Source organism: Pezoporus occidentalis, unplaced genomic scaffold (assembly GCF_034315485.1).
Source record: "Pezoporus occidentalis ecotype Australia unplaced genomic scaffold, CSIRO_AGI_Poc_V1 ctg143, whole genome shotgun sequence".
Classification (NCBI taxonomy): Eukaryota; Metazoa; Chordata; class Aves; order Psittaciformes; family Psittacidae; genus Pezoporus; species Pezoporus occidentalis.
In genome coordinates this window covers 827,549-949,444 of record NW_026913241.1, presented here as the reverse complement: position 1 = coordinate 949,444, position 121,896 = coordinate 827,549, and the positions used below count along the sequence as shown (strand labels likewise).

At 39.7% G+C, this 121,896-nt stretch overlaps 1 protein-coding gene across 3 annotated transcripts; it reads left to right on the top strand.

Annotated features, from left to right (window-relative positions):
• The first annotated feature begins 1,295 nt into the window (after positions 1-1,295).
• MYO1B (myosin IB) lies at positions 1,296-116,787 on the top strand. 3 transcript variants are annotated; one of them, XM_062610001.1, is made up of 31 exons: positions 1,296-1,410; positions 17,679-17,819; positions 33,460-33,575; positions 53,467-53,561; positions 56,961-57,065; positions 59,952-59,998; positions 62,571-62,634; positions 71,033-71,131; positions 71,480-71,583; positions 72,342-72,489; positions 73,168-73,286; positions 74,068-74,154; positions 74,479-74,544; positions 86,018-86,122; positions 87,595-87,657; positions 88,412-88,612; positions 90,944-91,170; positions 91,333-91,533; positions 93,010-93,103; positions 93,550-93,699; positions 95,822-95,890; positions 97,537-97,623; positions 97,922-98,008; positions 100,633-100,719; positions 103,849-103,923; positions 104,317-104,451; positions 105,361-105,467; positions 108,493-108,625; positions 110,136-110,288; positions 111,220-111,347; positions 113,793-116,787. In XM_062610001.1, exons 2-31 carry the CDS (start codon positions 17,685-17,687, stop codon positions 113,914-113,916), a joined length of 3,411 nt encoding a protein of 1,136 aa, XP_062465985.1. In that variant the 5' UTR covers positions 1,296-1,410; positions 17,679-17,684; the 3' UTR covers positions 113,917-116,787. The 3 variants fall into 3 exon arrangements, with proteins under 3 accessions (XP_062465985.1, XP_062465987.1, XP_062465988.1); XM_062610003.1 differs by lacking the exons at positions 1,296-1,410; positions 97,922-98,008; XM_062610004.1 differs by lacking the exons at positions 1,296-1,410; positions 97,922-98,008; positions 100,633-100,719.
• The last annotated feature ends 5,109 nt before the right edge of the window (positions 116,788-121,896 follow it).

Below are 121,896 nucleotides of genomic sequence, written 5' to 3'. Positions count from 1 at the left end.
AATAAAATAGTGATGAGTTATGAATCAGTACTCACTATGAAATAACTAACGTGTTTTAACAAGAAGGGCTTTAAAAATGCATTTTGCATCTTCACTGCGTGTTTCTGATCATATTGAACCTGGCGATGTATGCTGCATTTCTTCCACATACTGTGCAGGGTTCTGGTGTGTGTGCAGCTGAGATCCTCTTCGCTGTTACCTGTCCAACACAGGGTTAGCTTGTAGTTGAGTTGAAGCTTCTTGTTGTTTAAAAACAACCCAGCTTGAAAAGAGCCTACTTTCAAACATGAAAAAAATAACAATGAGGCAACATGGAAGTTGGCTTATTAGGAAAAAGCACATGCGGTGAAACTCTTCATGGGGGGTATTTTGCTGTGTGAGTGTGGTCTGTAAACCTAAATACTGCCCTGTCTCAAATGGGGAGGTTTTGGGGGCTGGGGAGAAACCTCTGCTTACTTGCCCACAGACCCGGTTTCAAGCCAGAGAATGGCCACACAGTATGAACACAGCCCTTAGGGCTTTTCCTTTCTTTCCCTCTCTTTACACAATGGGGCAGTCGACCTACACTGTTGATGGTTTATGTGCTTATCAGGGGCAGGGCTGGGCAGATAAGATGCGTTACCCTGCTGTAAATACTTTTGGGTGCTTACATTTAAAATGCTGGCATGTTTTCAGGAGGTGCTGAAAACGACCTTGCAGGAATCCGGCTGGGGATGTTAGAAGTAGAATCATAGAATCAGCTAGGTTGGAAAAGACCTTTAAGATCATCAAGTCCAACCATTACCCCAGACTGCCCAGTCTACCACTAAAGCATGTCACTAAGGGCTACACGGTTTTGAACACTTCCAGGTACAGAAATTTCACCGCTTTCCTGGGCAGCCTGTTCCGATGCCTGATCATCCTTCCTGTGAAGAAATTATTCCTAGTATCCAATCTAAACCTCCCCTGGTGCAGCTCGAGGCCGTTTCCTCTTGCCCTATCACTCGTTACTTGGGTCAGGTTCTTCGGTTAGTTTCTGAAGGCTGAGGGTGAAGTGTGCAGGGGTAAGATTAACACCGTGCTAAGCCGCACGGGGAGGGGGGTAAGAATCCCTCACGGCTCACGGGACGGGAGGACTATGCGTGGAAGGGACCGGCACTGGCACCGGGCAGGACTGCGGGGCTGGGCTCCACCCAGGGGAGCCCGGGCAGCCCCGGGCGCAGGGAGCGGGGCCCGCCGGGCGGCGCTGCGGAGCCGGGTCCGGGACCGGGTCTGGGGCTGGCGGCGGCGCCTCCGCCCCTGCCGTGTGCGGCGGGGAGGGGCCGGGGCTGTGCCCCGCTCCGCGCCGCCTCGACAGGGCAGCGTCTGCCGGCGGCTCGGGGCGGGAGGCGGCTGCCTCGGCACGGCGGGCAGCGCCCTTGGGCGGCACAGGTATGTCTCCCCCGGCACCCACCCCTTGCCCGCACCGTCGGACCGGGCCCCTTTGTCCGGCGGGTCCGGCGGGTTGCGGGGCTGCGGAGCGGGACGGGACCCGCGGGGTGGGTCGGTGTCGGTGCTGCAGAGGTCTTGGGTTAACGGGGGCTCGGCGCCGCGTCCTTTGCAGTTAGGGGCGGTGGTGCCGGAGTGCTGGTGCCGAGCACGGGAACCCCGGCGCGTCCTGGGCGTCCCTTCCCGGGACAAACTGCGGCTTTGGGACGATGTACGGGCGCTGTGGCTTCGCTCAGCATCTGCTGAATGGCTGTGGGCTCTAGGCGTCTTATTGTAGGCATGAATGCTGGTGTGCACACACGCGGAGATGGTCCGGATCTTACCCTTTAAAACAAGGATGTGTGTGTGTGCATGCTTTTTCTGGAAAGAAAGGGACTGTGGCATCTGTTTCTTCTTGTCCGAAATAATTACCGTGTGTGCGCGGCTTTGCTTAATTCAAAAGTGCGGGCTCGGGTATGGGGAGAGGGGAGGACCGTGGGAAGAATGCTGGTAGCTCGGAGCAGGATGGTGAATTCTGCCGTCGAGTAACTCTGGGAGGAGAGACTTGAGGAAGGGCTTTCCAGGGCAGGGTCGTTGTCCCAGAGAGCTTCCCTCAGGGGACACTTGCTGTAGCCTCCGAAGTAAGACCGTCTGTGTGCACTTAGGGAGGCTGAGGCTGCCGGGATTCGGTGCAGGACATCTGCTGCCGCTGTGTTTTGGGAAGGGCATCCCTTTGTTCCTCGCAGCGGCCAGACTCCCTGTGCAACACAATGGCCGTCCCGGCAGGGCCACAGGCAGCGGGGCTGGTGATACTGTCACAAAGTGCATATAGGTGCAGTGTGCATTTCTCTTGCCCATGGTACCTATGTGTTCGTACCTCCGTGCACACACATGCTGTTTGTTTTTTTGAGTAATCGAAACATTTGCAGTTTCAGAGAGTGTGATTACATCAACTGCTATGTGTTTAATCTGGACCGCCATCCTAAAGGACAAGCATAATGTTAGTGAAATAAAGGCTAACTACTGTTATGTTGGAGAAACTAATTAAAACATATCCCGATCAGAAATTACCACTGGAAAATGTGTAAAGGTCAGGAAAAACGGCTGACTTTGCAATTTTTGTGTTGAATCATGAGTTTCCCATATCCGGCTGTCCTATTGTTAATTGTGAATTAAGGCTGGCAACAAGCTGCCCATCCTGGATGAATCATCACTTTGTCAAGCCCTGTGTCAAAAACAAGGCTTTCCCCAAAAGCACGCAGTGTGAGGGAACAGAAATAGTCTGACCCATCTGTTAAAGTAGAGTTCAGGGCTTGGCCACTTTTAAGCGTATTAAAGGTAACGGTGTTCTTCTCTTCATATGTTTTTGTTTCCAGTTGTCCCATGCTTGAGTCTGAGAGTGTCTCTAATTTAGTGCTTAAAGCAGTGCACTGCCTCTGCCTTGATTCTGTGTGAAGGTGTAATGGTTGGAGCATTCCCGTTATTTCCAGAATAACATACAGTGGTCACCACTCATGTCAGCGCTTACCCTCATGTAGCACTTACTGGCATGTTAGTTTACCACAAGTTCCCTCCTGTCCTTAGGAAAGAAGATGTTTCTGAAAACACCTACGTGGGGTTAGGGGGTGTATTTTATGTACATCTTAAAAGCTTCATGTGGGCACTGCAAACTGAGTGCTCAGAAAGGTGGAGATGAAAGAACTCCCAAAAGCATCTTAGATCACAAAAACTTGCCTTTTATTCTTTCCTTTTTTGTAAGAGGCCTGTTAAATTGTGTCTGTGGGGAGGATCTCTGAGGAAACAATGCCAGAGGACAAGTAGTTTAGTTTAGCTGTGTGTGTTGGCCCTCTCAAAAGTTGTGCAAGACTAGATGTGATTCCCCTTGGAAGGGAAATGTGCATTGCAAGCCTACTGGTGCTAATGGGGGAAGGGAAAATAAAAGTCTGGCAAATGAGAGGAGGAAGTGGGAGAGAGAAATTGGAAAATAAGCAAAGCCATAAATTTTTCCCACTGTAGACTCTTAAGAAACTGCTGGCAATGTACTGGAGATGCTCTGCCTCATGGAAGTGTCATGGACTTGCTTCACATGATCCTCTGAGATCATCTGGTTTCTCTGAGCTCTGTGGGAACAGAAATTCCTTGTGTTGGAGTTTGATCTCATCTTCCTTTGGCGGCAGCAGTACTAGCAGTGGCTTGGGAATCTGGGAGGAAGGTGAAGAAAGCACAAGTGGGATCATTTGGAGAACAGCTTAGTGCTTGTGTAGGCCAATCTGGACACTGCGTTTCCTCCTTTCACTTGCCCTATGTGGTCAGAGCTGGGACAAGCACTAACATACCCGCCAAAGTTAAGTGCTCTGTCAGTCTGCTAAGTGTATTTAAGTGCAGCTAACGTGTCAGACCACCGTATAAATCTTACCTTACATTTCTTTTATCGTTTTTACCGTGCTAATGAAGAATAAACTGAAATGGAAAATGGTGACTTGAGTGATGGTGTGCGTCAAGCCTGGGGAATTTCCTGAGTTTGATGAAAGACAAAAAGAAAAGCTTTCTTTTTTTCCTCCCTAATAGCGATTTACTTAGTTTTTTTACATTCTCACAGCCTTCTGAGTAGCTTCTCCTGTTTGTTGGGGGAATACTGGCACAGAATGGAGGAAGGCTGCAGTGGTGATGGTCAGCCCTTGAGTCTGTAACCTGATCCACAGCTTTTTCTCTTCAACTGGGAAAGGAAGTAACAGCTCCTGTTACACCCTTATGTAACCTCCCCATTCATATCCTCCAAAAAGGAGGAAATCAGAGCAGAGTTTCTGATATATAAACTAACATCAAGGCACGCTTTGTCATAAAGAAGCAGTAAAGAACAACATTTATCTTTTGTTTTGAAGTTCCTTGGGGAAAAGAAAAAGGTAGAAATAAAAGGTTTTTCTTTTGCACTGATGGAATAGTGGAAGGGGCTGCAACTCTTTGTCATACGCTGTGAGGCAGCTGTTAAGAAGGATACTGGAACTGCAACAAGGGTCTTTTTATGACTCTTTCCTGGTGTGTTTGAGCGTTAGTCTCAAAACGTTCACCCTTTACAGCTGTGCCCCAGTTTGCTTGTAGATTGTGAAAGCTTTGATCATTTGGTTTGTATGAGTCCAGATTTTGGTGTCTGAACAAAGTGTGGAGACCAGGATCTCTTCTTTCTTAGCTGCTGGACTTAAACTCCATCTCAGGGGAGAATGGTGAAGGAAGGGGAGTTTCTCAACTCTTGCCCAGGTACTTTCACATATATAAAACTATGTAAAAGAAGTATAGTAGGTGTTTCCCCCTTTGAATAGGAGAAGTACCTCTTCTCAGTGAGCAAATAAAGGACTTTCAGTGGCCCTGTCTGGGGTTTCCAGGTTCCATACCTCAGTAGGGACACTAACTCATTTCTACAGTTTCTCATCATTTTTGCCTTTGATTTCCTGCCAGGCTGTTTTTTTTTTCTCTAACCAAGTGGCTTCTAGTTCTTTACTTACCTCTTAGACCTGCCCCTCATCCTCTAGAAACCTCTGGTATATCATGCTTGTTGCAATCATACCCTGTATCTGAGAAGCAGGTAACTGTGAAATGTGTGGCTTGATTGTCAGGGACCCATCTGGCCTGTGACAGGCTCTTCTGGAGCAGAGCTTTTCTGTGTGACCATTTCCAGTGATTCCTGCCATTTTTGGTCCTTTGCTCTTTCTTTGAAGAAACCTGTTTTGAAACCAAGCAGTTTATATTGCCTTTTGCTTACCTTTCTTTGAAGTAACTGTAGAGTGTTTGGAGTTGCTGATTTCAGGCAAATATAGCATCCAGCTGCAATCCTAGAACCATCCAAATAGTCCTTTGCCATGAAAAGATCTAGTGGCATAGATTTTAGAGACAACTGTGCAGTCTTTTTGTCTCTCTCAACTCCTTGTTGCTGGGAAATTTCCCATTTGGTACCAGCAAGTAAACTTGTGTCAATTTCTTGTTCTATTTTAAGTCTGCTAGTGAAGTCACTGTGGCGATGGAAGTGTTTGAGTGGGAAAGACTGAAGTTTAAAACTGTAGTTTCAGAGACGAAGAATTATCAAGCCCCCTTTTCAGATGCAAACTCGTTGGGAGGACCTTCTGTGCAGAGATGTATCAGGTATAAGTGACCCCGAAGTCAGGATCCTTTCCAGTGGAAAACCTATGCACACACAAGTAACACACACTAATGCTCCAGCCTTTGGATTGAGAGCAATCAAGAGGTGGCCTCTAGCCTAAGTGTCCAGATTTAACATTTCAGCAAACAAGCTGAAGGCCCAAGATAAGGGATCCAATATCCAGAGTCCCAAGGAGTGAGAAATATTTACTGTCACAAAGATTTTCTCCTTTGCGGGGGGGGGGGGTGTATCATGGGGTTTCAGTAATTGCCTCGTCCCCAACATTGTGCTGCTCTGTCTCAGAATTGCTTTGGTGTGGGTGTACTAATAAACTTTGCCTTGTTCTCCCTGTCTTGTAGAGGCAACAGTCCTTACAGGAGTCTTGTACTAGCAGAAATCTTTATGTTGTTGGGCAAGAGGATGATGGAAAGGAAAGATACCAGGAAGAAAGAAAAAGCATATAGGAAGAGGAAAAAGAGGAGATATGAGAAGGGTTGGTGGGTGCTCTACTGTCAGCATTACATGCTGTAGATTTCTTTATTTTCTAAATATGGGCAGCAAGAAGAGACTCATTTTTCCCTGCTGTCAGCAGAAACCAGTTTTTAAAAGTTTGTGACCACAGCCTCGACAGCGTTGGTGCAAGTTTCCTGGGCCCACAAGTATGCTCTCTGTGTGTTCTCCAGACTGTCACTCTCTGCTTATCTTTTTCTGTATTTTTCCATGATTTGCGTAGTTTGTATGCTCTAATGTGCTACTGGGGGTACTTTGAATTAGGATTAAGAGTAATTAAACTGCAGGATTTACTATAATGGAAAGAGGTAGAGAGCAGTCGCATCCTGAAATGTTTCTACTCTTTCATATGTATTTTCTTTATGGAGTCTGTTCTTCCTCATGTCTACAAGAGCATACTGGTGTTTAGGTATCTTTGTAAACACTTGACCTTAAAGTAACCAGTTTTTATGCACAGTGGAGCATATGTAAAGTCCTGATGCTGTAGTTTAATCTTTTCCACTGACCTTTGAAAACCTGCACCTCAGAAGTGAAACGAGGAAACTGCTGGGTGAGGAAGTGTTGAATTCTGTGTCTTGGGAAAGCACAAGCAAAGGAAGTTGCACTTACTCACTGTATTTTAATGCTTTTGTGTTAAAACCATTTGTAGGACAGTTGAGGGTGTCCTTTTAGATCAAAGAGGTATCCTCAAAGTCCTTATTGCATAAGGACTCTTTGGATGGCACTGTAATGATAAATTAGTTCTTTTAAGAAGAGCTGTTGAAGGGAGTGAAGTTGGTATAAACCCTCTCCATTGTTCTTCTGCAGAAGCAAATAAGCAGCTTAACAGAGAGGCACTGGTGACCCTGTGTGAGAGATGAAGAGGTGCTGTTTCTTCTGGGAGCAGTTAACTGTCCACCAAATAGCTTTGCTAGAGCTTTATGTTTGAGGGTGGAGAAAAAACCTTTTTCTAGCAGAGCTCATGCTTACCTGATGTGGAAGGAGGAGCATCGGATAACTTGCAGCAGGAATACCAGCTGCTCTACCTTTTCATCAAGAGAGGCTTGGAGAGGTGAGCAGGAAGATGGAAGGGTTGAAAAGCAGATTATTTTGGGGAGTAGTTAAACCTACAAGTTAAACAAGTTAAACATATAGCTAAACCAGTAACCAACTGGTTACTTGAGTGTCTGGAAACCCTCCCTAGTTTTTACAGATGAGGATGGATCTGTGACTGATGGACCAGTCGGGCTTAGTTGTGCAGGGTAAGCTAGGGAAGTGCTGATTCCAGTTGAAACTTGGGAGAAGGACAAAGAGTAGTGGAGGGGGTGAAAATGAAAATGGATCCCTTTCTTTCTGAAGGAATATTCCTGATTGTGGTGAGGAAATATCACTGCCATGATGTACCAGGAATCATCTGGACAGCCTTGGTTAACCCTGCTCAGCAAAGCTGGGCTCAAATAGGAGTGGGAGCAGAAAAGGACTATTGGGATGGTCAAGGGGATGGGGAAGCTGCCAATAGGAAAAGGATCAATACTGGCTATGCTTTATTCAGAATGAGCACTGTAAGATGATCCGCTCTAAATATTTTCCTGTGAGGGAGAAAACACATTTAAATTTAAAACCAAACCAAAACCTCAGTAGCATTAGCACAAGGAACAAGAAGTGGATATTAACGGACCATGAATAATTGTAGGAAACACTGCCGGAACTATTTCTCATGAAACATTAGAAGGCTGAAAAATCTCACTCTGGAGTAATGCAGTGTAGTAATCATGATCGCATGATACAGTGGTTTTGGCTTGGGTCTCGGACATGCAGAACAGATATAGCTACTATTGCCATTGTTCAGTTCACAGATTGTGAGGCTGCGGGAGTTAAAAGGACTCTGGAGATTACCTTCAGTGATCAAAGAGTGCAAGGCTGTGTTAAAGTTCATTCCAGGAGAACATTTTCTGGCAAGCAAGGGTAGAGCTGGAGCTCCTCATACCTAACAGATTTCTGACACGGGGAAAGCTTGCCTGTATCTGATGTGAACAGATCTTTTTGCTTCTTAAAACTGCCAGGTGATAGTTCTCACTGAAACAAAGCGAGGAAAACTCAGTACCTGTAAGTGTATGTTGAATTAGCTGTGAGATGGGCTTTTTTCCTTCTGTGGGAGGGAGCTGGTTTCTACTGATGTTTTAGGAAAGTGTCCCTCTCTAAATGTGTGAAGTGTTACCATTTCATTTGGAAATGCCTCTGTTTATCATGCTAGATGTTAATAAAAACATTGCTGGTTTCTAACTTAATGAACATCTGGACAGGAGTGGCTCCTGTGCCTTGAAATGCAGCTTCTTGAACTGCTCCCGTTATCTGAGATATCTCTTAATAAGAGATACACAAAAATAGCTGGAGATACCTTAAATTAAAAATTGATGAGTTTTATCCTGTGATTTCAGGTGTCCTACTGAAAATGACTGTTAAGAATGGAAACGACAAAACTGGATATAGCTCAACACTTAAGAGAAGCAAACATGTCTAAACAGAACATGTAATTTATCTAAGCCTCCTCTGCCCTTTAATAGATGCTTTTTTTAGCTTGGGTTTAGGGCACCTATTGCTTCCTCTTCCTGCAACACTTCCATCCATTTTTTTTTTTTTTTATCCTCCCTCTCCTTCATTAAAAATGGCAGTGTTTTGCTGAAGAGAAATTGATGTGCAGAATAGACAGCAATGGCTTGTGGGGTGAAACCTTGCACTGTTCTGTTACCCTGGCAGCTAGTCCAGGGAGAAATGGGACTAGTCGAATCTGACTTCCTGCAGGTTTTTCTCTTGTGGTAGATTGACTTGCAAAGAAGCAATAATTTCCACTTGAAGCTTTTCTGCAGCTAGGGAATTTTGTGGAGCTGTTCTTCTGCAATGGCTCTGTGGTACTTAATAACTGGTTTGCTCTCCTTGCAACCCACGTCTCTGATGGGATGCTTATGCTTAGATCCCCTCTCCTGCCTGCTTTTACATGTGGAAAATTAGGTAATCTGTTGTCCTTTACTCCCGGGTCCTTTGAAATTCAGCATTAGGCATGTATGAGAGTGTAGACATGGAGACCAAGACATGTACAGCCAGTATGATTTGTCTTGTTTTTTTAAAACACTAGGCTATAGACATACCAAAAATATGTACAGATATTACAGGGAGCCCATCAGTGAGATTTTCAGGAGAGGGAAATTGCAACAGGCACCATTCAGGTGGTGTTCAAGTGTCTTCTTTTTCTTCTGTCTTAAATGGAAAAGGAAAGTGAAGGTGACAGTGTTCTCAGCCATGTAAATTTTATCTTCACCCAGATTTTTACTGCTTTGAACAGAATATGGGTGCATGGAAACTTGGACTTTGGTCTGTGGGCAACTCAGTGAGTGTGATGGTGGTGCCAGCTGCTCTAGGAATTAGAGGTGTACTCAGCTGTCATGGGTGTCTTGGTGGTGGGTGGTTAGGGGCACCAATGCGTCTTCTGGGATCTGGATTTCCTGATGCTCTTGATTAGCTTTGTGTTTTCTGTGCCTGGTTTAAGTCTGGTTCAGTGACTGCCATGGGGACATTCTGTGGCTGTTTTTCCTTCTGCTGTTGACAGCTGAGTGAAGCTGCGGTGTTACCGGTTCTGTTCTTTCATAGTCTGCATATCTCCAAGGCTTATCACTGACTGCTTAACATGCAATGCACACAAGTATTTGAAGAGAAGATTAGCATGTCCTCTAGTATTTTAACCCTGTAGTATCAAGATGTCTCTTCATACTCACCTCACTGATGCAATATAAATGGATGTTCACTTCAGTTGCCCTGCTGCAAGCAGATTTCTTTCACCTGTGTCAGGGATATGTGGTTTATGTGCTGTCTGAAGGAAAGTGAGCCTTGCTCTCTGCCCACATGCTTGTGTGGATGGGAAGGTAAAAATCCTGTTATAATGAGAGTATAAATGAAAGATCTATCTTACAGCTGATTGCTGGATGGCTCCCAGAGGAGTGAAACCTCAGTTGAAAGAAATGTTTAGACTTTGTGAAGGCTGGTTGATTTTAAGTGGTGTTTTGTGAGGATCTTCTACCAGGGGCTCTTTTGAAAGCAGGCTCTGGTGTGGTAGCAAGCTACTGGTGTGTGACATATAACAAACAAAGAAGATCCCCCAAAACAAATAAGCACTACCTTGGTTTTTGTGCCCCTGTTCTGCAAGAGCTATGCAAACAACCTTTGGATTGGGCTGGATCCCCAGTAATTGGCAGAAAACTTAAGCGGCAGCTTGAAAGATGAAGGTAATGAGTTTAAAAGGGCAACCCCTGCTTAGCGGAGTTGGGATATCCAGTAGTAAAAGCTAATTTTTGTGGGTTTTTTGTTGTGTTTTATTTATTTTTTTATTTTTTTTTATTTTTTTTTAAAGAATGAGGGTGTTTTCTTTGTGTTCATGTTCTGTACTGCCAAAAAATTATGTCTGAAGAGCACTCTCAGTCTGAAATCTAGTCTTTGGTTTAGGGGAAGAAGGCAGGACCTTTGACAACTTCTGGTTTTGCAGTCCATTTCACTAGTTTTCAAAAAGATTCCAGAGAATCTTAGCAAGGTATGTGCCAAAAAGAGACCCCCCCTTACTGCTGAGTGATTCATCCCTTTCTGTAAATGGGGACCTGGGGTGGTTATAAAGCTCTGTGGTTAGGCAGTGACTAAGAAAAGCCTAAAAGTAAAAAAACACCATGGATCCTGTTTCTGCTGAGTCAGTGGGAATTTAACCAGAATTTTGGATTGCCGACAGCCTTGTTAGTGAAGAGCTATTGCCGGATGCATTGAGGCTGCCCAAGGTGTTCTCCCCATTAAAAAGAAGTAATTTTTAAGACAGAAAAAAAAAAAGGAAAAAAATGAATCAGGCTCCATCAGAAAAGGCTTCCCCACATCTATAATCTTTGAAGCCTGCCAATAGAATCCAAAATGTAAAGGAATTTTTGCAGGTAGAAAATGGAGTATCAAATGTCTTTTAATGATTTTAAGGCTGTGTTTTAGCAGGTGCCTTAGCAACGGTGAAGGACCCAGATGTTTTCCCCCAAACCTGGTGTGACTGTATGACCAACCTAGATGAGGTAAAGCAAGGCTGCAGGTTGACTTAGGAAATAGATCAGCCCCTGAGCGCAATTACTGGTGGCAGTTACTCTGTTGTGGTTGCAAAATAATTACTAGAAGTAATTTGAAAACCTGTACTGCTGGGATTATAAAGCAGAAACAGTAGAATAGATACACCCCATGGTGTCTTACAGCAGGTAATATCCGTGCTAATGTTATTCTAACTAGTATGCAAAAGTAGCAGAAAATAGCCTTAGAGAAATGCTAACACAACTCCTCACTCCTTTGCCCATGCTCATCAATTAGTCTTTTATTAGGGAGGAGGAGGAGGGTGAAGCTGTATCTCCTGCATGCATGGCTCAGGTTATTTTGGCTTTGCGGTGAGGTACCGTGCATTTTTTATGTGGTATGAGAGTGGTGCATAGTCTCGTCATGAAGGTATGAACAGAGACATGGAAGAGGCATTTCACTTTTGTGGGGTTAATGATGATTAATTACTGCTTAATGTAGATTGTAACCAAATTGATGTAAAAATAAGAAACCCAGCCAAAACTCTCAACAACCGCCCCCCAAACCAGCCCAAAGATACTCTCCCCCTTAACAACCCCCCCAAAACCCTCAAAAAACAACCACCAAAGCTCTCTCCTCTGCATTTATAAAGGCCTGAGCCCTGTTAATGAAGAAAACTTCAGCCACTGTTTATGTCAGTAGGAGATAATGTCCCAGAGAACAGTCTGTACACCTCCTAGTGAAATCTAATTATTACGCTGTCAGTTATTCTAAACTGGAGCTAAGCCTCTGTTGTTAAACTACTAAAAGATGACATTGCTTCATGTGGCTGCAGCTGTTTGCTGAGCAGTACTTCAAGTGGACTGTTTCTTTCTTGAAAATTACCAAATCTTTGGCTAAATGTGTGGCATTGGGTAGCAAGAGCCAGCGGAGCATTTGTTCCTGCCATGGAATTCTGCTGGACAAATGTTCTGTCATCTGAATTGCAGTCAGTGGTGCACAACTGTCCTAATCTGATGTTGCTAAAGGGCCGTTCCCATTTAGCTGGGGCTGAATGCAAACATTCCTGCAGTCTAATACAAATATAGCCCATAATGCCACATTTTCATCTGAAATTCACTGAAGCTGTTTGTTGTGAGGTACTCAAGGAATCTAGTGCATGTTTGATGCCTACAGAAAATAAAGAGAAATTGCACAAGGCTCTCAAACAATGCTGATTTCCTGGTAGGTAAGATGTGAGAAATGTTAACTAATTCAAAGCCCCAAATAATAAACCTTTTCGTATTGGAACACACTGATTTGTTCAATAGGACTGTGGGAGCAAAAGGAATTCAGAAGATATTCAGACATCGGCCTTTCCAAGGGGAAAGATGGAGATTCAGAGGAAGCATTTTAGTTCTTTAAGCTGTTGCAGTATCTATTAACATTCCTTCCTGCAGGCTGTCTCTCAGGTGTCTCAAGTCCACATTCTTGCAGGAAGAAATCATGAGCTGTAACACTGTGCTGCTTTATGGTGCTTGTTTCTTCACCATGTTGATGGTGACAGAGCAACTTCTGTGAGCTGGGCAGGAGGAGGGTGCAGGTGTTCCTAACAGGCAGCAGATAGGAAATGCCAGGTACATTGCTCCCCTGTAGCATCTGAAGACTAAAATGTTAGGGGGTCTGGAGGGAAAGCAAAGATTTCCTTTGGATGGTATCAGTGTTTTTTTCATACGTGCTGATGTAGGGAAATCTAGCCATGTGTAACAGTTCAGCACTGTAATAGTTCAGCTGCACAAATGTTCCCAATGAACTTGCGCCTTCTGTGCATCAGTCAGAGGCCAGAGATGTATGGAGGTCGCTAGGCAGCAGAAGAGGATGACTCTAAACCCTGCTTCTTGTTAAATTTGTACTAAGGCTTGTCATAAGTGGTACAGGATGGCTGTAGTCCCTTTTGCTTTTGTTTGGTTCATGTAATGACAGGCCCTTCCTAGCTGCTTTTTTGCAGCAGTGGCCTGACAGTGTCTCCGCTCTGTGTGGGTTGATTGCTCCCTGGCAGAGAAAAAAGGGAGTGAGTGGGCAAGTGTAATTGCAGCCTGTTGGGGGTTTGGGATCAGACCTGGAACATGGAATCAGTTTGAACTCTGCTATTGATTTACTGATAGTGCAGGTTGCCCCTGTGAAATCTTAGCAAAGAAAAAGGTGGTTATTTTCTACAATGAGTTTGTGGTAGTGAAGCAAAAGGCTTGTTTGTTTGTTTGTTTGTTTTTAATAGTCAAAGCTAGAAGCATATATTGGGTACATCTGTTGTGTCAATTTTGATGGTAGGGAAATTGCCGTTTTGCTACAATGCCACAAAAGAAAAACAAGCTACCTCTGCAGTGAATGGTAATTCCAATGCAGCAAATGCAAACGTGTGCTAAGGACTGCACATCTGTAGGAAGATGCTGACAGTTGTTGCTGTTTTACTGTATGAGGCTGTTGTGGAAAACCTTGGATAATTCTCTAACATGCTGTATGCCAGTAATGGGGTATTACTTCATTTCCCGCTTAGAGAATGTGGGAACTTAATTGTACAAGGCTTTTGGGGTTTTGACTATTCTCTGTATCATCTTCTATTTATAGTTTTTGTTAGCTCTTGTTTCAGGTTGGCCAATGGTGAGGCTGCTCTGGCTGTGGAATAGCGGAATTGTTAATTTGCCATCCTTGTGGCTAAGAGAGACAAGAAAGTTTTAGATTTAGCTGAACTATCTGAATGGCAATCCCAGGCCTTGCAAGTAGTAGATACAACTGTCTGTGTTTCAAAATGCTACGTGTAGTGTGGGAGCGTGTGGATAAAAGCATTTTACAGACTTAGCATGCTCCTCCCGAGCATGTTGTCCAACATAAAAACAGATCAAGCTGTGAAAGATTGCTGAATAATATGTTTTCATTTTTCTGGGAACGGAAATGTGTTGAAAGTTTTCTCACTCCATTGAATTAATGCCTAGATAGGAGACCAAAGTGAGGAAGAACAGATTTGACAAATGGAGAGCAGGGAGATGTTCTGAAATGCTGCCGATGTTTGCTCTGGGGATAAGAAGGGTAAATGTGGGAGAAGACTTAAGTGGGTGTGGAAGAGATCAGGGAATGTTTGAGGAAGAATATGACTGGCAGACTGCAAGTGTTACAAGAATTTTGGGATTTTTGCTGAGCTAATTTGTTGCTATATTAATAATTTGCAGCTGCAATCTTCATACAACACTCATTTTCCTTGATGTCAACAGAATGAGACATTGCAGTCACAAGAGCAAGGTAGTAGGTAAATTGGGGGAGTACTGCTTATATTTTGAGGCTATTCTTTATTGACTTTCCAGTTTGAAATTACAGCAGAGTGCAAATGGAGCCTAACAGCAGTACTTCCATCCACCTTCCCCTATTCAGCAGTCTTTGTTTGAAAATCACTAAAGGTGTCCTTGTTTTAAAGGACACAGCCCGTTCTGGTTCTTTCCTGGAACCTGATTTCCTGTTTGCCAGTGTTTGCTCTCTCACCAGCACAGCTGTGGTTTCAATCCTTACTGATCTCTAATGCACTGAGAGCGTGTTTTGGTCCCATTCCTCTCATGCTTCTGGTTCTTGAAATGATTCTTGAGAAACATTCATCTTTTTAAAGGTGCATGGATACAAGCATAGGTAGAAGCCACTTACTTTTATGTCTTACTGTCCAAATGGTGGTGGTCACGTTGTCACCAGCACTGGTGGGAAAGGATTTTCAGCTGCAAGGCATCCTTGAGTATATGGCAAATACAAATACTTGGACATGGATTTGCATTCAGTTTCTGAGCTTAGTGGCATATTGCTGAAATCTTGACTAAAGTTTAATCTTGCAATGTAGCAAAGGTTTGTTTTTTATTTTTTTTCTGGTAATGCTGTTTTTTGAGGTTTTTTTTAGCAGCTACTTTTAAAATTGTTATTTGCTGTTTTGAAAGTGCTGTATATATTCATCTAATAATACTTCTAAGAGATGAAATTCTATTATTGATTAAATTACATCTAGTTGCTTAATGTATGTTTAAACATGGTTGGCTTTTCTTAACAGTGCTTTTTTCCCCACTTGTTACCTCAGATAGACCATCAAATTATCCCACAAGTTTGCTGGATTTCCCTTTGCTGTTTGCTAAGACAGAGCGGGGTTTATGATTGCATTCATAGCACAAAGTGGGGGCTAACAACATTGGTATGGCAGAATACTCTTAAATCATGCGTCAGTGTATGAGACAGTCTTTAATGAATATTTTGTAATGGCTAAGCTATTGCAAATATCAGTGTTAAATGAGGTGTCTAGGCATATTGTGAGCTATGTTTCTAATATTTTCTAGCTTGCAAGTTAATGGAAATATTTCAACCATAGTATGATGTTAAATTATTGTGGGAAAAAGCAAGTTGAAAATTAACCTTTGAGCATAAAATGGAACTTTTCAAATGTATTGGTAAATTAATATTTGTATACAACTTTCTGATCCAGCTTTTAGTAGTAGCTATAGTGTCTTTGTGCACCTTTTCTGCAAAATATGCCTCTGATTTTTGGAATAAGTGTATACTCTTTATGGGTTTGGCTGCTCTTGCTCTTGAAATTCCCAAGCAGTGATGCATGAAGTGTGGTAGGTGGTATGTAATTTCACAGTGGTAGATGAGTTAGAACTTAAATTTTAGGCTGAAATTGCCCATATTAGGATTTTTATGTTGTCTCTTTTTTGTTTGTTTTTGGCTACAAACCCAAAATTTAATAAGTTCCATACTTAAGAAGGAGCATTCAAAAATTTTTTGAGCATTAGTTGGTGTATAGGAAGTAATTAGGTCATTGAAACAAGACCGATAGTTTAAAGCATGGGTCTTAATGGGATGCAGAAGTTGAAGATACCTCTGAAAAGATTTTGTGAATGCTTAAAATTTTTTTTGTGAACTTTTAAGAATAGAAGTATCTTTTTCTACAAAAAATATTTGTCCAGTGTTTTTGTTTAAAATAAAAGCTCCCTTGTTTGTTTAGCAGAGTTGACTCAGCTTTGGTTGGTTACCAGAGTTCAGCACTGTTTTTGCATTTCCATGTGAATTTCTAGTAATTCCCAGGCTTGGTTCAGGTTTGGGGGGTCTTGTTGTATCACTTCCATTAGCTGCCTGTGGAGCTGTGTTTCTCTTCGTTGAATTTGGAAAAACATCAAACACAACTTAAGTCTTGACCTCATATCTCTCAAATGCCACTCACTGCTCAAAAAATGAAATAACGTAGTAAAGCGGTGGCTGTGGACAGAAGCAAAAGATAAAAGGCTTTGCTTGGTTAAAATTAGTTATGTGATGGGTAGCTACTATGGCAAGTTAAGGCTGATTGTATGAGGTATTTTTACGGTGCTTTGAGAAACAAGAACAAATATTTAGAATTAAAATAATGCTGCAGTGATAGGGGGAGAGGGGACAGCCTGATAGCATTTCATAGCTGGGAGGTTGCAGCTGACCTGTGAAGTTCTGCTGTTGTTCTGTGTAGCTGTGCGGTAGCTGGTTCTTGGTTTTTGTTGTTAGCAAAGTTGTTCTCTCATCTGTGGTTCCCCGTTTGCAGGCCAGCAGTGCTAGTACAGCCATTTTTCAGTCTTCTCGTGAAAGCTGAAAGCAGTAACTGTGTGCCTGGAGTTCTTGAGGAGCTTTGTTAATCGTCCCTAGCCTTTGTATTGGGAGGATAAAAGGCTGGGAGGATCAAATAGGTGTTAAGTTTTGGCCTGACCTTGACTTCTTTGTCTGAATTACTTGGTGCCTTTGTTTGATCCTGGTCCCCTGTTTAAGCCCAGCTTCCTTTTTGCAACTCCAGTTATAGTGATGCAGAGTCTCCACTTGTCACTGGATTGTTGCTGCCCAACAAAAATGCTCCCTTAAGCAATAAAATTAAAAATAAATCCACAACTTAATTGTGTCTGGTTAGGAAATGAAGTCATTTGATAGCCTTGCATAACCAAGAGCAGTAGTGTACTGGAATATAGGCACTCCTAGTGTACAGGGTTTATGAATTACGATAAAAGAGTGTGGTTTTTGTCTCTGAGTGGGTTCACTTGGTTTCCATGTAAAACTTGATAGAGTTGAAGAAAAGCAAGTAAGGGTGAGAAAAAAATTCAGATTAGGGCATTGAGAAATTGAAACCCTAATTTGATAAACTGGAGATGTTGATGCAGCTCTTGGTAAAACTTGGGTTTGTGTACACTTGAACACTGTAATGATGTAGTCCAAAAAATCTGGATGTGGTGCCCACTGGAATCTTCATTCCTGTTTCTTGCAGTTTCATATTTAATGTATGATGGACTAGAAGGCATTGTTGACTCTTAGAAGTTAAAGTTTTGGAATTTTGTGTACTATCTGGGTAGACTGAATGACTTTGAGAATGTTCCTTGGAAAAATGGTTTCAAAGTAGTATCATTCAATGGGTTTTTCACTTGTATTCTTCAAATAGTGTTACTGGATAATGCCTGTGAATAATTAGAATAATTTTGAGCTAACTTCACTCTTTGTCTTTTTCTTGTTTCTTTCTTTGCAGGAGAAAATGGCCAAAATGGAGGTCAAAATGTCACTTTTAGATGACATGATAGGGGTGGGGGATATGGTTCTTTTAGAGCCGCTTAATGAAGATTCGTTCATCAATAATCTGAAAAAGCGCTTTGACCACAATGAAGTATATGTAAGTATATGTTAACAAATAGCATCCTGTGAGCAGCTATGTTGTAATTATTAAAATATGTGTTTGTTTATAAGGATACACATAGACTGAATGTCTGAACATAATCTATTATATTAGGGACATTTTTAACCTTTCTTTTGCTGCAGTCTTTCCTGTACTGTATTGTTTGCATTTGATCTTTTCTATCTGGGATATTTTTTCTTTTTCCCCTTGCACAATGTGGTGCACCTCTGATTTTCATAAAAAAACAGTTCCAGAACTGATGATGACAGTAACTTTGATAGTCCTATTGTCAGGGGACATCACAGTTACAAATAATTCACTTTACAGGGAAGGCACTGCCAGGATGTTCGAGCAGGTTGATGATGAAACAATACATGCTTGGAATATGCTTGGGCTAGCTTATAAGTTGCCTGCTATCTTGGACTTGCAGAAAAAAAAAGTGTTTATTAGAATGGTTGGACTTTAAAGTAGAAACAGTGATTTTGGCTATATGTGGAAGTAATCAAAATCTTCAGGCATATTAATCTAGGAGTGATGATAAGTAGGAGAGATGTTGTGAACTGACAGTTGAAACACGCAGGGAATGAAGAGACAAACTAATTCCAGTGAAGCCTTTCATTTCCTGCTTCATCTTTGTTCCATTTTTGTGAAAATGTCCTCAGTATTGCATCTGTTGTACTGCTGAGGCTGTGAGAACTTGATGATTTGTAGGCTTCCAAGACTGCTGGTGAAAGATAAGTCTTTTAAGAGTAAAGTTGAAATAGTTAAGCCAGACCATAGCTACGATCTGCAAGTGATTGTCTGCAGCTTACTACAATCAAATACATGTGTTCTGTACTTAATTATAACTTAGCCCACCCCCCCCCCCCCCCTTTTAATTTTCATTGTGTCTGTATTTTTCCTTCATGCTAAGCATTTGAACCTTCATGGCTTCATTCTACTTTTCCATCTTCCAGTATGGGAGGATTGTGTCATTTTTGTTTACTACTTCTGTCCCTTAGTTATAGTCTGTGCTTCTGTACTTCTGCTATTCATGGTTTGCTGTGTCTTTCTGCTAGAGTAATGTTCTCTTTCCTGTAGGCATTAGCTTGGAAATGTGCAGTTACGTCTATCAGCTATTGTATAACCTCCACCTCCTTAAGTTTGGGCTGACAAAATAAGACAAAGACTCTCAGTATCCCTTAAAACCTTGTTGGGGAAGAAACCAAAATGATCTGTATTTGTAAAGTTTGCTTCCATAGCGGTTAAAACCCCAACACATTGGTACCTGTGAGAGTTACATTTCCAAACATTTGTGGCTTCGATTTTCCTTGTGGCTTGAAGATGCGGTCTGGTCCCTCTTGATAGCCCCTGGATGTTCATACAGGCAGGTAGATACGAGGGTCCCCTGCTGCTCTTTTGTCTTGCTTTTGGCAAGTTTTCCATTGTCAACAGCTGCAGTGGCTGCCTGTTGTGCGATTCAGAGGGTTTCTTTAGTCAGTGGCTTGTATGATTAACCCCAGTTTTAGGGTTAACTATATTCCTGATACCTACAGTAAAAGTGAGTGTTACTGAATCATCTCATTCCACTTCACTTCAAGAAAATATGAAGGAGAAGAAAAGGAAAGGGAAGTATTTGCCCAGAGATTGAAGAAGACAATCTCTACCTTGCCCACTCTTTGGGTCATATTTGAAAGTTCCGTTTAAATCATTAAGGATACAAACCTATTTTGTGAGGTTACACTAGACTACACAGTCTCTTAGAAATATTGCTGTAAGTCATGCGGGAGTGGATTTCTCATGGTGTTTTGTTTTATTTTTTTCCCATTGTAAATTACTATGGATTGCAAAGTATTTAGTTACATGTTTCTATTTAATTTAGGCTGGATAGCTTTTTCTTGAAATAAATCAGTTTGAATGACAAATGGCTAATCTGGTTTATTTTTATCTGTTATTAAGTGCTAGGCTGACAACCATGTTCAAACACACAGTTGCTTGAGACAGTGACAGTGAAGCATGTTATTCCCCCCTGGTTCTGATTCAGCTGGGCCTGGCACTGACATGCAGTGTAATTAGCTGCATTATGTGCTTTGGCAGGTGATACCAGGTGTCACACTTCTTTTGCAGTGTAAGATCCTTTGCCTTGCAGGTGGGAAAGCCTAGTACTTAAATGTGCTCTTTTGAGAGGTGTGAACTGTTGCCAGAACCAAAGGAGGTTTTTTCGTGGTATAGTTTTTGGTTAGTTTCTTTTTCTTTTCTTTCTTTCCTAAATCATTCTGGTGTAGTTTGTTGCACCATCATTTACCCTTTTTATCTCCAAGGTTTTTTGATCAGGAGTTGTTCGTTTGGGTTTTTTTTTAAGGTCTTTCAAGTACTGGTTGTGAATCCACACTATGAAGGCAAAATATTGTCAATCTTTCCAAGTATGAAAGCATTCACTACATCAATGGTGGAAAGAAATGTTTATGTCTGTGCCACATGATGCTAGTTTGTGATCCTGCATGGTGTTATTTACTAAATCACTTGAGGAACTTTATCTCCTTTTCCTACCAGCTGAGTTCTGCTGCCCTGCAAATTTCACGCCACTGTTGTGTATTGTAGAAGACTTTTTTAAAGTTGGAATGGTGCTCACAGTAACAACCACGTTAATTTTCAACTGCAAACTCTTCTCCTTATTGCAACCCACTCTCTTCTCCCCAGACTTTACTCATGAAAACTACACTTTCAGTTTCTGTTTCTAGACTCAGATGGGCACAATAAAGCCTTTGTTCCATTTGGAAGTAACGTTTGTTTTACTGTGTAAAATTCATAGTTTCAATGCTATCTTGGGGCAACCAGATTGGACTGTTAAAGTGCTACTGTTGGTGTGTAACAAAGACTGCAGATTTCTTAAGCTCTAACAAGCTACATACACAAGCTGACCTCTTAGGATGCTTTCCAAGAGCAGTAGGAATGGGTTTGTCTTTTTACGGCTCAGTTGTTGGGTTAAGTTCAGTTCTTATGTCGATGCTGCATTGTAGGCATTGCCAGAAGTTGTGTCAAAGTTTAAAAAACTGCATCAAACTGAAGCCATATGAATGAATTGAAATGTTTCTACAGCAGTAAACCAGGGCTTACTCAACATCAAATTCTAAGCAGTTTCCTGTAGACTGCTAGCCATATCTGTGCTACATATGTTAGTTTTAAAATGGAGTTGCAGTTATAACCTTCAAAAGGGTTTGATGTGAGGAGTGAGTTCTGTTAGCTTTGAAAATGCTGTAATGTTGGCCAGACATTGCATATATGTGTAGCCTGTCTTTATAGGTAAACCAACAAAGGGGGCTTATAAGAAAGATGGGGACAAACTTTTCAGTAATAGGTAATAGTATGATAGGTAATAGTTTTAAACTAAAAGGAGGTGGATTTAGACTAGATACAAGGAAGAAACTTTTACAATCAGGCTGGCAAAACACTGGAACAGGTTACCTAGAGAGATGGTAGATGCCCCATCCCTGGAAACATTCAATGTCAGGTTGGACAGGGCTCTGTTAAAGATGGCCCTGCTCATTGCAAGGGGTTGTACTAGGTGACCTTTGAAGGTCCGTTCCAACCCAAACCATTCAATGAGATGTGAGAGTCAGATCGAGCCATCAGTGAACAGTGCCAAGTCTCTCCCTGTAGTCAAAGATGACAAGGCTTGTTCCAATGGAAGAAAATACAATTTTTGTCTTTTCCAGTCTCTTTCATAGTAGTAATGTTTGATGCTGGATGTTTGATGTTGGAGATCCTAATGCCAGGTCCATTTACCCCTTTGAAATTCCAGATCTTCTCTGTAGGAGCTCCTTTTTGTGAGAGCATTGAGAGCTGGATCTCCTGACAGCCCTCTTGTACCATCCTGGGTATAGTCGCTGTAAACCCTTCAAGAAAAATAGCAAAGTTTCATGCCATGGTGCAAACAGAGCAATAAGTGTACTCCAAACAGTTAGAGGACAGACTACAGCTTGGTTACCTGTTGTTCAATTTCACGTGTATTTGATGGAAAGTTTAATGGACTTGGGTGTTGGGTTGCATACCAGAGCGCAAAGCTGTGCCTATAAAAATAAGCATGGAGGCTGGTGGAGCTGGAGCTAGGCCAGATATTCTACTAAAGACCATCAGATTCTGCAGTAATCTCATGCTGAGTGGCTTTGGGGGGGAGGGCTCACTGAGTAACACGCATGTGTTAATTGGAAATGGGAATCTTGGAGTTTAGTCATGTCTGGAAACGTGTGGGGTATGTCTGACCAAGAAAAATCTCATTAGAAGGCTGTGATTGTTTATTATATTCTTTTTGCAACTCTTAAACTTTTCATTGATGAAATCTGCATCACTTTTCACAGAAGTTCTCCAAATATCACTTACAAAAGTGTGAGGGCTCTTCTGTAACTTTACAAAGCAAAACGTGGCTCATGGGCAATGCAGTTAGCAAGCAGAAAACACCCACAATGCTGATTATTTGAAGGTTCCAGGGAGCAGTTTGTGCGGTTAAAATGCGTGACCCAGAGACTGCATGGAAAACTTCAAATACATTCATAACATGCAGTTTGTGTGTGACTGATGAATTTTGACTCGTTCTGTTGAACTCCCTCCCTGAACTTTTTATTTTTTAATTATTTTTTTTTTTTTAAGTTGGCAGAAATGTGGTGAGCCAATCCAGCTCAGCAGCTATTTCTCATTTGTATTTTGGGATGCTGACAAATGGGAGGGGGGGCATCTGTGTCTATATGTGTATTTACAGTGACTCATGAAGGGTAGAGTTTTGGGATAAATTGTAGTGCATGTACCAGTCTGAAACTCATTTTGGTGTTGGGTTTGTTGCTTTGTGGGGCTTGTAGAAGCAGCAAGGGAGGCATTGAGGAGTCTGGAGGGAAGCGGAGCTGCGTAGGCTTACGGGAGTCAGCCTTTAAAGGCCAGACACAGCTTTATTCTGCTGCCCTGCACATTTTTTCCCTGCAGTTATGTTGTTTCTTGAAGTCTTCCCAAATTTGCAGAGGTCAACATTTTGTTCCTTACAACAAAATGTTTGTTTGCTTTTCTTGTTCTTACAACAAAACAGAATCTGTCTGATGTCAGCGTTTAATTTGTGTGTGGAGTTTGTGGGCTGCTTTGGGCAGGAACAGTCTTATGGTATTGAACACATGTTGTTTTATCACCGAGACATTAAATATTTGGCATTCCAGTGTGATAACTCAGTGTTACCTGTTTGAGGTAGCAACCTTGTGGCTGCCTTCTGGTGGTGTGGCTGTTGTGATGTGCTTGTTTTACAGACTGAGCTGCTTCCTGTTGATATCTGGTGCGTTAATATTTTAGGAGTAGCCTTTTTGTTTCTGACTTGACCTTATTCCACTATTTCTGTCTGTATTATTGATTCATCCCTTTTTCAGCTACCTTTATAGTATTTGTGAGTTCACTGAATTGCTGTCAAGTGTAGTGGCTTTGTTCCTACTGCACTCACACCTGGCACTGCAGATGCTGCATTTGGAGGAAGAGGGTGGCAAAAAAATTGTGGCGAATGAGACCAATTGCTTTGGTTTGCATCAGCCTTGTTTGTCTGTCAGTCTGTATAGCTTCATTGCTGTTGTGAAGAACTGAGTTTTGTGATATTGGGAGGATGTAAATGGAGCATGCTGGGAAAATCATTTGTTGTAATATGATTAAATGATTGTTGAGGTTCAGTTTTATTCTCAACTTTATTACCTTCTCATGTCAGCATGATCATGTTGGTCTGTAGTATGTTGCTTCTGAAAACAGTTGGAGTCCTTTGCTGGGTTTTGAAGAGGGCTGTTGTTCCCTGTAGTTTTGGGTATGCCCTAGCTGCATGCGTGCCTGTTGGTATCAGGTCTGTGCCTTTGCAGAAGAGTCTATCCCCCTGCCAGACCCAGCCGTGCTCTCTTGTGCTTCAGTGTATTCACTTGTGTTTGTTCAGTGAGTCCAGCCTGGACTGCTGGTCTTCCTTTGGGAGCTTGACATGAGTTGCAGGTGTCTGAGTCATTTCTTAGAGGCAGGATGGTTTAAAAGCAGCCATCTGTCTGCCTGTGATGGGAGCCCAGGGGACCAGTGCTTCCTCCGATCTCCTTCTCATCCTCCCTCTGGGATTGCCTGTGTTGTTCTGAGCTATTTTCCCATCAGTGCCTCAACATTTTCCCTCTTTGAGGGAAGCTACTGAGTTGTAGTAATAATATTGTTGCAGCTGCCACAGGCTAGGACCTTGAAGCCTGCTGCTTCTCCTTCAGATGTGAAGAAGGGCTTGTGTGCCCAAGGCACATCTTTTTCCGGGATAGCTCGTGATCTGAGAAGTGGTATTCTGCCTCCCTGTAAATCTTGCTTTGCTTGTTATCTAGGTAGATATCTTGTTGCTCCTCTGGCCATTCTCATCAGCCAGCTCAGGTTGAGCAAACTTCTTGACTTGCTCGGAGTTAGGAGTAAAGATTTTCATAGCCAGCAGGTTGGCTGCTGTGCACCTTGAAGTGCCTCGTGGGAGGAGAGTTACTTTTCTCAAGGCAGGGCTTTGTTTCACATCCTTTCTGTACAGCTCCCACAATTCTGAGCATAGTGTTTGAGACACTTGTTTGTAGGCTGTATGCAGTATCTGTATAAGGGAGTAAGAAAACATTAGGGATCATGGAAAGTTGTATGCATGTTGTGGGCTGTCTGTTGGGATCTTCTCATTCCTACACACTTTCGTTTTTTGCCTGTGACGTGACACTTTGAAAGAAGAGAGGTGATACAGGAAATGCCTCCTGTAGGGCCCCAGGGACTGTTACGGTGTTGGCTCTGCTGCAGAATGCTGTGAAGAAATCTTCGCTGAGGTGATGATGACATTTTGGGCATTCACTGGTGGTTTCAGTGTATGTTACGTGAAATAAAAACAGAAAAGGAAGATTAATGAAAGATTAGAAAACAACAGAAACAAGAGTGTCCAAGTGCTGTAAAAACATGGTTTTCACCCTGAAGAGCAAGTCTTGGCTGCAGGATGGCAGGAGCCTCTTTTCCCTGCCTTCCTCCCCATTTTATTCATGCAGAATAGCGAAACATTTCTGAATGAGTGCTCTTGCTAATGTTTTCACCCATGGGTTCTTGGCATAGATGCTATCCAGTCTCCAACTACTGTTTGCTTATAATAACAAGGTTTTATCTTTTGAGAAAAGAGCAAGTACTGACATTCTGGAGTATTCAAATGCCGTCTTAGTCAGTGTCTGCTTTGGGTTGACTTCCTTATCACTTACTTTGTAGGTTTTCTATGTAACTTCATCCTGTGTAGGAATTTTATTTGTTTGTATAAAAACATCCCAATGTAGTCAGAGGGGTGGATGGCTGAGATGATTAATCTGTTTCTTTAATAACAACATTAGAGTCTGACATAATGATCTCGAGGTTAGCAGCAATATTCACTGAGCTGTGGAGATTTCTATGCCCTCAAGAATCTCGGAAGAGAAACCTCATAACCTGTGCACATGCATCCCCTTTAAGTACTCATTTCAACTTGCCGCGTGGGTGTCTCTCTCTGGGAAATGACCTGCCCTTACTTCAGGGCTTGGATCTAAAGCAGGTTACAGTGTGATTAAGGGCTTGATCGTGGCTGGCGTGAGTTACCTGTAGCTTGTTCAGACTGCTGCTGTTTGCACAGGGACTTGCAGGATCAAGCCCATGTTGAATAATAATTTAGCAGAAAGTATATTGTCCGTGTCATGATTGTTTGCTCTGGGATATAGATACATGCTTCTGCCTTTGTGTTACCTGTTTGAGCTTTATTTCTTATGTCATTATATCAGCCATCAACGCATTTAGTAGAGGACTGAGATACACTAATGTTGAATTTTGTCCCCTCTAGCAGGAAGATGGTTTTGCTTGAACTGTGGATACTGTTGCCTCAGTTTCTTCTTTTCCTCGATTTCTATATTTTTCTTTCTTTTTCCTAGATCTGTTCTTCCCTTCTGAGTTTCAGGAACTCATCCAATGCTCGTCTGTGTAGTGTTCTTTACAGTCTTTACTGTCTTGTGCAGGTTTTACAAGGCTGTCTATCATGATTAATAAGTGCATTAAGTGCATACAATAGCTACCAGGATTTGGGTTATTTTTATTGCAACATACAGACTTTGCCCACTTTATTTCTGGGGCTTAAATGCAACGTCCGGGAGGGTGGTCTTGAGCCAGAGTTTTAGTCATCATGGGGAACAGGCTGTGTTTGTTCAGACATTAAGTATTATATTTCTTCGCATGATTAGAAAGGACTCCATCCAAACTAGAGTGAAAAATAGTATCAAGGAGAAGGAGAGGTTGCTCCATATATATATGTATATATATATGGAGAGAGAAAGACTGCTTATGAGGGTCTGGTTTGTATTTTCAGTTTACTGCAGACTAGCTTTTGGAAAAATAACATTGGCCTCACAGTGAGGGGGTTGGAAACAGGCTTTCTTGTCTGTACAACTCGCTGATTACTGTGCCCTCTTTAGAGCTGATCAGGAACTTTGCAGAGATGCTGTATTTGCTGGAAAATATGAATGAGAGGAGACAAAACATGGAAGTTTCTTTTGCTAGCTAAGGATTAGTGTTGTGATGCTGTGTTAATCAAACCTTTACTGGATATGGGAAAATGCACACAGAGGCTCCTGTTTGAGGAAACTTTGTTAGTTCCTGTTGTTTCCACTTGATCATTGCTGTTTGGGATCCTGGGCTTGTGCTGTGCCTGCATAGTTGCTTGCAGATGGTACCCAGAAGCTCGACTTGTGCTTCCAGCTCACTGAAGCACAAGGAGCATTAGCCCAGTATTGGCTCAAGGCAAAGTGCAGCTGCACAGCTTGGATCACAGGTAGAGTCTATTTTGTATGTGCTGTCATGCCCCTGGAGTATGGCAGGGTGAAATCATAGAATCATAGAATAGTTAGGGTTGGAAAGGACCTTAAGATCATTGAGTTCCAACCCCCCTGCCATGGGCAGGGACACCTCACACTAAGCCATGCCACCCAAGACTTCATCCAACCTGGCCTTGAACACCGCCAGGGATGGAGCATTCACAACTTCCCTGGGTGACCCATTCCAGTGCCTCACCACCTTCACAGTAAAGAACTTCTTTCTTATACCCAATCTATACTTCCCCTCCTTAAGTTTTAACCCATTACCCTTTGTCCTGTCACCACAGTCCCTAATGAAGAGTCCCTCCCCAGCATAGGCCTCCTTCAGATACTGGAAGGCTGCTATGAGGTCTCCATGCAGCCTTCTCTTCTCCAGGCTGAACAGCCCCAACTTTCTCAGCCTGTCTTCATACAGGAGGTGCTCCAGTCCCCTGATCATCCTTGTGGCCCTCCTCTGGACTTGTTCCAACAGCTCCATGTCCTTTTTATGTTGAGGACACCAGAACTGCACACAATATTTCAGGTGAGGTCTCACAAGAGCAGAGGTGAGGGGCAGGATCACCTTCTTCAACCTGCTGGTCATGCTCCTTTTGATGCAGCCCAGGATACGGTTGGCTTTCTGGGCTGCAAGTGCACACTGAAGCCGGCTCATGTTCATTTTCTCGTCGACCAACACCCCCAAGTCCTTCTCTGCAGGGCTGCTCTGAATCTCTTCTCTGCCCAACCTGTAGCTGTGCCTGGGATCGCTCCGACCCAGGTGTAGGACCTTGCACTTGTCATGGTTAAACTTCATGAGGTTGGCATCAGCCCACCTCACAAGCCTGTCAGGGTCCCTCTGGATGGCATTCCTTCCCTCCAGCGTATCAACCGAACCACACAGCTTGGTGTCATGGACAAACTTGCTGAGGGCGCACTCAATCCCACTGCCCATGTCAGAAACAAAGATGTTGAACAAGACCGGTCCCAACACCGATCCCTGAGGGACATCACTCGTTACTGGTGTCCAGCTGGACATTGAGCCATTGACCACAACTCTTTGTGTGCGGCCATCCAGCCAGTTCTTTATCCGCCAAGTGGTCCATCCATCAAATTGATGTCTCTCCAGTTTGACATCCTAGTTTGTTGTTTTCAAGTACCCAGCCCATCCCTCTCTGCCTACATTGCTATCCACAGTAATGCAGTAAATCAAAGCCTCAGAAATTGTAATGGTCTAAGGTGGCTTTACTTTTAGTCTTGATGTTCCGCTTTTCCTTATTCTTTTTAAACATAGCATCTAGCAACTTCATGAGTGTTGTCAACCTGAAAAATACACAATGGACCAGAAGCAGGGTGCATTTAGCTATTTTATTGTGGCCAACCACAGTGAAAACCAAATTTGAGCACAGAGCAAGATTGTTCAAATAATAGATGATATTTTACTAAGGTACTGATTTAGTTGCTACTGTTTATTAAAATGAGAGATTTCATTACAACGTAACTTTGCAGTGTTAAATTTGCCCAGTTCTGTTTGAGTTTGGGATGGTTCAGAAAATCGAGAACATGTAAGTACAGGCTTCCTCTGTGTCTGCCATCTCCTTGGCCTTGGCTATTCTGAGCATGCAACGGCACATGTTCTTATGAGCTGGCAGGACCCAGAACCGCAGTACTTCAGGCAAACACAAATGAAAATGAGTATTATATTAGAAATATAATTTTTCATATGTCACATTAGAAAAACCCATAAAACCAAAACGCAGCTCCCCCCAGCAAAGAAAACAGTGCTGCCCTAGCCATGGTTCTGGGTTTGTGCCAATAAAATCTCGTCACACTTCTCTTTGATCTAACTTTAATGTCTCTTATTTCAGTGAATTGTTTTAGTGGCATGATGTAAAACTCTTAAAAGTCATAGGAACCCTGTACATTTGGGCATAATCAATACTAAGGAAAGGTGTATTATACATATCTGGAGTATTAAAACTACTCTGCATGAATGGAAGAATCAGCATCTACACTAACAATCTTATTTCACTAGAATTATTTGTTTTCTATTTCTGTGTTCCAATAAAATGGAGCACAGAAAAAAATAAAATAGGGCAAAACCCCCAAATAATAGGTTTAAAAAGTAGTAGGTTTAAAAAAATAAAATAGGGCAACCTTTTTGGCCTTTGGGAATTGAGCACACTTGCAGGGTACATTAGCAGTTGGGCATTTTAAGGCTGGAGTGACTTGTGTGCAGTAGCAATTTGTCTGACCTGTTGCTAGCTACCATGGATAAGAAACAGTGAGTTTCTTTTAAACAGAGCTGACGAAAGTGATGTAGTGTGCACTTCCAGGTTTGCAGCAAATCTGTGTAGATGCTTAATGAATTTAAACTCTGCAGAAGGTTGCTTTTGCTACAAAGCAGAGGAGCTTTTAAAGATATGGAGCAGGCTGTAGGATAACTCCTATGCTGCAGCTTCAGCTGCTCTCAGTAATGTTCCCTGGCTTCCGCAGCTGCAATCTTCTCACTTCTGGGTCCTTGGGGTATTAAAAGACTAACTTTACCAGGAGGAGAAATAGCTTTATTAATATGCTGTATCCCAGGGTGTGAAATATTCTCCCATAAGCTCTACTTAGTGGTGTTCTAAAAGCTCCCCTTCTTGAGTTGGCCTGTATCGCATTTTCCTTGTGTATCAGATTTTACCATGGTGCTTGTGTGTCCTGGCTGCAGAGGTGTTTGGAACTTTCCCTGCTCTCTCTGTAAGGGTCTTGCAACCTCTCAGCTAAAAACGCCCACAGGGGTTTTAGGCAGTTTGCCAGTTTCTAGCAATAGCTTTCCCCAGTGCTTGTCTGGGAACAGGCTGCTTGCAGCCTGTAGGTTTCTCCTAAGCAATGGGTGCCTCCTATTGTCTTGCTATTTCAGGCTTCCTCTTATGCCAGTCCTAAAGCTGCTTGGGTTAGAAAGGCACAGGCGGCTTTGCAAGGCACATACAAGCTTGAAGTAGCAGCAGTATCTTGCCCCAAGAGGTTATGTTAGCTTTCAGTCCTCTGGGGAGAAAATCAGGCATCAAAGTGTCCTGATCATTGCATCTTGAACAGTACTTAGAAGTGATGTGTAACAGATATTATCATCTTTTCCAGTTGAATTGTGATTTGGAATTTTCTTCCTGCTTGTGGTGTTAAACCCTTTGCTGAACAGGAATGAGTTGTATGTGTTGTTTTGGTGGAGAATACAGAATGTGCTGACATTTGACCTGATAGACATTTCGATGCTCTTTTGCTCAGATGAAATGTTAGCCCATTACAGTGTTGCCATACTATGTGACAGATGGACTGATAAACAGCAAGTGAGAGTACTCTTGGTTTGGATTCTGGACAAACATGCCAAGGAGGCAGAATTTTCCTTGTGAGTTATTGCATTAAAGTAGAAATTTGGAGGAAAGAGTATTATCAAGAATCTCTAGTTAGCAAAACTTGAGGAGACAGCAGATCTTGTCCAAACTTGCATAACGAGACCATGTCAAAGCCAAGAAAGAAACAAATCTCCTGCCTGCATTCTGTGCGTTCATCATCGTGAGACCATTCCTCTGGGGTTTAATTTTTTTCCTTAAACAGGGAAAATGAAGGATCTCTTTAGTCTCTGGAGTGCCACAGTATGGTCTCCCACTACTCTTGGCATTTTTCTTTCATCACTGGAATGTTTCTATGCTTGTCCCTTGCTCAAGGATTTAAGCCATTTATGTTGTTTGTTTATAATAGAGTTCTGGTGGGAAGGCAGATGTTATGTGGGAAAGCTATTTTCCGGATCTGTTTATCCCTGTTATGTGGAATCTCACAGACCACCAGTAGCAAGTAGCTATTAAGCATCAGCTATGAAATACTGGCATTTTTAGAAGAGGAAATGCATTAGTTCTTGTAAGCAGCTTTGCAGCAAAAAAACAATGACTGCTTGGCATGGTTTGCCTTAGTATTTAAAATGGACATGAGTATGTCTTTGTTTCTATATAGCCATCTGACCTTTTGAAGTATTGGTATTTTAGGAAATGGTCTGTATTTGTTCATGTCTGACAATAAACAGCTAACTTGAATTCCCAAAATACATTGTCTAAGCAATACTTAGCCATGAAGAGATGGTTCTAAATAAATCTCATTTGAAAGCCTGTATTCAAAATTAAAAATCAAAGGTTTTGCTTTCACTCATCTTTCTCTACTTTGGCATCTTGGGGTACTTCAGGGGACTTAGCAATTACATTGTATGCTGTTACGGTGGCAGACAAGCTGAAAAGGGCAAGTCTTCAAGTTTCAAAGAATTTCTGTTTCAAAATACAATCTTAAAGATCTAGTCTTTGTCTTTCTTCTGCTGATTCTTTCCAGCGTGGATTTCACGACAGGCTGAATTCACAAATTGTAAGGATTTAGGAGGAAACAAATCAACATATTAATGTTTTATCAAGAAAGAGTCCTAAGTGGGGTATCCATGCACTTGTGAAGGCTAGAAAGCTTCTTACTCTTGACTATTACCCTTGGCTATCTGTTACTCTTAACAAGAATCTGTAGACTTGGGTGAGATGGTTTAGCGTGAGGTGTCCCTGCCCATGGCAGGGGGGTTGGAACTAGATGATCTTTAAGGTCCTTTCCAACCCTAACTATTCTATGATTCTATGATTCTATGATTCTATGACTTGCAAATGGCCAAAGCTGCATGTGTTAAAGAAGGCAAAGTAGATTCTGTAGAAAGGCAGTTTTTGCATTTGCGTCTTGCTCAGCCAAAGACATTAGACATAGATGGAAAACATCTTCCTCCTTGGGGGAGGATGACCACAAAACTAGGACAATTTTTTTTTATCAATAGTTGAAGGAAATATATATACATAATCATGCACTGTGGCATGTGTTTGAAATTAGCAGAAATCTGAATTATTTAGGGATGGTTCTCAACAGTCAGTATCTGAATGCCTTTAGGGGCATTTTTATCCTGGGTTGCAGTGCAAGGCAGATTGGAGTTGTCCTGTTTTGAGCTGTAGCCTGGCTGCCAAGATGGGAGACAACTTCAGGCTTGCTCCCCGTAGCCGGGCTCCACATGGGCTCTTGAGGTGAAACCAACCTGTTTCTAGGGTATTTGTTCTGTTCTGGGATTGGATGCATGGGGTGAAATGTTCTGCAGAAGTTTTCTGGCCGGTTCTGGAGGAGGGGGTGGGGAAAGTATATGTTTAGGAATGGTGAGTTTTGAGCCCAATTAGTGAAGTATTGTGTTTCATCATAGCAGCAGTTGTACAGTGAATTGTCAGCAGAAGCTGCTTCTGTTTCATCCAGTGGGTAGTAAACACTACAAGGGTTAACTACAAGAGTCTCTGGAAGCCTCATGCTACATGTTTTATCACTGCAGTCTAGTTTGCTCAACTCTGTTTTAAACAGGACAGAAAATGCCATGGGGGTTCACAGCTTGCCTGTGCATATACATGCTATAGAAAATGGGAAATCTTGCCCTCCTAGCTTCCTGCTTAGGACCAGATTTAGTTAACATTTAGCAGAGAATTGCTTTAGACAGGAAAGCTAGACAGGGAAGCATTGCAGCAATTAATATTATTAATTTGTGACTGCAGCTGTGGAGGTAATTCAGTGCTCTGCTGAACCTGTTGGTGAGTAATTTGGACTCCTCATGCCTCTATTCCCCTTTCAAAATGCATATTACAGCACATATTACTTTTCCTGTCACAAAAGTTATGGGGAGAAATCCAAATAGTGATTGCAAGGTGTCACCGCAAAAAATCATGTATCTCTGTCAAAAACACTGCTTTACTTCTGTAGCTAACTAGCAAATGGAATCCGAATAATGGGAACCTCTGGCTTTTGTGTGCAGCCCTCACACCTCCTGAGGTGCCCCTGGTTACTGGAAAATTTTGTTTCACCACCTGTTATTTGTTTCTTTCATGGTTGTGGAAAGAGATACCGAACACTTGGGGTTTAATTAATCTTTGATCTGTACCTGCAGGCAGGGTGGAATGGGGGTTTGGCATTTTTTCCACTCTGGTATGTTTGAATGCGGCCTTTACAGCTGAGGGGAGGTGTAGAAAGCTGCAGGGCACCTCCCAGTAGGCTTGACGAGGGCAGGTTAGTTGTCATGTGCTGACATGGTAATCATGGTGTACGGTATCCGTCTTCATTCGGCTCAGCAGTGCGTGGGACCTTACGGAGTAAAACAATGCGTTACTCCATCTGCTTTCCAAGTGTGTGTAGAGTCTAGAAATAAAAATCATGCTTTGTGTCTGCTAAGGAACTACAGCAGGACTTTGACTGACTTGAATCCTAACAGTAAATGTCTTTGACAGAAACCTGTCAGAGGCTATTAGCCTTCAGGTTTCCTCTCTGTGAAGTTCTTCTGTGCCTGAGGCTTTGGGAGATAGAGTGAAGCTCCTCCTTGGGTGAGGGAGTGCAGTCCAACCCTGGCCTTGCTTTACATGGTTTTGTATGAGTGCCTGAGGGCTGCAGCAATTTGCCATGTGACATTTGCCATGCAGATGGAGCGGTTCTTCAGGGACATCTGTGTCCTTTTTCCTTTCCCTCTCCCAGCTGAATTTGTCACAGAAATGTGTAAGATTGGGCTTTCTTTTAAAATATGTTCACGAGCTTTCTGTTATGTAAAATATCTGCTTGGTGATTGTTGAGAGTGATCTAAAAGGTGTTTCTGAGTGTATGTACCTATTTTATTCATTGCTAGAATTAAGCTGTTTGGTTTTGCATGAATATTAAATGAGACAATACTATATAAGCAGCAAAAGCATGTTAAAAGTAAAATCCATGATAACTTTTCTGTTTTCCTTCAACAGACATACATTGGTAGCGTGGTGATATCAATAAACCCCTACAGATCTCTACCCATTTATACTCCTGAGAAAGTGGAAGAATACAGAAACCGAAACTTTTATGAACTCAGTCCTCACATGTAAGTACAATGGAGAAGTTTTAGTTTTCATTCTGTCCTGGAATAGATGGTGCCAGCTGTCTGTCTCCTCTGAAGGTCTGTGTTGATTAAAGCAAATGAAACAAACATCACACCACCGCTCCCCCCCAGATGAGTTTTTATTAGTTCATCCTTATTTTAAAGAGAAGTCAAGATGAGCTACTCTTTCTGTTTCATCTATTGAGATCCTGGTGTATGCATTTTGGAACATTTTCCTCTAATTGTTAGCAGTAGCCTTTATTACTGCATTGTAAAGTAGTCTGTTTTCAAGGAAATCTGTCTCTTACAAAGTCCAGATTGCTTTGTGAAGGCCTCTAAGTGTTACTTTTGATATCTGAAACTCTTCATTTCTCTCTGCACAATGCAAAAAATGAAAAAAACCTCGTGATAAATGCAGAAACATATTGGATGTGTCTGGATGGTAACTGTAGGGAAATAAAAGCTTGGTCTCCTCTGGTGGGTGGAAATGAGCCCATTCTAAGAGGTCAGCCAAAGTGTCATGAATATATAATGCAAATTTTAAGGCTAAAATATACAGACATTCAATATTGCAAAATACGATTTGCATATGATGTAAATTCCAAGTTGAAATTTAGGAATAGAAGACTGGGAAGTAGGTGTGAGCCCTTATTCTGACTTTCATTCACCTTCTGCAAGTCTTCTACAGGGGTGCATATATTGCAGAGAAGTCAGAGGCCTTTTCTTGTGGTTATAGAGAACAGACATGACCCATATTATTTGGTTGTAATTATTGAGAGTAATGGAATGTGGTTAAGTCTCTGGTTAAGACTCTGATCATGGGTATGGGTGGTGTGGCTGAAAATGAGGTACCTGGTCTTCAGGGTCTGTATGTTGCAGTAATGGTTTTATCTTGTTTGACATCATAGTGATGAGATTAAAGCCAGCTGTTTCTCTCCTCGTCATGACGCTAGGATAGAGAAGTGTTTCCAGTGTGTTGGGAGGTTGCCACCTGACTTTTCAGTCACATATTTAGGAGATTTACTTCAGTGATCAGTGGTAGGATAAGTGCCTAAACATGGCCATGCATTTATGCATCTTCCTTCAGCATTAGCTTATGTATGGAAAGAGTTCTGGAAGTTATTCTGTTCTGATTAACATTTTACCTTCACACTTCATCTGTAACTTCTCTAGATATATTGGCTAAAATGCAAACAGCAAAATAGTAAGATCAAATGAGCTTCAAGTAGGTCTTGGTCCTCTTGGATCTGAACTCTGGCTATGTCCAGGTTTTCTTCCTTTATGCTTTTGTTCAGCAAGCATAATTGCTTGCTAAATTAATGCAGTTGCCTGCTAAAAGAACTTTCTGCTCTGCTGACTTTGTTCAGCTGCATAAAATTTGTTGTCATATGATGGAGTATTTTAAAAAGAAAATCTGAGAGTTAGACATTCTGAAAGTCAGTGCTATGTACTTGGTGTCCTGGCTTCAGCAGTAGTGGTCATTTTTCCCTTTCTTAGTAGCTGGTGCAGTGCTGTGTTTTTGACTTTCAGCCTGGGAACAACACTGATAACACCAATGTTTTTAGTTGCTGCTCAGTAATGTTTACTCTGACCAAGGACTTTGTGAGCCTCATGCTCTGCCACGGAGGAGGGGAAGCCGGGAGGAAACAGAGACAGGACACCTGACGCAAACTGACCAAAGAGGTATTCCATACAACAGCATGTCATGCCCAGTATATAAACTGGGGGCAGCTACCTGGAAGGGCTAGATTGGTGCTCAGGTTGGGCTGGGTATTGGTCAGTGGGTGGTGAGCGGTTGTATTCTCTTCCCTTGTTATTTCCCTTATCATTATTATTACTGGTGGTAGCAGCAGTGGTTTGTGTTAAACCTTAGTTACTGAGCTGTTCTTATCTCAACCCGTGGGAGGTACGTTCTTTCGATTCTCCTCCCCATCCTTCCAGGAGCAGGGGCGAGGAAGTAGGTGGGGGAGTGAGCGAGCGGCTGCATGGTTCTGAGTTACAGGCTTAAACCACAACACTTGGTTACATGTTGAATCAAGTACATAATAATATATTGACCTCCACATTTTTCTTCCTCTGTTGAGAGATGGTTTTCCAGAATAGAAATGCTCAACAGTCATTCTTGTGTGTATTTTGAGAATCTTAACTTTGTAGAAAAATGTTTCATAAACTTCATACATTGCTATTGACAGTAATTGTATGGTCAGGCTGCCGTCTCAAAGCAAGAACTTATGGAGTCCAAAAACACTAGAAAACCACTTTAAGAGCAGTAGATGGGAGTGAGAAAATGTTGACTTTTTAACTTATGTCAGGTCATCTCGACTGTGTGATGGCTTTTGCTTGCGAGTTTGGATAGAGTGCCAAGTCATTGAAAGTCTAAGACTAATTTGTCATGGACAGATATGATCTCTCCACCAATTTTCTTTATTTGATATTGCTTCTGTATGAAAATTTTGTCTTCTGACACCTGCTAAGTAGGCAAAACATCTTTAAACATACAGGATTAGGAAATAGTGTTTCTTATGGTTTCTTTTACACAGTGTTTTCTTCTCAGACTCTAGAAGTATAAAATGATCCTACTTTATGGTCACCTTGCTTCCCTTCACACTTGTTTGTAGATTCTTATGAGAACTGTAGAATCAAGAGCACAAAATGACTACTTTGTGCTAAAATTGGTTAACTTTCACCATCTTTAAAAGATGCTTTTTAAATACTGTAGGTATATGAAATAAGTGCAGTGTAGGCTGCCTTATGCCACCTCTTGACAAGCCTAAACAACTTTTCATCCTTTTTAACGTATAGTGCCTTGGACTGTAGCATAAGGATTCATGCCATTCCAGTTGTTTACCCTGTGAACATAGAGGTGGTACTTGAATGCTGGTTAATAGGGCATGAGGTGGTTTTACAGGGTGTCCATATAGTCCTGCTGCAGCCAAGCCTGGGCTGTTCACCAATGGGGCACTTACTTACCATGCTGGTCAGTGCAGGCCAAGGACTGGGTTTGGGACAGACCTGGCATCATCCCAGCCTTGGAGCTTGCAGCTAATTCCAGGGTTGACTGATTTGGTAGTAGCAGGCTACAGTTAAAGCAGGCTTCAGGCATATCTGGGGACATTGCTACGCTTCTACAGAGACCTTGCAATCCTCAAGGTGTTTTTTTTAGCTGCTCAGGAACTTTAATGAGGAGCTACTGAGACACAAATTGCAATTTGTGGTATTTCTTGTGACGTGGGGGTAAAAACCCCAACATTGATTTGTGGAGCTGTACGTACTGATTTTTCTTTGATGTGTAAATCTTCATTGAGCCACAGCCTCTTCAGAAGAATTGATTGTGGGTAAGTTCACTGTATCATTTAAGTGGGCTTCTGGAAAAAACTTGTGGTTCCTATTGTGTCATCCTGAGCAAAGCAAAACTCTTGACCATTTATAAGGAAACTAATGCATATGACCCAGAAATAAAATGATATATAGCGCATTTCATACTTCAACATCTCCTTTCTACAAATAATCAATCTAATTTTATTACCAGTGCTAGCTAGAAAAAATGCAAACAATTTATTACAAGAAAATTCTAGCAGTGGTTTGGTTTGAGGTTCCTATAGAAACCAGGTCTGTATGGCATCAAGTCTTCCGTCAGAAATAAACATGCTGTCACCTGTTGGCATAATTGCTCGTATTCTCCAAGGTCTGTGATTTTGGAGAGAATTCAGGTTTGGGAATCACAGGTTTTAAATGTCAGCATCTCTAGATGAGACAGCTATGGGATATTCCCAGAGCTCTGGCTCTGTGTGGGAGCTCCTGGGAAACCAAGGAATCTAAGTAATGTTTTGATTATTTACCAGCAGTGTTGCATGACCTTCTGTCTCTGCTTGAGGTGCATGCAGGGGTTTTGGTGTGATGGATCGGTGTAGGGAGGATATGCATGAGAATACCAACTGTCCCAGTAAAATAGTGGGCTTGGGGAGCAAATGAAAACAGAAGGAAAAAGAGAAGTGTATAATGACATGAAGGAATTCTGTACCTTAAGAAACTTTTCCCATAGATCGTCAGTGAAGGAAACATACCTACGGGAATGAAAAATCTGTTCATGAGTTTTCTTAGCTGTAATCTGAAAGAGGAGGGGAGTGAACACCAAGTCATCTGCTCTGTGTTTCCTCAAGAGCGTCTGTGAGAGTGACTGACGCTTTCAGCGACGCCAGTTAATTCTTAATTGTAGGGTTTGAGCAGCGTTGGGTTTTGGTTTGTTTTTTTTTATTGTAATGATCTTTGGAGACTGGAGTAAGGCCATGGGCACACACTGCATGGGCAGCCAAATTGAATTTCTGTGAGAATGCTCCTGTTCAGGTGATTTGGGATCTTATTATACCTGATAAAATTATATATAGTGTTATACCTGATCAAAGAGTTTTTATTTTAATAGTTCATTTCTCTCTAAATGCACCACTGTTGTTGTGACATCATGTAATAAAGTGTTACTTCTCTAAGTCTCCTGGAATGCTTGTTTTCATAGTCTGTAGCTGTTTTCATAGCTGTTATAGGAAGTTTACCAAGCTCTTTAATTGTTGTTTGAAAACATTTTGTTAATCTTGCTGGCTTTGTCTTTATCTGCAAGGCAGGATCAAACTTGTCCCTGACTTCATAGGGCAGAGTATGACATTTCAGTGTTCAAACAGTTTGCTGCTGTCCTTACACTTCTGTTCTGCTCTTTCAGTTGATGTAATTACTCTTTCAGTTGATGTAATTGCGACTTTGCTTACCTTGTTGGGTGAGCTAGACATGAGAGAGAACCAGGCTGTCTATCTTGCTAATTTACATTGGCTTCTACCAGTGACAAAGGCAACTGCTGGTATCTTTGAAGGAAAGGCAATAGGCAATAAATCACTTATCATACCATTTATTTGTAACCATCATGCCCCATCACTTTCCTACTAGCTACAGATTTGCTTTAAGCGATTGCAGAGTATGTGCTTTCTTGCATTTCCCATCTTAGCATTAGCTCCTTGCTCCTGTCAGCTTTCTGTGTCTGGCAGGTAGGGTGTTTTTTTGCTCGTCTTTATGTTCTGAAAAGCCTTTACCTGCTCACATCAGAAGAATCACAGGTTATTTTAACTGGAGGGACAAAATAGAGAGTAGCAACTGTACTGCTAACAGCAAGCTACAAGCAAATAAGAGTTCAGAGTCAGTGTTTTTTAGCTATGCACAGAAGCATTTATGGTGAATAACTGGGACAGCAGGCAAATAGCTCTTATCAAGCATGTATTTAATTCCACTTACGTAATGTTGCTGTGTATTTTGTTTACTTGTTACTATTTTTGAATTAGAAGCTGAAAATTCCGACAATTAAAACTTTTGCAGGTCACTGGTGAAAACCAGCTTGTCTTTACACAGGATACAAGCACAAAGGTATCAACCTGATGTCTATTACAATGGAAGAATAAGGAACTTATTAATGTCTCCCATTTCAGTGATCATCGTATTAGTAATTACCGGGACAAATCGTCACTCTGCAGGTATCTGCAATTACTCTGACAACAGAGATAAAATTTGCTGTTTCCTTAAGAAGTTTTGAGCTGGTGTAAGCAGTGAATACAGAAGTTACCTTTTTGCTTCTGGCTTTTTTTGCTGGTATTCCATGATTGCATGTCTTTGGAAACACTGAGGTTACAGTAGCTCTTTTTCCTCCTTGATTTAAAGCAAATATTTTTGTCTGAAGGGCATGATAAAGCCCCAGCTGTGAAAGATAGGTTTTGCCTGTATGTAAAACTAAACTTTTCCCTATAGGTAGCAGAGTTTTAACATACACAGTAGCTATCATTGTTTGTTGAGGAAGGGGATGGTGGGGTGAGAGCCTGTGCCATAGTTTAGTGTCCTTTGTTTTTCTAGTTTTTTTTTTTTTAACATTTCCTTTCCAGCTTGTCCTTTTCTTATCTTCATTTCTTTTAATTTTGTTTTGGGCTTTTTTGGAGGGGTTAAATTGTATTATTTATTTGTTGTTGTTATTATTATTATTATTTAATTTTAATTTTTAAATCCCCACCATGGCTTTGTTCACCTCACAGCAGTCATTAGCAATTATTATTTCTAATAGGTTCCTGACTCCTTCAGAGGCTCAGTCTTTGAACTTGCTCATGTGGCTTAGCAAGGTGCCTCTTTCAGAGATTTATAGCCAAGGGAAAATGATCACTTCAATGGTTAGTTGGCAAAATTAACTGCTGGGCAGGGAGGGAACATCCATGGCTGACAGAAATCATAAATGGCAATTAGGGAGGACTGCCAGGACCTAATTGTTAAACCCATGCTAGGAACGAGTTGAAAAAAGAAAATGTAAAAAAACCCCTACAGAGAATATTGGAGTCTTATTTTGGAAGGGATCAAACTTATTACTCGCTTAACCTCTATAGAGAGGCAGTTCTGGATATGGTGTATCCATAAGTGTAAATCCCTCAAGTGTATAGATGAAAAGGGAATGAAGCATCACACTTCCTTCAAGAGTCAGGACTTCATGCCTGAGAAAGGCCTCTTCTATTGCAGGCTGCTGGCACACCACCCATGGGATACACAAGTTCCTAAACTTTATACTTGGTAGGAGATTTCAGAAGTCCTTCTGAGAAAACAGTTTTGAGAAAAGCAGTTGTGATGTGGCATATTGGAATGGCTGTTTGATTCTCTGAAGAACATTTTGGAAGTGATGAGTGAACTGGAAGGCTGAGGGTGTAAAGCAAGTTTTCTCTCACATACAACAATGAGTTTAGCTTTTTCCTGAAACCTGAGCAGGGCTGTTTTAGTTGGTTTGGATAGCACATGGGGCAGCCATCTCTCTCACCCCAGTGCTTCAGAGGTGAGTGTAGTCTTATTGACAAGAGCAGTAGTTGCTTGTTTGCTCCTGGTATTAGATTGCACAAAATTTTGTAATAATGGATAATAATGCAGAAACTGATTTATAGCAGAATGTGCAGTTGTGAAGAGGCTCAAAAAATGCAACCAACACCCAAGAAATATAAGCAACCTGGAAAAGCAATATATAGATGAATATTGTGCTTTATTTTAGCTTTTAAATGGTCTGGAGTGACATTTAGATGGGATTCCAAAGTTCACTGGAATGAGCCTTTCTGCTGGTCCTCTAAGTAGTGCTGCCCAAATTAAGAAATGAAAAGGCCCTTCAAATTCTTTTTGTATGGCACTGTTGCTGCCATTCTTCTGTAAGTGTCCAGGACACAGGATTTCCAATGTGAAAACATACGATGCTGTGTGTAGCTGCAGAGCTTTAGCACAGATAAGGTGGAGCTGCCAGAGCTGCCTGCACTCAGGCTTGCCCAGACATCAGACAGTCTGGTGGTGTGGAGTCTAGGTGGTTTCTTATGTTGTTGAAGCATTTAAACACTCCCTAAGCTAAGGAGTGTATATAGGCTACACGGAATAGAAAAAGCATCAAGACAAAACTGTCATCATAGAATAGTTAGGGATGGAAAGGATCATGTAGTTCCAACACTCCTGCCATGGGCCGGGATGCCTCACATGAGACTATATTGCCCAGGCTCCGTCCAGCCTGGCCTTGAACACTGCCAAGGCTGTCCTCCCAAATACCCCCGGAGGCAGAAAGGACTCTGCCTCTGGTCTCATGCTCCAGCATCTTTTGGTCCCTCAGAAGCCACAGCAGCATACACTGCCATGACAAGGTTACTCAAAAGCACCAGTTCCCCTGGCTCACAAACAGTGTGGGTCTCACAGCCGTACCAGTTGGCGGTACTGGCAGCCCTGATGCCAGAACCCCCACCTCTCTGGGCAGGACCCACCTGGCTCCTGTGGCTCCTCCATCAGTTTCTCATTTGGTGAGCTTTGTGTGGTCCTGCCAACACGTGTCCAGTGGGCTTCTTGAAGAAGCTTACAAAAGTGCAAGAATCGGGTACCTTTAAAACATGGCAAGTTTGTAAGGGAACCACTTAACTCCAGATCTATTCCAGATGCTTCTGTAACTTTATAATTGTCGTCATGGTGTATGAAAGAAAATAATGTTGGGGCATCCTTCATGAATTAACTGCTGGCTTAGAGCCTCCACAACATAACTTTGTTTTCAGAACTGTTTTCAAATATTTACTCATACCTCTGTATACACAGCATACTTTCACATTTGACTTCAGTCATTTTGGGGAACAAGAGTCAAATGTTTTTAGTTATCTATGATGATCTCTTTTCTTTCGTTTTTGGTTGTTTTTTTTTTTGCATGTGAGTGTATTTGGTGTAGTCCGTGTTTATTTGTAAGCGTAAAAAGGTTCGGGATTTGGATAGATTGGTAGAGCAAAGATAATTAGAAAAAAAAAGAAAGAATAAAAAGCCTTAATGTATGTTGGATAGCTGGAGATGTGTGTTAATGCGCCAGTAGTCTAAACTAATGGTGACTTCTTTGCCAGATCCCATTTCTCTCATTTTCCTGGAACTGGAGTGTTCTGGCCTGTGTTCACATATTATGCCATTGGTATTTTTAGGACATAAAATGCTGAGATTCTTTGAAAATTAATTGGCATTTTAACTTGAAGTAGAATCCCTCTAATGCACAAAAGGCTTGGGAATCCACTCAGGATGACTGAATTGTGGGCACTTAAAAGAAAGAACCTGCAGTAAGTTTTCAGTTTTATAGTGCCGTTCTGCATATTGGGCAGACAAAGAACATAACTGTTCTTTGTCTCTTCTCAACTTTTCAAATAGTTCTCCTTTCAGCTCTACATTTGTATGTCTAGGCTAGACTGGCCTTTTTTTGTGTTGCCTAATGAAATGGAGTTCTGATTAGAAAATTGACTGATGTTATGGTAGGATGTGGAAATAAAAGTGTTTTTGAGCGCTTTATGCAGTTTTAAATGTGACCTGATTTTTAAAAAAGGATCCAACTGCTTCATTTTTCTGTTCATTAGAATTTTAGGACATTTTTTCATGCTGGAAAGAATGAGAAGTACTTATAAAGGAGGCACTACTGTTTTAAATGCAGACTGGAAAAGTGAGAGCAGGTAGAAGCCCTGTCAGAAATGAGAGAAATCTGATTTTATATTTTCATTATGCCTTTCCTGAATAGGCAGCATGGTACTCCCTTAAGATCTGGGATTTCAAATTGCAATTAAGAACATCTGTCATCCTTTCATTGGAAGTGCCTCATTGTGTTTAATGGTTGTCTTTTCTTCTTCCCCCCCCCCCCCCCCAGCAGTTTATAACACACCAGGAAATGCCCATCTGCTACGCTAGGAGCCTTTGTCATGATTTTAGATGCAGCGTAAACAAGGTTTAAAGAAACTTCAGTAAAATTCCAGCTCTTATACCACCTTTAGCCGCAGAACATTTTCCATTCAATCTCTTCTTATTGGCAACTTCATGCAAAAGGCTCTGATTTCTTCAACTCTGGGTACATCATAGTTAATAATGTAGTTTGGGTTATTAAAGATAAACTTTTTCATGTTATGAATCAGGAAATACACAGTCTTAATATTTACTGTCTAGCACACTGAATAATCTTTTACTTATGTTTTGAATAGATAAGAGAGCTGGGACTGAGCTTTACAAACAAAGGTCTGAAGTACAAAGACAGTTTAATTGCGGTCATTTCAGTAAATTAGTCCAAATTTGCATTTTTCTTGTATACAGCTTCCTTTTTATACACTACAGAAATGATTTTTAGTTGCTAAACCTTGCAGAGTTCCAACCGCAACTGATCATAGTTACTCCAAGATGATTCTTAGTGAGGATGTATCCACAAGACAAAAAAAGATGTGTGCAGTTATCATCCTCCTCGAGTACCAGCAGACCGACCAAGGACACAGATGAAATACATCATCTCTGGAAACAGTCCATGGGGGCTAAACTAAAACTTAGTGTTTGAGCAGTCTGAAGAAGGCTTTTCATTTCTTGCTTTGACCATTCATGGATAATTTTGGACATATATATATATATATACACACACACACAAATCTTATGCACAAACTTAAGCAAATGCCTTTTTATAGACTGAATAGATACTTCAGCTTGATGTTGTACCTGAGCTAACAAGCTCTCAGAAGCTCAGATAAGCTTTAGTGCCTGCTTTGTGCAGGGGTTCACGAGAGGTGTTTTATTTGGAAAAGAGAGCTGGGAGGCAAAAAAGAAGCAGCCTTGTCCAGCTTAACAAACCAAGTAGTTTTGTTGAGAAGAGGGCTTAAGAGTTACTCAACTCCTCTGAGTGAAGTAGCAACATACCTATGTAATTTCATAGTGTTGACATTGCCCATCAGATGTTTTCCAGATAACTGCATTACTTTTATTGTCACTGTTGTTTCTGCTAAACTTGTGGGCAGCTGCATGCTAGCTTTTGAGTTACATCAAATCTGATGATTAGCAACTTACTTCAGCTTACAAAAGTTGTAAGGATGTGATAATACTCCTATTTCTTCAAAATTGTAATGTGACTTCAGTGGAGTGCTTGGCATTTTTTTCTGATGGCGAAATGTTGCCTTCTGTTGCAGTCTATGATACTAATACGTAGTTGCCGTTTCTTTACCCATCTCACCAGGCAGAACTGTGAAGTCACTCCAAAATGTGTCTTTTTATGTGATGTGCTGTAGCTCTTGGGTATTTGCAGCATGCTGGAGTTTAGTCGTGCTACAGTATGCTGTTGTCCTGCGAGATGAGACCTTTGAAAGCATGTCCCTTTTTGTAAAGTGAGTATGTTAAACTGGACACTTCACTGGTTTTCTTCCCCTGAGTACTACAACATGTTTAATTACTTTAGAATAAAGGAATGAATTTGTTTTTCATTCCCCAGTTAGCAGAGTAGAGCAAGCTCGTCTGAGAATATTTATACTTCTGGAGTAAAGTTTTTTGCAGAGAGAGAAGTCCCTGCATGAGCACATGGTAGCAATGTATGCTTACTGTGGAAGCCAAAACTTGATTTGCTATATCTCTGCTCCCACTGCATCAGGTAGAAATAACCCATTTCTGCCTTCTGACTTGAGGGTGATGTTTCTTAGGGCTGCAAATAAAAGCAGGTGTTTCTTTTTGCTAAGCAGTATGGCACTCTGCCTGTTTGCTGAATATTTGTTCTCATGAAATCCTAAGAGCAGCACTCCCCACTCCTCTGCCTCAGGAAAACCTCACAACCAGTATAGATCTATTGTGGTTTCATTTACAAGATCAATTGCATATTGATCAAAGGCTGGCATTTCTACATGGAGCATCTGTGCTCTGCCACTGGTTTGAACAAGCTCAAACTGTAAGGCCCAAAGATACTTCCTATTTAAAAAATAAATTTAAAAAGAAAAGGAAAAAAAGCAACTAACGGTATATTCCCATCTGTGCAGGAAAAGCCAAGCTATAATGATCATTGTTCCTTTAATAGGGTTATAGAGTCTTTTCTTTTACATATTTCATTTAACCTCTACTTTGGGCCTGTTTTTTTTGTTTTTTTTTTTTTTTCTGAAATAGCTATGGATAATTATAAGGACCTGTGTTTAGCCACAGTCTGTGTTTTAAAAATGAGGAGTAATTGCTTCTGAGTGTTTTATTTTGGTGAAATATGTATTATGCTTCGTCATTTAAGTCCAGCTGAATTACACTTTTATTGGGGAGTTTTAGTGTGCTATTCACACAGTGCAGGAGCGTACTCAAAGCATGTCTTGTTCTACAGAAAAAGATTTCTTTTATGTAAACTTTGGCCAAAGCTGACATGAACTGAGCACATGTATTTGACCAATAACCTTACCTGTTTTTCAGACATATTCTGTATTGGGTACAGAAACAAATTCAATTTTCTGTACAGTATTGAGAGTCTGGTTATTTCAGCACAGAAGGGGAATGACTGTTTTCCCCTGTTCCCCCTTTAACTCCCTGTCCAGCCAACCCTTCATTTCCATATATATGAAGAAGCTCAGAGGTGCAATTCAAATCTGCTAGTACGCAGATGAAATAGTGAACTGGGAGTTTAAAGCATTTTGTGCCCTCTAGTTAAACTCTGGTAGAAGCCAAGCACGGCAAATCAGTTTGCACCTCTCTTCCCTTTGTTTCCCGTTCAGCTGTCTGACCCCTTGCTACTCCATTTGAACTGGGGAATGTGCTTTTTAGTGGAATAAATCCTAATTTTTCACAAGCTCAACCTCAGGAACTGGAAAGCTTGAGGAGGCCCATAGGGAAGACCAAACCACTCACCAATGATGTTTCTGGTGTGCCATCAAACTGCTTCCCTGGCAGGAGGCTGTCGGGCTGGCAGTTCATGGAAAAGTCTGGAGTTCCAAATGCAGAAATGGCTACCAAAAAGGCTCAGCATATACTTTTGCAATAAAACCACTGAATGTAAGGAGCTGGCTGGTTTAGGCAGTCATTAAACCAAGCGTGCAAGTGCTGATTATCTTAGGAAATAAACTATATCTAATTAAATATGGTTTTCAATAAAGCAGTATAAAAAACTTCCTGTACTTCTCTTCGAGGATATCACAGGCCAGTAAAATTGTTGTTTTCATAAACGGAAACGCCTTTTCTCTCCCAAGCAACTTACAGTTATTGCAGTGCACGTTACAGACTGATTTGCTTTAGGTCTGTAAGAGGCCCAGCTGTGTCCTCCTGTGTGATTGCGTAGGATCTGGTTGGTGCCTTGGGTAACACAGCCTAATATGTGGGGTGAGAGGCTGTTTTGGTTCCAAACTCATCTGGTTAATGCTGTGCCTTGAAATGGGAGTTACTCGCTCATGTTAAACCCATGGGCTTTATTTATGTATTTGTATGGGTGAGGAGGTAACGGTTACATGGCATCCAGCTGGCTGATGTAATTTCAAGGAATGAGAGTAGTCAAGGGTGAATCCAAGCCAAGCTGCTCTTTTGGAAAGCTCAGACATGAATATACTTGCTACCCCTCCTCTGCCACCTTGGTTTATGTAAATGTTCACTTCAGCTGACAACAGGAACCTGTTCTGAGCAAGAGTTAAATATTTAAATTCCCTCCTTCAGGCAAATGAAGTCACGAGGTATACCTGTTGTTTGTTTGCAGCTGTTTATGGTGTGTACAGCTGGCATGGGGCCGTGTTAGTTCAATTCGCTATGCCCTAGTGGGCTTTCCATGGTTAACGTGTTACCAGGACAGGAGGTGGACCTGTTGGCTTGGTTATGTGCAGAACCAAAGCATTTGTCTCCTTGCTCTGCCACCATAGTAGATTACTTTGGAGGACCCAACCTTGGACCCATGCCCAGGTCACTCTCCTGACAGTCCGCTGGATGTATTTCACTGCCATCTTACAGGACTGGGCTGTTGAATGTGATGTGGACACGCTCCCTGGGGTTGATAGCGTTTGCTAAAATGTAGAGGGAGAAATTACTTTGTTGTCTGCATCAGAAAGCTTTATAGATCCTGTTTTGCACTGGTTGAAGGAAAATAATGCCACAGTTGGGTCATAGGCTCCTGGCAAAAGGCTCTTCTTGTTTTCCATCATACTAATGTGCAGCTCTAAAGAAATGCATTAGATGTTGTTGAAATAGGCAGAAAATCGGAGGCTGCGTTTTTGGCTTTTGTGTACAGTGCTGAGGAAAGACCATTGCTGGCTTTCAAAAAACTACATCTTTTTGGTTTGTCAGTAAAAAGGAGGTTATCAAAACTGATTCCCCCTTGTTTGGAGGGGAAATGTGTGGTATCCTGATACAGGGAAAAGGATCAGGGACAGAGCAGGCTATGGTGAGCTGTGAGGTTTTGCAAATATGGTATTTGGGGAACAGGCATTGTCTGGACCTCTGTAGGGACATTTTTGAGGCAAAGCCCATTGGCAATGTCTGAAATCTGCTTCATCCTGAGAAAGACAAGATTTTCGGAAAGAACCTCTTCTTCTTGTCTGGACCTCGGAATATTGGCCAGAATCAATTCTCCTGCTAAACCTGCCATGTGTATGTAAGAATTGGAGGGTATTCCTAGGCTACTGGAACAGAAACTAAATCTCTCAGACTTAATATTAGCCTGTGTTTCAAAGTGGTTTACTTGTGAAAATCAAGAGTGGCTTTGTCTGTCCTCTTCACCCTCCCTTCCGCTCTCTCCTTTGCTTTCCATAAATTGAGTCTGCTTCTTATGAATCAAATGCTCTGATTAGCAGAGCTTTGGGCTTTATTCTGCATCTACTAACATCACAGTTGCTAACGTGAATAACAGAGTGGGGAAGCGTACGCAGGAGGTACCTTTCTGCTGTGTATATTAGCCACATAGTATTGTTGATAAAACAGATTTCTTTGCTCACCAGGAGAATAAAATCTGAGTATGAATAGGAGAAAGGGCTTTCCATCTGTCTTAGCACACCTCTTTATCCTGGTGTTTTATTTTCTTCCTGATTGGCATTTTTCAAAGAGCAGCTGCTTGCCTGTGAAGGTCTATCCTAGCTGATGCTCCATCAATTTAGCTGTTACTTTATTCACTCCAATGGCAGGCTAATCAACCTTTTCTTTTCAAGTGTGTCAAAGTGCTGAACATGAGACAGTTTGTAATTATGGAAACTGGGAGTATACTTTTTGTCCTCAGGGCAATTAGATTAAATGATTCTGCACTATGAGCTAATACTATAAATAATCTCTTATGGTTGTTTTTCCTGAATGGTGAATTTTCCACTGAGCTTCAATGGGCGTGGAGGAACACATATAGCAAATAGTGATGATTTACAATGTAAAGCCTCAAAGCACTTTATAAAATGTGCTTCCATTGTTCCTAGCTCAGGTTATTAGTAGTTTTTGTAACCAAACAAACTCTGATCCTGACGTTTTCCCACTGTATGTTGTGAGAGGAGGAAATAATTTGTTAATCTGTTACTGGGCACTTCTGTACATCCAGGAAGAGAACTTAAATGATGCTTTTAATTAAACTTTAAAGAATTAATATGAATTACATTTTATGTAAAATTTACATTAAAAATGTATGTATAGTTTACATTTTACAGCTTTTTTTTTTTTTTTTCAGTCTAGCATGGTATATAGTCTTTGATAACCACTGACTTCTAGTATCCTGCCATTGGTTTTAGACACAGTTGAGCAGAAATGAAGTGGTACCAGGGCTCTGCTTCCTGAGGAACTGGAACTGTCAAGAAGAGAGCTTTTCTTAATTGCTTTTGAGAGTGTCAAACAAGTTGGCAGTGGCAAGCCAAGACTAAGCAATAAGTGTTTTAAAATTGGGATTGACACTTTTGCAATCAAAGCACCAGCCAATGAAAATGGGATGAGGGAATTGACTCAGTGGGTAAGAGAAAGCAATCAGAGAGAGTTTAAAAGAGTATTAACTAATTACTGTTAATTGAGAATGCTAAAGGAAGCGAGAGGAAGAGTGAAAATGATAGTGGAAAGAAATACCAATAGCTGGCAAATTCTGATCCTTGTGATTCTATTTGCAAAGAAAAAGATGTTAGAAGAGCTGCTCCTGTGAGCTGGATTTATGACAATAAGAGCAAGGTTTTTTGCCCCTTGTGTAATTCTAGGTGCAATCTTGAGCATTCATCTGAAGCACTAGCAGTTGATGCTTGTTTTGGGGTGAATGCGTGGGACCCATCTCTTCCTGACCCTGATGTTTTGTTAGAGCACAGAGATGCTGTTGTGCTGCTGAAAATTGAGAGGCCTATTTGGTGTTTCGCTTTGTTAGACTTTTTTTAGTTTAGGACTTTGTGACAGATCTGGCCATCTGGAGCTATGTGGCTGAAAAAGCAGTGCTATAAAAAAGCAGAGCCTTCTTCCTGAGCTAGGTGTGGGTGGTGCTTAAATTTCAGATTGCTTCTATACTTAAGCCCTAGCTAAAAGAGAACTCCAGTAAATATTTCTGTGTGTTGTGGTAGGAGAATGTCATCTTCATTCATGGAAACCTAAAAATCAAAGGAGAGCTTATTATAAGGTATGGTAAACGACACTGCTGACACACTCACCAGATAATTCAAAACACATGGTTTATAACTGCTTTTTAAGCTAGAAACTATTCTCAACTTTTACTTAGGTTCTGTAATAGTGAGGTGGCTCAAAGAGTGATATGTGGTTTAAATCTATAGTTGCAAATGTTTACTTTACAAAGCCATTTCCCTTAATGTTGCTAAAAGGAAAAGAACAGAAGGGTTCTTTGTGGTCTGTGGATCATTAAAATATGTTAAACTGAAATGACCTTAAATGAAATTACTTTATAAGTTTGTAACAAATAGGGAGTAGCATGAAAATATATTTCTGGATCAAATAAGAGTTTGAACCAGAAGACTCAAAGTTTGGGTGTTTCTTTTATTTGTTGCTTTTCTTCTAATTGCAAAGATAGAAAGTGATAATAGCTAGGAAGGACTGTGGGGTGTAATGGTACGCCATGAAAGTCAACAGGACAAATGAAGAGATCTGTCTCTTACTTTGAGATAAAGATCTTTGTTCAGACTTTGACATGAGTGTGTCTAATGCTGTTTATGCAATGCTGGAAAAACAAAGAAGTCTTAGTTATTTAAAACCAAGCTTGGTTAGTCTCCTCCAATGGGATTGTTGGAGCGGTGGTTGAAATGTCAGAGGTGGATTTTAGAACACTTCTATTAGGGAACTTCTGATAAGTGCTTACACAAAACTTCCTTTGAAATTACTTTCTTTTCTCTGTTGCAGATAATAGTTGATACACTTGTGAAATATTAGGCTTTTCTGGATCATTTAGATTAGAGGAAAAGCTAATGTATGCCAAGTGCCTCTTGACTAGATTGGATAAAACCAGAACTGGATAAAATCTCACTCTCTTCTCCATCCTGTTGCAGTATTATACTCCCAGTTTCTCTGTGGAAGGAGAAAAAACACGATTTTGTGCAGTGCAGGCAGAGTTAATAAATACATCAAGCAGTAAAATGTATTTTGTCAGGGGCTGTTGGAAAACTAAAATTCAGTGTATTAGAAAAGATGGATGGTTACTAAGCTGATTAACTCATAACTCATTATATCAACAGACAGAGTACTTTCTCTGTGCTTGATGCTGACTTTGTTTTCCGGTGTGAGACTGCTGCCAAGAAAGTTGTTTCAACAGTGAAATACTAGTTGATGGCTGAGATTATTTGAAGGACAGCAGGCACATAATGAGCCGTCCAGCCTGTAAATTTAAAAAGCGTCTCAGCATCTCACCTTCCTGCTGAAAGACAGTTCCCTCAGTCAACCCCTGGAAACCATGGCATTAGTATTAAAGTTGTCACATGTGGCCCGTGAATGCTCTGTACAGATTAATTTCTTTCCTCTTCATCCTACTCCCTTTTTTCTGCTTGCAAAAAGAAACATAATGTGTGCTGGAACAAGCTTTTCTGAGTGCCACACATTGTACTCTTGAATTTACAAATCTACCTGCAGTAGTGTTCAACAAATATTAACTAATTTCCCAAATATATCCTGTAAGAGAGTCTGGTAAATTGTTACTGCTACTATAGTTTGGATTCTGAACAGTAATGTGGATGCCAGAAATTGTGTCATGGTCTCTCAGCAGGAGTAGAACATTATTTTTTTGCTAGTTCTCCAGCATATTGGCTGCATCACAAATTGACTTTGTTGTAATGCTAAAAACATTACAGCCTGTTACTTTCTCCTAAACACGTTTTCACCTCCAGTTGAGCTACTGAGTTCCAATGTTTCAATCACCATAGCAGTATTAAGTTTGAGTCTTAATTCAGGTCCAATGGTATATGTATCAAAAGGAATTAATGATCCTGGTTGTTGAATGGATGGCCCAACCATCTGTGCAGAGAGAAGAATAGTAATTTAACGCCTTAGACAATGTAAGTGAGTGAGAAAAGCAGTGAGATAGATGGACCTCTGGGTTGGTCATGTCACTAGACAGGCTGCAGGAGAGGACAGGAGAGGGATACAAAGAAGGAGCAGTGAATGACAGAAGCATCATTGGTGAGAGCTAGAGAGGGAGGAAAAGGTGAGATTAGCAGTAAAGGAGCCATTAGGTGTTTCAAAGGTATTTCATTTACCTGTTTTCCAACCTTTTCAGAGTGCTACTTGCTTGGTTTGCTGGTCTCTGGCCGGACTGCTGAGCTGATAACGTGGTGCAACCATAAAAAAAACCCAGAAAACAAATAATCAAATATGTGATGAATCTAATACTGATGAGGGATGAGGAAGTGTAAACGGTGTTGCATATGCACATAATGATAAACTGTGGACAATATGACATGCCCTCCATAAACTTTTTGGGGGAGCAAAGCCAGGAAGAACTGCCCGAGCTAAGGGGCAGTGGTAACAATAGTATGAACTAACTATAGTGTACTAGAAAAGGCTCTATAGGGCTCTCACTGCTTGCATTGTGTTATCTATGGTACCCCTAACTAGTTTCATGACAGAGAGCCTGCTTATCTTTAAAGGGGCTGTGGCTGCCTGTGAAAACACTGTATGGTTAGATTATTAAAAACAAATACTTGATCTATTTGAAGTTATCATAGAATCACAGAATAGTTAGGGTTGGAAAGGACCTTAAGATCATCCAGGTCCAACCCCCCTGCCATAAGCAGGGACACCTCACTCTAAACAATGTCACCCAAGACTCCATCTAACCTGGTCTTGAGCACAGCCAGGGATGGAGCCTTCACAGCTTCCTTGGGCAACCCATTCCAGTGCCTCACCACTCTCACAGTAAGGAACTTCCTCCTTATATCCTGTCTAAACCTCCCCTGTTTATGTTTGAACCCATTGCCCCTTGTCTTATCGCTACAGCTCAATGCAAAGCTCCTGAACTGTCAGAGAACGAAGATCAAGTTTCTAAAATGTTGCATTGAACCTGCAACAATTATGCATTTCATGTTGACCTGAGTTTATTTCTGGTTTTCATACATGGTTTGTTTATTCCAAGGAATAAACAATATCCGCTTTTAAGTACATACAAACACTAAATATTTTACCAGGTGCAGTAATCTAACAGAGCTCTTGGTCTGTGGAATGGATGTTTATTTCATGCAAAATATGCTGTGTTTGGCTACCAGATTTTTTCTTTAAATTGTATAATGCAAGTGTGTCTTTTTTTCCTTTAGATTTTATGTGCTCTTTCATATACTACTTAAGTTTTTCCAAGGGGTTCTAATACTCAGTTTCCAGAGCTCTTTATTCCATGAACTGAATATGGAATGCAGTTGAAACAAAATCAGTATTACCCATTCTGTGTCTCAAAATTGCTACTAAAGAAAACTAAATATAAGTAACACATCTGCATTTCTCCAAAATACATGGTGCTGCACAGCAACAAAGCACATCTGGATTCAAACTGTAGCCCAGTAGTTGCAGGGTCATGATGTTCAGAGCTCCATGAAAAGATATTTTTGGCACTGAAAAGCTGTTGATTCCTACTATATTCTTTAATTTCACTACATGATATCACCCTCACTGAGTTAAGAATACAGTTACTGGGAAACACTTCTTTGCACATTTATGCAAAAGTCTAGCAATTCTTGAATGCTTAAAATGCTCAATATTTTATAAGTTTCTGAGATGTCTTCATACTTTCTAGAGTAGAAATTACATCTTACGGTATTTTTAGTCCCCAAATTCTCCTGTTTCTTTCTTTGTAAATGTCTTTAGCCAGAACACATCCTTTTGATGCATTTATGTTTTGTTCAATGGAGAATATGGCATTTTGTTCAAAATGTCCCTGAAATTTTGTGAATTTGAGTTTGCTATCTTTAGAAAAACTTTAGATTATGCTCCCTTGTTCCTGGATAAAGTCTAAATAACCCACTAAGGTATCCATTTTGCTTCTGTGGATCTTTATATTCTGAAAAGTGAATGTTTCACCACGTAGAGAACATTGGCACTTGGGTTTTTGTTCGTGTTGATTTTAGTTTTGTTTAGTTCCCTCCCCCCATCCCCCACCCCCCAACTTTGGATGTGAAGGACAGATTGTAGTTATTGCTGGTATTTATCTAATTCTTAATTGACTCTTTCTTTGCAGCTTTGCTCTGTCAGATGAAGCATATAGATCTTTAAGGGACCAGGACAAAGACCAGTGCATCCTTATTACAGGAGAGAGTGGAGCTGGGAAAACAGGTAATAAGCAGTTTTGATCTTTTTAAGAAACACTGAGAGTTGTTCAGAGTCTTGCAAAGTGATGTTAGGGCCTGCAAGAGTTGGGAGATACCTGTACCATTTTGTGTCTAGTAATTGCAGGAGATGAATGCTGTCAGGCTTGTTGGTGTAGATGTGAATCTAAGATAAACTAGTGTTTTTCACATAGTCACCATGATGCCGTCCTATTGCGTGTTAGTACAGTATCCTCATCCACATGCAAAAGTAATTCTGGTTTGTGATAAGAGTATTGCAAGGCCAGAAAACTTTCAGGCTCTCCCGATGGAGAAAACCGAATGCTCGTGGCCTTCTAGACTGGAAGACAATCCTTTGATACTTTTTCGTATCTTTTAATAAATACAGGCATTTAAACTGGATTATGCTATTTATCTAAGGAAAATAAATAATAGCAGCTGATTACTTTGGAAATTTCATCAGTCTTTAGCATGCTGTGCTCAGCCGCAATTCTGAGATTGATTTAGGTACCAGAACACTGTTTCTCAGGCAAAGCTGGAATTGCCTTGAAAATGACTGCTAATTTTTAAAATGGAATGGCAGAAATCAAGTAAGGATTGCATAACTGCAGAACATTTTAGGTAGGCCTTAAAAAAGAAAGAAGCCAGTTATTTTCTGAAATAACAGTTTAAAGCTGAGGTGACTTGCAAAAGAGACAGCGGGTGTGAACGCATACATCTGTTCCGTGTAATTTAAGAGATTTTTCCTTTGAATCTGAGAAATTTGAAGCTTTTTATGCTTATACTGAGGAAGACTTAAAGTGCATAACAAGTTGCTTTCCAAGCCTTTTGTGAAAATGTAAAGCATAAGCTTTGTCTTTGTCTGATCAGTAACATCCAGTAGAGAAGGCTTGAAATATAATCCTTGTAATATAATCCTTTTCTTTTCAGTTCAATAACATGAAAACACATGCATGTTCAGTAAAAGTGTATGTTAAAATAATCAAGTTCCTATAATATGATTGCTAGAGATTCTGTTTAGGAGTTCAGACTTTAGAAAGGAGTTCAGTGCTGGTATTGCTGTGAGTTTCTGAACTTCTCTACTTGTAGAGGACATTCTGGTAGATTTAGATTTGTATAGAAATTGTGACTCTTCTGTAATTTTCATAGCCATATGGGGCATAATATGAATTATTCCTTCTTTAGAAAGGTAACTACAGAATAATACCTGGTTTGAAATTCAAGTCAATCATCAACTCAGAATGTATGCTATTCTGTCTCTGACATTTGATGTAACTACTGTTGCTGAAATGGGGCTATTAACTGAAAAGTCAGGTTTTCATTGAAATAAAAAAGGGAGTTAAAGGGGCAGGAAAGAAGTTCCTGGAGCTGAGGAAACAAACTTCTTAGTACAGATCCTGTTTAACTCTGGTTTAGATTTTGGAAGCCAGAATGTTTGGCATATTTGGGCTGGAAGAATTGTTTGTTTTTTTTATTATTTATTTCCAATTTTGTTCTTGTTTTGCTACATGTTTATATGCTAATTGATAGTAATGTTGTGCAAGAAAGCATGGCACATTACCTGAATGAGTGGTGTCTTTAAATGTTTTTCTGTGGTAAGGTGATGGTTCCTTTCCTGGTGTCTTTACTGCACCAGAGTTTCTAATGAAGGACAGGGCCATTATTTTCTCTCAGTGATGTTTGAAGTCTATCTAGAAGTCACTATGTGTTGTCCTAATCCGTGTTATTTTGTAATAGCGTATTTGCTGCTTCAGTGTGTGCTTCTCTCAGTGGCTGAGTAGCTCTCCTTAAAGGTGTTGTCTGTTTTAGGAAATACTTCAAATAATTTGGCACTTCTAAATCCATTTCTGAAGGAAATGGATTCTTAAAAGTGAGAGCTGGATTTGAGGCACAGTTGTAGGAGATGCGAGGCCTTATGGGCACCTCTGTAGTTCTTGTTCCCTGCTTGCTCCCTGTGTTGCAGGCTTGCTCAGTTTCCTCTACAATGTGGGAAAGTAATTTAACACTGGCAAACAAATTTCATTAAAAAGGAAAGAATCAAAATCCAAGGCGTAACTTCTTGTTTGTCTGTTCTTTCCTGAAATAAAACCCTTGAATTTATAACAGATCTCTGAAGAACAAGTAATGGGTGTTTTTTATGACCACTGCTTTGAGTTGGTTGGGATTCCAGCTGTTGGTAATTACATTGTATATCATCCGATATTGCCTCAAATTTCACTCTCTTGCATCATACTAATCATTACAGACTGTTTATAAACAGAATTCATTCTCAGCTGCTCTCTCTCATGATGAGCAAAAACGTAAGGGTTGGATGTATTATTTAATATTTGTTTCTGGCTGTGTATGGGTGATCGATACCCATAGGAACCCAGCTTTGAGAGTCCAAAAGTTGTGCCAGACTGTGTAAAAGCGTATACCTTCAAATTAGTTTCATTGTTTAAATGAATGCTTCACTTTCTCTACTTTGAAACAGACTGCATAATGTTATGTGATGTTACTCAATTACTTGTAGTGTGCTTTTAGAGTTGTAATTACATTGTGTAGTGTTGTTTACATGTGTTATTGTTTATCTACTTATATAAACTCATAAAACTTTGTGATTAGAAACTGTTCAAGCCTGTTTTCTTCAGGCTAGATTAAAACACCTCTCCCTTGAAGATGGACTGAAAGGGCTGGAGTTGTTCAGCCTGGAGAAGAGAAGGCTCTGTGGAGTCCTTAGAGCAGCTTCCAGTGCCTAAAGGGGCTACAAGAAATCTGGAGAGGGACTTTTTTCAATGGTGTGTAGGGACAGGACAAGGGACAAAGGGAATAACTTTAAACTGAAAGAGGGTAGATTTAGATTAGGTACTGGGAAGAAATTCTTCCCTATGAGGGTGATGAGGCCGTGACACAGGTTGCACAAAGAAGCTGTGGCTGCCCCATCCCTGGCAGTGTTCAAGGCCAGGTTGGACAGGGCTTGGAGCAACCTGGTCTACTGAAAGGTGTCTCTGCCCATGGCAGGCGGTTGAAACTGGATAATCTTTAAGGTCCCTTCCAAGCCAAACCTTTCTATGACTCTGATTTCCAGCATGTCAGCTAGTGATAATGTTCTTTCCTTACTAGCTGCCTCCTACAGAAGCTAAGTAAAAAAGCAGGTAATGTGCCATATCCACTGGTGGCTTTTTTAGCTTGAGAAGGCTCTAGGTATTTACAATAGGGCTACTGATGTAATGGCATGTGTCTCATAGCAGGATGTGTTCCTTTCTCATTTCCAGATGATACAATAATGTAGAAGAAAACAGAGATGAAATGTGCTTACAGTTCCTGTCTGGCATGGTGAAGATGTGATGGCGATCAAGTCTGCAAATCATTTTACGGCCTATTCACCAATTATTACAACTGTTTTATTTTGCTCTCTCCCCCACAGAGGCGAGCAAACTTGTGATGTCATATGTAGCTGCTGTGTGTGGAAAAGGGGCAGAGGTTAATCAAGTAAAAGAACAACTTTTGCAGTCAAATCCAGTTCTTGAAGGTAAGACTCTTATGGAGCATGTATGAGTGTATTGCCTCTGTGTGTATCAGCATCCCTGTTGAGCTGCTTTGGAAAACTGTGTTGGTTCTTGTTTTGTTGTTATTTGGTGTCCAAAAACCATAGGAAATGCTTTATGTGAACACAGCTACAAGATTTTGTTCAGTTATGGGAAGGTTTTCTTAAGAAGAAAACTGGTTCCCTTATGATGGGAGAGCTTAGGAAGTTAGGTCATATTTCCCAGACTCCTCCTGCAGCTCTCCAAGGGCTTACCCTTTCTTAACCCTGCCTTGATTATGCTTGGCTGTATCAAAAGACTTCAGTCCCTCTGATTCATTCCCTCCCAAATTATATTATTATTATAGTCTTTAGTAAATAAACAAGCTCTGTAAAGCATTATTTTTCTTTAGGAAAAAAAGGGTGAAGAAATGGACCTTAGAAAAAAATAAGCCAATCCATAAGCATGCCTGTTGTTCCCTGAGACTTATTGTTCCCTGGGTCTGGTGACTTTGTTGTCCTGTCTTCCTTTCCTGCTGTCCCGTGAAAGACTTTTTTCTTCTTAGTTAATCATTTTAATTTAAAGACATTGGCTGCCAGAAACAGGATTTTAATTTTTCCTTGAGATAGAATATATCTCCCTCAGAGATTGCAGTTTTGTCCCATTGTCTAATAATTGCTTTCAGAAGTGCCTTGTTTAGCATTGACTTATTTAGGTCTTGATTCCTGGCTCAGTCCTTTCACAGCTCTCTAAGCTATTGTAGTGCTGAGGCAAATTCTCATGACCACTGTACAATAATTCTGCATTATGGCCCTATGATATGCAGTGTTTGTAAGGCTGTTGAGTCTCAGTATTGTATTTATTGCCTAGCTATCTGTACCATGATTTGAAGTTTATAGGGAACAAGCACTCCACAAGTGAGAACAGGTGGAGGGAAATAAAAATAAGGGAAAGGAATGCAAAAGTAGGTTGAGAGCAGTGGTGAACTGGATGGGTAAAATGTGGTCATTGACTGTTGACATGTAGTCACTGACAAAACAAACATTGTAAGCAAAGACTTGGAAGGATGAAATGTTAAAATGTAAGAATAATAAAAACGCTGGATGAGCCTTTCTTTGATGATGAGATATGTTCCACTTAAAGCTGAATGGGGGGATTGCAATCTTCCATTGTTTCGAATTCACAGAGAAAAGCGGTATTGCTTTTATCACTGTTCTGGAAGGCAGATTTAAGATATAGACAGAAATAGAATGGGAAGTATGGAGGTTTTTTTTTCCAAAGCTAGATTGTTCCCTAGGGACTGCCAAATGTATCATATTTCTTGTTGGTTTGTGAATATTTGTTTTCATACAAGAGGAATAGATGAAGCTTACAGAAGACTGCCTTATCATTTTAGGGTATTATTTGTTCACTTGCTGCTCTGGTAGCTGACTATTTAACTTGTTGGAAGGTAGGACACTGGACTATTCCACAAGGCTTCTGAGCAAGCTTGGCTTGTTATATATGCTTTAGACAGAAAAAAAGCATTTGTGGTTAGATTTATTTTTCTTTGGTTATGTAGATCTGTTTCAGTTGAGCTGCCATGCAAGAAAATGACAGAAATGTTACATATGCATAATTTATCTTTGGGGATTTTTATTTTTTAACTACAGTTGCTACTGTAAATTAACTTCTGGAAACAATGAACTTAAGGGAAAACTGAGGAATGTGTCTCATGCTTTATAATGGAATGTTTGTGCTTGATTCTGTGCAGTTATAAATGACTCTACTGTTCAACACTGTGTTTAAGAAAATGCAGCTCAGAGATTTGGTTGTTGAAAATATGATTTATTGCAGGGCATAAAGATTTTTAAAACAATTATTTCACTTATCCTGGGCCTTCAGGAGCAAAAAACTTTTCCTTTTGGCTTCAGTTCTTTGATTAAGTCTACTCATGCAAGTTGAATCCTAAAAGCATGTATTTATTTCTGTCCAAAAACATTGACTTGACTTGATCTTTGAAAATATATATGCTATATAAATAAATACTGGGATAAATAAAGTCTCTTGTTGGAATGGGAGCACTGTACTTAATAATGTAGGGGACGCTCCTGTTTGACTCAACATGCTTTGGGAATGTGTGATGTTTAGAGCTTGAAGTGCCCTCCAGTCTGAGTTCTTGTCCTGCCTATGTTCAAAATTGATGGCTGCCCCTACCTGAATGCAGGGGGGCCTGGGAAGCCCTTCCTCTGAGACTTTTCATTGTCAGAAAACTTGTGCTGAAGTAATTAAAACTGAACTATTCAGAAACAGTTTAGGTCAAGCTGAAGAGACTGTGTTAAACTTTCATTGTAAATCAGATTATTTCAGCTGATAAATGTTCAGCTTAAGCTGAACATTTCAAATGTGTTGAAATAGCATAAATAAATCCGTTTCAAACCATTAATTGAACTGTCCCACGCAAACAATTTTCAAGTATCGTTCTGTAATTTCCTCAGTTCTGGCCTCAATCTTTTGCCATCTTCAGTTGGAAACTAAGATTCATTTCTTCCTCTAAATTGAAGAGAAGGAAGTATTTCTTATAATTAAAGTTATTTGGGTAATAACGTTTTAAATTTGATCCAAACCCCAAGGATATGTGCTCAACCCAGGTGCAGCTTTGTCTTGGAACTATTTCCACTTGTATGTTTTCCTTTCACTTCTTTAAACAAAGGAAGTGCTGGGACAAATCTTCCTTGGACTTCCCTAGGTGTTTTCTCATCTGTGATCATGTCTGTCACACCCCATGTGTTCCTGGTGACTGATACCCAGAAGTTTGATTCCTTTAATCTCTAAACAGTCACAGATATCTTTTGCATTTAAATATTTTGTGTTGATAGATTTCATTGTTATTTGTTTTTCTCTTTCTCCAGCTTTTGGAAATGCTAAAACTGTGAGGAATGACAACTCCTCTAGATTTGTAAGTATTTTCTTCAGGGCTGAACTTGAATTCCTTTTAGGGGGGAGCATGTTACATTGTTGGCTCTTTTGCCTTGTATCAGACATCAAGGCACCTGTAAGGAGGGAATGAAGAATTTGGAAAGAGAAGTTTCTTACAGTTGTCTGCAGGCTGTGGTGTTTGGAGAAGGCAAACACCTTCAGCAACAATCAATATTTCGTTTGGTACATTCAAACATGTTCTTCTTCTGCAGTGTGTTAGTAGTGCATTATTAGCAGTCTTTTAAAACGTGTTTCACCTCCTTGTCAGAAATCCTGTTGGTGTCTGATGTGGGCACAAAGTTCTGCTAAGAATCGATGTTGAGGCTAAAAAAAAGAAAAGAAAAGAAAAACTAAATAAATTAGGATGTGACAGTCTGTGACCGGATGAAAACATAATTACAGCACAGCTGGAGTCATTAGTTTTCTGGCACTGGTGGCTTTAATGTTGGTGACCATGTCCCTAGCAACTGGCCTGCTTAGCAAACTGATCTTTGTGTGATCTCCTTTTGCATCAATACCTGTACATTTTTTGTTAAAATTGCTACTTCAGGTTCTCATTTTCTCTCTGATGTTTCAAACTGTGCTCACAACTTTAGTTTCAATATAAACATTTGTAATGTTACTTTTTTTGCTTATATTCTTTATAATGAACTGGTTGAATTCAGGCTTTTTTTTAGCATGAAACTGAATGTGGAATTATAGGAGTTGAGAATTGGCCAGAAGTGCAAACTAGAGTTGGGAGATTCAGTTGTGGGAGTACTCATCACAGTTTCTCCTGCTAAAATCAAAAGACTGAATGCAACTTTGTAATTTGCTCACTGCTCTTGTGCAGAAGAGTAATATTGTGAGCTGCGTAAAGCAGACAACAGAAGGCAAATTAATACACTGGGAACATGCTGCATTGTGAGTAAAAACAAACGGATAAAAGCTGCGATATTGTGACACTGAAAAGGTGTCTTTTTTCCACATGGGAGATGTCTCTTTCTGATTCTCAAGGGTTGCTGATACTGTGAATGCTCTTTCTGCAGCTGTCATTGCCCCTTCTTGTGAACAGAGCAAAGGGTCTTCATTGCAAGGTCAGGGACAAAATTTGAGGGACTGTAGAAAATTTTTGGGGATAAAAAGGATTAGAAATAATGCAGCTATGAGAGATGCTATACTATGGAAAAGAGGAGGAGACAGCGAAGGGGAGAAGAGGTGTCGTTTGCAAACAGAAGTCTTTCCAGGACAAAGTGCAACCGACTACTATTCTGCCTTTCAAGTCCTTGCTTATAAACAAAAAGCTAAAAATACTTTTGGAAACATCCACCTGGCCCAGTCCTTGGGAAATTAAAATATAATTATCTGATTTAATTCTTATCTCAGAAATTTGAGTCAGCTCAGAATTAACTTCAAACAAGAAAGTACAAGTACTGTCCTGTGTAGCCTGCCTCAGGAGAAGAATAGAGTTTAAGTAGAGTCAAGCCAATCTTGACAGAATACCCAGTAAATTAGAAAGTATCATTGAGGGAGTCAGTATAAAGTGCTTGGTTTTGTGTTCTGTAATTAAAAGAGAACGAAAAAAAAGAAAGCTCTTCCTAAATGCAGTGAATAAGCAAGTATAAACACAAGGCTTCTGTTTTCAATAGGTTGGTTTTGTCCTCTGTTAAGTAAGCACCAGAGAGTGGTGAGATCATTTCTGTGCATGGTTTGTGGAATTTGGTTGAATTACTACCAGCAGTTTTTATCTTTCTAAACTTCCGTGCCAATGTAATCTGCACTGCTTTTGCCTTTTCTACACAGATGGGTCTGTCCATTTTGTCACTGTTAAATGTAGCTGTTACTACATTAAACTCTTGTCATATACATTAACATGATGCAAAGACAAGAGCGATCTTCTGTGATGTGGAAAAGTCAGACAGGAGTCAGGAAAATGCACTGTGCCAGTACAGCTAGAAATGAAATCGCTTTTCTGGAGACAGTCTGCTAATTGTTGCCTCTGGTCTCCTGAGTTATGAGGGAAAGAGTTCAGTGGGAAAAATCCATCACTTTTACAAGGCAGGCACACGCTTAGGGACAGACACCCCACGATTAACTAACAGTAGCTGTTGCCAGCCAGTCCTTCATGCCAAACTGTGCGGCTATCCTTCAGTGGCCTTGACTCACACTCTGAAAACATTTTACACTTAGAAAATGATTCTCTGTGGAAGATAATTTCTTCCTGCATTTGCTGTTAATAAGCATGATAATACCTACACGGACACATTGGTGTTGTTGGCTTTCTAGAGAAAGTTTATATAACATTTTCTTCATAGAACCTTAGGAACTGAGCAAATTACTGGGTTGTGTTACAAACCTGATTAAAGCTATTCTCATGAAAACCTCTGGCTGTGATAATGCAATTGTCTTAGAAGCTTTGAATCATTTTCTGTTCTTCAGAATTTGACAGAGTGTGCAGGAGGTGCCAGATTTCTCTTTTAATCTGTAAAAATGACTAGCTAACTACTTTAAAAATGCCTTGAGCAGTTTTTCTTAATCAGAATTTGCAGTCTTAAATTATGTTGCTTTCACAGGGAAAATACATGGATATTGAGTTTGATTTCAAGGGTGACCCACTTGGAGGAGTGATAAGCAACTGTGAGTATTACTCTTGGCATCAGTGTATTAACAGCTTAAAGCGTTTTGTTCAAAAATAAAGATGGTTAAATTATTGAAAAGATGAACTGCATTTGTCTAATCAAATCTCTCCATTACATGATTGATAAACTCTGCTTTTTAATTTTATTGTTTTGGTGCTGAATAGGGTACCTTCTAGTGAGTGAAGACAGACTTGAAAGCATGAATAGTGAACTTACTGTGTTGTGTAAAAGGTATTGGGGTAATGTGTGTGGGTTCGTATACTCTCCGAAACATAGCAGATGGATAATGGTATCTGAGACTCTTTTCATACTTGAATCCCTTGGGTCAGTTTTGTGACTTTATTTGATGTGTCATGTATTTATGGTAGATGGAGTCTGAGATATAGGCTGTTTTGTAATGTTTAAAGTGATACAAAGTATGCTGGAGGTCAGCAAGAGGTGAGTATGTTTATTTGGAATCAAAGCATTCTGTACTGGTTTTAACATACCTCACAGAGTAGGAAAAGGTTTATCATGAGAGAGGACAAATGGCTGTTGAGTTTAGGTTTAGGCAGAGGTGGCCTTGGAGTTGTTACTTGACATGAGGGTGCTGCTATAAAATCTATGGCAATTCAGGAATTTTAACCAGGTCTTTGTTGGGAAGAAAGTGGCTGTGAGCTGAATGCCAGCCCAGTATGCTGTGTCTTTCTTTCCTTTTGAGAGTTTAAATGCAGCTTTTAAAATAAATTGCTCTTCTGTGCTATATAAAGCTATGTTTGTTTGCTTTTCTTATTTTTTAAGAAGGGATGGATGAGGGCAGTGAGTGACTATACTAGGTGTCACTGACCTAACATTGACCTCTCTTCGCACTTGGCCAAATTCATTGCTCTTTCTGAGGCTGACTTTCTGATTCCATTGGCATTTTACTGGTTGTGAAATAATGAGAATCATCCAGGGTGAACTGAATGCTCCGTGTGCAATACCAACATTTTAAAACATTGTGAAAAATTTTATGCGCAAATATAGAGTTTGTTTTTTTTTCAAAAGGTAAACATCTTTTCTGGACCAGGTCACCTTTTGGAACTGAAAGAGCATGTTTTTTTGTGACAGAGTAAATCTGGAAATTCAAGTCACTACTGAAGCGTTTACGGCTATCTATTAACTTTGTCATTTGGTAGTGAAATCAGAGGCCAAACATACTCAGTGTATTCATTGATAATTAAATGCAAACAAAAAGGTTGTGGCAGGCTAGCTGTGTTGTTTGCTCCTTTTTATTTTGTGTTAAGAAGAGATACATAGGAAAAAAACCCTCTTTCGTAGTGGACATTCAGCAGTTTGTAAGTACCATGCTGATTCATCTAATTAAAATATTGTATCATACCAAAAGGCAGTCTAAGTAGCTACTCTGTAGTTTATCTGCCTTATAAATCTTTGCATGTTGTAATTACAACATTACATGTAATTATAATGATGTGATGACAAATGTAATCAAGGGCAGACATATTTTTAGGTCTTCCTAAAAGCTGCCTATTTTAGGCATTCTCCTTGTCTTTTCACATTAATACATATCTAATAGCAAGAAGATTAAATTTAAAAATAAAGGTCTTTTGTGTAATCCCTGTTGTGGTAAAGATGTTACTTGTTGAACTTCATGTAATATGCATAAAATTTGGCAGTCCATCCCTCTCTTTTTAAAAAAGGAGTTTGAATTCTGTATGGTTTTAAAGCAAGTTTATTGTTCTGCTTCAGATCTTTTCCACATATCTGCAGCATTGATTTGCAATAGAAATGTTCCTGTTGTGAGGTGTAACCATCCTGGAGATACTGCGGCTTAACATTATTTTATACCACTCATAATTTACTCTGGTTTTAGTCAAATTTAGGATTTATCTTCTTAATTCATCAAGTAGGAAGTAGTGCTGAAGTTTCCTATCCTTAAAAAGGAAGTATGATTATACTGGTCATAAGTATTCTTTGATTTCTGACCATCTGTTGGTATTGTGTTAATATGATGTGAAGAGATCATAATATTTTGATTAAACTTTAATAGTTGTATGTGATGAGCTTGATTTCCAAATATCAAAGAAGTTAGTAGGCTTTTTGGGTCACAACCTATGTCACCAAGCTGTATTTCATATCATGTGTGACTGGAGGCAGACACCGTGGACATCTAGTTTATTTTGGTGGCAGGAAAAGGTAATGAAGATAAGACATAAATTTTATCAGTCTGGTAAAGATAAGCAGAGACCCATTAGGCTGAAAGGTCTTGTTTGAAATGGTCTGGCCTGTCCTACTGTGAAATGCTGTGAAGCTCTGTGAAAGGCTAGTCAGTCTGTCCATGACCCTTCATGTAGGGCTGACGCTATTGTGACCTACCCTTGGGCCATTCTTGTGATGCCCTTCAATGAACTTTTACTTCTTAATGACAGGGGTTAACCTACAAGTGAACCTTTCATGGAATGGAGCTAGAGGGTAAAATTATCATGACAATGCATACTGTGTCTGTCCTGTCCAGTTTGCAATGAATGGAAATGTCCATTTGCTTTAGTGGGAGCAGAGAGATCTGAAATTTTTAATGTGCCATAAATGGGAAGGGTAAATTGTTTGAGTAAAATGGGAATAATGAAATGGAAGAGATTGTAATGGAAAGGGTTTGTGATGCCTATTAAGTCAGAACTGGTATGTTCCCAAGCTGAAGATAACTTTATGTTTGAACAGTGTAAAATGCACATAGACCAATTACATGTACATTACATGGCTGATCAGAGCTTTCGACTGCACTGATTTCCAAGGCGTTTGACATGTTGCTATATGTGCAGTCATGAAAAGAAACTGAGAGTGGAAACTTTGAGATGAGCTTTGGTTGAGGTAAATTCAGGTTTATTCCTTGAGTCAGGATTTTTTTTTCCTTTAGACTACAAACTAAAAGTTATTTCAGGTAGTATGTGTTATGTTTATTTGACCCTATGTCAGCAGCACCCAAGGGATGGGGGTGAGCAGGAGGGTGAAGAAGGCTGAGTAAGCTGAGGTATGTTATAAGCCTGAGTTGTTCATCTTCCCTTTTTGTTAGTTTTATGTGAAGGTCCCAATTTGTTTTCCTAATGGGTGGGAGATGCAGGAATCCATGTAAGGTGAGGTGCATAGTCCTGGTGCTAGCTAACAAAAAGCCCATCTATTCATTGGCTGACCTGTTTCCTGTGGGGGTGGAATTGAGAGGCCAAATTACTCCTGTGAGCATTTCTGAACACTGAACTTTCGCTGTACTGTCACTTGTGGTTGTAGACATCCCATTACTGTTTTGTAATAAACACCAGTCCCTACTGAAAGGTGTGCTGCTGCTTTAAAATGCATTGACAAACAGGTTAATTGCATTTACATTTTCTCTTACTGAATTGAGTATGAGTGTGTCTGCTCTTTCTGTCCTCCCATGAGGTGCTCGCAGTTGCTGGTGTTGCAATGAACAGTGTTATCAGTGCTTATGTGCTTAGAGGGGTTTTTTTTTCCCCAAAGCACTTGTGAGGAAAGGCATTTGGAGAATTGGGTAATTAACTTGCTTTCACCCGAGTGCAACATTGTGGAAATACATTACAGAAACCATTAATACTATTCTTAGTTTTCCATTTATTGTAACTACTCTGTTAGTGGGGGTGAGAGCAAGTGAAAGGAGAATAGTAGTTTCTTTTCCACCTGTAATTATAGAATAATACATATTTTATGTAAAAATGGGCATGTTTGGTTTTGAAGTAATAGGTGCAGTATCTTGTGCAGCTCTAAAATATGACTCTGTCCACAGATGCTGCATCTGTTTTGCACTGAAGGCAATGTTTGTGTGCACACTTGGTTTGTTAGTTTTGTGACTGTTTTGTGTACACTAAATGTTATGGTTGAAATGGTTTTGCACAGTACAGTCCAAAATATTTCATTCTTGAAGTTGTTCAGACCTCTTGAAAAGTAGGGATTTTACAATATCTTTTCCAGAATATTTCTAAGTCTTGAATTTTCACATTTCACCTGGAATTTCCTGCTGAAAGTTACCTAGCTTCTAGCATTAGGTGATCTTTCCTAATCTGCCTAAGCCCTTCAGTGATTTAATGATTAACTAGAAGACAACAGTGTTGCAGGTGAAGTACAGTATATGTAATACCTGCTTTTGAAAAAGCTGTTTTTAACCAGCACAGTGTACCTAAAGCCCAAATAACAAGTGATTAAGAAAGGCCTCTGTTTTGCCATCTTTTCCAAGAACATGAAAGAAGCCTATGATGTTCATTTAAAGCAGCAACTTTTTAAAGTTAGCAAAGCGATAGTGATAACTTTACAGCATGTTCTTCTTTACAACTTGCTTGTTCGTTTTAAAAGACAAAAGTAATTACCCACTTACTGAGAAATCAACAACTTGGGCTGTTGATTTTAGTTGTGTGATTGCTGTTAGTAAGCTCCTTTGCTTAGGGAACTATTACACAAATTTTACAATTAGACGTTGTGGAAGGAGATACTCCTTCTTGTTGATTTTTGTTTAATCTTAACTTGTTCCAACATCTCTCTTGGTCTCCCTGTTAGCACAGTTGCCAGTGTTAAGGCAATTGCCTTGCCTAAATTAGAAAGTGTTTAAAAAACCAAACAGTACTAAACATTTTGATTAGTTCATTTTTAGACATCACTTATCACCTGAGTAATCAGGATTTAACACTCTTAAAATTGTGTAGTCGTTGTATTTTCACTGCACATACTGCCCAAATGGTAGCTTTTGTTTGATACAGTTATGGATCATTTCATTCAAGCGAACATTAGTATAAACTTGATGGGAATAATGGGAAAATACTCCTGAGAAACCACTACTGGGTTTTCTTTTTTATGAGTGGCTTTTTTTGGTGACAGCTGAAGAAACAAAGTACGAAAACAGAAGAGAGAATTTAGCAAAATGTCCTGTAACTTTGGTTGAAGAGCTATAAAGGTCCTTAGCCATGGCCAGCTAAAGAGACTATGACCAAAATAAACTTCTCCTGCATTATTCAGAATGTACCAAGGTACTGTTGGTTTTTCTTCATTTAGCGTTTAACTTCTTCATGTTGAGTTCAGTTGAATGGTTTAGCAGGATGCTCACACAGATCTCTCACATTTAAACCAGTATTATCTGGGAATAACAAATAATCTTCAGCACCTGAGGAATGTAGGTGGATTTTGAGTCATCTGAATGGATGGATATTCAAACAGGATGATTTAAGAAGTGTTTCCAGGGTGGACCTTTCCAAAGGAATTTAATTTTTACACTTGCTTTAATACAACCAACATGTTAAATGTTTCCATTCAAGCAGAAGTATTGTTAGATAATGCGGAAGGAATCCATAAATACACCATATGTTGTTCTGTATGTTCTCTCCAGATAAATCTGTATAGTCACTATACATAATTTATACAGACTATATAACAAAATGTAACATGTATAGAGATTTGGGTTTTTTGCTTGTGTGGGTTTTCATATAGATAAGCACCATCTGCCTGCACATGCTGCTGTAAACAGAATTGCCAAGTGGATGCATGCAGAAATCTTCTCTCAGATGCTTAATCCGCAGAATTTGTAACCATGTGAGAGTTAACACAAAAGCTACAGGTTGTGCAGTAGTTGCTTTAAGGAAAATATATTCGGTTGATAAATTAAAATGCTAATCAGGACAAACAAAGGGAAGATTTCTGAAGAGCAGGGCAGATGGTCTGGGTCTTTTCTACCAGTCTGATTTCAGCCTGCATGTGAACAGAAAGAAAAGGGGAAAAAAGGACAGTAAATATAGCTTTAGAAAGAACTGGTAGCAGCTTTGTTAAGGTAAATACCTGATTTTCCAACAGTAAAAAAGCTTTCTGGAGCTCTTTCCCTCAATTACAAAGGCTGGCAGAATATGGAATACTGGGGCATTGGGAAGCTGACTGTTAATTAGTTAACTTTGTTGCTTCTTAAGTATATAAATAAGATGAACTGCGGTGAAAAGTCCAAGACAGTTATCCTTCTAACATAGCTAATTTGGCATATGTTCAAGAAACTATTTGTTAAATCTGCTGAAGGCATGCATGTAATTAGAAGAAGGCTTACAATATGTAGCTGAGCTTTTGTGACAGCATTGGAGTAAATTTATATGTGGAATATTTTAAACCCAAATAAGCCAAGCCGCACTGCTTCAATACACTTTGGAAATACAGCCATTTCCTGAAGTGTGTGTAGCCACTGCGGGAGCTGAAGTTGTTTGTTTCTTTGAGATTAAATTTGGCTGCAGTCCATCCCAACACTTCACTGGAGAGCCTTCACAGCCAGCGTGACTGAACTGCTTGGCCCTCACCTTGCCTTTCTCAGCCCAAGTATTAACACTTGGGTGGATGGTGGACCAGCCTCTCCCTTTCAGTTATGCATTAAAATCTAGAGAGGACCAGGTATCCAACAGTTAGGTGAGCTAACTGGTTAGGCTGAATAGGATGACTGATTTTGAACCACAGCTCAAAGAGGAGAGCCCCAAATGCAGGTGAAGTTAGAAGCAGAGTGGCTGCACACCAGGCTGCTGGTGAGAACTACAGCTTCTGGTCTATGCTTTTCCAACGTAGCATCAACAGTCAGATGTTAGTCTTGTGTTTAAGGAAAAAAAAAAAGATGTCAGTGAAATGGAAAAAGCAAAAGTGGAAATCTGTAACCTGCCCCAGCCAAATGTAAAGGTGAGCTGCTGGCAAATGTGACAGCCACTTGTTTGTGTGTGTCTTGGGTGTGCTTTGTCATCAGGATGTGCAAAACTTCCAGGTGCTGAAACAGGGCCACTTTTGGAAGTGAAAAGACTGTAGGGTTACTGAGTTATAAAAATACAAATGTCTGCTCAAAAAAGGCCAAAGTTCTCATGTGGTCACACAGCACAGTAGGTGGGCAACACAGGCACAACATTCTGCCTGTAGCTAGAGAAAATATGAATGGACTCTATTGCACTGCTCTGCCCACAGCAGGCACTCCCCTTGGGCTAAGTAGTGGTGTGCCAGAAAGCCAGTGGAGCCCAGGGACTGAAGCCTGACACAGAGGTACCTGCTCCCCAGCACCATCCCCTGGCAGTGATAGAGGGAGGGTTTGCAGCATAAAAGGGGCTGCACTGAGCAGTGCCTCTAACTTTCCAGATTGCTAAGACTAAACAGGCTAAGTTTCACTGGATATTACAGGAGCCAGGCAGGGGAAGTGTTTAGCAACCCCACATGTCCTTAAATGAATTGGTGTTCCCTGTGTTTTACCATTGTTGAATGTCTCAACTTTGTGGGAGTTCTTCTGTAGATTGACATCCAGGGTGCGTTAACTTCCTTTTTGGAGCTTTCTTCTTGCATGAGCATAGCCTAGAGAGAGCTTAACCCCAGTCAGAGAGCTGTGGTGGTTATGCGGTGACAGGTGCACGGGGAAACTTCTTTGTTGTGTACTTGGAATGAGGCACCGAATGTCTCTGTCTTCATGTCACTGGATATATGTAGCTTAAGAGAAATTGTGTACTGGGAACTGTGGGTTTGCTATCTGGAAAAATGGTGTGGAGCCCTTGTTTGCCAGTGAGAAAAGAAGGAAAAACCAGAGAGTGACACTGATACCTGTCTGGGGTTCTCTTATTGCACACCTTCCCTGGTGCACTGGGAACCACAGCCTTTCCATGTAGTAAAGGCTGTGGTCCCCAGCTTTGTATTGTCACCTCTGTGGTAAATATGATGGAGTGTCTGAAGTGTTTGCAGGGTGTTACAAGTCAGGCTGCTTCTGCTGTCTGCCTAGATTCCTGCCCTTATGGGTAAGGTTTAGAAATGTGCCCATCACTCATGGCGGTGGTCGAAGTGATCTTGTCAGATTACTCAATGAATGCAATGATGCTTTTCAAAGTGTTGCTTTTCTGTTTCACTTGAAGTGTCTTATGATGGAGCTTCTGTCAGTCTCATTGGGAGTTATTTCATAGTCTGATGCACCTGAGGATCACAAAGTGCTCATTCAGTTTAAATTCTTTATTTGGCTTCCCCCTTTCATTTTCCCATCTTCCCTGTGCTTAGCCTGTTGACATTTCAGTTCTTTTCAAACCTTTACCCATATAATTAATCTCACTAAGTCTTAATTTTGTGATGGTACTGTAAATCGGTTGACATCTTTTGAGCACCATATTGATTGTCTCCCTGACGTGAGTTTTCTTTGCAGCTCATAGACTGCAGCTTTTGTGAATATACTGGGTTTACAGCTTGCTCAGATAACTTATCTGAGAAATATGTACTGATGTGATACATTCTGATAAGGTTTGTGCCTACCATTTATCACTTTCTAGTTTGCTGCTGATGATATAAAGCAATGAAGTAGAAAACGATGGGGGATTATGCTCACATAAAAGAGTTTTGCTCCAGCAGTCTTTCCCTGACATGTAAGATTTTGTTTGCTTGTTTAGATCTGCTGGAGAAGTCTCGTGTTGTTAAGCAGCCAAGAGGCGAAAGAAACTTTCACATTTTCTATCAGATACTGTCTGGTGCATCGGAAGACTTCCTCTGTAAGTGTTGCCCCTGTGCCATTTTCAGATGTGGGTTTTCTTCATACTTAATGTGCTTTTCCACACCCATCATCTTTTGTGGGAAATGTAATATGGTGGTAGCGGCAATAGTAATACCTGAAGTAAATATATGGTTTGGTATTAGCTGAATATCTGAGTCAGGAATGGCTTTGCAGTGTATTATAAGCAAAGAAGAAAGCCTGTTCTTATTAAGAAGGTTTATAATAAAGATCCTTGAAGAAAACTTAAACCTACTAGTAACAACAGGTCTTAACAATACTAATTCAGGGATAAAGGAGCTAACAACAAACATGCTGTTACTAATGATATTTTTATTTGAATTATTAGGCAAACTTAAACTGGAGCGGGACTTCAGCAGATACAACTACCTGGGCCTTGATTCTGCCAAAGTGAATGGAGTGGATGATGCTGCAAACTTCAGAACTGTTAGGGTAAGAAGAAACAGGGGTTGGGTGTAAACCCCAAAGGGCTCAACATGAATAAGAACAAGAGTTCTTGTTCTCTAGGTCTGGCCAGTTGGGCTGGGCTGAGAGGGCCATCTTCTATGAGTGCTAGCACCTTTCATGCAAGAGTATAGCATATTTGTACAGGGAAGCTTAGGTACAACTAGAAAATGCAAAGAACCAAGTTTCTGGAATATTCTAGTGGAAATACAAAAAAAAGACCAAAAATAAAAAAGGAAGGATAATGAAAAAGCAGCCCAGGCCCCTTGATGAGCCCATAGAAAAAGTTGCATTGTGTAGCTGCTTATGATGGCAGCGACTGATCTTCGCGAACCCAGTGATGCTGACCAAGTCAAAAGGAAAGCAGGCTGGGATGGTTCTCAAGATGGTTTACTGTGGTGCTTTTTGCTTGATTGTACTCACGGATAAGGAGAATACAGGATCCTGTTACCCAGTCTATGCAAATTTAGATTCTGAAAGTTACTGGCTTTTAGAGCGACAGAGTGAACCAAGAGGACATTATCTTCTGTCAATCTGGTCATTTGACTGTGGAAAACTGGGTTGGGTTACAAACTTAATTAAGTGGCTTTAAAAAAAGAAGTACTGCATTTTAGAAACACATAAACTGGAGGAATACTAGAAAAGGACTGGATTGACATTCACATCCATTGTTATTCAACCTTTTTATATATATGTGTGTGTGTGTAGATTCTTTTATCTCATAGTTTTATCTGTCCCATTTCCAGAATGCGATGCAGATAGTTGGCTTTATGGATCATGAAACACAGTCTGTTTTTGAAGTGGTGGCAGCCGTTCTGAAATTGGGAAATATTGAATTTAAGCCTGAATCTCGTGTGAATGGACTAGATGAGAGTAAAATCAAAGATAAAAACGGTAAGATGAGATTAGTAATGGCAGGAAAAACACTAATTTGGCTGAAGTCATTACTAATTTTTGTAATTTCTGTAGACATACTATATCCTTACAGATGAATTAAATTAGATTGTTTCCAGAACTCACCCGCAGGCAAATATGAGTTGAATTCTGTGCAATGTCAGTTGTCCTGTTTGAAATTCCACAAATGATTAGTTTCTCTTTTCTCCACTTTCTTAACACTTTCTTCTGAAATGTTAGATAGTGCTATGCATTTCTGCAAGGGCTTCTGAAGGCCTTTTGTTTTTTATAGTAGGGCATCTCTGCCTGTAACATCAGATTCATTTCATCATGTTTTTTGCAGTTGATACCTTTTGAAAGTTCATTTATTTTCATTTGGAAGTTTTTCTTCGTGAAAAGCAGTTACTGACAGAAAATCAGGGAGTTACCTTCACAAAAATAACCAGATAGAAAGTGCTTTCAAAACTAATAACCCTGTTTTCTCGTGATGTGCATATTTTTAAGAAGCTTTGCTTGGCAACTGTGTAGCTGGCAGGAAGTGTTAAGGGGTGGTTGTTTCTCTTGAAGAGAATCTGATTTGGGAAAATACTGAACTACTTAAGAGCCAATAGTTTTGTGGAAGGAAAAGCAATGATACAAAAGGATTCATTATATTTACACTCTGCTTTTTCATGTTAGAACTCAAGGAAATCTGTGAGTTGACGGGTATCGACCAGTCTGTATTGGAAAGAGCTTTCAGCTTCCGGACGGTTGAAGCCAAGCAAGAGAAAGTTTCAACAACACTGAATGTGGCTCAGGTAAAAAGAACACCTGAATTAAAAGGAAAGAATTGTTTAAAATGGCAATTTATTCTACATGACTAAACCATGACTGCCCAAATAAAAGCTACAACTAATAGGGTGTTCTGAATAGAACGTATAATCAACATAAGTGTGTTTTTAATTCAGCAGTTTCTAAGTGTTCAGGTGGATGTTTTGCTTGTGGGTTACCTCAAAAAGATGCAGAATAGGAAAGGGTTGCAGAGAATGAAAAGATGAAACAGTTCTGCACAAAGGCATGTTGAAAGTGTTGTGGCAGACTGTTTTCATTTAGAGCAACTGGTGTAATTTCATGTGAGTTGAATGCCCCGGGGTTGCTGAAAAACTGCTGCTGCCAGCGTCGACTTATCTTTCTGTAATGCTGTGTGATTGCCACCTGTGCCTCATCAGCTCAGACTAGCAGGAATGTTGTTTCCCTATCTGCAGCTGCTCAGCTCCCTTTGCCTAGGATTAGGATGGGGGATGTGAGTCTTTAGAGTGTATCTGGATGAGCAGAAAGGGAGCTGAAGTGCCCTCATTGTGGCTGCTGTTCCACAGCAGCCAGCCCGTGGCCAGGAAGACAGAGGGGTACATCACCAGGCTACCAACACTGCCAAAGTGTCCTGTCACCCCTGGACTGGCTTCATTGCCTGACTGGGCAGAGGCACTGCTTCCTGAGCCATTCCACTTAAAGGTTCATAGCACCTTTAAGATATGTCAGTAACAAAAATGTTGGAAATAGCCCAGCATTTATAACATTTTTCTTCTTTCTTCTGTTTAGGCTTACTATGCCCGTGATGCTCTGGCTAAGAATCTATACAGTCGACTGTTCTCTTGGCTTGTTACCAGAATCAATGAAAGCATTAAGGTATCATTGTTTTGTGCCTGTAAAAAAATCAATAGAAACCCTTTAAAGTGGTTGGTAGAATTCTATTTGCCAATTTCATTTTTCCTAGTTGTACACTGTTAGACATGGTACAGGTGAATAACTGTATCACAGCTCAACAAATTGCTGTCTGCTCTGTTTTTAAGCTAATAAAATAATTCATGCCATGTGTATTTTGGGAAGCCATACTTAACATTTTAGTTTACAGACTTTGACAGCCTACTCATGAGATGCATTAGTTTTCTTGATTCCCAAGTATGAAATGTACAGATGACTGACTCAATGTTTAATTACTATCTTTTTAAGGCACAAACAAAAGTGAGAAAGAAGGTAATGGGGGTGCTGGACATCTATGGCTTTGAAATTTTTGAGGTAAGACCTTTATAATGGTAAACATTTAACGTGAGAGCTGTTATTAAAGTTTAATAGCATAGATCATGAATCAGAATACATGTAAGTTTGAATCAAGTGTGTCATTCCTGACTTAGAAAAGTAAGCCAAAGAGAGATGTCTTAGCATGTCTGGTAATTGAAACAGAAAGTTCTCAAAGCCAAACTTGTGTTTTTACACCATAGGTAAATAAATACTTATGATGGGTAAACTAAATACAGTGATATACATTCTGAGCATAAGAGAGACTGTAGTGCAATTTCTGCCTTGAGGCATTTTGTGGATGTCTTTGAACAAGCTTTGTATTCTTCAAAAAAACACAACAACAATACATTTTTTTTCCCTGTCAAAATCAAAGATTGAATTATATTCCTTTTTATCTCGATTCCCTTTGTTAAGTATTCTGTACCAATTCCTAACTGACGATCTGTGGCTCACTGCTGTTTGTTTATGATAGTATTTTTAGACTGGTGCTATTTTGAAACAAAAATGAACGAGTTTTTAATTAGGTTAGGGAACACTAGGGAGAGAGTGTTTTCATAAATCTTATTCTGACAGGGTTTTCTAAGAGATTTATGGATCTTGGTTGGAATCTGTATAGTGTTTAAACTAGAAACTCAACTGAGGATAAAAATCAGCAGAAAACACAGAATCCTTACCCACTTCCCTACATCCCTCTTTGAAAATCCAGGGAGTATGTTTAAACTATGTGGAAGATGGGAATAATCTATAAAAAGAGTAATTGTACATGGGAGGGTGCTGTAAGTTTTATTTCAGAAGCATGACATCAAAGTATGTGCAAATCAAAATATTTCCATGAAAAGGAAAAACAAAGCTGTTACTTGCTTCAAGGGTTTATTAAGCTAGGTTGTATTGTTTGCATTAAACAGAAGAAGGTATTTATGAAAATACATTGCAAGTGGTCAGGTGTCTGAATGGAGATCTCAGTGCCAGATCTCTTTGGAGCTGGTCCTTGGCATACCTTTAGAAAGCTGGACACTGGACTGGTACTGCTGACATCTTCGGGCAGGACTCTTTGTTTTCACTAGCTCTTTCTTTTATGTTTGATTAAGCATAAATATGTAGGCTGAGGTGGGAGACAGAAGCTTGCACTAACACACAAGCCAAATGGGTAATTGTGTTTGTGGGGTGGTGTTCTAGAGACAAGGCTGTCTCTTGTATGTAATTTTCTTATTTTGTTGGAATTCAACATCTTAGAAGGTCATGAGTAAGTAGGTGAGTACAGGAGATGTAGTTCTGCAGGGGAAAAATGAAAGAACAAGGCTCTCTTCACTTTCATACTGAATTACAATGCAGCTTCCCTAATTTGTACAAACTCAAAAGCTTTAAAATAATGCAGGTAGTGCTGTTCACTCTTCAATTCTAACTTGCATGTTTTTTTCTGCTGGGAAAGGTGGGAAAGTTTTGCCTTGTGATTCGAGGATCAAATTCATCAATACATTTGTAGAAGAGGTGCTCATGAGGCAAGAGCGCTAGCCAAGCAGCTTGGTTCAGCAACACGGAAATAATGGAGTTATATCTGAACATTGAAAATGGGAGTCAAGTAGTATGCCAGAAGCATACATGACTCGTACTATACCATGTTTTAATTTAAGCGTGTTTGAAAAAGAAGCTTGATTGGTTTAGGTTTCTAGAGGTCACTCCTACAGTATTAGTATTGGGACTGCATAGCAGTACTGTAATTCAAAGGATGGATGATAGACAAATTGTCCATTAGCAAATCCTGAATCAGCTGTATTTCCTATACTACCCACTTAGTTATCCTTGTTTTTCCAGACAGGTTAATTTTATAATCAGAAACCGTTGACTTATTTTCAATTAAATCAAAAACAGAGATATTATTTTGAGGCAAAACAATTAATTTTCTATGCAGCTCTAGTTTGAACAAAAAAATGATGTAATGTCATAATCCTTAAATTGAGAAAAACAATTCTGTGATGAACAGTTGCTTGAATGAATGTCATGGAGTAAGGTCAAGCAAGAGAAGAGGATGCTTACCGCATATTTTTATGTCAAGTTTTGTAACAAATGATTGAATCTCACAAAAATTATTAAAGATCTTCAGAAAATGCTTACAAAAACAATTATTGTTGAGAATTTAAGTAACTACTTCATGGAAAATATAGTGTTTAAAATTAATTATATTAAAACAATAAAGTAAATTTTAACAGTGTACAATACTGTAACTCAAGGAAAATTCAATAATGTCTTAGGACGTACAGCGCAAAAAGTATAGTGGTAACTGGAGCCGTTTACTCTGTGGTATGTTTGTAAACATGATGGCTAAACATTTGAAATGTTAGCTGAGGTGTAGCTAATGGCAGTAACTATATCCATCTAATTGCAAATTACTTAACACCTTTGACTAAAAATGTGTGGCTCCCTTCTGAACCTAATTCTTAAGTCAGATACTGACTTCCGTGTCTGTTCTGAAGGTTAGAACTAACATCATTTCTACAAAGAATGTTTTTTGTCAAAAATGTATTTGATAGGCTGAAGGTAAAAAAGTCTACTTTAATCATGTTTGTACTAAGGAAGCAGATAGGTTTATCATTACTGCATGTGCTTTACCTAGAATGTTCTTGTACCTTGGAGACAGAACTCCTACTACACACTACAGAAGGGGTAGTAGGAAGTTTTTTATATACATGCAAAATATTTACACGTGAAGCTTAATGCCATTGAAGTAAATAGCAAGATACGTGTTTATTCTATTATATTTTTCCTTTAGTGCTGCACTTGCCCATCAGGGTAAGAATAAACTGATGATATTCTAATTTAATAAAGATGATAAAGAATATCTGATGGACCGCCACAAATAAGAATAAACCAATGATATTCTAATTTACCTGTTTTGTCCCGAGATTCTCACTTGAAAGTTATTGTAATATATTATAGTCTGCTTCCACTGCAAAAACATTAGTTTGCTACAGATTTTTGAGGGACTTGTTTTGATTCCTAATTCAGGGCAGAGAGTATTTCTTAGGCTTTCTTCAGTATTTCTTCAGGATGACTCCTTAGCTCATCATACAATTCCTCCTGTAAGAAGAGTAAAGAGATCCAGATTTCGCATTCTGAAAGATCCAACACTTCACCTTCTGATGACAATAGCACTCTTGTTCTAGTTCAGTTTGCATTCAGTAATGCAAATAGAAGCTTATATAAATGAGATTTTTTTTTAATCGGTTTTTGAAAGTTTATTTGCTGTCCATTGTAATTTCAACATTTTTCTGTAATTTAAGATTGTTAATTTACAAAGTAACCGGAGCTTTCTTGAAACTTAACAATGGAAAGTTACTGAAGTATCGATAATGCTGGCATATACTCTTTGGGATTTGATTTCTGTTAGTATTTTATCAAGGGCAAACCCAAAAACTATCCAAGAAAACAGATTTAAGGATGTGGCTGTCCAAAAATTCAGATTAGGGAATTTAAATCTATTGATAATCCTCAGCCTCTGTGGGTTTGGCAGATGTCAACAGCAAGCTTGGCTAAACAATCCACAAAATAGGTGCTGCAAAGCTGTGTTTATTTTTGAATCCTGCTGTGCCCTTTGTGATAAGCTGTGTGCAGGGACTGAGCGTTTTGAAAGCAAAATGCTGAAATTCTGAGTGTCTGTGTGAGTTGTCTACGGGCAAGGATTTAGAGACCAGGATTAGTGTGAAAATGCAGGCTGCAGGGCCGGGTTGGTTCTGTGACGTTGCTGGAGCTTGAGCAATAGATTGAGGCCTGACACTAATTGCTCCACAATTATGTTTATCCGCATTCTTGAGTAGCTGCATATGTAGTCAGTCTGCAGTCTAGTCTAGTCACTTGAGATGGGCAGGGATGATGGCTGGTGGTGGCACGGGGAATTTCAGGACCAGCTCGACTGTAGACTTCTTGGGGTAGGTTTAGGAGTGCTCCTGCATTATTCCATGTTTGTTTCTATATTTTGGGGCAGAAGTGTTTTCCATATCTCTGCAAAATGTGGAAGGGGTGGGGTTTATGAAAAAGAAAGAAGGCTGAGGAAGGCAGATGACTGGGGGCTTGGCAGGTTTCCACAGAGATGAGAAGAGAATCTGTTCAGTTTGGGCATTTAATTTTCTGTTGTGTACATTTACTATGTAGATGTGGGTGAGGGTGTATAAAAATGAATGTCATGCAGAAAGTGTGAATATTTCATCCTGCCAAGCCTTTAGAGATAAAAATGTGTCTGTGCTATTTGGCTTAAATGCTTTATTCTGAGATTTCAGGTGTCACTTATGTAGCTGGTCCATATGACAAAGCTAATGATTTGGAGTGCAGTTTTATGAAAGTTGAGGCTGCCAAACAAGGCTTATTCTTGAAATTTGACAGGCCCTGAGAAGACAGTTTGAGAGTGTGAATGCTTTTTGCGCAATCCCTTGGCAGAGCAGTTTGTTCCACATGTTTTAGCCTGATGAGAAACGGGGATGTGCTGGGCATAGACCTGCAAAAATAAAGGCTGCAGAAAGAAAGGGTTTGTTTCCACTTGGTCTTCAGACATCTGCTGAGGGCTGACCTGAGGTGATGTCAATACCTTGTTTCTGGGGCCAGTGTCTGACCAACTCCTTTTGCTCCATGCACACAAGAACAGTCAAAGACATGGCAGCATCCACATGCTGCATAAACTCCAATAATAAATAAAAATACCACCAACAAAAAGATCCAAACAAGACACCCAGCAGGAAAACCGGGTCTGTTCCTCACAGTCTGTGAAGCACTTTGGTAGTACTTTACATTTTATGGCAGTTAGCTTATTTCTTCTGTGTAAAAGTCCCTTGTGGTGATAGGAAGAAGCTTGGTAATGTTGCGTGCACTACCTAAACTGTCATCTGAACATTGACAAAATTCCAATATGTTTACTGAGGGAATCTGTTAGAAATATGAAGAATGAAATTTCATTATATTAACATGTTCATAGTCGTGGTAATTTTCTGTTTTAAGAAGGTAACCAAGTAAGGAAGGGGTAAACATTGAAAATTACTTTCTGAGATGTTTAAGGCATCTTAAAAAATTGGGGAGGTGTTTCCACTTTTACTATAAACCTATACAGCAGCTTGGTCTGGTTGCTGAATAGTTGCTTTGCCTTTTTTTATCCTGTTCATTATGTGAAGGAAATCACAGCTGCAGAGCATGCTCTGAGCTCTAAGGGACTGCTGCTGGCTCAGAGACTTCCCTTCCCACACCCCGAGGATGATTTTAATGGAGAAGGTTCTAGTTATTTGCTAAGAAGACTAATTAAAGAGGAAAAAAGTGGCATATGGAGAAAATCGGCACTTTTGTTTTTTTTTCATTCTTTTAGGCTCTGGAGACCCTCTCTTCATGTCTTGACTTTGGCTCTGAGTCATTGGTTATCAGTTATTTTCCTAGTTGTCTTAATATCCAGACCATAATTTCCAGCCTCCTTTTCTAGACACTATCTTACAACAGATTTACTCTTTGAAATTGTTCAGCCCTTTTCTGATGCCCATCCGCATATTATATACTGGCAAGGGGCAATACTAAAATGTGTGTACCTGGCCCTCTAATCCATCTAATCGCACAGGGCAAAGCCCATGTAGTATGAAAGAGAGCTGTATTTTTGGTCTCTAATTGATCAACTACCTCTGCTAGGAAGTGTTATGAAGGAGGGGGGCTTTACAGAGAGGGACCCTTGGATGGACTCCTAGGTGCTGTGGAGATTTCAAAATACAGTTAAGGTGATCATTTCCTTAAGTGCTAGAATGCTTAGAAGCAGAGCTAAATCCCAAGAAGTTAATCACCATTTAATTACACATGCTATAATTTAAGTATTTAGAGAGGATTATTTCACAAAACACAGGTTTATGAAGTAAATCCCATTGGCTGGCTGTTTTTAACAGAGGAAATGTTTGAAATGCTGGAGCAATAGACACAAATGCTCTGCTTCAGGTTGTGAGAATAATGTTTTGCCCTATAGCATCTGTTCTGTCTTAGTAGAGGAATGGGTATGATTAGGTAGTAGGCTCTTGCCTACTTGTAATTTCTGTTGTTCCAGGACTGTAATTTATCAGGTTGAGTTTGTTGAAATGATTGTACCTGGGTTTCCCCATGGATCACACATACATTTTGCCCACTGGACTCACTATAGTTGCTTCCCCTTTTAACTCCAAATTTGGTTTAAACATGCATGTCTGGACACCACAGCTGAGAGCAAGATGGATTTTGGAGTGCCTGGTTCTCTACCAGTGCCAATAAGAACTGAAGCTGGTTTGCTACACAAGTATGGAAAATGGATAAGCCCTGAAGCTTCAGCATGCATCTTTCTTGCTTCCTTTAGACACACTTAAACATAGTTTGATTACATGTATGTGGAATATTTATAGTTATATGCTTCCCTGGTTCTTTGCCTATAGAGATATTTATACAAAAGCGCAGACATTGTTCTGTTTCACATGAGATATATTTCAGTTACGTTTGATTCCTCAAATGTTTGTATATATAAACAGAAACACGGGATGAATATTGTTAACATATCTTCACTGACTTTGCGAAAACTAGAAAAAAAAGTTAGAACTGAGTACATGAGAAACATGTAGCTTGTTTTTTCTAAGATAAAAATGTGTCTTTTTTCATTTTGTTTAAATGCACTTTCTCCTTCTTGCTGATTTTTCATTTTCTAGCATTTGTATTTCTTAGTTTCACCTCATAAACTCATATGCTTCTGTGGTCATACGTAAAAATCCCTATCCCCAGACACCACAGTTGGATAGAAATTAAATTTGCTGGTTGGTTTCACCATTTATTCCACCATTCATCTCAGTGAAGTAAGTATGTTGGTCTTCTATCATCATTCCTTTTGCCATCTGGCTTTTTCGCTACTACTCTCAGTAGCAGTCTAGGGGGCTAACAGAACTACTGGGGATCACCTGCCTATGTCAGGAGAAGGTCAGAGAATTCCAAGTCCTGGAGCTGCATGGATGCTGAAATAAGTTACTTTCTGGGGCTATATTTGTTAGAGCAAAACCATCAATCTCTGTATGCTTTCTCCCCTTCATATTGATCAAAAAGTTCATTTTAATAACATTGGTTCTGTTCATTCCACAGTCTCGTCACTTGCAGTGTTTAGATTTTGTTTTAAATTATGTTTTTCCTTTAAATGTTTCTCATATATTATTATTTTGTTGAATGTGTTCATATAAGCTACTTGAAAAGGTGTTGCCCAACACCTTTTTGTTGGTGGTTGTAGACTGAGCAATATGTAGGTTTTTGAATAAGAACTGGAATCATGAAAGATTATGAAGGAAGAGGAAATATTAGGAAATACCTTGTATAGGTTTTATACTGATGATACAGCTGAGTGTAGATTTGGACAACACTACATGTTTGATTTGGGGAAGACAGTGGAGAAGACATAAGAAAATTGAATATTTAGACTAGGGTTTTATGAGGCAAGGGGGAAGATAAGAATTTATTCCTACCTCCTACTAGTATGGAAAAGTACCCAGTTTTCAGTTTTAAGTAGGTATTGTCTTAGCTGCCTCAGTGTCTCTGGAAATTGCTGGAATCTTGGTACTCATGGGTGAATTTGAATTCTCTGTGGGGAGAGAAGGATAGGAGGTAGCTGGTTTTCATATGAAAATATCCTGGATTAGAAATTTTGTGTTCTAAATCTAGTGAAAGAAATTACATTCATCATCAACATATGGAGACAATATTTTCAGTATTTTACTGGTATAACAGTTTTTAATGTCAGGAACATCTATACATGTTTTTTCAGATGATTCCGTGATATGCATGACTAGAAACTTCCTGTGAAGAAATTAGGTAAAATATTAAGGAAAAAGAAATATTTTCCTTAGACTTTCAAGTACCTATTTGTAACTTATGTAAGAGCAGTGGTTCAAAAGAAGAACTTTTCATCTTTCATGGTTGACTCTGAACAACCTGAGCAAGTACAGCATTGTGATCTGCTTCTGTATATGAGACTATATTTTTACCTGAAGCAGAACTTTTTAGAGCTCACAAACTTGCTATTTATGAAACGCCACTCTGATGCCTGGTAGTTTGAAGGCTGATAAAGAATAAAGTTGTATGAGCAAGACACCATTATCTGTGAAGTGAAAAACATGGTGAAGTAGGCTTTGATTTTTGTCAGTGAATTTTTCTACTTGTCTAAATGTATTGTTGCACGTTATAAAAGGTTGAGGGGATTAGCTGAGGGTGTTTGGTTTCTTTGTATCTATAAATTTTACATGACTTTAAGCTTATCTCAGGTGACATTATGTTTCCCAGCACTTTTAATTTAATTTGAGAGACTGAGCGGTGCTTTTCTTCCCCAAAGGTTACATTTTGTATTCTGCAGTGATTTCAAAGGGATAGTTTGAAATGCTGCTATCAAAATGCATGGATTGAAGTGATGCTCTCAACATTAAAGTAGCAGAATTACAGCCTGGAAGAGAAGCTGACACTTTGAGAAATGCTGCTCTTAAATTTATTTATTTTTTTTTTCCCTAAAATTTCCTAAGAATATTTGAATTTATTAACTCTTCCTGAAATTGTGGGTCTTTCTATGTTGGTTAAAACCCTTTCTGTTGCTTAATGCAAATCGTCAGCATAAGGAGCAAGCACAGCCTCTGGTGGCTGGATCCTACCAGTTCATTTCTCCTGAATGGGTTTAGTGATGTGTTATCACTGATAATAACCATTCTTTATTGGCTTCTAAAAAACAATGTCAGAAGTCCTTTTGATCCCTTGTAGTTCTATCATAGTAATTTCAAGGAGCCTTCATTAAAAAACTGGGGGACAATTCATTTGCGAGAATAGGTCTATGCTTTGTGAAGCCTTCACATAATTAAAAATTACAGATATACATTAAGAGAGAATAAATTCACAGGCTCTGTTGCCTTACTCAGATTTGCCCTAAGATAAACACTCTAATCGTTTTTTCATACAGTGTTTCTTAAAACCTGTAAAAGGAAATGCCTCTTTCTGAAGTGTATTTAATTTACCAAATGTCTTCTTGTGTGTTCAAAGTTAAGTGTTTTGAGGATTTCCAAACATTTTTCCTCAGTTTGGTTGCTGTAAGTTAACTGTTAGCCTTTTGCTCTGTATCATACATGAAGAACAAAATTGCTACTGCTCTTCAATGACTCTTTTCCTGGAACAGCAATTTTCAGTGGCTTGGCAATATCGAATAGAATTTCATAAAGTGGGTGTTTTCTGAAGAAGTCTATGGATTTTGGTTTGCCTTTCTTTGGCGAGCCATAAATATCACAGATAAATCGCAAATCAGGAAAGTATCTAGCAATTACTTTAATATAATGACCTTTTAGTTAACATAGTTTAGCTGGATTTGCAGTTCAGTTTCCATCCTCTTCTGAAGATGAATACTGTGTATAATATGTGAGTGAAAAGTCCTGTAGTGCTTGTAATCAAAATAACATGTTCTTTCAGAGAAACAATCTTTCTGTGTTGGGTGGCATGCACCTGGCAGGAGGATGCAGAGTGTGTTTTACCCTTCCTCTTTGTCAAGGTGATGTGTCAATTGGGGTCCTCTTTCTTCAAACTCAATATATCTAAAGTGATGGCCTTATCTGAATGTATCAAATAAACTTTTACTCATCCTTCCTTCAGTACTCTCTCTTTCCTTCCCCATTCTCCTCAACCTTTACTGATATTTGTCTGCCAAAGATCCTATATATACATATATATGTGGTTTTTTGAGACAAAACAAGACACATGGTGGTTTAGAGACGTGACAGTGCAAGAATGCTGTTCTGTGTCACACTGTGATGTGCCTCAGTCCCTTGATTTGTTTGATAATCTTTGGGTAGTACCTAAAGATACACTCATCTACAAGAAGTAATACATAACATTTTTGTAGTACTTTCAGTGATGTACAAACATGATTCTGATGAAAAGACGTGGTACACTAAATAAATGCTAATAGATATATTTTGTGTTGTTATGGAAGTATAAGTACTGACTGCAGTTTATGTAATTTCTTTTTGCAACAGAATGCAGTAAGTATGACTTGTTTGCAGTGCTGATTTTGCTGCATGCCAAATTTTAACTGTCTTCTTTAGAGCTATGCAAGTTTTGCGATCTTTGATTGATAACTGCAGTTGGTGTGAGGGGCGGTTTGATGTGGCTGAGAAAGTTTGGTGATCAGCTATGATTTTGCTTTACTGAAAACTCAAATGATAAAAGTAATCTGTTCTACCGCAATATTTTCTAATCTGCTTGTGTGTTCTCAATCTCAGTTAGCAACCATATCCTTAATTTAAACATTGAAATGATTGCAGTTGCCGTTAATCATAAAAATTCTACCACCATAAGTTGGTCTTCACAGGTAATGTATAGCAGACTTATTTAATAGTTTATAAAGGCTTAGTGGTCTATTCTGCAAATTTTCAAGCTTCCTGAATAATCAAAATGTTCTTCATGACTAGTAATTAGGAAAGAAAACAAAAAAAGGAGTGGCAGAGGAGAAAGAACCCCACAACTCCAAAGCCAAGAAGAGAAGACCAGCAGCTGATACCCAAATTTACTCTTGGTTGCAGTTATTTCTGTATATACATGTATGGAATTCTTATAATGCTAATGACTGACACAAGCACTGGGAAAGTTGAATGAAGCTGCTGTTCCCCATTTCTTTGAAAGGGGCATTTTAAACCAGTCTGCAGAATGGGCACCTGGCCTCCAAACTGCACTTGTTTAAGATAATGAAGTGGTAAACCACAGCTTTTACACTGCAATCTTGGCCCTGGTGATGTCAGCAGTAAAACATCAGTTGACTTGAGTGAGCAAGGACTTTTTACCAGTGGTATTTGGTTTCTGCAAAGACTCACACCATGCTTGTTCCCTAACCCCGTTTAATCAGAATTAGCCTTTTAGAGGATTTTTGGTTGATAAAGTTCTTTTAATTTCCCTCATTTCAGGGGGAAATTACATGAGCAGTTTGTTGGCAAGAAGGAGGTGTGTTGACCTCTGGAGCCAATAATCTCTTAACCCAGGCACAGCTGCAACCAGAATAGCAGCTTGGGCTGCGGATCTATAGTGAAATATTGGCAACTAAGTAGAAAAGAGCTAATGCTACTGTCATAGTTTTATTCATCAGAACCCACAGGAGATGACATTTTACATATGGGGACAGATTACTGCAGGCAAAACTTCTGTTGTTTGTTCCCTGACACCACAGGCGCTTTTATGACTCTTCCCCAAAATATCAATACAGAGGCATCATGAATATAGCCTACAGAGTTTTTGTCCCTCCCAATGGAGAAGGCCTCAGGGAAGGATTTGGTCTAAAATTTCCAAACTAATCTCAATAAAATATTGCTCCAACCATCATAATCACAAAGCTGGAAGGATTAGTTAATAAAGCAGCTTGTTGACTTGCAGTAACTTACTCCAGCTGAGTTCCAGGGTGTTTACGCAACAGCAAACGCAAACATGTTTTGTCTGACAGGACAACAGCTTTGAGCAATTCATTATCAACTACTGTAATGAGAAGTTGCAGCAGATCTTCATTGAACTTACCCTAAAAGAAGAGCAGGAGGAATACATACGAGAGGTAATACTTGAATGGATCTTTCCTTATTCCCTCCTCATCCTGTTGTTCCTGTGAAGATGCACAGGCATGTGTGCTGGAGCCTTTTCTTAGGGAACAGTCATTTTTTGGCATGAAGCATGTTTATGTTGGACCGTGTGGTAGTTACATTAAGCAAAAAAAAGAGTTGTGTTTGGTTTTGTTTCACGTTATGGGTTCTCCAGGTAAAAACCAGACCCAACTCTCATTCATTGGCAACAACTGGCAGTTCTGAGCAAGGGCTCATTTATTAGAAGACTAATACCACTTTCTGTATTAGTGCCACTACCCTACTGCCTGTGTTTTAGATTGCGCAGTAGTGTCTGGGGTACACCCCAGCAGTGGCCACAGCTAATCCTGTTTCAGAAGGGGCATGGGTGGGTAAAACAATAGCACACACTATGAAAGAAACGACAAATAGATTTTTGGTTCTAGTTTTTCTTCAGTTAAGTTTTGAAGGGAGCTGTATCAGCTTTCTGGGTAAGTTTATGATGTGCTTTGGAGCCCAGGCTGGTGTTTGATGTTATTCTGTGAGTAAACATTGAAGTTTTAATAGGTTTTAGCAGTACTCCCCATTATCTACAGAGCTCAGACAAAATACCAGCTCAGCTGTGCAAACTGGCATGCACTGTCCCTACTCAAGCTGGATGACACCATTTTGCTGTATAAACCTTTTTAAAACATAAACAATGTTCCTGCCTCATAATCTTGGGGATGATGATGAGGAAGTTTGGGAATGTCTGTCTTCTTGTTTGCATTCAGTGGTGAAACTTGAAACGTCATTACGGCCATTTGGTTCTTGAATGATATGTAAAATGCCCTGAAAGACTAAACTGTAAGAAGTACTGCAGAATGCAGATTAAGAATGGAATTAATATTTGGTTTTCCAGTCCTTTGCCCCACCAGTGTTACCTCCTGATAAGTTTTATTGCTGATATTTGAAAAAAATTAAGAATATCTGGACAACAGCCAGATTCTGGATTTTTCAGATGGTCTCATCTAAATTTAGCTCTCTCTCTTACTCCCATTAATTAAAAAGAAAAAAAGAAAGAAACCAAACCACTAAGAGCTTAGAAATTTTGTTCTCGGATGCTTGCACAGGAATGGGTTTACTTACTTATTCCCTTATATCCAGTGGGATCATGGGCAGAGCAGTACTGGGCAGGCAGACACGGGAGGAGCCTGGCGGGGTGCCATGAGAGTGCATGGGAAGCTGACACGAGTGGGGGAAAGGAATGGAGAGGGGGCTTGGCAGGCACTCAAGGACAGTCATTTTGCACAGATAGTGTTAGTAGTAGATGATTGCATTTCTTTCTTAACAAATAAAATGTTGGTAAGCATACAGAATTAAATTTGGAAATAGTATCTTAGTTAACTGGAATATAATGTAATTGTCTAGAGGAGAAGCTGCCTCCGTTGTTTTCCTGTTCATACATTTTCTTTTTTTTTTCTTATAGGGTATTGAATGGACTCATATTGAGTATTTCAACAATGCTATAATTTGTGACCTAATAGAAAATGTAAGTTATATTCAGGAATCTCCCTAAATAATTTTTCAGTGCATAGAATGAATTTAGCTGTAAAATCTGTATGCATCTTCACGTACTTTGATTTTGTAAGCCAAGCCACTCATTGTATTAGTCATCTTATTTTATATGGTAAAAGTTTATTTTACTAATATTTTTTTTTTTACAAGGCCATATGTTACTTTGTTAGAAATGTTCAGCAGCACCTACACAAAAAAAGAAACCAAACCCAAACAATTCTTAAATGTTTACATTTAGTTCTGTTTTCAATAGCAGATATCACATGCTGCATTATAAATAACATTTCTTTTTATATAGAAACTAGAAAACTCAATGACTTGTTACTGAGTACTTTAGGTTACTTGTATCTAATAAGAGGACTTCTTATGGCCTTAGCAAAGCAAGAAAGATAAAATTCCTTGACAATTGGAAAAGAACAGGTTTTTAACCATTAACATGAAATGTAGGATGGTTTTACCCATAAACAGGCTACTTCCAGTTAAATTGGAGTCTGAGTAAGTTATGCACAATTCCAAGATGAAGTTCAAGACTGCTTCTGATCTGAGAAGCAGACTTTCAAAACTGCAGATACTAAAAACCTGTTGGAAATGGGGATGAGGAAAAGAGCGGAACTTTGAGATGGCTTAAAGAACATTTTACTGGGTAGCAGAAGTCAAGCAGGAGAGAGTGATATCCTTTTTATGTGTTGGTGGAAACAAACACTAAAGCTCTTGTCTTGAAACTTCAGAACCAAACTGGAATCCTGGCCATGCTAGATGAAGAATGCCTGAGACCAGGAACTGTTACCGATGACACCTTCTTAGAAAAGCTGAACCAAGTCTGTGCCACTCACCAGCATTTTGAGAGTAGGATGAGCAAGTGCTCCCGGTTCCTCAATGACACCTCCTTGCCTCACAGCTGCTTCAGGATCCAACATTATGCTGGAAAGGTACCTGGTGAAGCAGGGAGTACGGGGTGTGTGAAGGGTGCTGCACACCTGGCTTTGGTAGAATGGGGAGGCTCTTTCTCCATTAAATGATGTTACAGTAATGGAGAAGAACTGCTTGAGTCAATAGTTGATCAAAAAATCTAGATCTGCCTTAATCTTTTCTGTCTTAAGCCTAAATTTCATGATTTGGGCTGGAAGGTTTTCAGAGATCATAGAATCATAGGATGGTTTGGGTTGGAATGGGCCTTAAAGCTCACCCAGTTCCAACCCCCTGCCATGGGCAGGGACACCTTCCACTAGAGCAGGTTGCTCCAACCCGGTCCAACCTGGCCTTGAACACTGCCAGGGATGGGGCAGCCACAGCTTCTCTGGGCACCCTGTGCCAGCGCCTCAGCACCCTCACAGGGAAGAGCTTCTTTCTTCATAATGTCTAATCTCATTCTCCCCTCTGTCAATTTAAAGCCATTGTCCTGTTACTACATGCCCTTGTAAAAAGTCTTGCTGCTCTAGCTGAAATCAGTGGCAGTTCTCCATCAAAGGAGAAAGATGTCCCACATATTTGGTGGTGAACTGCTAAGTTTCTGGAAATAAAACATTTAGAATGACAAGAATTCACACATTTGAAGGAAAGATACTTTGGAAAACATGGCCTTTGTTGCTGAAGTAGCTGAAGTCCTTAGTCATGTTGATGAGAAAGTGGAGGGTTTGTACATTTGAAGAAACTGAGTTTATTTGGACAGTCTGCATGTTTAAACAGATGGAAGAGAAAGCTGTATAGAGGGCTTGCAAATATATTTGCTTTTTACAACATAAGCAGCATGAATAAATACAAGTCTGTCAGTTTTTGCTGTGTAATTCAGTATGACTTTTTATTAATTAAAATAATTTGTGAAAAGATATTTTATTAAAACAAAGTGAAGCATAGGGGTTGAAACTACACTTCTTGTTTGAATCTCCTGAACTGTTAATTTCACACATTGAAGAACATTTGGAAAGTGTTTTATTTTTCCAGCACTGTTTAATACTTCCCTAATTTTTAATGATTTCTCAATCTTACCATTTTGAATAGCTCAGTAATTTTCTCATTCAGAATAGTCTTGGAAATACCATCTTTTCAGCCTTTGAAGTGGCCATTTGTTAAATTTACGTTATGTGTTTTCCAAGAAGATTTTATAATTGCATGTAGCTTATCAGGGATTAATACTTAGATATTTCTTTGGTTGTCAAAATTAAAAGCAAATTGAAAATGCCCCAGTACTTTTAGAAGGACTTCAAACAGATTGTGTTTGAGCAGGCACTGGGGGTCTTCAATTGTTAGTGGCATTTACTTACCCAGCAGAGCAGTCAGTGAATTCCTCCTATTTTGGGAGGAATATTGTTTTTCCATCCTCAGCTGAGAATGTTTTGATCTAGTCACCGGACAACAAAAGATTGACTCTGCTTCTATGAAATACAAGCAAGTTCATATGAGCAGTTCTTGCAGCAGTGGCATTTACTACACATCAGAAACAGAAACGTGTACTCAAAAATGCTGCCCGAGTTCCCAGTCACTTGCTGTTGTGTAAAATATGGCTATGTCTGTACCAGTTTTATTCAGTATTCTGTGTACATAGTTCATATCTACATAGAACTGAAAAATCATGAAGCTGAAGAATCTGAATTATTAATTGTCACAATTAATCAAACTAAATTCCCGACCCTCAAAAATTAAAAAGAACAGTAGCAATCTGGGATCTGCATGAAGTTCCCCTAGATGCCTCCTGGGTCTCCAGCTGCAGGTCAGAGCTTTGCATTTATGCTTCTTGTTGTTGGACTGTTTTCCTGGTAAAAGTCCTTTAAAAGAACAGTCCCCTGGGGACTGCAGATAGCTGCTTGCTGCTGTGATATCAAGAGGTGATATTTCATATCTTGTTTTAGTTAGGCAAATAATGTAAGCATTAGTACTTTGAAGGGAAAGGGTATTTTTGCTGCTATGATTCAAAAGAAAGAAAGAAAATCTTTTTTCAGCCAGAAAAAGATTCTTTTGGACTATTGGCAAGTGGTCGTCTATCACAGTTGTCATGGGAGAAGGTTTTCCCATTTCAGAAACCAGAATTGATCAGCACAAGGACCTGTTAGCAGTGTGAGAAAATGCATCTTTCTCAGATAGCATGTTCACAGCAATTTTATCCAACTAAAAGTCTTCCAAATGTCAAATTTAAAATGAAAGCTGAAATGTCTTTTGTGTTGGATAGTGAGAAAGAAGGAGAAATTGATTTCTTGGGTCAGTTTTGAAGTGGCCTATGTGATAGTACAGAACATGCTCTGATGAGAATCTTCTGTATTTATCAGGTTATGTACCAGGTGGAAGGATTTGTTGACAAAAATAATGATCTCCTGTACCGTGACCTCTCCCAGGCCATGTGGAAGGCCAGTCACTCTCTTATCAAAGCGCTGTTCCCAGAAGGGAACCCTGCTAAGATCAATCTAAAGAGACCACCAACAGCAGGTTCACAGTTCAAGGCTTCAGTGGCTACCCTGATGAAGAACCTTCAGACAAAAAATCCAAACTACATCAGGTAAATTACCCTGTGGCAAAGCTCTGGTGAACTTATGTTAGGCAAAGTTAACAAATAATATCTTGCTATCCAAGGATAAACTATTGAAATACATAGTTTAAACTTGTATAATAGTTGTTGACATGCACAGTGCTACAAACAATTGTTTGCTTCCCTTTCCAGATGCATCAAACCCAATGACAAAAAGGCTGCACACATCTTCAATGATGCTCTGGTGTGCCACCAGATCCGCTACCTTGGTCTTCTGGAGAATGTCCGGGTCAGAAGGGCAGGTTATGCATTCAGGCAGGCGTATGAGCCTTGCCTGGAGAGGTACAAAATGCTGTGTAAGCAGACATGGCCCCACTGGAGAGGGCCAGCCAGGTAAAAAAACATCCGTATTCTTGCCTGTCCACTTCCAGTGACTGGAATTACCATCTTCCATGTGTTCTGATTATTTTTGTTTTCCTTTGAATTTAATGAACTTTCAAGTATTTTTAAAGTAAATTAAAAAGTAGGCCAGTGTGGCTCAGGTGTTTTACTTGTATGTTGTTCTTTAGCATCTTGTTCCAGATTTTGGATGAGTTCACTCACTGGGAACTTTCATTAACTTTTCATTAGGCTAAAAATTAGCAGTTCTTTGGCAAAGGTGATGATTTTAGTGATTTTGGAACTAGATGATCTTAAGGTCCTTTCCAACCCTAACGATTCTATGAACTGATCTACTGATGGAAAGGGTTTTGCATATGAAAAAGGAGACCATGTTGGCTTTAGAATATATTTCAGCCTTTACTCATTTGGGCCTGAAAGAGAGTAGGGGGCTATGGAGGAAAGGGAAAAGAGAGGCTGGAGTGGAATCAAAATCACTAGAAGGTCTGGGATGATCAGAAGGACACTTTAATAACCAAAGTGTAGGAATACCCATTTCTTTGAAAACAGGCACTCAATCTTCCTCTGTCCTTTCAAGAATGATATTACATAATGATTGGTGAACAACTATGAGATAATATCTTTTGCAAATAAATTGGATCAAATATATAATTTTAAATTGCATGATATTCACATGTTTTTCAGATAATGTCCTATTTAGGCAAATGGGCTTCTCAATTCTTTTTACACTTGGCCACCAATAGCATGATTTAAATTTCTTTCATAATAGTTTCATACCTTTAGCTACAATTTAAATCTTTATGTTATCAAGATAATGGTGGAGGTGCAGTATTGATAACAATGGCATTGTTAATCATCACTAGGATCAGTGCAATTCATAGAATCGTGGAATCGTTTGGGTTGAAAGGGACCTTAAAGCTCACCCAGTTCCAACCCCCTGCCATGGGCAGGGACACCTTCCACTAGAGCAGGTTGCTCCAAGCCCCATCCAGCCTGGCCTTGAACACTGCCAGGGATTGGGCAGCCACAGCTTCTCTGGGCAATCTGTTCTGTTTTCTATTTTTGTTGACACTTAGAAAATGCAATTGGTAGAGTGTGGAACATGAGCATTTGTCAAATTTGTCAGTCTTTATTTCACATTTTGATGTTAATGTGAGATCCCTCCCTTTTTCTTTTTTTTTAATAAAATTATTACAGATACAAGAGGAAAAAATAGGCCATTGCTGATGCTGTTACAAAATTGCCTTTTTCTCCATCAAATTATTTTGAATCTTTACAGTGATTATCCTTGCCTTTAGCCAAGTAACCAGTGAGTAAATGAGTTAGGTCTTCAATCTTCTTATGTCAAGCACAATTTGAGAATTTAAAATACGCTTTCATATACTTTCCATAAATTATTCTTTGAATATGTAAACTAAGAAGTTTTAGAGCTGGAAGTCATGTTTGTTAAGCTCATTTGCTTCTTATTAGGGCTGGAGTAGAAGTCCTGTTTAATGAATTGGAAATCCCTGAAGAAGAATTTTCCTTTGGTAGATCAAAGATATTCATCCGCAACCCAAGAACAGTAAGTGAAAAATGTCTTCTGCAAAGTCAAGCCATCTTTCATAAGGGTAGCCTGTTACAAACAGCATAATTCACTAGTTGGTTACTACAGATTTTTCTAGACGCAGCACTTTGATACAGTGCTGTGAAATTTAGCACTAAAAAAAGGCACTTTTTAATGTTAGGCCCATTAAAATTGAAGCGAGTCAAGACTCTACAATAGTTGTCAGCCTAAATTTAATGTTACTTTTGTGTGCCAACTTGTGACCGTGTATCTGACACAAACTTTGTTGGTGTATCTGCCTATAACTCTGGAGGTGAATAAACCAAAAGATGTCTGAAGGGGGACTTGAATAAAGGAGAGATTTCTCTTACAATAATTGTGCTTATGTTTTTTTTTCTGGTTTCTTCTCCCCTGCTGTTTTTCTCCCCATGTCAACCAAAACCCTAAAAAAAACCCAAACTCAGCTCTTCAAGCTAGAAGATCTGAGAAAGCAGCGGTTGGAGGATTTGGCTACTCTAATTGAGAAGATTTATAGAGGTTGGAAGTGCCGTACACGCTTCTTGTTAATGAAGAAAAGCCAGATTGTGATTGCTTCCTGGTACAGGAGATATGCAGTAAGATACTATCCTTACTGAATGGGGGTTCTTTTCATTGTTTAATACATTTTTTCATATAACCTTGATAGTATATTTCATATGATATGTATAGGAAACTGTTGGAAGAATTCAATTTTATGTTAATATTTAAGTACCAGTAATGTGAATAAAGACGATTTAGTTGCTGTAGGCCACTAAATGTTTACATTGTGCTTAAGTAAGTAAAAAGCTCACCAGAGCTGCTTTAGATTTGGGAGAGCAGGATTTTGTGGCCCATCTGGGAAGAGCCTTTCTCATTCAGGTAAAATGGTGGCACTTATGGTGCTTTCATAAAGTATGGTTAATGAGTAAAATATATTCAGTAATATACATCTGCAGTTGTGTGGAATTCAGTCATTCCTCAGGCTTTTGTATTTTTGCCTTATTTGGAACCCTTGCATTTGAGGCTCAAGAATGCTGCTTGGGAGGATCTCAGGGACTTATTTTAATTATAGCTCATAAGCCTCGTAGTTCAGTATTGTTATTGATTTAGTTCTAAGCTAGTTTCAGATCTGTTTGCACAGAATCCCTTGTACAGAACACTGGGTATTCTGTGTCATGAAGTGAACAGTATTGTTAAGACCCTTTAATGTCTTTGTCAGTAAATGAGATTAATATGATAAAAAAAGTTTTACTGTTTTTAAGTTTTAAAACAATTCTTAAACATCTCAGCTGCATTTTATTACTGTGTGCATATCAGAAAGCTTGTTAAAATATATGATATGGAAAGAAAGCATTTTAAACTGCAAGTTGCAGAATTGACAATCGCTGTTTTTCATTTGACAAGCACTTCTGTTTGTCACCTTGAAAGCCATTAGTGTTTGCTTCAGTTATCTTGGATAATTAGAGAGAAGTATAGATCATTTGGAAAAAGTATGAATAAATGTTGGGGTTTTTTGAACTTCTGTGGCAGAATGCACTATTTCTGCAGTGTTATTACAGAATTGCATTGTGCCCATATGGCTTCATTATGATCTCATACAATCTTATGAACTAAAAGTGGAGTTCCACAGCTAGATTGGTACAAATTTTAATATAAAGAAATGGGCAAAGCCCCGTGTGACTAAGTTCACATTGCTGTTGATTTCTTAACTGTAGACTTTTATTGGTTCACTGGTGGAGCATGGCAGCAGTTGTCTTTGAATACAGGAAGCAGTCATAGCGAGACCCTCAATTACTTAGAGGTGACAATAGTGATATTTCTTCAGCCTCTTCAGGCAGATGTAGGGCACCATTCTCCTAACCCAACATGATTGCTAGGCACTGTGATTCATAAGGAATCCCTTGCATGAACAAAGCTTTTTGGCAACTCCTTGTGCTGGAGGCTTCACTAAAGGATCTGCAGACACTTGCCTGTCTGTTCCATTGCAAGGAATGACATGTCAGTCATAGCATGAATGTGGCTTAGAGGGGATTCTCTCTAGCTTGCTCGCAGGGCTGTTCACTGTAATTGAGTGAGCTGAGTGTCACACTAAAAGCCTTGTTGCAAAGTCTGTCAATTGTTGTTCACTTAGTGTTATACTTAATCACTGGACTACTAGAAAACTGAGCTTTTTAGAAGGAAAATGTTCAGTTGTCCAGGAAATTTATTGTTCAAACTGGCATACTTGGATAATATTCCATCATGTCATTCAGGAATCCATGGGTTTTCTTTTTTCTGGTTCCTAAGTTATTGTCAGCATTTGGTATTATAAACAGACTGTGGGTGATAGGAACAGCACAGGTCTATGAAAAGGTGGTAAAAGCTTAGCCAACAAACCTGAGCATTTATTTGTATGCAACTCTGTTGGTGAGGAAGACAAATAAAGCTGTTACTGTTAGTATTTAATCCATGTCACTTTTGTGCTGCTGACCACGAATTAGTGTTTCTGTAAATAGGGAGTGGCACTGTCCATGCAGCATTGTTGATGTGCTTTGTTTCCCCTCGAGTTGAACACAGAATCTACGCTCTGATCTGCTTGGTCAAAAACTGTTGACTTTTTGCATGTAGTGCTTGTGTCCTTAATTGTACTAGCAAGTGTTAGTAAGGGAAGTCTTATTATGCAGTATTTTAAAATTGCAATATTCTGTTCTAAGCATCACATATTTATTTCCAATACAGCAACAAAAAAAGTATCAGAAGATAAAGAGTTCGGCTATTATAGTACAGTCCTACATCAGAGGATGGAAGGTGAGTTCCCTGTTACTGTGGCTAAGTCTGCATAGTGAGTCAGAAAACAGCAGGTCAGAAAACCCATTCCAAATGCACTGCGCCTTCCAACTTCAATGCCTTTTTCTATTGAGCTGTGGCTGTGCCACAAATACTCGTGTTTGCCACAGAAGTGGTGAATTTGGGACATCTGCATGCAGCCTGGGCTGTAAATCCCTTCAAACAGTGCAAGGAGAAGGCTGGAATCACACTGAACTACTCTTGTTATCCTTGGGGGATCCTCTGACAGATGATTTGGAGAGAGATACACTCTTTACATGGGCTGGAGTGTGAATGAGTGAATCTGGTGTTCAGAGCAGACCTAGGTACATGCTAGGCACCGCAGCAGCTCCAGAGTGGAATGGTCAGGGACTCTGCCACTGGGCTTACAAAAACTGTAACATTGGACTGATTGGACTGGTAGAAATAAGTTGTGGTTGGAGTTTATTTTACAATTAACAGGATTTTCAGAGAATGAACAAAATAAAAGAAGGCTTAAAATAAAGAGCTTGTGTCACCTGTGCAGTGTGTTACTTGGGTTAATCTTCGATTCTCTGTGTGCTACATGGAGGGGTGAAAGTACTGTACTCAACTTGTGTTGGGCAAGTACTTTATTGCTGTTTTCTTGTCCTCTGCCTCAATTTGCTACAACTTTGCTTCTTTGAGAGGTTTGTATTTCGTGAAGGTATAATCCCTCAGCCATAGCAGGGACTTAAGGAGTAATGCTGTAATAAGAGGTAAAAACGAGGTTAACAGCTCACATGAAAGCAGCCACAGTGCTTAAAGCAACTACTGCTGTCCAGCTTCAGAAAAAAATGTCCCTGGGCTCCTCTGTTTCCTTATTAACCTTTCTCCACCCCACTAAATCTGGCTTTCTCCTCTAGGGAAGAGAAAACTGCCTTTAATTCTGGAGTCAGTTCCCTTCCTGTCAGGGAAGGAAGGGGCTACAGTTACTAGCTATAGGTGTAAACAGCCCTTTCCTGCCCAGAAGGTTTTAAAGTTTGCCAGCAATAAGCTACTGAAATTTGATTTTACTATTTTTCTTGATTTTTACTTTGTCTTCATTATTTTGTTTAAATGAGTTAAAAATATTCTTTCAGTCCAACTATTGACCTACTGTCTTTTCCCATGAGTGTTACTTGAAGAAAACTGGGTAAAAGCATCATCTCGAGTTATGATTTTCGTTTGCTGTTGGAGAACATGCTCTTCTGTGGTAGCACTGCCATGGATGAAAGCCTGGTATGGCAGCAGCCTTTAGTGTGACCTAAAGACAGGCAATTTACTTGTGATTTATTCTTATTGCAGTCTAAATGGATAAGACATATACTGTGTGGAGGAAAAGTGTTGCCATTGTACAGACAGGCATACAGATATCTCAGATGATGCGGCAAATCTGGGTGAAATCTAAACATTGAGCTAAGGTCCCCTGAGCTACCACTCCCAAACTTTCCCTTGTGAACAGAACCCTCTCTGGAGCAGTGAATGTTAGGCTGCGTATCATTTATGACTCTATTTGCTTGGGGATTTGGAGGTGGTGTGTTTTGGCTTTGCCTAAATTTCCAGGTTGTAGTGCCTTGGTTTAAAATCATTATTTTTTTGAATAAAATAACTTTTTCAATTGTTTACAGGCTCGGAAACTTCTCCGGGAACTTAAGCATCAGAAGCGTTGTAATGAGGCTGCCACAATAATTGCTGCTTATTGGCATGGTACCCAGGTAAGAAAATGGTAACAAATGGTGCATTTAATTGTCTCTAGGTAGATAGAGTGAAGAAGGCTCTTCAGGATAAAGTTATCTGGGAATATTTTCAGTGGCTTAAACTGCTGATTTTTTACTTCTGCTTCTCTTTGCTCCTAACATGTTCTAGCTGGTGCAGTCTGGGAAGCTGGGACATGCTTTAGTATTTGCTGGTTTTAATGACTGGTTTCTTTCTCTCTTTCTTGCACCATTGGGAACTTGCAGTAACCTTTTCTTTCCTAAGCTTTTCTATATCCCATTTTCAAATGCATCACAGGCGCGAAGGGAACTGAGACGACTGAAGGAGGAGGCTAGAAATAAACATGCTATTGCTGTTATTTGGGCTTACTGGCTTGGATATAAGGTATTTCATGCACATATCACATGCCCCTCTCCATTACCCAACAATAGAAACATTTAATCAGTAGTAGATGGTGAGAATTAATGACTAATACAGTTGATTTGAATAGAGCATGATCGTTGATTTGAATAGAGCATGATCATTGATTCCTCTCATTTCCATCCATGCCACACTTAATAAATCTGACAACATTCTGTATGTCAGTTTTTTGTAGAGTAGGAAATTCTTTGCATGGCAACCAGGTAGTGATTTGCACTAACAAGCAATAAAACTAGATTAAAAATTACTAGATTAGATTATCCTCAAATTAGGAAATGCATTTAACTACATGTAAATATGCAAAGCATGGTTTGGGGGAGGGGGGAGAAGGTTGTGTTTTTTGATGTGTTCCCCCTGCCCTTAACAAGTGCTTTCAGTGACACTGTACCAGTGGTCCGATGGAGATTTTTCACCAGGTTGTATATTCTGCACCCTGGGCAAACTTCATTTACAAGTTCAAACCAATCCTCTTAAATTCTACTAAATTTTAGTTTTAATTGGTTTAATTGATTCTCTGGTTGTGATTTGAACCAGTGAGAAAATTTCTCTCAGTACAAGTGAAGCATGGTTTTACGACCTGATCTTTTAGCAGAAAATTATGTTAGTTTGCAATTCTAAACTTAGTCCTAGAAAAATCCCAGGAATTCCAGCATCAGCTGTTTGTTTTCAGAAGCAAAGTCCCACTGAAAGATTCTTGCTAATCCCCAGCCTGCAGTTGTGGGTTATGTGAACATTTGAAATGCTGTTCACTAGTCGTCAAAAATGTAATGGTTTCAATTAATAAATTCATAATTTAGTTGAAAACTATGATCAGGAAACACATGAAGCTTAAAACGTTTTCCAGATATTGTTTAGGGGAGGTGTGTGTGTGGGGGATGTTGTCAGGACAGCTTGCCAGCTAGGTGGAGAAATGGGCTCAAGTTACATCTGGAGTATAATGCTGAGTTTGACCTTTGCAATTTTGATATAAATCTAACAAATTTCTAATGAAATGGCAGCCCTGGGAATCCAAACAAATGTACAGAATTTCCCTCATACCAGAGAGACTTTGAAACTCTTCAGTTCTAGCTTGTAATCAGGTGCTATGTAATTGTACAGACACGCTGTTTCCACTGTGTTTGTTTAAATGCAGTATATTGATAATTTATGTTACTTTTAACCAGAGTTCGTTTCACCAAAAAGCATTTGCTCAGTGCTGCAGAACTGATACTTACTTTCACAGGTTTAAGGTTTTCTTTAGAATCAAAAAGGGCACATCCAGGAAGTGGATGCAATAGTGTTAACTGTGTGGAAGCTTCTCATTTAATAGATCTGGATAATTTTAAACATATTTTAGTAGCTATTTTTGTCAATTGGCTCACATTAAAAATCGCTTCCTTATTCCTTAAATATTCCTTAAATAATTACACTGAATTAAGATTAGAAAAATAATTACTGTGTCTGATAAGAGAGAAAACTTGCTCTTGGTGTGATGTTTTCTCTTTTCCCAGGGGAATATTTAAAACAAGTTTCTAAAAGTTTTCATCAGAGATTGCTTGATTTACCAAAAAATTAATAAATAAACAAACAAATACAACCAACCAAGCAAACAAGCAAAAAAGCTGTGAACCTCAAGTCCTCAGTTTTCTTCCTTTTCACAGACAGGCAAACACTTAGCTTGGCAGAGTCCTTGTTTTTACAGTACTGTATAGTAGGAGCTTTTGTTCCAAGCAGATGGGTGAAAATATGTTCTTTGATATGGTATTCTTTGGCCTACACCTAATGCCAATTAACCTTCCTAGCTACATCAGAGAAAGGTAACTGGCACAGGCTGGAACTGCTGTTGCACAAGTCTGGCTGACAACACAGAACTTGACAAGTGCAAATACATGGATAGAACTGCTCTGACTGATCCTCTAATACTGGAACTCTTTGTTTTAATTGACTTTTATCATCAGATAACTGAATAACAAATATACCGGTGTTTCCTAAAATGTGAGATTCTGTTAAGTTGTCCACACATGCCTTTGTGTTTAGAATACTTTGCAAACTGCTTTCCTAAAATGGGAATGATTGCTAAAATGTAGGTAGGTGCCTATCTCTTTGTACATGCAGAAGGCACTAGGTTCAGGGAAGTTTACCCTTTCATTCCATAAAGACAGACATAATTTACCAGGCTGGAGACACTTTTCTTTTACATAAAGATCAAAATGAAAAGTAACCTCCAGAATAAAAGCCTTCAATAGAGCACTGGTAATTCATCATTACATAGATAGTTTCAGAGTTGATTCTTTTCTGCCCAAGCACTTGCCAATGGAAGTTACCAGATAGGGAGGTTAGTAAACACTGATTCTTGTACACATCATTTTGATCATGCAACTGCAGGCAAAGGTCTCCATTAGAATCAAGTTATAGCTACTTGCCACTGACCTCCCGTGTGGCTTCACACCAATTCACACTGACACATTGGGTTTTAAAGGTTAAACGCTATTCTTCATCTTTCCGTATCTTGAATGTAAGTTGGCTGTTCTATTTGGGAGAAGCCTTTTCCTAGTGGTTGTGCTATCTGCATCGGGCTGTCTCTTTTGTTCACTATCTAAACCTTTTAGGCTCGAAGGGAATTGAAACGCTTGAAGGAGGAGGCTAGGCGTAAGCATGCTGTTGCAGTCATTTGGGCTTACTGGCTTGGACTGAAGGTACTTTCTCAAACACTCCCATCTGTCAACTTGAACTCAATAAGTGTGGCACCTTACTAACACTTAGTAAACAAGCAGTTATGTGGGCTCACTCGTAGAGATGGTTTTTACACAGAATGGCATTGTTTAATTTTGTCATGGACTGTACCAAAAATACATAAGCTGAAAATGCCTCATTTACAGCAGTATTTGGGCATCTGGTTTTTAGAATCAGGAATTTAATTTAGAATCAGGAATTTCAGCTTTCAAGTGAAAGACAAATGGCAGATTAAAGGGACTCTCTCATGGTTGTTGACTTATAAACCTGACCTACATTGGCAAAGATCCTATAAGGAAAGATTACAAGGATGTATTTTCTTATTGTGACCTCTGCTTGTTTGAATGGGAAGTAAGGTGGAGCTGTCTGACTCTCACTGCTGCTCATGTTAGACCCCTGACCCCAGTGTCAAGGGCATGGTGTAAAGCAGTTGATACTGTCCTGTTGCTTCCATCATTGTTTTTAGGGCATGGCATTGCATGCAGTTACCTATGGCTTGTGGCAGCCATGAATTCCTAGAAAAACTGAGATGTACGAGGGTCTTTTGTTTTTTATCCCTTGCTTTCAAAGGCTGGTTGGCAAAAGAAAACACATTTGTAATCTGGAAAAGTGTAGTTCTGGTCTGTAAATAGACTATGAAAATGGCATCTTGAGATGTTTCAGGTCTGCTCCCAGATAATTTATATCATACAGTTTTCAAACATAGTTTGACAGATGCAGTCTTGAAGAACTGTGGAAATCTGAATCAGTTTTGGTTGGCCGGGTGTCACTTTTGCTAATTAGGGATATTGTAGACTTCAGGAATATAAAAGGGAATAATTAAGTCGATAATGCAAAGTCCAGCTCTCATATTCTCATACTTACTCTAACAATGCTGGAGTGGGAAAAATAATTACAAAACAATTTTATATATGTATATTATGTATATAAAAACATCCATTACAATACATACATGGAAGCCAGAGCTGGAAATACAAAGGAGCCGTTTTAAGAAGTCACTCTGCAGATCAGAATCACAGTGTGGGTACTTCTGCCAAAGTGGGTCTGGTTTTATGACTTTAAAACAAGAATATGTCCCTGCTGAGAACTCAGAGGCTGTTTCATATCAAACAGCAGCATTTAAATGAAAACTGATGAAACCAAAATCTTTAAGGCACATTACAGCAGAAATATGTTTTTGCCTGTCTGTGGTGTGGTTTTTCAATGTATTTTTTAATAGTGTAAGCAGCATTACCATCTCACCTAAAATACGCAGATTTTTCTGAATGAGAACATAGTCTGTAATTACAATATATCACTGTTGCCACAGACAGTTCTTATTAGATGTCAAAGTATTTTCAACCATGACATATGAAACTGAAGATTTAAAGTTGATACAAGTGATCAAGATTAAACTATTAAATTATTGAGGGTTGGGGGTTTTTTAATGGTACGGTAAGTATATTTTAATAGCATTTGTGATACTTTCCAGATTTAGGCTTTTCTGGAACGGCTTGCATTTTTCAGTGCTTGCTTTGCAGCTTCCCTCCAGCGCAAATAGGACATGTGGGTGTAGATTAGTCCCTTTGTTCCAAACTAATTTGCACACTTTGCAGCTCACGGAGAATAATATAAAGCAACAGCATTAAAGAGAGTCTGTGAGAGCATGGTGAGATTTGGGATGATTGTGGTTGGAGTGGCTTTAAGTGTGTTAATTTCCATCCCTGAATAAGTAGTAAAGGATGTACACTAACTATAGAGCACTAAACCTTACACAAAATCAGTGAATAAGAACTCTAATAATTTTTTCCTACAAAGTGAGGAGGAAAAAATTATGTGCTGTATTTGCATAGAATGATGACAACTGAATGCTGCCAGTCGTGTTGGTGCATTTTAATCTGTAATTAAACAAAATCCATTTATCGGGGGGGGTGTGGGATGTGTTGTAATCCCAGAATGGTGACAGATTCTTGCTTCCAAAATGCTGGCTTATCTTAAAATGCATGACACTCAGTATAGGGCAGAAGGTGTGCCAGGGTAAGCCAAGAAAATTTTTTCTTACAAGTTGATGTGGGTTTTTCTTCTATGGGTTTTCCCTTACTTTCTGGTTACAGTGAACTCGGCAGCACACAGCGAGTACCTAAAACCGCTAAATTTGCTGTGGGGCAAATGAAGTAAAACTACAATATTTTCCCTGGGTTTTGCCCTAAACCTGTAACAGGTGTGTTGCTGCTGTGCCAAAGTTTGGGGAAAGCTGGGGGATGTTTCAGCTAACTTTATGTGAGCTTGGGCTCCACATAAAACTGCAAACCAGTTGTGCTCAGATTGCGCTTTCTGCAGGGAGGAATATAGGTACTCTGCTAAATAGCGTTCTTAGGAATATGAAGGGGAAAACAAGTGTTCTGAAACTTGGATTTGCCAGCATGTATTAAAAATGGGTGTCACCTGCAAAATGGTTCTCAGTGATTCCTTGTTGTAAGTAAATTTCAGTAGTAAATATCAAGCTTGCTGATATCAAGCAACCTTTGTGTTGATTCTTTGCTCTTACCTGGCAGCAAAATCTTATTTTCCTTTTGGAACAAAGACTGCTTGTGTGAAAAGAGATTTTTCATGCATAAGTCTGCTCTGGAAAAAAAAAAACCCACCCTTACAGAAACTCTGTGTATTAAGAATCTCAAAGGAGAAAAATCAGAAATATTTAGCCAGTCAATTATGTAATTAACATCAGCTCAGTGTCACTTTAGACACAATAAAATATCTAGCACTGTTGATATCTCACTTTATCCAATCTAACTTTATGCAAAACCCCATGAAAATAATTCATGCTGTGAATTCAACAATATTTTAATAGGTTACCTGTTCAGAGGAAAGCATTCCACATTGTCCATTGAATTTGCAAATGACTGTGCTCAGCTGAGGTGACTTTCTGACCACTCAGTCCATGGTCTGGTTCATATATTTTAAGTGTACCCAGTTATTGTTCCTATTTCAGGGAACACTGTGCATGTTTATGTGCCTTTTTAGTATTTTCTGCCATAGAACTTTATAGTACAGCACCTGTACAAAGGGATTAATGTGTTGTATTCACTTTAAGGGTTTGTTTAATTTTTTAGGTCCGTAGAGAGTACAGGAAATTCTTCAGAGCCAATGCTGGAAGAAAAATCTATGAATTTACCCTTCAGAGACTTGTATGTATATATCCGCATGAAACACATTGCATTTTCTGTGTTTTGAAGTTTTTGTTTGATAGCAAAAGTAACAGCTGTGTTATGGCGTTAATAGTCTTTGTAAGGAAATGTCTAAGCTAAGCATATGGAAAATTGACAAATAATCAGCTGTTGTAAGGAAAGGATAGCGGTAGTGTTTTGAAGGTATGGGAAGGGTACTAACTAAGCATTGGTATCTAAATCTGCAGTTCTCAGTATACCTGGCATCTTAAATCCATATCCAGGTTTGTGAAAGCTGAGAGTTGTAGTTTGGTGGCTGTGCTTTTAATCACAGAGCATCTGCTTTTCCTTCCTTATATCAGTAACTCTGGTATTTGAACATTATTAAAACATCTTGCTTTAATTTTTTCACAGATGCAAAAATACTTCCTGGAAATGAAGAATAAGATGCCTTCTTTATCACCAATAGATAAGAACTGGCCAGCAAGACCTTACCTTTTCTTGGACTCAACTCACAAGGAGCTAAAGAGGATTTTCCATTTGTGGAGGGTAGGATACATCCTAGTCCAGTCTATGCAGAACTTCATCATGATTTCCAATAGTTTTGTTCATGAAGGGCCTATTTTTAGGATGTATTTCTTCCCATTCCAGCCCGGATGATTTTATTACTTTGGAAGATGTATGGATTTTGATCATTATCTTTGGCCTGCAAGGGTATAACTATCCTGCCTACTGCTTTCTGGGGCTGAGGAGGGAGGATTGCTTCCTGCCTTCAGCTTTTAACATAACAGTAAAACCGTACGCCTGTTGCCTGTTAATTGGTAGCTTATAATACTTGTGACCGTGGCCAGGACTGGGGCTAGGTCTTAGACCAGCACTGGAAGTACTGGCTGGATTTTTTTACTGAAGAACTGTGTTTAGCTGAGATTTGGTTTGGATCTTTGGATAGAGAAAACACTGAGAATCTGTAGAAGTGCCGATGATTCGTTTTACTGGTCTTGTGGGCTGTGTTTTCTGTGAATTGTCAAGGAACAGCTTTTCTTACTGAGCCTGCAAAATTCATTCTCTCAGCTGTGTTTTGTTCTTTCTTACATAAACTTCCACAATGGTGGAACTGTATATATATGTTTATCTTTCTGTAAACCTTTTTAGCACAGTCTTCCAGTGACTGGTATCTGATATAATAAGCTTGTGTTCAAACGCAACATGCTTAAATTGAGACAGTTTAGACACTGGTTGTGGTGTAATTCAGAACTATCTAGAATGGGCAAGGAGAAAACCACCTCTGTTGCCTCTTACTGTGCTACAGTGGCATATAGGATGGAGCTGAGTCAGTTCAGAACTATACAAGGAATGTGCATCTTGAGCAATAAGCAAACATGAGTCTGTGGTGCTGCTGCTTCAGATCAGATTAGGAAGGATAATTTTTGGGTTTGCTTAATATATTGTGTTTTGTAGTGTAAAAAGTACAGAGACCAATTCACAGATCAGCAGAAGCTTATATATGAAGAAAAACTGGAAGCAAGTGAACTTTTCAAGGACAAGAAGGCTTTATATCCAGCCAGGTAATGACTTATTCTACTGCTTCTAGTGTACAATAAAGTCAATATCCATACATAGATTTAGGAAACCAAGCAAGATTTTGCTTTTTATATTAAGCAGTAAAGTGCATTTTCCTTGTTTGATGATGTCCCTCCATCATTTTACTTTACAATCCTGCAAATTGACCTCAGTTTGCTTCTAACACAGATGTTGTTGCAGCCCACTAATCCTGTGATACTGAGCGCTTCTGTCCAGAAGCCATGATGTTCTGTTGTTCTAACCCTCCGTGACCTCTTCACATTGTAAAAGCTTGGAGAACTTACAGAAGGGAATAACTCTCACCCTTTCCCCTAGTTTCCATCATGCTGGTTTCTGCAACCAATAAATGTAGAGTGAATTGGAAGGCTGTAAGTGACCATGTCACTCCCAGATGAGGTGTACCAGGGTGTGCCACTCTTAGTTCAGACTCAGTACATTCACCATAATGCTCTAATGTGAAGACTAGGTAATTTAAGAGTTAGATCATTGGTATGTATCTATTTAAAAGGATACTTAAAAATATATACATTTAAAGTGCTTAAAAATTTGAAGGGGGCTTTTTAAAAATGTATAATCTTTGCAAATAAGTTTTTTGGTTTCTCTGGTTACTGAGTTCCTAAAAACTGAAAAATTCTTGTCATTGCAGTCTGCAGAGCTAAGCACTACTCAAAGTAGTATCTGATTACTCAGTAGTATCTGATGTTGCATAAGGAATGTACTTCTTTTGCATCGATAAAACTGACAAATATAGGAGCACCGGAACTCTGTTTTTCTTAGACAAAGGTCTTGTCCATCTCAGGAGAATTTTCTTTCAGAAGCCATAGTTTGAGCTGAGCAGGAACAAGGCATTGTAAAGCAAGAAGCAAGGTTCAGTAGAGGAAGGATCAGGAATCTTCATGCATTGATGAGAGCAGTTCCATGCATGGACAAGCTCTGCTTAGTTGTGTGTCTGTAATTTATTGGTTTTGGTTTGTGTAACTGAAACGTTTCCTTTTTTCCTCTTACAGGCTCAGTGTATGTTTCCCTTTCTTCCTTTCAGTAGATAACTTATTTAATGGCTGTATATGTTAGCTTGTGGTTTGCTCCTTATTTCCTTTGGGATGTCTTTTTATGCTGCTGAGAAAAGAGAAAGATGCTGCCTTTGGACTTCTCTAGGAACAAGGTTGTTTTTTTTTTTTTGTTTGAGTCAGTGTAGATCTGATCAGCATAGAGCTCCTTGGGAAGGAAGGAATTTTATTTATATAATTGGTTTGGTACCTTTTACACCAAGACCAAACAGTGAAATATTATAAAACAAAACATATATCTGAGATCCTTTTATCCAAGGCATTCTGAAGTGGTATATATGATAGTAACTGCTGATTCATTTGAGTTTTAGCTTGTGATTTGTCATAGTTATTAGGGACAAAGTCCACAGAAAATCTACTGGTTTGGTGGCTATGGTTTCATAATGCTAATTAATAAAATCAAAAAAAACCTAAAGCTCCAATGTGGTAGAAAGTTAGAATGCTTTCCCCACCCTGCACTAATTTAGAAACATTTCTGTCTCTTTTTGCCTTTTATTCAGAGCTGATTAGCTCTTGTTGGAGCTTTTTATCAGCCTAAGGGTGGAGGAATTTAGTGTATAAAGTTTCTGGGTAGTTAGCATGATAATGATTCATAGGATGTGGATAATTTTTGTGTATAATATAATTATTTAAGAACAGAAAGGGACTTTTTAATGAGTACTGAAATACTAGCAGCATTCGTTTTCTCTCCCATCTTGCTGCGTGCCAGAGATGCAATTACAAAGGTAGTGCTATTACACATAATATATTGGTTCCTCTTGGGCTCTGGTTGTGGATTTTTTTCATTAAATTACAATCTGGAGTAATTTTGATTAAATTACAGTCAAAGCACTTTGCATTTAGTCCTTTGATTGTAATTTAATCAAAGTGATTATTTAAAGTGACTTCCAAACAAAGCGAGCAGCAACTGCAGTCAGCAGTTCTCAACTGATAGCAAAGCTCTTCCTGAATAACCCTGAGGTGGATAAAGGTGAGGTGATTTGCAGGTGCAGCAAGTCTTGACTGAAGAGCTGATACACATTTAACAAACAGATCTTGAAGGCAAGTTCTTGTCTGTCACTCTGAAGTATTGAGAAAGGGCAAAGGTGTCAGTCCTACTATTCCCTGTTTTCACAGAGACAGTTATTGGGTGTTTTTAAAACAAAATTGATTGCATATGCAAGGATGTACTTGTGTCTTACACCTGTAGCAATCTGACCCATTTGATTGGAAAATGTTTCCAAAGCAAAGGCAAAAAAAGAAAATCCTATTACTGTCTCTGGTGATAAATTTCTCTTCATTCACTATCACTGTGCTGTAAATGTATGCAGGATTCTGTGTCCAATACATATACTGTTTCTAGCCCTCCACCTCCTCCTTTCTCTTATCCCCTGGGATAACATGCTGGGAGATACATCCACACTACTTTGTAGCAATTCCCAAGTTATTTTCAGCTGATGTAGGATGGCTGAACGGCACAAATTAATGTTAACACCACCTCACTTGAGTAAGCAGTGGTACTGAACTGGAGAGACTTGTGGCTGAGCAAGGCACTGCAGTTCTCAGCTTCTCAGCACGATGGAGGACAATTACACTGCAAAAATGCACACCATGTTAAAAGCTCTGTTTGCATTCAGTTATGTATTCTCCTAATTACTCTGTTAGACAGTAGCAAATTATTTTGCACTGCTGTTGTTTAAAACAGGTAGAAATTGTGAGTAAAGGTTTTGGGGCTGTTCACAGTCTTCGTTCGCTAAAAGTGATGCAGCAAATTACTTTTCCTGGTAGAGAGTGTATCACAGCTTAAGTGAGCTTCCAACAGTATAGAGTCATGGAAAATGGTATTTGGTGTATCTCCTGGCTCCATGAAGCCCGAATCAGAGCATGGTGGTTTAACAAGGTTTGCTTCTTCCCTGAGATTCATATTTAACTCATGTTTCCTATGTCTTTTTTTGTTGGGCAGTGTCGGGCAGCCATTCCAAGGAGCTTACTTGGAAATCAGCAAGAACCCCAAGTACAAAAAACTTAAAGATGCTGTGGATGAAAAGATCATCATTGCAGAAGTTGTGAATAAGATCAATAGAGCTAATGGGAAGGTAATAAAATTGAACTGTTTTATCCAGAAGAGTAGATCATTTTTGTTACAAATGAACTAAGATGGAGACTTTGTTTCTGTCTTGTAAAAGCCTGAGGATTTTTTTTTTTTATGCTTTTTTCTTAGGGCAAGAGTGGAAATGTTGGATTTAGGTTTTAAATTTATGTAAATATTACTAAAGTCTTGTTTGGGTTTGTAGTTTTCAGTGACTTTTCCAAACAGAAAAGTCATCTCCTCAACTGGAAACAGACTGGACCAATTCACAGACCTAGCTCTTCTATTTACCAATTGAAGAAAATAAATATTTGGAGAATATTGTTCTTGTTCAAGTATTTAGAAAATATAACCTTTCAAAGTTCACGCTGTCATTCAAGCTCCTGATTATCACATTTTGTTAGGTTTTAAACTTGTAAGTGGCATACTCTGCCAGCTTTGCCTGTCTTCTGATTGATAATTTTGGAATGAAGAGGCAAGTTTCTTGTATCATTTGAATAAAGCTGTTAAATATGCTGGGTACTGTTTTATTTTGCCAACAAAGAACTTGTTTTGCATTTAAATTACACTTATTAAAACTGGAAGTATTATCCTACTTGAGTAAATGTAATTGTTTTCCCCATATCTGTCTAAATATTAGAAGTAGTAGATCTCAACTTCTCAGAAGTAGATGTCATATGCTTTTGTAGGAGTGAAATTAGGTTGTCTGTTGTTGATGCCAAGTTAATTTTCCAGTTTAGAAGAAACTAATTAAGTGAAGACAGTATCTTTCCTGTACTTGCATAGGCTACGGCATTCAAGATTAAAAAATAATAACAGTAGTAATGAGCTATGGTTCTGTGTGTTTAAGAGACAGCTACTTCTTAGTATAAATAATTAAGATTTCATTATTTAAAGTTTTATAGGAGAAAAAGCCATGTTCTCTTTTCTCTTTCTTATACTTTCTAAGATAAATTTAAGAACTCACATTCATGCTTTACAAATATTTGCTGTTTGAAAATATGAATGATTATCCTCCTAAAGAATAATTCCAATAGATAAAGGGATGAGAACATAACATTGAAAATACCTACATCATTTCTGTTCTGCAGCAGAATTTTGGTGAATAACAGTAAATAGTGAGGCTTAGTCCTGAATTATCTATCACTGAAAAGGTACAATTGGTTTCCTGGTGATTGACAGAGCATGAGAAATGAGGTTATTCTTCTTTTTTTACATATTTACATAGTTTCTGAGTTTCAGTTTCTGAATTCTATAAGCTAGAAATTAAAGGAATTCTTTATAGCTAAGCATAGGTGCCAAAATGAGCTAAGCTTCTCAGTCTATAATTAGACGCTTAAGTAAATTGGACCCAATTTTAACTGATCTGCAGCTTTTACTGAACATCAAATGTTCATATTTATTAATATGGTCCAAGCTTATTAACACTGTGAACTGCTTATAGTCTTAGTAGCTGCTCAATAAGGACTAGTTCTCTCTCTGTGTAGGTAATGGTTGGCATTGTCGTATTTTCACAGGCTACATCCAGAATTTTCTTATTAACCAAAAATAACGTTCTTCTTGCGGATCAAAAATCTGGGAATATCAAGTCAGAGGTTCCACTGGGAGATGTTACCAAGGTGTCCATGAGCTCCCAGAATGATGGCTTCTTTGCAGTGCACCTCAAGGAGGTCAGTTACAACTTTATAATACAATCATATGACTGGTTTGCATGCAGTGGTGTAAAAGATGTTTATCAACTGCCTTGTATTGTTAAATTTTAGTGGTCAGCCTATAGGCTTAGAAATTTATTGAATTTTGGCACATCTGCAAAAACTTTGATATAAAACTACTGAAGTCAGATAAGTGCAGTTACTACATTAAGAACGATCATTTACTTGTGAAAATCAGACTTCATATTTCACTGTAGCCTCTTCAGGATTGGAGTTTTCCATTGGTAATACGGGCCTTTAATCTGCCTCAGATTCTTTGTGGCAGTGTTTTCCTTTTTAGCTGCTCATATAATTCTTCCTGACACATTGGCAGAATATCTCTCTTTTCTTTATGGGATGCCAAGAAATCCATGTTACGGCACAGCTAATTCAGTTACTCAGTTCTAAGGAACTTAGTTCAGTGCTATATTTGCTTCGCTGCACTGTCAGCATTGCTCTGCTAAAATCATTAAGCTGGCATTTGTATTGTAGCTTAAATGGATTTGAAGAACATCATATGTAATGTCTTTTCATACTGACTGCCTTCATCCTAATACTGGCGTTGGTAATTGCTTTCTGTTCCTTTGTGAAAATACTGTGAGCTTGCTGGGGCATAAGCAGAAGAGGAGTTCAGGAGCACTACAGTTTTGTAGGACAAATGAAGGCAACCCTCCCTTAGGGTCAGAAGGAGTTTTTAATTTCCTCAACAGGTTAGTGGTTTATTTGAGAGTGACTTGCATTTTGATCCTATACACTGCATTGCATCTCTCTTTGATTTACAAGGCAAAAGGCTGTTGCTTCATTGCAATGTGGCGAGAATAGTCCTTGTAAAACCTCCTGGTTGGCTGGCATTTAATATTTTCCAGGTTCTAGATTTTGATACTTCTAACTCCTTCCCTTTCCATTTCAGGGTTCAGAAGCAGCTGGTAAAGGAGATTTCCTGCTAAGCAGTGATCACCTGATTGAAATGGCCACTAAACTTTACCGCACTACTCTCAGCCAAACCAAACAGAAGCTCAACATTGAGATATCTGATGAGTATGTTTCTTGTTTGCTTAAAAGTACATTTGCAACGTGCTAAAGAGTCAAGTATCTAATGTTAGAAAAACAAAACACTGTCATGTAACTTACAGTTCTTTTCTCTTGACAGAATACTTGTAGATAAGGATCCAATTTTCAATGTCTACTCATTTCCTTTAAAGTCCTTAGAGAAAATGCGCTTTTCTTAAGGCAGTTTTGAATAGGGCTATGAAGCAGGATGGCATTTGAGATAAGTGTTTTGTATGACTGAAAATTTCTGAGGTGTTCATTGGACAGTAGGTGCCAAGTTCTAGTGAAAACAACATAAACAGAATGAAAAGCTCCTCCCCAAACACACAGAACACACATGGTGGTAATGTAGGTCTGTAAAGGTCTACCTTATCTTTTGTGAAGGTGAAAATGGTATTCTTAAAATTCCTGCTGATGGTGTTTGAACTGCCTACTGTTGTTTTGGGTTTTTGGCTGTTAAAAGGCTTTGTTTGATAAAAAGGTTGCATCTCAGATTAGTATTTCTTTCTGCTTGGTGCAGTTTCATATTCTGGCCTTAATAAAGACTGCACTTGCAGTGTTTATAGCTATGGAATAAAAATGCTTGTGTGTGTGTGAACTCCTAAAGCCTGCTGAGTAGGAGTACCTCCACTATTGTTATGTGCTCAGTTTGTTGTGTGAAGTGCCCCCTGGTTACAGCAGTGTTGATTTGGTGGCTTTATTCATTATGAATAGAGAAGAAAATCTGGAACACTTTAACAATAGTGAAATAAAATTTCTGTAGGAAAAAAATTGAACCTTTTCTCTGGCTGCACCGCACTGCTTGCATTCTAGAGTCATGACGGCGAGTACAGTTTGTATCTGTTCAGATCTGAGGTTTTATTTTAAGGCTAATTTTCTCCTTCCTTGAAAATGACATCTGCCATTTTCCTTTGTGCTGTCACCAGATGTGATTTAATTTGCTCAAGGGTGTGTGTTTTTAACATCTAAAAGAGCATGGCTGTCTCCAGGAAGTTTCTAGTTTAATGATGGCTACAAAGGAATAAACTACTAGAACAAAGTTTAAGCATGCACTGTGCTAGTCTAGACTGACTGCCTTAGGTCTGGAAAACAGTCTGCTTTCTGGGAGCCTTGCATTTTGGGATGTGGTTTCGTCTCTTGTCTTGCAGATTAAAAACATTCAAGTGTGTGTTGCTGTTGAGTTTATCCAGACTATAGTTCCATCTCTGTTACTGGTAAAGCAGTACTCTTTTTCTCTCTGCTAGAGTTTAGATACAAGCACAGCTAGGGATTGAGGAGAAAATGGCCTTATCTTGACAAATCTACACTAGTTTTGGGGAAGAGAGCTGGTAGAACCAAAAATACTGTTCAATAAGGGTATGTCTAGTAAGAGGCATACTGTTTATATATATAATGCTGGAACAATGGGTCTAGGAAAACTCAGCACTGGTGACAAGAGATGCTGGCCATAACACCTACTTACGTTTTCTGGATGCTTGCATGGCTGCGAACAAGTTAATCTTTGAGTGTCTAAGCTGTGCAGCAGGAAAGCAGGACCGAAGGGCAGCTCAGCACAGCAGAGGCCACTTCCTCCCCCGAGCTCTGCCATCAGCTTGATTTGTGGTTTCCGGCTGCAGAACACATTCTTTGAAGTTTTTGGCCTCTGCTGGAGGACTTTTTAAGGATGCTAAAAGGGAAAATCTGCTGTGTTACAAAGGACTTTTCAGGTCAGCAACTGCTGCATGTGAGCTGAGGGGCAGCGCTGCCCTGTTCACTGCTGCTTTTAATCTCTCTATCCAGATCAGTGAGTGGTTTGAGACTTCACAGGGGGAGTTTAAACGTTTTTTTAAGCCATTCTCCACGTTCAATGAAATTTCTCTTCCAGTAAAAAAAGTGAAGAGTCAAATCCAAATTAACTTATCCTAGACAGTAGGAAATACCTCAATTTGGACATTGCTGGAAAGGAAATGTATTTTCCCAGTTGCTGAGCAGGGGCCTGTAAATTAGAAATAGGAGAGCTGCTAAAATACCAGCTACATAATAAATTAAGCACAAAACAGGAGGAGTGCTCCCAGTGTTACTATAGAAGTACTTAGCTTCTTTCTGTGAAAAAAAGAAAAGTCCCTTTGGGTGACGGTGAAGCAGTTGGAAATAGTCTTTGCTGCATTTCTGGTACGTTAGAAATTCTGTTTTAAACTGCCTTCTTTCTGAAGGAATAGCAAACTACCTGTTGTATAAGGTCCACAGTTACCGGCAAAAACCAGTAACTAAGGTATACTACCTAAAGAAGGTTCAAGCCATACCATAACACAGCATTTCTTTTATTCCCCAACTCTCATTTATTAATGCAGACCTGAAAATGACATCTTTGGAGCGATGCTCAGAGCCAGCAGGAAAAGAATTCTGAGGTTTTTTTCCACCTTTAATGAAAATGTATCTTATTCCCTCTCCTAGGTTCCTGGTCCAGTTCAGACAAGACAAAGTGTGTGTGAAGTTTATACAAGGCAGCCAGAAAAATGGCAACATCCCAACTTGCAAGCGAAAAAACAATCGCCTTCTTGAAGTGGCTGTCCCTTAACTGCAGCTGGTGGCTCTCCCTTTCACGGACTTGTTTCTTTGTAATAGTGCAATTTTAGTTGTTTGGTTTTACTGGTTTTATCCCTTTCTGGAGCTGTTGATGGCTAATAGCTTTAGGAAACCCTTGGCAAAACATTCGATCAATCGACTTTTAAATCCTTTTGTTCATGCCAGAGTCTTAACCCTCAAAATGCAGATTTTTACCCACTGAGGCGTTTTTACCAGCTGGAACATACCTGTCATACACAAATCATTCTCTTTGTTTAGCGGTCATATTTTAGTGCAGCATACCATAAACCTACATATTAATGCTAAATTACTCATATTCCTTAGTCTAGGGATCTGCTTAACAGGAACTACACATGGCCTTGGTGCTTGATGGCCGTTTGTGCCCAGTGTCATAGAATCATAGAATGCTTAGGGTTCGAAAGGACCTTGAGATCATCTAGTTCCTATTGTGGTGGTGTGAAGGGCTCCTGGCTTGTCACTGCTGGGGAGACCAGCAGGATGGAGGCTGACACACTAACTCATGTAGTTAACACTAAGACCTATGTAACTTGACCTTTTAGTCACTACAGCACAGGAACATCTAATTCTGCAAAACTGATTATACAAGCAGTTATATGCATAATTTTATCATAAAAATGCAGAATTTTGAAACAGGAATTTTAATCAGGTCAAATGTTTTTAATGACTTTATACAGTAGAAATCAGTAAAATTATAAAAACTTGCTTCTTTCACAAAGGCTATACAGTTCGAGGCGTATTTTCTGTTCTGCTTTTTTCTTTTAAATTATCAGTTAAGATTAGAGCCTGAAAAATGGAATAGTATTCATAACACAAGTAGATGCTAGGTATTTAAACAGTTACCAAGCGAAAGGTTTGAGCCTTTCTTTTAGATATTGGCATGTACAATGTGCAATAAAACATACGTGACATTTTGTGAAAGAATTATTTATAATACATTTTTGTGTGCAAGAGAGGATTGGTGCAGGCTGCATAGACAGTGTAAGGTTTAAACTAGATTTGTGTTGTTAATTTGCAGTTTTTTAGGGTGTACGCTACAGTTGTCAATTTGGGAAGAATACTCAGAATTAAAAAATTGTTAATTTGGAGGTCTGTATATAAATTGTTATGGTAATAAAAGTGTTCTAATTCTGTGCTATTTGGTACTCCTATGTTATAACCATATTTTTGTACTCCAAACTGTTTTATATAACTTGTGTGCCTGATGTAAATGTGTGCACAGAAAATACAATCAAGAACTGCATTATAAACTTTCAGTGTAACTGATTGCACTTAATCTTTTATAAGCCAGAAGCATTAGCTGAAATCCTTAAGAGGAGAGATGCATGTTTAGATAGAAGTAACTACTCAAGTGAAGGGTTTGTTGGATGTGACTGATTTGTTGATGCAAGGACAGTTGAGAAAGCATTGTATTTTTGCAGTCTGATATAGGACAGATTAAGACCCTGAGTATCTGATGTGCAGTGCTGGAAGTCCAAGCATAAATAAAGGAAAGATAAAGAAAAGTTCAGAGTCTCATTACTCTCCTGGTGGTAAAGTGATGTAGTGCTCATGGCTGTGAAGGCTCCTCTGGGTAGTTCAGCATTAACAGTGTCTCTCCTCCTTAAAACAGCATTTACTGCAGTAGAGGTTGTGTAGTGCTAATGGTTATTGGGCCGAAAAAACAGCTGGGTTGGGTTATGCCATGTTTTGCTTTGGGATTAAAGTGCATATTTTTCTCTGATTTGGATACAAAATAATTGTTTTTAAGTGGTTGCTTTAATGTTGCTGTTGAAAGTCCATGTACATGACCTTCAAAGGTGGGAGTAAGCAAAAGATACATCTCCCTAACTATGACCAAAAGTTGCCTCTTCCTTGTGATCATAGCTTGAGCCCTTCTTTCACTAATTGAGTTGGTTTAATAGTTTAATAAAATTTAAATAATTTTACATGTAATTAGAGATGTTTATGAAGGAAATCTTACTATCAATTTGTAATGCAAAAGTAGGATACTTCAAAGCGATTACTCCATTGCCTTAAGAAGACAGCATGTAATAACATGGCATTTGAAACTCCTAAATCCTGTATTAGAATCCCTGCTTGGTAAATGTTGGAAGGTTTGTAAAACTGTTCACTATCTTGAAAACCTTGCAGTAAGGACCACAGCGAGCAAATTTTGAAAATGAATACAAAAGTAAGGAAAAACATTTGAAGTCTGATATAATCCTGTAGTTGCTTGCAGGTAGGAAATGGGAGAGTTTAGAGTACGTACATCTGAGTATGGAACCCATGAAATTAGGGTATTGCAGGATAATGTTCGGATACTTAACCCACCCCAGACAGACCCAGCACACATCCGTTTCACGTTTTAATCTTTGCAGCAAGACATGATAGCCATACCTGCAAAAGACTGGGAGAGGGATAAATTCCTCACTTTGATTTTTGTTGCTTCTTTTCTTTTTCTGGACCTTTACAATTTTTACCTTGCATATTAGCTGGTACTTTGTGATAGTTATTATTTGACACTTAAATATTTCTCACTGTACAGAGCAAGTTTTGCTGGACATGAATTATTTAGATACGCTAGACGAGTCATGGTATCTTGATGTTTAGATTGAAGTATCTAGGATGTTGAAAATGAAAATGTGAGGTCACGTAGGTTTCTTTTCCTCTGTTTTCTTTCATAACTGTCTATCAAATAGTCTTGTAAGGAGCAGAGTATTCCTCTTATGGTGCTAGCCTTACACGTCCTTTTACTTGTGAATTTTAATTTGTCATCAGAAAGCTCGGCAAGGATCATTAAAGAAAATGAGATTTGTTTCATGAAACTTTCAAGAATCAAATAAAATTCTGTTCTAGACCTATACTTTCTCTATATCTGTATCTTCCTTACTGCCATCAAATCTAAAAAGAGCAGGTGTCTGGGTTTTAGATTAAAGATGCACAACACTGGTGTATGACTTGGAGAGAGAAATTGTTTCTGTTTTTAAGAGGCAGCATGTCTTCCTCAGTGATTCACTGTAGCCTTTTGCAGTGCAGTTCTTCAATGCAAGTCTTTTACTCAACAGTTTTCAACTTTTCTAACATCAGGATATGGACTGATTCTCTAAGAACTATATTAAAAACTAGATTAAACTGATTTTTCAAAAATAGCTTTGAGCCCCAAACCTGTCATATTCCACATTTTGTCTCATTATCTTTTTCTCTGTTTTTATCCATAGCAGTTTTGCCCTGATTTATGTATCTTTTTGTTCATTGTACAAATTACGGAAGAAAGAAATTAAAGCATCAGAAAAAGCATCTTTAGTTTTAATCCAGGTTTGTTTTCATTGCCAAAATGAGAGCCTTTTCCTACACAGTTCTGGGGAAAAAAACCTGAAGAATTAATTCAAAATTTTGATATGAAATGTTTTCCCCACTTGGTGCACATGTTAATTCTTAAGCTTTTAGAGCCTTAATCTTGAAGAACATATTTTCCATATTCTATCAGAAACGGTCATGGTTATTTTAAGGTTGCACTATAGTGTGATGCTGATGGGCAGGAGGGAGATATACACGTCTATGCTTCTTTGGACATTAGAACTTTCCAAGAAGCACACGTTTTAAAGACAGAACTGGAAGTGTTTTTTAACAATGCTGCCAATTAATAACAATACAGAGAAGCATGAATTTTAAGTATCTCTGGCACTGCTAACAGATAAGGTCTGATTTTTCTGCTGTCAAGCTTCCGTCCTTACTGGAGTGTTTTGTAGCTTACATAGATACACATGACTGTGAGTGGAAGGGATAAATCTTTACTAATGTTTGTAAAACCCCTCAGAGTGATCGAAGTTCTCTGGAAACTGCTTTTAATACTGTGGTTTAAAATAATTGCATGTTATGTCAGTGCCCCATGACCTTCCAGTTAACTGTAACTAAAAGTTATTGGCAGGTAGCATCATCCTGTAGGCCTTCGAGCACGATATTTACTAATCTGCATTACAGACCTGTCTCTCTGAAATTGTGTGATCTGTTAAGTATTTTCAGGAGACTTCAGGCAGTAGCATCCTCCCTCCAACACTTACGGATGGGGCAGCCACAGCTTCTTTGGGCAACCTGAGCCAGTGCCTCAGCACCCTCACAGGGATGAATTTCTTCCTGACCTACATCTCCCCTCTGTCAGGTTAAAGCCATTCCCCTTTGTTCTGTCCCTACAGGCCCTTGTAAAAGTCCCTCTCCAGCTTTTTTGGGGGTCCCCTTTAGGCACTGGGAGCTGCTCTAAGGTCTCCTTGGAACCCGCAGGCTGAACAAGCCCAACTTTGCCTGTCACCATAAGAGAGGTGCTTCAGCTCCCGATCATCCTTGTGGCCTCCTCTGGACCTGCTCCAACAGGCTTGTGTTCTGTTGGAGGCCCCAGAGCTGGATGCCGTATTCCAGAGAGCAGAGTAGAGGGGCAGAATCACCTCCCTCGACCTGCTGGTAGTGCTCCTTTAGATACAGCCCAGGACATGGTTGGCCTTCTGGATGCAAGCACACACTGCTGGCTCATCCAACACCCTAAGTCCTTCTCAGGGCTGCTCTCAATCCAGTCTCTGCTCAGCCTGTATTCATGTTTGGAATTGCCCTGTCCCAGGTGCAGGACCTTGCACTTTACTTTGTTGAACTTCATGAGGTTGGCATCAGCCCACCTCACAAACGTGTCAAGGTCCCTCTGAATGGCATTCCTTCCCTCCAGGGTATCAACCGAACCACACAGCTTGGTGTCATCGGCAAACTTCCTGAGGGCGCACTCAGTCCTACTGTCCATGTCACCATCAAAGGTTGGACACTGCCAGTCCCAATACCAACCCCTGAGGAACACTCGTCACTGGTCTCCACTTGGACATCGAGCCATTGACCACATCTCTGAGTGTGACCATCCAGCCAATTCCTTATCCACCGAGCGGCCCATCTGTACTGCTCAATCAGCAGCACTGAATCCCTCAGTTGTTCCGACCTTTGAAGCAAGAGGAGGATTATAGAGGGTGGAGCATTGTGGTGAATTCATAGTTGCTGTTAATAATTGTAAAAATGTATTTAGGTTGGGGCAGATTTGCATTGGCCAGTCTCAAAAATTAGCTGGAATGCAAACAGGAAAAAAGTGCTCCTGCTTATTTGTTGTTTTTAAGGAAACACATCACTATTTCATGTCTGGCTGTATTTGGCTATAGTAAACTAGTGCTATTTAAAGGATTGGGGCTGTGAGAGGGATATCAACTTCATCCAGTTGCCAGCTAAAACCAGTTCTGCTCTTGTTCCCTTGTGCACATGGATGAGTTGGATATTTGGGCTTTAACTTAAAATGAGAGTTAGGACAGTTTGAGGCCATTGCAGTTAACTTTGATTATGATCAATTACTGAAACTGAGTACTGAAAGATTTTTAGAGACAGATTCCCTCTCTCCTTCATCCTAAACTTCTAAGACATGAACATCGATGATGAATTGACCAGGCAGCATTTTGAAGTAGGAAGCACAAAAAGCTTTATACATGAATGAAAAGAAAATGCGAAGAATCTGAATATCTCTTACTAATTCAACTGATTTCCAGAGCTGCGCCCTGCATTACCCCAAGGTAAGGACCTCCTTGCTGCATAACGTTCTACTGTTTATGGTCTGTAATTATTAGAGAAAAGATAAAACCTAAATATTCCTCTGGCCAGAGAATCTTCTTCCCTGGAAACCTGGCAAAGTGGTGGGGATCTGCGTGGAGTCCTTCTGTAGGAGTCCTTGCCCAGACCCCTGGGACTTTATTGACCAGGCTCTCCTTCACCCTCTGAAACATCAGACGCCTTGTAGGATGCTCTCTGAAAGTGGGAGATAATGCTTTTTGCCACAAGGAATGGTGATTTTTACTGGCTTGGCAATGTCCCTTCTGGACATTGCAAATCTTTTCCCCACCACTATCTTGATGCTGGGTGGTCTCAGAGATGCTGGGTGCCATTCCCCACTCTGGCTCTCATTACATTCCAGTTCCATCCTGCCTCTGGCATTCTCTGCAGTGATAAAGGGAGATGTCTCCAGGGTAAAGCAGCAATGTATTCTTTTAGGGTTTTTTTTCTTCCATTATCTACCACTGAGTCTTGGTGCTTTGGTTTCAGCTGAACATACAGGAAATGTTTTATTTCCCTTCTAACCAAGAGCTGGTTTTAATGAAAGATGCTTTGTTCCCTTTGGAGTTAACTCGCTAGCTGTATCAGTATCACCAGTGTTTCTCAAAACTCTGACAAAAAGCAAAACTGAAGCCTGAAACAGGAAAAGCTGCTGTTGCTATGTGCTCTGTCTCTTCTTATTAGAATAGAAATCCACTTGAAATGATGTTGTGATGAAGTCCCTGCTGGCTTGATTCATGCACACAGCCTTCAAGGTTGCTGTGTATGCTTCTTGTAGCCTGAAAAAAGGAATCCATTAGAATATGAAATAGATAGTTTCAAACTGTGGTGCCAAAAGGAGGGAATTCGTTTATATTCAGATGTAAATGAGCATTAAATAGCTGTGAATACACCTATATGTGCTTTTACTTGGCTGTATGCTGCTATAGCTATGGAGAAGAGAACTTGGCGTAAGTTTAGCCATGAAGGCTCCAATCAGAGGTGTTCAAAGCAATGCTGTCTGATCAAAATCACCATAAGCTACTGATTAAAAATTAAATGTTAAAGTCCAAAAGTTGTGGATGAGCTTGCAGTGGAAGATCCTAAATGTTGACTGCATCTTAAACTTCTTAACATTGTACGGAGACTGTGGCCTTGTGATGGCAGGTTCCTAAGTTTTCATGAGCTGTTCTGGGGATGATGCAAAAAATAACACAATCAGCTATTCCTGATACAGGAAAAAGGTGTGTATTTCAAACCAACAGCAAACTCATTGCAATATAAAGGTAGGTTTTTTTCTAGCTCACAATCAACCCATTACTGGCACAGAGATGTTCTTCCTGACCACCCTCTATTTGAATGCTCTATGTAGAAAGCACTGCTCTATTGACAGCATGTGATGACCCACATGTGCTTGGCTCCCGAGCACTGCATGGTCCTGGAATGTGGGTTTTGATCCTACCTGGGTGGTTCTCTTCCTTCTGTTGAGGCAGAGGTAGGATTTCTCAGGGTAAAACCAGCAAATAAAAGAACAAACTGGAAAGGAAGGATGGCTGAGAGCCAGATCCATGCTTCAAGTTTCAGTCCCATTTTCAGGCTCTTCTCTACAAAGGGGGTGAGGAAATCCTTGTCAAAAAGAGGAGAGCATCTTCTCCAGCTGACAGGCCCTGGGATGCTATGGGAGGGGATGCTATGCAGTGTCTTCCTCCAGGCAGGGTGGAGCAACGCCTGGGGCAGATTTGATCTATTTCTGTGTTACTGAGCTAATCCTGGTCCATGGTGTTATTTAGAGGCTTCCCTTGGGGTAGCTTTCTCCTCACACTCAGTTTCGCACTGCCAGATGTTCCTTTCTCTCGCATTACCCCAATGCGTCCTTTTCCCAAGACCTCTCTGCCAGGGCTTGGTCACACTTATGGGGCAATTTCTAGAGACTGGTGGGATGTAAGGGGAGCAGGAAGGGCAATCAAATCTAAAGCAGGGTATGGGTAAGAGGCATCCAGAAAAGGTGCTTGATTTACAAGACATCAGGAGTTTGTTAGTGACACCTAAATAGTAGGCTAGTAGCTAAAGGGGGCCTACAAGAAATCTGGAGAGGGACTTCTACCACGGCATGTTGTGACAGGACAAGGAGGAATGGTTTTAAACTCTCTTTATAAGAGAGCAGACTTAGATTAGCTATGAAGAAGAAATTCTGCCCTGTGAGGGTGGTGAGGAGCTGGCAGAGGGTGCCCAAAGAAGCTGTGGCTGCCCCATCCCTAACTAATGTGGCTGGACAGGGGAGGGGACATGGGGAGCTGTAACTCTAGCTCAGCCGTGATGCAAAACCATGCCCTGGGATAGCAGTTGTGCTTTGGGTGGTCATAATGGG

Excerpts from the sequence above, each read along its gene's own strand:
- MYO1B (XM_062610001.1), top strand. The coding sequence starts at position 17,685 with ATGGCCAAAATGGAGGTCAAAATGTCACTTTTAGATGACATGATAGGG. Across the intron at positions 17,820-33,459 it reads TTGACCACAATGAAGTATAT|ACATACATTGGTAGCGTGGT; the intron begins GTAAGTATATGT and ends TTCCTTCAACAG. Across the intron at positions 97,624-97,921 it reads CTTATTGGCATGGTACCCAG|GCGCGAAGGGAACTGAGACG; the intron begins GTAAGAAAATGG and ends AATGCATCACAG.